The sequence below is a fragment of the Rousettus aegyptiacus genome, unplaced genomic scaffold (genome assembly GCF_014176215.1).
Source record: "Rousettus aegyptiacus isolate mRouAeg1 unplaced genomic scaffold, mRouAeg1.p scaffold_m13_p_1, whole genome shotgun sequence".
Classification (NCBI taxonomy): Eukaryota; Metazoa; Chordata; class Mammalia; order Chiroptera; family Pteropodidae; genus Rousettus; species Rousettus aegyptiacus.
The window spans coordinates 91,029,560-91,150,545 of record NW_023416284.1 but is presented as its reverse complement, the minus strand read 5'-3'; the positions used below and the strand labels follow the sequence as shown (position 1 = coordinate 91,150,545).

Below are 120,986 nucleotides of genomic sequence, written 5' to 3'. Positions count from 1 at the left end.
TTGCTGCTTTTAAGATTCTCTCTTTGTATTTAATCTTTGGCATTATAATTATGATGTATTTTGGTGTGAGCCTCTTTGTATCCCTGATTTTTGGAATTCTCTGAACTTCCTGGGGTTTTATGTCCATTTCCTTCACCAGGTGAGGGAAGTTTTCCATCATTATTTCTTCAAACAGCTGTTCAACATCTTGGTTTTCTTTAGTTATGCCGATCAGACAGATATTTGGACCCTTAATAGTGTCCCATATGCTCCTTAAATTATTTTTAGTCTTGGCATCTTATCTCTTGTCATTCTGATTATGTGTCCTTGGCTTTCCCATCCTCTAGATAAGACATTTAATCATTTTCTTTATCCACTTTCTTTATTCTGTTTAATATACTTCTCATCTCAGATAATGTATTTTTCATTTCAGACTGGTTCGCTTTTATAATTTCCATTTCCATTTTTATGTTTTTTATCTCTTTGTTGAAGTTCTCACTGAATTTATCTCTAATTCCCAAAAGTTCGTTGAGCATCTTTATAACTAATGTTTTGAACTCTGCTTCTGTTAGATTACTTGACTCCATTATATCTGGATCTCTGTTGTGTTCTGTTATATGGCTTCTGCTTCTTTGTCTTCCCATTTGGCTGCCTTTCTGTGTCTGTTTCTAAGCAAATCTCCTAAGTCTCCTGGTCTGATTAGTGTGGATTTGTGTAGTAGGTGTCCAGTGGCACAATACTGAGAGGGATTCAGCTGCAGGCCAAATTTAGCCCCGGTCTGTGCCCCTCCAGGGCCACCTCTTAAGATTCAGCAAGTAATCCACAGATGCTGCGCTTATAGTTACCTCAAAAGGCCACATCAGAAACTGAGGCCAGCTGCCTCCAGTGTGAGTCTAGGTGACGCTCAGCAAGGAGCACTTGACTCGCTGAGGATATACCTGGATGTGGCTTGGGTGGGACCATGAGTTGGGGTAGGTGAGGTTTCAGGGAATCCTCTGGGCAGAACGCCCTCTGTTATTCAGAGCTATAATGGTGCTGTGTCCTGCACGCTGGTAGTGGGGAGGACTCAACAGGGAACAATAGATACTGCTGGCACGAGTCTCTCCTTGGCCCTCATTCTGACAATGTCTCCTTGTAAGTTCCTTGTGCCTCCTGCACACAGCTGAATCAGCAGGCAGTGGTGCTCAGAGCGAGCAGGTCCATCACCACGAAAATCTGCTCGCAGTTGCAACCCCTTTAAGAGGCATCTCACTCTGTTGCTAGAGACCAAGCAGCACCGCATCCTTGCCCCGTCCTACCTCCTGCTGTTGCAGGGCGATTTCTTAGATTTCTCCCTAGTTGCATGGCTTGTTCATCTAGATCCCAGGTGATTTTTTCTTGCTGCTGCTCCTTGTTTCTGTCCCAACTTTGATTTGGTCACCAGAGGGATGAACAGAGACTCTATCATCTACGCCATTTTTTTCCCCTCCTTCAAATGAAATCTCTATCTGTCCTCTTTCTTAGCTCTCTTTCTCCTCTCTCTAACCTTTCTCTCCTCCATCTATCCTCACTCCTTCCTCTCATTGTACTTCTTCCTCTTTCTGTTCTATAGGCAGGAATGCTCGGGACCGCATAGAGGGCACACTGCATCCTAATTCCTCCCCTCTCCTCAAATGCCACAGGAAGCTCCCAGTTGCATCTGCCATCCATCTCCACTCCCTTTCCTCCTCCTTTGCTCATCAGATTCTCACACCTTTCAGATGTACAAATCTCTCAGAAGTATTAGGCTGGAGATTTTCTCTTGGATTGTAGCTGCTCAACTTGTTCTAATCTCAAGGGGAGAGATCAAGGGAACCCCTCATTCTGCCATGCTTCTGATGTCACTTATCCAGTTCTTTCTTGATGGGCACTTAGATTGCTTCCATATCTTGGCTATTGTAAATGATGTGAGAAAATATTTGCAAAGCATGTATCTGACAAGTGATTGGTATTCAGGATACATAAAAAACTCTTACATCTCCATAATAAGAAAATCAATCCAATAAAATGGGCAAAAAACTTAACAGACACTTTACGAAAGTATAGAAATAAATAATCAACACACAAAAGTATACTTAACATTATAATTTATCAGCGAAATGCAAATTAAATTTATTATATATCACTATGCAGCCACAAAATGGCTAAAAAACTTCTTGATAGTGTAAGAAGTTTTTTTAAAGTCTGGCTAATAAAGATAGACCTACCCTATGACATGACAATATTACTTGTATTTACCTAAAGAAATGTAAATATAAGTTCATAAAATGATGCATAAAAATGTTCATAGCAGCATTACTTATGTTAGCACCAAATAGCAAATCACCCAATTGTCTATCAACAGGGTAATAGATCAACAAATTTCACTCATATAGGCAACAACATGGATAAATCTCACAAACATTAAGTTGGATGAAAGAAGCCAAACCAAAAAGAGTACATACTGTATCATTTCATGTATATAAAGTTCTGGAAAAGGCAATCCTAAACTACAGTGAAAAAATTCAGAACAGTGATTCCCCCCCCGCCCCCCCGCCGTGTACTGGAGGAGAGGAAGAGAGCATGTGGAAGTTTATTGGAAAGGAGCATGAGGAAACGTTCTGAAATGATGGAAATGATTTATGATGTGATAAAGATATCAGCTACAGACGTTTATGAATTTGTTGAAACTCACTGAATTGTACAATAAAAAAGTATGCATTTCACAGTATGTAAATCTTATCTCAAAAAACTTATAAATCAAAAAACAGTCTATGTACATGTATAAGGTTGATAAGAATAATGATAAAATGTCAAAAATATTTTTAATGTTAATAACATTGTCGCAAAGGTTATATGAGATAAGGATAGAAGTGAAGTATTGATAAAACTATCAACATTTCTAGTTCTTCACACAGGCGCATCTGTTCATGAGATGTGAGAACCCATCAGATTGTAGAAGTGCATAATTGTGGGTTCACCACATTTTGTATTATTAGGCTACATTTGCTCTTGAATTCCTACCAAGTGCCTCATTAGGCATTTCTGAATAGCACCACAAACATATATCTTCATATTTTATTTCTTAAAGTGGCATCTAGTTTATTAAATACTTGGTCATGGCCTATTTTATGTATTAATAATCATGTCTGTGAGGGCTATTGTAAAACCTACCTCTGCGCCCCCCCCCCTTTTTTTAAACAGTGGGTCATGATATAGCAGACAGTGGTCCATCTTAAGCATGCCTTGCACATTTTTCTATTGCCCCAGCGGTTTCTCTGACTCTGTGGGAAAGTGACATTACTCCCTACCTCCTGTGTGACCTAGAAGTGTGGAGCTGTTGATATCCCCATTGACAACCCCAAATCAATGGAGTGAGGGAGCCAGGGAATAAATCCTCCAGCCTCTCATCTTGTCAAAGGCACTGAAAGTTGGTCATTATATGTAGCTGGCATCCTTTTTTGAATCTTGGAATGATAATGACCTATAGAAAATAGCACTGGGTTGGTGGTAGCAAACTTTTGTAGACACAGCCCTCAGAAAGAAACAACCCTACTGACACTCTGATCTTGAACTTCTAACCTCCGTAACTGTGAGACAATAAATTCATGTTGTTAAACCACCCAGTTTGTGAGTGTTCCCCTATAAACCCAGGTGTAATCTATAAATAGGTTGATTTGGTAAGATGGCACATGCTGAAAACAGACTTCAGCCACAATACAGCCTCCAAAAGAGTAGACTTTAAAGGCAGTGGTGATGGGAAACTGTTGATGAAGATGGCCCTAATGTTTCCAACATCTTAACTAAATGTTAGACAGGCTTCTTCCTGACTCTAGGCTCCTGGCCACCCTTTTCTTAAAGTATTTACTTTAGATAACTTGTAATTATAATTTTTTTCTCTGCAGCTAATAAATATTTTAAAAAGCCTCTCAGTAGTTTTATAACCCCAGAATGTCTTCTTAAGGACCTGGGGGCTATACCTTTGAAATATAAACATCAAGAAAGATTGGGTCCTGGTCAGGGTAAAAATGGCATAGATGATAGAGGCTTTGTTCATCCCTCTTGCAACCAAATCAAAGTTGTGACAGAAACATGGAGCAAATAGCAAGCAGAGTCACCTGGGATCTAGACGAACAGAAGCATTCCAACTAGGGAGACAAAAAAGAAGTCACTGAACAATGGTAGAAGTTAGGAGGGGGCGAAGGTATGAGGCTGCCAGGTCCCCAGTGGCTGAGTGGAAATGCGGCTATGACAGCTGCAGACACCTCTTAAATGGAATGTGTCTGCAAGCGGACTTTCACAGTGATGGACTCACTCGCTTGAGCACCCGTGCTGGGGAGGCTGCTCGGTGGGGCACTGGGGACTTGCAGTGGGACGTTGTGTTGTTGGAGCGAAGGTTGGAGGTGAGGCTTTCTCCCAGGCGGAAGGGCTGGCAATATTCATTGTTCTGTTGAGACCTCCTGCCTCCCAGTGTGTGAACTCAGCGCCGCCATGGCTGAATGTTATCAGACTAGGTAACAGAGGTTGCTCAGCCCAGAGGATTTCCTGAAACTCTGCCTCCCCCAACTCCTGGCCCCACACATGCTAATCCAGTCATATCCTCAACAATTCATGTGCTCCTTACTGAGCCAACTCCAAGTCTCACATTGGTGGCACTTTGCTTTGGTTTCTGGTATGGCCTCTTGAGGCAACTATAAGCACAGCAGCTGCGGATTGCTTACTGAATCTTAACAGGTGGCCCCAGAAGGACACAGGCTGGAGCTAAACTTGGCCTGCAGCTGAACCTCTCTCAGGACTGTGCCACTGGACACATACTACACAAAGCCATGCCAATAAGACCAGGAGACTTAGGAGCTTTGCTTAGTATATAGAAACAGACACAGAAAGGCAGCCCAAATGGGAAGACAAAGAAACAAAAATTGTATGAGAGAACAGAACAGAGATCTAGGAGTAATGAGGTCAAACAATCTAACAAATGTAGAGTTCAAAATGCTGGTTATAAGGATGCTCAATGAACTTAGGGGAAGTGTGGATGAACTCAATGAAAATTTTACAAAGAGATAAAAAACATAAAAGTGGAAATGGAAATTATAAAAGGGAACCAGTCAGAAATGAAGAACACATTATCTGAGATGGAGAGTATATTAGAGGCAATCAACAAAGTGGGTAAAAAAGAGGATCGGACCACCAATACAGAGGATGGGGAAGCCCAGGACACTCAATCAGAATGGCAAAAAACAAACAAATAAACAAACGAAACCAAGACTATAATAATAAGGAGACTATGGGACACAATTAAATGTAAAAATATTTGTGTCTTAGGGGTACCTGAAGGAAAACAAGATGTCAAAGAGCTATTCGAAGAAAGAATGATGGAAAACTTTCCTCGCCTAGTGAAATAAGCATACCCAGCAAGCTCAGAGCGTCCCTAAAAAGATGAACCCAAAGAAGCCCATACCAAGATACATCATAATTAAAATGCCAAAGGTTAAATACAAAGAGAGAATCTTAAAAGCAGCAAGAGTAAAACAGTTAGTTACCTACAAGGGAGCACCCACAGGACAGGCAGCTGATTTCTGAGAAGAAAATATGCAGGACAGAAGGGCCTGGCACAAAATATTTAATGCGATGAAAACCCAGGATCTACAACCAAGAATATTTTATCCAGAAAAGCTATCGTTGAGAGTTGAAGAACAGGTAAGGAGCTTCCCAGACAAAAACAAACTAGAGGAATTTATCACTGCCAAGCCAGTATTACAGGAAATGTTGGAGGGACTTCTTTAAGAAGAAAAAACATGTCTCAAAAACAGGAGTAAAGAATGGTAATAATGACATTCTTATCAACAAGTACCTCAAATGGAAAAGGATTAAGTGTTCCAATGGAAAGATAGGGTGGCTGAATGTATAAGAAAACAAGACCCTACATATGCTGCCTATAAGAGACTTTATTCAGATTAAAAGACACACACAGACTAAAAGGAAGAATATGGAAAAAGATATTGCCTTGCCGGACCTAGAGGGTATTGTGCTGAAAGAAGTAAGTCAGAGAAAGACAAATAGTATATGATTTCATGTACATGTGGAATCTAAAGAACAAAATAAACAACAACAACAACAAAAATGAAAACAAACTTATAGATACCGAGAATATTTTGAGGGTGGTTGGGAAGGATGTAGAAAAAGGGCAAAGGGATTAAGTGGATAGTTATAAAATAGACACAGAGATATAACATGTAGCATAAGGAAAATAGTTAATAATGTTATTAGGGAGAAAAGGTGTACTAAATTTAGTGGAGTGCTCACTTTGTGAGTTATATAGATCTCTAATCACTATGTGGTATAACTGAAACTAAAATATTATTATATACCAAATATAATTGAAAAACTCATTGAATTGTACAATATAAATATGAGCAACTAATTGTCTATTATATTTCAATAAAGTTGGGGGAAAAAAAGAAAAACAAGTCCTTGTTTCCCAGTCTCGGTGGGAAGGTAAGAGCCTAACTTTAGTGGGCACCTTGTTCCAAGTTGTAAAACTACTTCTTGCCTGACGATGAGAGAAAATTTACTTTCCTTTGGGTAAAACTGATTAGCCACACTGATGGCCTAAGATCCCCCCACCTTGGCTCTGAAAAACTTACCTGCTCTGTTTTTCAGGGGAGCTGAGTAACCATACTTGGTCTGTGTACTTCCCTATTGCCGGAAATAGTATTGGGATAAAGTCAACTTCTGTTTGCTCATCTTGACCAGTGACATTTTTCTTTTAACACTGCCAGTGGGCATACTTGCAAAAAGTCCAACTAGTAGTTCACCTTGTATTCAGAGAGAAGTAGCTTAAGGTACATATATACATAGACTTGTGGACAGTGGAAAATGGCTTGGCTATTTAGACCAGCAGTTGGAAAGAGCAAGATTAGATTTGAGATGAAAAGGTCTGAGGATTAGTTATGAGGATATTGGTATGAGAGTGAACACAAAGTATGTGAATCTGTTTTTCTGTGAAAGTTCACCAGAGAGCATCCTCTGCAGAGGATACAATGAACAACCAGGTGAGTAGGATGATTCACCCGGTCTATGTCAGCCAGTGTTTCTCCCCGGGCATCCCAGTGCTTGTTCAATAGGTCCATAAAAAGAATATGCATGTAGCAGGGACTGAGGCTATTCAGGGACCAAGGGCCATCTAGCTACTGTTGTTTCTGAATGTCCAAACTATCAAGAGTATAGAGTCCCTGAGCCATTGGTAGGGTACAGTTTCTCAAAAATACCAGACCACAGTTTGGTAGCACGTTGATTGATTTCATCAGACCATTTCTACAATGGTGAGCAAGGAAAATAAATTAATATATTGTCAGGAGTAATTGACCCAGGTGATCATAAGGATTTGGGTTCCTTCTACAGAATGGACGCAGAAAAGAGTAGGTCTGGAATATGGGGGATTCACTGGTATGTTTTAACTCATAACCTAATTTAATTGCAAACAGGCAATTATGAAAATAATGACCTGACAAGGTAAGGCAACTAAATTCTCAGTATAAGTGATGAAAGTATGTTTTACCTCATCAAGAAAACAAGTTAGAGAAATTAAGGTGCTGACCTAGTGTGAGGGAAAGCTAAAATGGGAGATGATATATATATGCTTTACTGTTGAATTGTCACCATAATAAAAAGAAACAAACAAACAAATAAGTAAAACAAAAAATAAAATGGGAGATGATACATATCAGTTATAGCCTGGTGGCTAGCAGGGATTGGAACTTGTTCCATTAAACCTCTTTATTCTGTCTTTAATAGAACTTGCAATCAAGCACAAGGTTAAAAAGCCAGTGACACAGTGGAATTAATGAGGGCTATAATCGGGTCTTAGTGCAAGCGGTGGAATTCGGTACCTGTGTCACATCACTTTGGCCCAACTATGATTTCAGCTGCAATTGAAGGAGAAAGTTATGAGAAAATTTCAGACTCACCTTGCGCTGACAGTGTCTTCCCTCAGCATGTTTTTTTCTTGCTACTCAGAGCCATTTCCAATGTTAAAGGAGCCCACTTGGTCTATGGTAAAGTATAGCCTGAAAACAGGGGCAATTAATGCCTCCAGGGGCAACTCTCAACCAGTGGGGAGTAGGAGAGAGTATATAAGTGCTTAGAACTCTAGTTTTTCGGGTGAACATTTATGAAAGGTACTGTGTTTGCTATGTAGGATGACTCAGTAAAATGGAGTCCCCATTGCTCACAGTAGTAATTTTTATTTTTTTCGATTACAGTTGACATTCAATATTATTTTAGGTGTACAGCATAGTGGTTAGACATTTATATAATTTACAAAGCGATCCTCCAAATTAGTCTAGTACCTACCTGGTACTATATACAATTACAATATTATCGACTATATTCCCTGTGTTGTACTTTACATCCCCATGATGATTTCACAATTACCGATTTGTACTTCTCAATCCTTTTCACTTTTTCCACCTAACTCCTAACACCCCTCCTTCTGGCAACCATCAGTTTGTTCTCCGTATCTATGAGTCTGTTTCTGTTTTATTTGTTTTTATTTTGTTCCTTAGATTTCACATGTAAGTTAGCTCATATGGTAATCTTAATAACATATCTTTATTTTGTTTTCCTTTCCCCTTTCCTCTTTCACTCTTCCTGTTTTGTCTCTCTTGTTCCTTAGGCCATCTCTCAATTAAATCATATGTACCCAAGCCCTCATTTTAGACTTTGCTTTTAGAGGAACTCAATTAAGACAAATTATGTGCACAATCTTTGTCAAGAACCAAGTTAAGTGCAAAAAAAAAATGCTATGCTTTATGTATTTCACCAAGAATGTCGACCTAGAATTGTTCATTGCAGACTATACTTGATTTTTTCTATTATAATTTCTTATCTCAAAAACAATAACAGATTTCTGGTAAGATTTATATCCTTGTAAATTTAGAGAGACAAAAATTAACCAAATAGTATTTGAATATTATGGCAATTTAACAATTATTGTTATACACTGTTTATCTAAAATCCACTAGCTCCCTTTGTATTGTTAATAGAATCCTGAAACTGAGTCTGAAAGTATGGTAACTATCAACTCTTTCGGTATTCTGCTATCAATATATGCTAATGCCTTTTTCACAATTTTACAACACAGGCAAAAACAATTTGTTTAGATCCAGATGTCCTTTTACTTTTCGTTGACAATGTAAAACTAAAAAACAAAAATAATTCTGATTAAGTGACACAAAACTACATTTTAACATTCATTCGTTTTCAGTGCATATCTGCATGAGTGAAATCTGAACCAAACAAAGATCTTCCACAGGGGACAAAAGTCTCATTCATTATTTTTAATTTTCTGATTTTCCATTTTCAGTAATTTGTTACAACAATGATTCACTTCCCCTCTTTCTCCTTCTTTATTTTTAGGGTTTTACTTTTTCATAAAATCCTTCTCTCTTCCCTTTTGTCTTGTACCTGAGGTTTACCACTTCTAGTTTCAAGTCTCTACCAAGCTTGTCATTTATAATTTCCTCTAAAACAGTGGTCCCCAACTTTTTTGGCACCAGGGACCAGTGCTCCTATAAGAATCTAATGCCTGATGATCTGAGGTGGTACTGAGGTGATGATCCCAACACTGAGGAGCAGTTGCAAATACAGATGAAGTTTCATTTGCTCACCCTCCACTCACTTCCTTCTGTGTGGCCTGGCTCCTAACAGGCTACGGACGAGTACCAGTCTACCGCCTGAGAGTTAGGGACCCCTGTCCTAAAACATCACTGGTGATATTCTTTGGCTTATGGCTTTGCCACCATAAAAGCTTTTCTAAGAAGGAGTCCCACCATTCAACAGAAGGTATTTACTATTTTGCTATATCCTGTTCATACAATATATGCCTTATGTAACCTTTTTTCTTGAACTTATATTGAGGATCCTTTAATGAGAATGGTATGGGTGAGAATCACCACAATTTTTAGCAACTATTATTTTCCTCATAGATTCCCATCTTTGGAGGTCATTGGATCTTAAGTTTATATTAGTATAAAATATTTTCATTTGCCTTAAGCTTAAACACATTATTTAACTTAAAGTATAAATTTCCCAGAGTAAATTGAATTTATACTTCTTGACCTGGATTTATATCTAGGATAGCTATATGCACTATTCTCTAGCTCATGACTTTAGAATAGGTTTTTCATAATTGGGGATTTAATAATAACATGTCTTGTAGAGTGACCTATAACTTATTCAGAGAGAGCTACGTAAACCTGTATATAGAGTTTAATAAATAATTAACCACATAGTTTAAAAAACAGAACACAGCCTCCTAGAAGCATTCTGGGTATACTTTTTAATTATCATTCTTTTCTTTCAGAGGAAAATGTTACTTTGAATTTGTGAAAATTATTTTTTTGTTTTTCTTATGTGTGCATAATTTTGAATTTTATATAAATAAAAATAATTTTTATTGGTTTTGTTTGTTTTTTGATAAATATTTTATTTATGAGATTTACCATTTTCTTATATGTAGTATACACATATATTAGGATGGTTATTATCAAAAACTCAGAAAATAACAAGTGTTGTCATGGATGTAGAAAAATTGGAACCCTTGTGCATTGTTGATGGGAATGTAAAATGGTACAACCACTGTAGAAAACAATATAGTGGTTACTCAAAAATTAAACAGAATTACTATATGATGTAGCAATTGGAAATATTATTCTGTATTAATCTATATATATGTACATATATACACACAATTGAAAAAAGGGGCTTGAATAGGTATTTGTACTCTAATGTTCATAAAAAGCATTATGGAAAATAGCCAGATGGAAATAACTCAAATGTACATTGATGGATGACTGGATAAACAAAATGTGATATATGCATACAGTGGAAATTATTCGACCTTATAAAGGAAGTAAATTATAATGCATGCTACAACAGAGGTGAACCATGAAGACATTATGCCAATTAAAATAAGCTAGTCACAAAAGAACAATTTATATCATTGTCCTTTTGTACGATTCTACTTACATAAAGTACCTGAAATGGTCAAGTTTATAGAGATAAAAAATATAATAGTGGTTATTAGGGGCTAGAGGGAGGATGGGAATGGGGAGTTATTGTTTAACGGGTACAGAGTTTCAGTTTGGAATGGCAAAAATGTTTTGGTGATGGATGGTGGTGATGGTCATGCAACAATGTGAACGTACTTAATATGACTGAACTATACATTTAAAAATGTTATGTACATTTTACTATATATTTTATGTTATGCATATTTTACTACACTAAAATAAGAAGTGAAGAAAGAAAGAAAGAAAGAAAGAAAGAAAGAAAGAAAGAAAGAAAGAAAGAAAGAAAGAAAGAAAAGAAAAGAATAAAGGAAAGGTAAGAATGATAAATACCTGAAATTGGTCTAAAGACGTATAAGACTAACTAGTTTAGCAAAAAGAATGCCCTGCATGGACTAAACTTGGTTTTCAGAGTCTAGGCATGGAAATTGAAGTTTCAAGTACAGATAATATACATAATACGCATAGTTAACATATATTCGGGGCTTACAGTGTGCCATATATTAGGCTAGGTGTTTTATATGTATCACTTCATGGGGCCTCTCAACAGCTGTTTTGCGGATTACATTGTATGTAAACCTGAAATATTATGAACTCTCAGTTAATCTACAGATTCTCATACAATAAAAACAACTCATATTAAATGTTTTCAATAAACAATTTATGATCTTGAGCATGGAGTGAATTTAAATTGTGTTCATACTATTGTCAAATGGTAGTGCCTACAGGGAAATGAGGCTCCAGCTGCCTCTGCTGTAGGCCCTTTTAGCTCGTCAATGACCTCCATCTCTCCTTTGTCATGATTATAACTCAAATAAAAGTAAAGTGTGGAGCACTTTCTGAGATACACAGGAGTATCTCATGTCACTCTTCTCATTTCTAACTTCTCTCCCTTCCCAACTTGGAGAGTTTCTATCACATCTGGGGAAGAAACAGGGAGGAAACCTTTCACATCATTCTGCATTTGTCACAAATCTAATATTTATGGCAAAATTTTTTTACTTTTTGTTCTCAAAATCCAATTTTTGTGTTTAAAATACTTTATTTCAATTTATTGTCTCTTCCATAGATTTTAGAATTTTATTTTAAAATTGAATACCTACACATTTTCCTTCCCTCATGTTTGTTTATTTGTTTGTTTGTTTGTTTTAGCATTTCAGATATAAAAACACTATGCTGAGGGGAGAAAGTATGCACTATCTTCACTGATACCTAAATGGGCAGGGAGAGAGAGGGAACAAAATAAAAATACAGAAAGGAAAAGAACGCATTTATTATGTTACAATATTATTTGGACACCTTGACTGTGTGGTATTAAAACAACCTGGGAAAGAGGTCAAATAGCACTGAGGCATCAGCTAATATTCCAACAGAAGGTCTTCTATTCTTACATATGACCTGAATTAGCTCTATCAAAAAGACAGAAAAAATGTATACTCTAAACAAAGATATCCCAGAAAGATATATACATACATTTTGGCATAGATATTGAATTAGGTGGCTGAATGAAATTGTCCAGGTCTTTCTGTGAAAAGTTGTCAATCAATAGAAGATTATGTTGGAAGAATTCATAAGGGTCAATGATTTCTGAAGAAAAAATTCACTACAAATTCCACTCAAGCAGGAAAGCGAGGAGGCTCTAGAAGGAGCAATATGATGAAGTGGAACAAGGAGCAGATCTAAGCCATATATCAAGGTCAAGACAAAGACCTAGAATTTGAATCATTTGTCTTCTTTCTTGTAAAGATTAATTACCTGAAACAGGAAACAGCATGAGATTGATGAATCTTCTGCTCCTGTTTCAAGGTCAACCCGTCCTCCAATTTGCCCATAATTTTTCAAACACATAGATCCTGGGTGCCAATCCTCCACCCTTGGCTTTACTACCTGAAGGAACATCATTTCATTTCCATTACATCTAATTCTTACCTTCCCATTTTCTAAGCCATGACTCATGTGGTCGTTCAGTGTCTGGAGGCACCATCTCTGCACAGGCTTCGGATGATTAGGACGGGGCCCGTCACAATGCCCATGAGGCCCATGGCCAACCCCAAGGCACAGACCACAGTCTCTGTCAGCTCTGACATAGGGGTTGGGATCTCAGGCTCTGAGAAAAAAGACACCTATAGAGTTAAAGGACACTGTATGTAGGGCATCTATATTTAGAGAATTGTGTGTGTGTTTGGAAATGGACAAGACACCTGGACATTGAGAGAAGAGTAAAGTGAATTAGAAATTTTTGCAATTGTGGGAAAAAGAGTTGTGATTCTGGGGATTAAGAGCTATAAAGCAAGATGATGTGGACTTGGGATTGAATCAGAGAGTTTGCAAACAATGATGGGATTTATACATACCCCAGTGTTTGAGGAGCGGTTCTTCCAGGCCCCAGTGCTCCACCCTACAGTCATAGAAATCATCAGTGGAGGGAAGAAAAGTGAGGTAACTGAGCTTGAAGAAAGAATGGTCACTCTTGGGGTAGAAGGTTGTCTCAGCAACTCCTTCTACAACTGAACGTCCATTATAAAACCAGGTAACGTTGATCACAGGAGGAAATATATTGTCCACTAGGCAGATGAGGGTGTTGGGAATATCGATGATCACAGAAGATTTGGGAAACACAACCACTTCAGGAATTTCTACAATGAAGACAAAACACCGATTTGAATTTCTGATGACTATGCATTGAGTTTCTTAATCACTTTGGGAAATCCCTCCCATTCACACAATTCCCTGGCTGTTAGTGATATATTCCCTGTTTCCTTCCAGACACATTTTACAGTAAGCAACAGCCTCCTTCCAATTTTTTCACCTATTTCTTATATCATTTATGTCACTTTTTTTTTTTCCAGGCAGCCTTGTCCAAAACTTCTACCTTGACTTTTCCATTTTCTGAATGAAGAAATTTAATGTTATCTATGGTGACTTTAGAAGGGGTACTGGTATTTTTATCTGGAGATTTTGAACTGTCCTCTCTTCTGAACTTTCCTCTGCTTTTAAATTACTATGAAGCCTAGAACAATTTCCTCTCTTTGGGAATCCACAGGGCATGATGTGAGTGAGTGTGTCTTAGGCTAAGAGTTTGGGAATATCTTCTTACAGGAGTATCTCATGGAATCTAGGGGAGGGATATTTAAAGATTAAGTAGATATGATGGAGACTGAATATCTACTGGGAAATGAAATAGGAAGGTGAAAGAATTTATATTATACTAGGAAGAGTAGCTATTCTGGGGAAGAAAGAAATGAGACCTAAAATGTGTGGTAGATGCAGCAAAGAGAGACAAACTTGTGGACACTCACCATTCATGGCAGGTGTAAAGTTGGAATTTTTTATCAAGATATCCAAATTTCTTTTTGCCACAACAATGTTTCTCAGGGCACTTTGAGTTTCAAACTTGGTAAAATTGCAAAATTCAGGTAGTCGCCACACAGTTTCCATTTTTTCCAGGTCTACGTAGAAGAGCTCATCTCCATCGAATTCATATGTGAACTGGCCAAAGGCGCCATATGTTTGGTAGACATTTGTGCCATAAGTACCCACGTGGTCGGCTGAGGAGTGACCATTCCAGAGCAGGAAGGTAATGGGATGTTAAGGATATAGATAGAGGGGAAAATCTTTATTAAACACGAAGTCATAAGAAACCGTGTTCCATATACTGTATGTATATATTTGGCATGTCAGTCTTCATTTTTGTGTTTTCTATATTAGGGCAATTGAAAGGAAAAATTCAAAAATTATTTCTTAAAAATTGTTTTTATGTACGTATATTATCTTTCCCATGATAATGTATACTCCAGGAGGCATTGGGATGTTATATCTTGTTCAAATATGTATCTCAGGTACCTAAGAGAGTCATGGTATATAGTAAGAATTCAATAATATTTGAAATTATAAAACAACCACCATAGAGAACCACCTGAAGTCTAACAGAATTTCTATAACTGAGGATATAAAGAAGAAGCTACATTGAGACTGGTAGGAGGAGTGAAGAGGTGAAACAGGCTGGTCCCACACCCACGTGTGGTGGTTAAGAATCAGGAGGGTTATCTTGGCCGCAGAGATTCCCCCTGTGGAGTGAACGATCCCAGCTGCATACTGGGTGCCCCAGCCCAGAGCATGACTGCCAGGAAAAAAAGTCCCCACAATATCTGTTGTGAATATCAGTGGAGACTCCATGATGTAGGTGAGATGAAAGGCTGCTGTAGACCCAGGCATTTTCTTAAAGGACCAAAGTACAGACTCACATATACTTGCTCACGTATAATTGTGTAAACTCCAATGAAGGGACAGCATGTCGAAAAGCACAGGGACATATGGAAGGAACTGAAATGACTGGTTTTAGGGTGAGGGCTGAAGAGGCAGCTCTCTCCTGGGCAAGAGTGAGCCCTCTCAAAGGCAGCTGGCAGGCACAAGCAGAAGTGCTGGCAGCCTTCATCGTTCTTTTGTTAAGCCCTTCCCCCACCAAGCCTCAAATGCAGCTGGCAGGCACAGGCAAGCACCAAGTCTGAGTTTTATCAACCTCGCTAACACTGTTCACCCCACCCTGGTGATTCCCTGAAACCTCACCCACGCGACTTGTGCACTGGCTTGAACCTATTTTGGCGGCTGTTCCTCACAAGCAGCTGGACTTTGCCAGCAATGTAGACTTTTCTAAAATCTCTCAAAGGTCCACAAACCCCAAACAAACAGTGGCTGGCCTGAGCATGTCCTACAGTTCTTTTAAGTGGCCATAAACCTGGCATTGGTGTAGCCAGTCTCAGGTGACAGCATAGCCTACAAACCACAGATTACTTTGTAGTTCCTACCAAGTGGCCTGAAGTTAGGCATAAGCCACAGCTGACTTTGACCTGCACCAGAGCAAAGAGGCCCCAGAGTTAACACACCTGGTGGCCAGCTTCAGATCACACCAGAGCACCAGTCCAAAACAGTGGACTTGTCAGGCACCAGAATCACATGCATCCCCTGTAGTCATAGCCAGTCCTCACAGCCAGTCCTCACAGCCAGTCAGCTTAAGGCTCAATTTCACTTACTGACATTCCAAAAGGAATCAACACTCAACTATAATAGGAAGGCACATGCAAACCACACTAGGGGACAAGGGAGAATGTTTTATTGGGCCCCACAGGAAACCTACTACATAAGGCTAACCTGCTAAGAATGGGAGACATAGCGGATTTACCTAATACATAGAAACAAATACAGAGATGCAGCCAAAATGGGGAGACAAATAAATAAGTCTCAAATGAAAGAACAGGACAAAATTCCAGAGAAAGAACAAAGCAAAATGGAGGCAAGCAACCTATAATACATAGAGTTTGAAACACTGGTTATGAGGATACTCAGTGGATTTGGGAAAATAAAAAATTACTCACTGAGAGCTTAGACAAAGAGATAGAAACCACAAAAAAATAGTCCAAAATGAAGAATACAAAAACTGAGATAAGGAATACCTTAGATGGAATTAACCGCAGATTAGATGAAGCAGAGGACTGAATCAGCAATTTGGAAGAGAAGGCAGTGGAAAACACTCATTTGGAACAGCAAAGAATAAAAAGAATTTAAGACATCGAGGATAGTTTAAGGACCTTTGTGACAATATCAAGCATAAGAACATTTGACTCATAGAAAAACCAGAAGGAGAAGAAAGAAAACAAAGAATTGAAAACCTATTTGAAAAAATAATGATGGAAAACTTTCCTAACCCAATGAAGGAAATAGATATACAAGTCCAGGAAGCTCAGAGACTTCCAAAGAGGGTTGCACCAAAACACTTAATAATTAAAAGCCAAAGTTTTAAGACAAAGAGAACATCTTAAAAGTAGAAGAGAAAAGTAGTTACCTATAAAGGAGCTTCCATAAGACTATTAGCTGCTTTCTTAACAGAAACTTTGCAGGCCTAAAGTAATTGGAAGAAAATCTTCAAAGTGATGAAAATAAGAACTTATAACCAAAATTATTCTATCCAGCCAAGCTATCATTTGGAATGGAAAGACAGATAAAGAGCTTCCCAGACAAGAAAAGCTAAAGGAGTTCATCACTACCAAACCGGTATCACAGGAAATGTTAGAGAGACTTCTTTAAGAAGAAGAAAAGATCCAAAATATGAAAATAAAATTGCAATAACTACATACCTATCAATAATCACTTTAAATGTAAATGTATTAAATTCTCCAATCAAAAGACATAGGGTAGTTGAATGGATAATAAAACAAGACCCTTACATTTGTGGTCTGCAAGAGACTTACTTCATATCAAAAGACACACACAGAAGGAAAGTAAGAAAATGAAAAAGAATTTTGTTCAAATGAAGGGAAATAAACAAAAAATGAAGGCAATATTTATATCAGACAAAATAGACTTTAAAACAAAGGCCATAATAAGAAAGATGTTTCATAATGATAAAGGAATCAATTCAACAAAAGGATATGTCATAAACATTTACTCACCCATGTAGGAGTATCTAAAAATATAAAGCAAATATTTATGGACATAAATATTTCAAGCACATGAAGAACAATTTCCATGATAAACTACATAATAGACTACAAAACAGGTCTCAATAAATTTAAAAAGACTGAAATCATATCAAGCATCTTCTCCGATCACAATAATATGAATCTAGAAATTAATTACAAGAAGAAAACCGAAAAGCACACAACCACATGGAGACTGAATAACATACTACTAAACAATAAATAGGTTAACAAAAAGATCAAGGGAGAAATAAAAATACCTTGAGACAAATAAAAATAAAAATACAATGACCTAAAAATCTATGAGACACAGCCAAAGTTGTTATAAGAGGGAAATTCAGAGCAATACAGGCCTACCTCAAGAAAAATCTCAAATAACCAGTCTAACCTTACATCTAAAAGAACTATGAAAACAAGAAAAACAAAGCCCAAAGTGAGTATAAAAAAGGAAACAGTAAAGATCAGAGTGGAAGTAAACAAAACAGAATCTGAAAAAACAGTGCAAAAGATCAATTAAACCAAGAGCTGGTACTTTGAAAAGATAAACAAAACAGATAAACCTTTAACAAGACTTATCCAAAAAAAAGAGAGAAGACTCAAATTAAAAAAAATCAGAAATGAAGGAGAAGGACAATCAGCACCACAGACATAAAAAGATTATAAGAAAATATTATAAACAATTATATGCCAACAAATTGGACAATATGAAAGAAATGGATAAATTCCTAAAAACACACTGTTTTCCAACACTGAACCAAGATGAAACAGAAAATTTGAACAGACCAATAACTAGTAATAAAATCAAATCAGTAATAAAAAAAATCCAGCAAACAAAAGTCCTGGACCAGATTGCTTCATGAATAAATTTCACCAAACATTCAAAGAAGAATTAACACCTATTCTTCTCAAACTATTCCGAAAAATTCAAGAGGAGGGAAGGATCCAAGCTTATTTTACAAGGCCGCCATTTTCCTAATTACCGAACCAGACAAAGACATTACGAAAAAAAGAAAATTACAGGCCAACATTCCTAATGAACATAGATGCAAAAATCTTCAACAAAATATTAGCAAATCAAATTCAGCAAGACATTAAATAGATCCTACACCATGATCAAGTATATTTGGAAATCAATTAACATGATAGACCACATCAACAAAATGAAACATATAAAATATGTGATCATATCAATAGATACAGAAAAAACATTTGACAAAATCCAACATCTATTTATGATTAAAAAAAACTTTAAGCAAAGTGAGAATAGAGGGTTCAATGCTTTTCCCCATTGAACATAAATGTTAGCTGCATGTTTGTCATATATGGCCTCAACATAATAAAGGCCATATATGACAAACATGCAGCTAACATTTATGTTCAATGGGGAAAAGCATTTTCCTTAAGGTCAAGAACAAGACAAAGATGTCCACCTTTACCATTTCTATTTAACATAGTATTGGAACTCCTAGCCACAGCAATCAGACTAGAAAAAGAAATAAGAGACATCCATATTGGAAAGGAAGAAGTGAAACTGTCATTATTCGCAGATGACATGATGCTATAGAGAGAGAACCCTAAGCATTCTACCAAAAACTATCAACACTTATAAATGATTTTAGTAAAGTAGTAAAGATACAAAGTTAATATTCAGAAATCGGTTACATTTCTATACAACAATAACGAACTATCAGAAAAAGAAATTAACAAAACGATCTAATTTAAAATTACATCAAAAAATACTCAGGAACGAATTTAACCAAGGAGATAAAAGATCTGTATTCAGAAAATTGTAAGACATTGAAGAAAAAAATTGAAGATGCAAATAATTGAAGTCTATACTACCCTAATAGATACAAAGAATTAAAATCATTAAAATGTCCATACTACTCAAAGTAATGTATAGATTCAATGCAATATACCAATGGCATCAAAATACCAATGGCATTTTTCACAGAACTAGAACAAATTAATCTCATATTTATATGGAACCACAAAAGATCCTAAAAAGTAAAAGCAATCTTGAGAAAGAGCAAAGATGGATGTGTCATGTTACCTGATATCAAAATTTACTACGAGGTTATAATAATCAAAACAGTATGGTCCTTTTATAGAAACAGAGACAGATTAATGGAACAAAATAGAGAGCCCAGAAACAAACCTATATGATCAATCAATCTGTGACAAAGGAGTGAAGAATATTCAATGGGGGTAAAGACACTCTCTTCAACAAATAGTGTTAGGAGAAATAGACAGATACATGCAAAAATGAAACTATATTACTTTCTTACACAATATACAAGAATAAACTCAAAACAGATTAAAAACTTAAATGTATGACCAAAAATCATAAAACTTAAAGAAAAAACAGACAGTAAACGCTTTGACATTGCTCTTAGTAATTTATTTCTTTTTTTGGATATGTCTCCTGAAGGCATGGGAAACAAAAGAAAAAAATAAAGAAATGAGATTATATCAAACTAAAGAGTCTTTGTATAGTAAAGAAAACTATCAGCAAAATGAAAAGACAAGCTACTGCATGGGAGAAGACATTTGCCAATGATATATCTGGTAAGCAGTTAATATCCAAAATTAATAAAGAACTCAAACAATTTAACAGCAAAAGAACAAACAATCCAATTAAAAAATGAGATGAAGAACTGGATGGACATTTTGTCAAAAAGGACATATGGAAGGCCAACAAACATATGAAAAGTTACTCAATGTTATTAATCATTGGAGAAATGCAAATTAAAACCACAATGGGATATCACCTCATACCTGTCAGAATGGCCATCATCAATAAATCAACAACAGGAGTTTGCAAAAATGTCAAGAGAAGGGAACCCTCATGTGCTGCTGATGAGATTTCAAATTTGTGCAAAAATGGTATGGAGGTTCCTCAAAAAGTTAAAAATATAACTACCTTATGACCCAGCAATTCTACTGCTGGGTATTTATCTGAAGAATTCCAAAACAGTAATTTAAAATGACATGTGTACCCCTATGTTCATTGCAGCATTATTTACAATAGCCAAGACATGGAAGCAATCTAAGTGCCCATCAATAGATGATTGGATAAGAAATTGTGGTATATATACACAATATACTTGACTATAAAAAAGAATGAAATTTTACCATTAGTGACGACATGGTTGGATCTGGAAGGTATTATGCTAAGTGAAATAAGTCAGACAGAGAAAGACAAATACCATGTAATTCACTGAGTTATGAAATCTAAAGAAAAAAATAAACAAACAAAACAGAAATAGACCCATAGATACAGGGAACAAGCTGATGATTACCAGATAGAAAGAGAGTTGGGGGGAGGGGGTAAAAAAGGTGATGGGATTAAGAAGTACAAATTTGTATTTATAAAATAGTCATGAGGATGTAAAATAAAGCATAGGGAATATAGTCAGCAATATGATAATAACTATGTATAGTGTCAGGTGAGTACTAGACTAGTTAGGGGGATCACTTTGTAAATTATATAAATGCCTAACCACTGTGCCGCACACCTGAAACTAATATAAAATAATATTAAATATCAACCCGAGGGTCCACCAATCAATGAATGGATAAAGAAGAGATGTTACATATATACAATGAAATATTACTCAGCCATAAAGAAAGAAAATCTTGCCACCTTCAACAACATGGATGGACCCAAAGATTATAGTGCTGAGCACAGTAAATCAGACAGAGAAGGAAAAATGCCAAAATAAACAAAACAGAAACAAACTCATAGAAACAGAATATTTTGATGGTTTTCAGGTGGGAGGGGGTTTGGGAGTTGGGTGAAAAAGAAAGGGATTAAGGAGTACAAATTGGTAGTTACAAAATAGTCATGGGGATGTAAAGTACAGCATAAGGAATATAGTTGACAATATTGTAATAATTATGTATGGTGTCAGATGGATACCAGATTTATCAGGGTAATCACTTCGTAAGTTATATAATGTCTAATCATTATGTTGTACACCTGAAACTAATATAATATTGTATGCCAACTGTAATTGAAAAATAAAAAATTATTTAAAAATGCAAAGATCTGAAATAAACATGGTAAAAAGGGAAAAAATTTGAATGTCAACTGTAATTGAAAAATAAAAAATAATTCAGTAATATTTATTAAATAAATAAATAAATTTAATTCTTAAGTTTATCTCTAATCACTTAATATCCCTATACTCTGTCTTACGTTTTCATAGCATTTCTATCATTCTAACACACTTCGGAATTTACTTACCTGTTAATACTTTTTATTAATTATCTGTCTCTTATTACAAGAACATGAGTTCTTCATGGATAAAACCTTGAATTATGCTAAACACCTAGAAGGTCTTCATACTTTCCCAAATATCTGTTGAAATAGTGAATTATGTTTGGAAAATGTTTTGAAGATTCCATTGTACTCTATTTCTCTTCTATTTTCCATTGCTTGTTTTTTTGCTTTGGGTTTCAATAACTGTTGTCACTGCCCACAACACAGTAGAACAAAGGTCTGAACAGTAGACTGAAATGTAGTAAAATGAGCCATTGTGGAGGGAATGCTTCAAAATGATGGAGGCTCTGTTCATCCCTCTGGCGACCAAATCAAAGACATGACGGAAACAAAGAGCAGCAGCAAAGAAAAATCTCCTGAGATATAGATGAATGAGCCATATGACTAGGGAGAAATCCAATGGCAGAAGGTAGGACAGATCAAGGATGTGGGGTGACCTGTTCCGAGCAGCTGAGTCAGATGGAGGCTGCAGCATTGGCAGCGGCAGAAGCCGCTTAAAGGGGCTGTGTCCGCAAGTGGATTTTCACAGTGAGGGACCTCCTCACTCTGAGTACAAATGCCCGATCGGCTCCACATAGCGAGCACGAGGGACTTACAGGGAGATATTGTTGGAGAGGCCAGCGGTATCCATTGTTCCCTGCTGAGTCCTTTCCCCCCTCAGTGTGTGGACACAGCGCTGGCATAGCTGTGATGTCATCAAATTGGATAACAGAAGTCACTCTTCCCAGAGGATTCTCTGAAACCCCACCTCCCCCAACCTGGGCCCCACCCAAGCCATATCCAAGTATATTCTCAGCGAGTCAGATGCACCTTGCTGAGCAGCGCCTAGACTCACACTGGACGCATCTGGTTTTGCTTTCTAGTGTGGCCTTTTGAGGCAACTATAAGCACAGCATCTGTGGATTGCTTGCTGAATCTTAACAGGTGGCCCCAGAGAGGTAGAGGCTTGGGCTAAGTTTGGCCTGCAGCTGAATCTCTCTCAGGACTGTGCCACTGGACACCTACTCCACAAATCCACACTAATAAGACTGGAGACTTAGGAGCTTTGCTTAGTGCATAGAAACAGACATGGAAAGACAGCCAAAATGGGAAGACAAAGAAGTAGAAACCATATGACAGAACAGAACAGAGATCCAGATATAATGGAGTCAAGTAATCTAACAGATGCAGAGTTCAAAACACTGGTTATAAAGATGCTCAATGAACTTTTGGGAATTAGAGATAAATTCAGTGAGAACTTTAACAAAGAGATAGAAAACATAAAAATGGAAGTGGAAATTAGAAAAGGGAACCAGTCTGAAATGGAGAATGCATTATCTGAGATGAGAAGACTATTAAATGGAATAAACAAAGGAATAAACAAAGCGAATAAAGAAGAGGATCTCATGCCCTATCTGGAGACAGGAATCAGGACACTCAAACAGAATGGTAAGAAAAAAAAAGGTCAAGAATACAAAGATGATTTAAGGAAGATATGAGACACTATTAAGTTTCCAAATATTCGTCTGATTGGTGTAAGTGAAGAAAATCAAGATGTTGCACATCTGTTTGAAGGAATAATGATGGAAAACTTCCCTCACCTGGTGAAGGAAATGGACATAAAACCCCAGGAAGCTCAGAGAATTCCAAAAATCAGGGATCCCAAGAGGCCCACACCAAGACACATCATAATTAAAATAACAAAGTTTAAATACAAAGAAAAAAATTTTAAAATAGCAAGAGAAAAACAAATAATTACATATAAGGGAACACCCATAGACTGGCAGCTGATTTCTCAAGAGTGACTATGCAGGACAGAAGGGTTTGGCAAAAAATAGTCAAAAGAATGAAGACCCAGGATATACAACAAGAATAATTTCCCAGACAAAAATAACCTAAAGGAATTTATTACCACCAAGCCAGAATTACAGGAAATGTTGGAGGGACTTCTTTAAAAAGAAAAAACATGTATCAAAACAGGAATAAAGAATGGTAACAACTACATTCCTATCAATAAGTACCTTAAAGGGAAAAGAATTAAGTGCTCCAAACAAGGGATAAAGTGGCTAAAAAGATAAGAAAACAAGAGAAGATTGGATTAAATGTGGTGGCATGAGACGTTCCCAGATCTCTTTCCTTGAAACAACAGTAAACTCAACAAAAACTCAACAAAAAAACTCAAAAACTCAACAAAAAAAACACCTAAACTGCACACCAGCATGTCTGAGTGTGGGATCTGTGCATAAGAGCTACCACAGGTCAGAACCCCAGGGTGTTGGGCAGTGGACTGGGAGTAATAAAGAAGCTGTCTCCTGCAGCCACCGGAGCGCCTTACAGGAGGAGGGGGAGAGGAGAAGGAACACAAGTTCCTATGGTTAGTTCCCTGAATAGCCATGCTGTGGAAAGCTGTGAGCTGTGGCTGGCCATTGCAGGGCCCAGTTACCAGAGCAGAAATTAGAGAAGCAGGATGGGACCGCAGAGGAACAACAATTGATTTTTGCTGGCAGCAGTTGCAAAACCAAGGCTGAGCTTCAGCCCACAACCTCCAACCCAGAGGGCCCCTTCCCCCATACCCTAAAAACCGATCACCGAGGAGCCCCAGGGGAATCTGAGCAAATGCTGCTGAGATTGTAGTTGACACTGACAGGGACTAAAACCGAGGGTAGTGAACATGATTAAATATCTAAAAAACATTTAAAAAGCATTATTAAGACTTTATATAAAGCCTGGATACAAGAGGCTTAGACCCCACCTACTGGAAACCAAAAGAAAAGTGCCTTCTTTGCAGCAGGCTAATAAGAGATCTTTATATAATAAATTTTCTTTCTGGAAAAACGGCAGAATATACTTTCATTAATGCCCAGGCAGAGAAATAGTCCATTAAACACCATGAACAACCAAGGTGACAAGCCATCTCAGAAATAAGAGAAAAATCTCCAGAAAGTGAGCTTACAGACATAGAAATATGTGACTTAAACAGCAGAGAATTCAGGATGGTATGTCTGAAAAAACTCAGTGAGTTCCGAAACGAGTCATTATCACCAATTTCAGAAATTGCAAAAACAACAAGATGAGCAGAGCAAGGAGATTGAAACCCTCAAAAAGAACCATATGGAACCTCTGGAGATCAAAAACACAATGCAAGAGATGAAAAATGAAATAGCAAGCTTGGGAAATAGAGTCGATTAAATGGAGAAACAGATCAGTGATATTGAAGACAAAAGTCTAGAAATAAATCAGAAGGAAGAGGAGAGAAACCAAAGAATAAAAAATAATGAAAGAGAAATACAAAAACTAGCTGATACCATCAGGAGAGGATACCTAAGAAAAATGGGCATTACTGAAGGCAAGGAAAAGGAGCAGGGACTAGAAAGCATTTTCAACAAATAGTGGATGAGAATTTCCCAAATCTAAGGAATGAGCTGGAGCTTGGAATTCAAGAAGTCAACAGAACACCCAATTATCTCAACCCGAAAAGGCCTTCACCAAGACACATTGTATTAAAGTTATCAAAAATCAATGAAAAGATAGAATTCTCAGGGCAGCCAGGGAGAAGAAAATGGTAATGTATAAAGGAAAACCCATTAGATTATCATTGGACTTCTCAGCACAGACCTTACAAGCCAGAAAGGAATGGAATCAAATATTTAAACTATTAAGTGAAAAGAACTACCAGCCTAGAATAATGTATCCATCTAAGCTCTCCTTTAGATATGAAGGAGAAATTAAGACCTTTTCAGACATACAAAAATTGAGGGAATTCTCCGCTACGATGCCTGCACTACAGAAAATTCGTAAAGAGTTCAGCTCCCTAAAACAAATTAACAACAACAAAAAATACATAATTAAGAGTAAAATGACTATCAGGCAAATTGAAGCAGAGAGGTGCAACCCTTACTAAGAACAGGGTATTATAGCTTAAATAATAAGAAGAGAATTGCTATAGCAAGATAGTAATGAACATTCAGCATACATAGAAACAAAATGAGATAACAATGACTGAAAAAGGGAGGATTCAAAGATTTTAATTCACAGAGGGGAAAGGAGATAAGGCACACACAGAAGAAAATGGACGACTGTTGTCTATCACCATACACGAAAATTAACTCAAAATGGATTAAGGACCTTAATATAAAACCTGAAACAATAAAATGCATAGAAGAAAACATAGGAACTAAACTCAAGGACCTTGGACTTAAACAGGATTTTATGAATTTGACCTCAAAGGCAAAGAAAGTAAAAGCAAATATAAATAAATGGGACCACACCAAACTAAAAAAAGCTTCTGCTCAGCAAAAGAAACCGTCAACAAGGTAAAGAGACAATCATCCAAATGGCAAAATATATGTGCAAACAACACCTCTGATAAGGGCCTAATATCCAAAATATATGAAAAACTCATACTACTGAATAACAATGAAAAAAAATAATCCAATCAAAAAATGGGCAAAGGACCTGAACAGACACTCTCCCTAGAAGATATACAAATGGTCAACAAATATATGAAAAGATACTCAATGTCACTAGCTATTAAAGAAATGCAAATTAAACCACAATGAGATACCACCTCACACCTCTTAGACTAGCTATAATCAACAGGACAAGTAATAACAAATGTTGGAGAGGATGCAGAGAAATAGGAACCCTCATACACTGCTGGTGGGACTGCAAATTGGTACAGCCACTATGGAAAACAGTATGGAGGTTCCTCAAAAAACTAAGAATTGATCTACCATATGATCCAGCAATCCTTCTACTGGGTATTTATCCCAAAGACTTGAAAACCCATATCTGAAAAGATATTTGTACATCAATGTTCACAGCAGCACTATTCCCAGTGGCCAGGACATGGAAGCAACCGAAGTGTCCTACGATAGATGATTGGCTAAAGAAGCTGTGGTCCATATACCATGGAATATTACTCAGCCATAAGAAGGGATGAAATACCGCCATTTGAAACAACATGGATGGACCTTGAAATAATCATACTAAGCGAAATAACCCAGACAGAAAAGATTGAAAATCACATGATATCACATGTGTGGGATATAAACCTAAAAGCAACAAGTGAACAGGACAAACAGAGACTCACAGACATGGACAATGGACTAGTGGTTACCAAAGGGGAGGAGAGTGGGGGTGGGGGGAGAGGGAATAATAAAAATATAAAATGTTAAAAAAATTATGTATATATAGTATAAAAAATAAACCGCCATTAAAAAAAGATAAGAAAACAAGACTGCTACATATGAAAAGGAATGAAATGATGAGTGTAGAGGTATTTAAGTCAGACAGAGAAAGATAACATTATACGATTTCACTTATATGTGGAATTTAAGGAATAAAGAGAACAAACTAATCAAAAACAGACTCACAAATATAGTGGACAATTTGGTGATGGACAGAGAAGAGGGCCTGAGAGAATGGGAGAAGGGTTAAAGAAGTACAAATTAGTAGCTGATGGATGGGCACAGGGATGAGAAGCATGGCATAAGGAATGCAATTAGCATTAATACATTGGCTAAGTGGAGGGTCAGGGGAGGAAGGGGGAAATTGGGGGATCACTTTACTAGCTATCTAGATTTCTAACCAATGTACTGTATACTTGAAACTAATTAAAATTAAAAAAAAAAGAAATTGTTGTGGAAAGGAAATGAAAAAGCAGAGAGAGCTAAAGAACCACATAATTAATCTGGTTTTATCCTCTTTAGAGCTTTACGGGTTGGAGATGGTAGGACTGGTAGTTTAGGTTGACGAGCTGAGGCTAACTTATTTTTAAGTTCCTAGGTTTTTCATCACACACAATCCCAACTTTCTGAAACAAAACAAACAAATAAACATGATGTTACACTTATAATAATCATGCTATATTTGGACATTTATATAGTTCTTTGTTGTTTTAAAATATTCCTCTGCATATTTATTTAATTTGATTATGTGTTTCTTAGAACAAATCTATCAATTATTTTTACGTACAAGGAATCTGAAGATCAAAGTAGTGAATTGACTCGCTCAATGTCATTTAACTAATTAATTTTATTTTTCTTATAGCAATGATCATCAATAAAAATTTCCTTTTTACCTCTCAAGCCCAAACCTGGAAAATATAAATTACAATGGAAACAAAAATATGACATTCTACTTTATATGTGGCACCAGAAATTTATAGCACTGATTATTCCGAGAAATCAATTAGATAAAATAAAATAAGTAATAGCTTTGAAAAAGAATTTAGAGTAGGTTAGGAGTAGTAGGCTCATAAATTGCTGTTAAAGAGAAGCAATATATATGGGGAAATATATCTAATATTAGGAGTTATCATCAATTAATGTTATAACAACCTTCAGAATGTATTAGCTGGTTTTGGTATTAGAAAGAGAATAAGGCCCTTTGTGAACACAGCCATGACACAAAGAGATCCTGAAATTAAGTTTAATCTATGAACTAATCATATTTTGGGTTGGAGTTTTGGTTTTTGGGAGGGAAAATAAGCATAAACATTCACATTGAGGGGAACTGGGGTTTCATAGATCATTGTCTCAGTTAACTCATTGACTGTTTTTTCAATTCTTTTTCACAATTCCAGATCCACGTCCCTCAACCCTGAACTCACCCACAATGTCTTCACCTCCACAGGGGCTCATCATGGTGGTCAGGGTGAGGGCCTGTAGAATCAGAGCTTTCTTTATGGTCATCCTCCTCCAAGGGTCTCCTCGGAAGTGGCTTTTCTTAGTGGAGCAGTGATGAGAACGGTACAAAGAAATGATCTAAAGGGAACTAGTGCAAGAAACTATTTAGAAGGAGCTTAAACCTAACCTTCAGCCCATCAGAGGAATTCCCTGAACTGACACATCAGTTGCCAGTTGAAGCATTTTTATAAAGAGATCTGGAAGGAGCCTGGAAAATTCCCTTGTTTTGAATTATCTGAGGGCTCAGATTCATAACGAAGCAGAGGGAACTTTTATCCATAGACAGAGGGAGAGGAGAGAAACAGAAATCTGTTTACTCTAACAGAACATGTATGTGAGGAGAGGTGTAGGGTTGGGGGTTGCTGGATAACCTCATGGGTAGTCACAGTACAGCATTCCTTGCATTAGTGTTAATTGTTATTGCCTCTGAGAAGTATATATTGTGCCTGCCTTACCATACCCCACTCCTCATCCCTCACATCTATGAGGTTTTAGGTGATCTGCATCCAGGAGAAACACAATAGACAAAAATTCTGATTTTAGAGAGCTTACTTTCTACATTCTGGATTAGTTTCTACATTCTGGATTAGTTCTCTTCTCAAAAAGATCTGCATTAGTAGGATTAACATATCAGTTTTTTTTCTTTCTACTTTTGTGCTTCTAATTAAGCAAGTTTTTCGCTCATTCTCAAAAGCATCATAATTTTAAACACCTGTATTTTTTTAAATGCTTAAAAATTTGTAACATCATGTAGAGGTGTAACATTATGTAGAGTTATCTATAACAGCGTGCTCTTTCCTTTATGCTGATATTCTCTGCTTTATGTGCTTTATGTGGTCTGTGTTCGGTGTTGTGTATCTTAAACTGAAGTTTGTGAACATAATACACATCCAAGAGCATTGTCTCAGTTAATTATAGACTATGAGGTCCTACATAGAGTTTCACATTTGTGTAGAGTTAGCCCTAGAATTATTGGTATAGAAATTTAAACTACTGATGATCTTATGCTTTACTATTCCCTCTGATATGTGCTTCTATGAACTTGGAGGTGTTTTCTGGTTCCATTCAGAATCTACTCTATTTACCATGGAGCCTCCAACTTTCTGTACAACAAAACAGATTTTTCCTCATATCATTTTAACCTACATTATATCTTGCAGAAATCTGTTCAGATTCTAGCAGCAGATGGAACACTCTGCTTTTAGTGACATTAAATTTCACCTATAATTACCTTTAAAAAATTCATTTTAATACAGTAAGTAGGCTGGAGTTTTAAATATATAGGATTAGAACACCATCAAACAGCAAGAGCCCAGTTTAAGAGATCAATGGGATGACATTAAAAGAATTAAAAAAAGATATTATGAAAAACCTTATGCTAATTAATTCAATAATTACATATATAATTTAGTTTTAGAATATTAGCAAATTATTAGATAAGACATCATTTTCATTTTACAGATAAGAATGTAGTATTAAAATTAAGTTCATAAAAGAAATTCTGATACACATTACAATATGTACGAACCTTGAGGACATTATTCTAAGTGAAATAAGGCAGTCACAAACAGCCAAATACTGTTATTCCACCTATATGAGGTTCTTAGAGTAGTCAAAATCACAGAGACAGGAAATACAATGGTGGCTACCAGATAAAAGAGAATGGATCTCTCGCTTTCCTCCTCCTCCTGCTCCTCCTCCTTCTCCTCTCTCTCTATCCCCCTCCTTCCCTCTCTCCTTCTCTCTCTCCTTCCCTCTTCCCTCTCTCCCTCTCTTCCTCTCTGTCTCTCTGTTGTGAATGTCCACATGTTGGGGGAAGTCAGAGGGAAGAATTGGTACTCTCTACCTGCCTCTCCGTTTTATCCATCCATTACACATTTAACTACTTCTTAGTTGCTGCTGTATTTTTTAGCAATACAAAATGAGTAAACTGACTCAAATAAAAGAAATGAGTATGACACCAACATAAAATTTCCTTTTGTCTGATAAGGCAGAAAAGTGTTTATTTTGGTAATTTAGTGGAAGAAGATGCATTGTTAAACAATGTAAAAATTTCCAACAATTTGCTAGTATTCCCAAATATTTAGAAGCATATTTAAAAAATTTTTTATTTAATTTAGAATGTTGTAATTAAGTTGAATATTATATTTAATGAGCATTATTATTTTCATCAATGAGGGTTTTCTGAGACATTCTGTAACAGTACTCAAGTTATTGTGTTGACATATATGATACAGTAAAAGTCTGTATTTTTATAAGTGCTTTAAAATTTAAGTTTTATTAGTTTCATGACCTCTTTATAGTCACAAAACTTACCAACCATTAAAGCTTTATTATTATAACAGCAGAGGCTAAAGGGGACTATAGATAGTGCATGGACTTTATAATAAGAAAGGCTACCATTAAAATACTCTCTTTTATATTAAGCAAATCATGACTTTGAATGATTTATAGACAACATTTTATTTTTTTATTCTTTCCTTCATAATTCATTTTAAGTGTATTTTTAAAGTATTTTAAGTATTTTAAGATACTTTAAGTATTTATTAAGAAAATTATAGATTTACATACATTTGTAAGAAATAATAAACATATTGTGTGTAAACTTTAACTACTTTCCCCCAATGATAACATTTCATAAAACTATAATATAATACCACAACCAGGATATTGATATTGATACAAATCACTGATCTTTTTCAGAGTTTCCTAGGTTTATTTGTACTCATATGTTGTATGTGTTACATTCCATACAACTTTATCACATGTGAAAGTTTAAGTCCCAATTGTCACAGTTAAGATACTAAACAATTCTACCACCCCTTTTTTCCAATAGCTGTCCCCTGACGACAAAAATACGTTCTCCATTTTTAAATTCTGTAGTTTAAAGAATGTTATGCAAGTGGAATCATACAGTATTAATCTTTGGGGATTGGTTTTTATCCCAGTTGGCATAATTCTATAGAGATTTAGTTAAATAGTTGTATATACCTATTTATTGAATATTTGTTTTATTACAGTAAATACACATAACATAAAATATCACCATCTTAACCATTTTTAAGTGTGCAGTTCAGTGGTTTTAAATATATTCACTTCATTGTGCATCGACCACCATCCATCTCTATACTTCATCTTGTAAACATTGTAAAACTGAAACTCTGTATTTATTAAACAAAGCTACCCTTTCTTTGCTCTCTCCAGCTTCTGGAAACCACCATTATTTTTTCTGTCTCTATGATTTTGACTACTCTAAGTACCTCATGTAGTTGGAATAACATGATATTTGCCTGTTTGTGATTGCCTTATTTCACTTAGAATAATGTCCTCAAGGTTCATATATGTTGTAATGTGCATCAGAATTTCCTTTATGAATTAAATTTTAACCCCACATTCTTATCTGTAAAATGAAAATGATAAGTGTTACCTAATAATTTGCTAATATTTTAAAACTAAATTATATATAAATATAGTTATTGAATTAGTTAGCATAAGGTCTTCATAAAATCTTCTTTTTATTCTTTTAATGTCTGTAGGATATGTAACGATAGTCTCTATTTGTCTTACTGCTAATTTTTTTTTCTTTTTTACTTGATTAGTGTTCTTAGGAGGTTAATTTTATCAATCTTATCAAAAAATCATCTTATTAATTGACATCTATTCATTTTTTAATTCCTTCCATCCTTCTACCTTCTACTTTCTTTAGATTTAGCTTGTTTTTCTTATTTTTTCCCCAAAAACATTCCATTTATTTATTTATTTATTTATTTATTTATTTATTTATTAACATTTTATTTATTTTTCCCCCTCCTGCCTCCCTCCTCCTCTCTGGTAGCCACTAGTCCATTGTCCATGTCTGTGAGTCTCTGTTTGTTTGTCTTGTTCATTTGTTGTTTTTAAGTTTATATCCCACATGTAAGTGAAATCATGTGATTTTCCACTTTTTCTGAGTTATTTCGCTTAGTATTATTATCTCAAGGTTCATCCATGTTGTTGCAAATGGCAGTATTTCATCTCTTCTTATGGCTGAGTAATATTCCATTGTATATATGTATCACAGTTCTTTAGCCAATTATCTATTGTAGGGCACTTCAGTTGCTTCCATGTCCTAGCCACTATGAATAATGCTACTGTGAACATTGGTGTACAAATATCTTTTCAGATATGGGTTTTCAAGTCTTTGGGGTAAATACCCAGTAGAGGGATTGCTGGATCATATGGTAGATCAATTCTTAGTTTTTTGAGGAACCTCCATACTGTTTTCCATAGTGGCTGTACCAATTTGCAGTCCCACCAGCAGTGTATGAGGGTTCCTATTTCTCTGCATCCTCTCCAACATTTGTTATTACTTGTCCTGTTGATTATAGCTATTCTAACAGGTGTGAGATAATATCTCATTGTGGTTTTGATCTGCATTTCTCTAATAGCTAGTGATGTTGAGCATCTTTTCAAATATTTGTTGGCCATTTGTATGTCCTCTAGGGAGAAGTGTCTGTTCAGGTCCTCTGTCCATTTTTTGATTGGATCGTTTGTTTATTTTCATTGTTATTGAGTTGTATGAGTTGTGTGTGTGTGTGTGTGTGTGTGTGTGTGTGTGTGTGTATGTGTGTATTTAGGTGAGGCAACACTTGGTTGCCCTCACAGGTTAACCAGTTTACAATTTCTTATTTTTTATTATTTTTTTTTACCCCTAGGTGGTCTCCCATCCAAGTACTAACCAGGCCTGACTCTGCTTAGCTTCTGAGATCAGACAGGATTGGGCTTGTTCAGGGTGGCATGGCCATAAACATCTTTGTATATTTTGTATATTAGGCCCTTATCGGAGGTGTTGGTTGCAAATATATTTTCCCATTCGGATGTTGTCTCTTTACATTATTGACGGTTTCTTTTGCTGAGCAGAAGCTTTTGAGTTCCATGTAGTCCCATTCTTTTATTTTTGCTTTTACATCCCTTGCCTTTGAGGTCAAATTCGTAAAATCCTCTTTAAGTTCAAAGTCCTTGAGTTTAGTTCTTATGTTTTTTTTCTATGCATTTTATTGATCCGATCTTATATTCAGGTCTTTAATCCATTCTGAGTTACTATTGGTGTGTAGTGATAGACAACAGTCTACTTTTGCAGGTGGCCTTCCAATTTTCCTAGCACCATTTATTGAAGAGGCTTTCCTTTCTCCACTGTGTGTTTTTGGCTTTTTTTGTCAAACATTTTTTTGCCCATATTAATATGAATTTACTTCTGGACTCTAGATTCTGTTCCACTGGTCCATGTGTCTGGTTTTCTGCCAATACCATGCTGTTTTGATTTCTGTTGCTTTGTAGTATAATTTGATTTGGGCAGAATGATGCTGCCAGCCTCGTTCTTTTTTCTCGAGATGGCTTTGGCAATTCAGGGACTTTTGTGTGTCCATACAAATCTGATGAGTTTTTGTTCCATTTGTTTAAAAAATACCAATGGGGTTTTGATGGGGATTGCGTTAAATCTGTATAATGTTTTAGGTAATATCATTATTTTAACTATGTTGATTCTTCCAATCCAAGAACATGAAATTTCTTTCCATTTCTTTGTATCTGCTTCTATTTCTTTTAATAGGGTCTTGTTGTTTTCATTATATAGGTCCTTTGTTTATTTTATTAAATTTACTTCTAGGTATTTTCTTTTTGTTGCAATTGTAGCATGTCTCATTTTTTAAATGTTTTTCAGTTATTACTTTTTATTGCTGAATAATATTTCATTATATGAATATAATACATTTTGTTTATCTTAACTGATAGATATTTGTATTATTTCAGGTCTTTGGCTATTATGACTAATGCTTCTATGAACATTTACATACATATATTTGTGAGGACATATGTTTTCATTTCTTTTTGGTAGATTCCAAGGAGAGGAATCCCTGAGTCATACGACAAATGTGTTTTTAACTTTTTAAGAAATTGCCCAAGTGCAAAAAGTGACTTCATACGGCATTGAACTCCACTAAATATCACAGCCCTGAAATAAGACTACTTCTTCAACATCTGATGGAGGAGGAGGCTGGGACTCAATAAGGTTGAGTAGCTTGTCTAGGGTAACAGAGCTAACAGAAGGCAGAGCAGAGACTAGAGTCGCTCATGTCAGGAAGGTCCCTACATTGTAGAGGATGTGCCTCTTCTCAGATGACAATGAACAACTCAGAGAAACAGTGCAGAAGTACCGGCTCAGCTTGAGATAGGGGACTGACTGATCCCAGGGCCAAGGGAGAACCATGACCTGTAATCTCACGGGAAGGCTCAAAATAGGGACAATCTCTTTTCTGCCTGCCATCCATAATTGTCTCCCAGGAGCTATAGGTATTTATAGAAATGATCACAGGGCTACCCCCAAGGACCTGTGCTGAATGAGAGGAGAACATATAGCAAACGAAAATATTGTGTGGGGAGCAGAGAACCTGACACTTGGGGGTAAGCTAAATCCCCTCATGGTGGGTGAGGCATTTATGAAGTCGGAAAGCTTCTTACTCCATTCCACTGAGATAGGGCTTGTCTGATTTAGATGCTGCACTTGACAGGTGTAGATCTCTCCACTCTGAGGAACTATTTCCAGCATCACCAGGGTCTGGAAGAATCAGGCCTGTGGAGATGACCCCAGCCTCCTCTTGGTGGCCATTCTGCAACCATACGACTTCAATTTGGCCTGGATAGAAACCGTTCACAGAGCAGACCAGGAGGTTGTGGTGCTGCAGGCGCTGGGTCTTTGCAGGATACACAGTCACTGCTGGCTCAACTAGGAGAGAAAAGGTGGAGGGGATATGAGAGAAACTCAGAGTAAGTCTCCCTGGTGGGCTGCCTTTCTGCCTCTGTTCTCTAGTCCCAGATCGAGTCTTGGACAAACCTCCCTCAGAGCTGGCCATGTGGCTATACAGAAGTTAGTGCCATGGAAGCAATCCTCACAGCATAAGCCTGTTAGATTTGAGAGATTTTGAGGAAGTTTATGGAGTTTTTGTTCTTTTTTTTTTTTTTCATAACATGAAACAGTCATTCATTGTTTTTATAAATGTTTTATAAATTTATAAATAGTTTATAAATCTTTGCAAGGCAGGTAGTGTTATTAAAAGCATGAATTCTGGAGCAGGGCTTCCTGCATTCAAATCCTCTTACTGATTGATCCTGAGAGAGTTTTTACATTTCTTTGTATCACAGCTTTCTCACCTATAACTTATCTCTTAGGTTTCTGTGAGAAACCTAAGAGATAACTCAGATTAAGACTTCAACATTTGTTAGCTATTTGTTATCCTTAATTAGAGAGAAAATATGATTTAAGTAGTGAGGGTAGATTGGTTAACGGCTTGGGGAAGATGAGATACAGAGTATGATATCCTGGGAATGCTACACTCACAGCTTAGAGCACCACGGAAATGGTTCTACCTTGGGCAACAAGAAAGGCACAGGTGACTCTCTGTCTCTGAGTTCCAGGAAAGCATGAGTCCTGGAGGAGAAGAAAAGGAGCAAAAAACAGTCATTCATTTTTTCATTTCTTGTATTTATACTCAGCTGATCCAATCCTTCTCCTTTGCAAATAAGCATATATATTATTGAAATTGTTATCATGTTACTATTGTCTCTCTTTTAAAGCTGACACTTGAGCTTGGGCAAGGTCTGGGACTCATTAACAATTGTACTTAGTGCCTGAGACAATTCTCAACATGAACAGCGTCAATAAATACAATTTTTTAAAAAAGGAGAAACATGGGAAAAAAGTTTTAGATACCGCAAAATGGTGGACTTAAGATTGGTGGTAAATCATAGCTAACAATTTTGCAGTATATTTCATTAAATTAAATATATTTAAATTCCTATGAAAAATAATGAACTGAATTCCCGAATAAACCACCAACTGGGGAACATGCTGAATCAAACATCAGCAAAGTGTTAACAACCTTACTGCATAAAGAACGCATAAAATCATTGAGAGAAACACCAGGACCCTAGAGATAGTAGACAATATGTATGAGGGTTCCTTTTTCTCCGCATCCTCTCCAGCATTTGTTATTACTTGTTCTGTTGACTATAGCTATTCTAACAGGTGTGAGATGGTATCACATTGTGGTTTTGATTGCATTTCTCTAATAGCTAGTGATGTTGACCATCTTTTCATATATTTGTTGCGCATTCGTATGTCCTCTAGGGAGAAGTTCAGGTCCTCTGCTCTTTTTTAATTGGATCATTTGTTTTTTTGTTGTTGTTACTGAGTCATATGAGTTCTTTGTATATTTTGGATACTAGGCTCTTATTGGAGGCATTGCTTGCAAATATATTTTCCCATTCGGATGGTCATCTCTTTACCTTGTTGATGATTTCTTTTGCTAAGCAGAAGCTTTTTAGTTCGATGTAGTCCCATTCATTTATTTTAGCTTTTACTTCCCCTGTTTTTGAGGTCAAATTCATAAAATCCTTTTTAAGTCTAAGGTCTTGTGTTTTGTTCCTATGTTTTCTTCTTTGCATTTTTTTTGTTTGTTTCAGTCTTATATTCAGGTCCTTAATCCATTTTGAGTTAATTTTGGTATGTTATGATAGACAACAGTCTAATTTCATTCTTTTGCAGGTGGCTTTCCAGTTTTCCCAGCACCATTTATTGAAGAGGCGTTCCTTTCTCCACTGTATGTTTTTGGCTTCTTTGTTGAAAATTATTTGCCCATATAAATATGGGTTTACTTCCGAACTCGCGATTCTTTTCCACTGGTCCGCGTGTCTATTTTTCTACCAATACCATGCTGTTTTGATTACTGTTATTTTGTAGTGTAATTTGAATCAGGCAGAGTGATAGTCTCGTTCTTTTTTAAGGATGGCTTTGGCAATTTGAGGCCTTTTGTGCTTCCATACACATCTGATGCATTTTTGTTCTATTTCTTTAAAAAATCCTAATCAGATTTTGATGGGGATTGCATTAAATATATATAATGGCTTTAGGTAATATGGTCATTTTAACTATGTTGATTCTTCCGATCCAAGAACACAGAATATCTTTTCATTTCTTTGTATCTTCTTCAATTTTTTTAAGTAGGGTCTTATAGTTTTCATTATATAGGTCCTTCACATGTCTTGTTACATTTATTCCTATATATTTTATTTTTTTTGTTGTATTGCAAAAGGAATTATTTTTCCACTTCTTTTTCTGACACTTCATTATTAGAGTTTAGGAAAGCTATTCATTTTTGAATGTTGATTTTGTATCCAGAGGCTTTACTGTATTTGCTTATTGTTCCTAGTAGTGTTCTTGTGGAGTCATTAGGGTTTTCTATATAGAGAATCATGTCATCCACAAATAGTGACAGTTTGACTTCTTTGTTTCCTATTTGGATACCTTTTCTATCTTTCTCTTGCCTGATTGCACTCACTAGGACCTCCAATGTTATATTGAATAACAATGGTGATGGTGGACAGCCTTGTCTTGTTCTTGATCTTAGAGGAAAGGTTTTTAGTTTTTCACCATTAAGTATAATGTTGACTGAGGGTTTGTCATGTATGGCCTTTATTATGTTAAGGTATTTTCCTTCTATACTGATTTTGTGAAGTGCTTTGATCATAAATGGATGCTGTATCTATCTTGTCGAAGGCTATTTCTGCATCTATTGATATGAACATATGATTCTTATTTTTTAATTTGTTTATATGGTGTTTCACATTAATCGATTTGTGTATGTTGAACCATCCCTGTGCCCCAGGGATGAAGCCCACTTGATTACGGTGTATAATCTTTTTAACATGTTGCTGTATTCAGTTTGCTAGTATCTCATTTAGAATTTTTGCATCTGTGTTCATGAGAGATATTGATTTGTAGTTTTCTTTTTTTGTATTATCTTTATCAGGTTTTGGTATCAGAATAATATTGGCCTCATATAATGAATTGGGAAGTATACCCTCCTCTTGGATCTTTTCGAAGAGTTTGAGGAGAATAGTTAATAAATCTTTGAGTGTTTGGTAGAATTCACTGGTGAAGCCATCTGGTCCTGGACTTTTACTTTTTGATAGGTTTTGATGATTGTTGCAGTTTCCATGCTGCTGATCGGTCTATTTAGATTTTCCAGTTCTTGAGTGAGTCCAAGAAGGTTGTATTTTTCTAAGTATTGGTCCATCTCTTCAAGGTTATTAAATTGTTGTTATATGCTTTTTCATAGTATTCTTGTATGATCTGTATTTTTGCGGTGTGTATAATCATTTCCATTCTTTCATCCCTGATTTTGTTAATTTGTGTTCTTTCTCTTTTTTCTTTAGTGATGTCTAGCCAGGGGGTTGTCAATTTTATCAAACTTCTCAAAGAAACAACTCTTTGTTCCATTGGTATTACTATTTTTTTGTTTGTTTTGTTTTCAATTCCACTTATTTCTACTCTAATTTTGATGATTTCTTTCCTTCTGCTTACTTTAGGCTGCATTTGTTCTTCCTTGTCTAGTTTTTAAAGATTAAGTGTTAGGTTGTTTATTTGGGCTTGTTCTTATTTTTGGAGGTGGGCCTGTAATGATATGAACTTTCCTCTTATAACTGCTTTTGTTGTGTCCCAACAGGTTTGATATTTTGTATTATCATTATCATTCATTTCTATGTATCTCTTGATCTCTCTTTTAATTTCATCCCTGACCCAATTATTCTTCAGTAGCATGTTGTTTAATTTTCATGTATTTGCGGTTCTTTCTGATTTCTTTTTGCAGTTGATCTCTAGTTTCAAAGCATTATTATCAGAGAATATGGTTGGGATGATTTTAACCCTCTTATATTTGTTGAGGCTATCTCTGTGTCCCAGTATGTGGTCGATTCTTGAGAATGTTCCACATGCACTGGAGGAAAGTGTATAAGCAGCAGTTTGGGGGTGAAAGGTTCTTTAAATGTCAATTATGTCCAGTTGGTTTAATGTGTCATTTAAGGATGTGATTTCCTTATTGATTTTCTGTTGGATGATCTGTCCATATCCAACAGTGGGGTATTTAGGTCCCCTACTACGATGATGTTTTGGTCTGTTTCTCCCTTTAGTTCTGTTAGTAATTGCTTTACATATTTTAGATCTCCTTGATTGGGAGCATAGATATTAATAAGTGTTATGTCTTCTTGATTCATGATTCCCGTTATCATTATGAAGTGTCCCTCAGTATCTTTCTTTACCTTTTTGATTTGAAGTCTATTTCATCTGATATTAGTACTGCTACTCCCACTTTTCTCTGAATGCCATTTGCTTGAAATATCATTTTCCACCCTTTCACTTGAGTCTATATTTGTCTATGGAGCTAAGATGTGTCTCCTGGAGGCAGAATGTGGTTGGGTTTTGTTTTTGATACATTCTGCAACTCTGTGACTTTTTATTGGTGAATTCAGTCCATTTACATTTAGGGTGATTATTGAAATATGATGTCTTCTTATAGCCACTTTAATTTTGCTTTCTGATAGCTTGGTGTTTCTATTGCTTCCTTGTCCTTTGTTTCTATTTTCTTTATTTTGGTTGGCTTTTTTGGGTTTTGCCTCTGATTCTTCTTTTTTTATGTTATATACTTCAGTTCTGACTCTATGGTGTGTAGTTACTATTACAAATATGAAAAAGATAGTTATATATATATGGTTGACTGTGTGTGTGTGTGTGTGTGTACACACACACACACACACACACACACACATACAGTCACCCATTTTCTTCTGTGTGTGCCTTACCTCTTTTCCCCTTTGCGAATCTGGATCTTTAAATCCTCTTCTTTTTAGTTATTGTTGTCTCAATTTGTCCCTATGTACACTGAACGTTCATTACTATCTCGTTATAAAAATTCACTTCTTATTATTTAAGCTATAATACCCTGTTCTTAGTAAGGGTTGCACCTCTCTGCTTCTATTTGCCTGATAGTCACTTTCCTCATAATTATGTATTTTTTTTGTTGTTATTTTGCTTTAGGTGAGCTGACCCCTTTCAGAATTTCTTGTAGTGCAGGCCTCATAGTGGAGAATTCCCTCAATTTTTGTATGTCTGAAAAGGTCTTAATTTCTCCTTCATCTCTAAAAGAGAGCTTAGATGGATACATTATTTTAGGCTGGTAGCTCCTTTCACTTAATAGTTTAAATATTTGATTCCATTCCTTTCTGGCTTGTAAGGTCTGTGCTGAGAGGTCCGGTGATAATCTAATGGGTTTTCCTTTTTAGGTTACCATTTTCTTCTCCCTGGCTGCCCTGAGAATTCTATCTTTTCATTGATTTTTGATAACTTTAATACAATGTGTCTTGGTGAAGGCCTTTTTGGGTTGAGATAATTGGGTGTTCTGTTGACTTCTTGAATTCCAAGCTCCAGCTTATTCCTTAGATTTGGGAAATTCTCATCCACTATTTGTCTGAAAATGCTTTCTAGTCCCTGCTCCTTTTCCTTGCCTTTCATAATAGCTGTTATTCTTATGTTTCCTTTCTTGATAGTATCAGCTAGTTCTTGTATTTCTCTTTCATTATTTTTCATTCTTCACGTTCTCTCTTCTTCCTTCTGATTTATTTCTAGATTTCTGTCTTCGATATCGCTGATTCTTTCCTCCATTTGGTTGACTCTATTTCCCAAGCTTGCTATTTCATTTTTTATCTCTTGGAGTGTGGTCTTCATCTCCAGAAGTTCTATTTGGTTCTTTTTGAGGGTTTCAATCTCCTTGCTCTGCTCATCTTGTTGTTTTTGCAATTTCTGAAATTGTTGATAATGACACATTTTGGAACTCACTGAGTTTTTTCAGAAATACTATCTTGAATTTTCTGTCACTTAAGTCACATATTTCTATGTCTGTAAGCTCATTTTCCAGAGATTTTTCTCTTTCTTTCTGAGACGGCTTGTTACCTTGGTTGTTCATGGTGTTTAATGGACTATTTTTCTGCCTGGGCATTAATGGAAGGGTATTCTGTTGTTTTTCCAGAAAGAAGATTTATTATATAAAGGTCTCTCTTTAGCCTGCTGCAAAGAAGGCACTTTTCTTTTGGTTTCCAGGATCCCTGCTTTATATAAAGCCTAATGTCTTTTATTTTCTTGTAGATTTTAATCACACTCGCTACTCTGTTTCAGTCCCTAGCAGTGTTAGCAACAGTTTTGGTAGTGTTGGCTCAGATTCCCCTGGGGCTCCAGAGTGATCGGTCTTAGAGGGTATAAGGGGAGAGGCCTTCTGGTTGGGAGTTGGGAACTGTGGCTCAGCCTCAGTTTTGCCAGCGGGGCCAATAGAAATCAAATGTTGTTTCTCCGTGGTCCTGTCTCACTTCTTTGCTTTTTGCCCTGATTACCAAGCCCTGTTTCTGGCTGCATAGAAAAGTCCTGGCACATCCAGGCAGGGCTGATCAGGGAAGTCGCTGCGCCTTCACCTCCTCCCCTCCTCCTGCAAGGAGCTCTGAGGCTGCAAGAGTCAACTTCTTTATTTGTCCCAGTCCACCTGGGGTTCTGATCTGTGACACCCAGGATTCTGATCTGTGGTAGCTCTTATGCGCATATCCCACGTTCACACGTGCTGGTGTGCAGTTTGGATGTTTTTTGTTCACTTTTAGATGTTCAGCTTATTGTTGTTTCAAGAGGAGAGATCTGAGGACGTCCTTCACTCCACCATGTTTTCCCAGAATCTGATCTTTGATTTTAAACTTTTCTTCAGTTACAGCGTAGCTATTTAAAGGGTTTAATTTCCCTTCAAGCACCACTTTAGCTGTATTTCATACATTTTATATATTGTACTTTATTATCATTCAGTTAAAAATATTTTCAAATTTCCTTTGTAATATTTTTTTGACCTATGACTTATTTAGAAGTGTGTCGATTAATTTTTCATGTATCAGGGGAATTATCTAATTATTTTGGTATCACTTTCTAATTTTGTTGAAATTATTTTTTTCCAAGAACATATTTCATATAATTTTAATACTCTTAAATTTCTTGAGAATGAATTTATGCTTCGCCATATCATTTATCTTGGTTAATGTTCCATGTACACTGGAAAAAAAAATGTGCCAGCATGTAGTATAGTGCCCTACAGTGTAAATTAGGTTGATTTGATTATTAGAGCTGTTCAATACTTTTCCTGTGTTAATTATCTGACAGACTATTGTAGTTTAAGTAGTTAGGCCATAGATTTTGTAATCTATTTTACCAATTATCAGGTGAAGCATTTTTAAATCTCTAATTATGGATGCAAATTTATATATTTATCCTTTTATTTCTGTCAACTTTTGCATCTTTTGCAACTTTTATTTCAAAGTCATATTATTAAGTGCATACATATGTAGAAATATTATGTTCTTATTAATTATCCCTTTAATATTAAAATTTTCTTTATTATTTCTGGATAACTTCTTATTAGGAAAACAATTTTGTTTGGTGTAAATATGACCATGCTATCTTTACTGTAATTAGTTTTTATGGTATGCATTCTTTCTTTCAGTTATTTTTCACCTGTCTGTGTAAAGAGCATGTACCCACTATTCTTGAACACATTCTTAGTTCTCTGATCACCTTGCATTTTCCCTTCCTCAGCTCTAGTGTTGGTCAGACATCCAAGGAGCTCTGGTTTCTTTGAGAGAGAATAAAATGTAGAAAGCAAGATCTGTGTGCTAGGTGTAGTAATTTCTACTGGGATGTCAAAAATCTCATGTAGGCATATGCTTATCTACAATTATTTCTATAGTACCTACTTATATTAAAAAGCATTTATCTACACTAGCCTTTCTCTAAAGTCTAACTAAACAAATGATTAAAAAATAATTTGAAAGCATTGGAGATTATTCAAAGCAGACAGAATGAATGGGTAGACAATTACTGAGAAAAGAGACATAAACCAGGTTAGTTCAACATGTTCCTGGATCTTTCTTAGGTGGGGTACTCTTTGGTTTAAAGTAGAAGATGAGAGAAGAGAGTTCAAGCAAAAGCATAGTCTTATCAGGATGAGGATCAAAGGTCAGAGTTTGGGGCTGAAAAAATTTGTTGAAATTGAGGAGAAAAATCACAAAGGCAATGAAGACTCAAAGAGGGAACCTTACTCTACATTTCTCTCAAATGCAGAATTTGTGGCTTTAATCCGTGGTATTCCTCTTTCCTGGGATTTTCCACTCAGGTGCCACAAATCTTAAAGATCCAAATTCTTACATCTCTCTACCTAACTGCCAATAAAAGAGATAATATAAATATACCAACAAAGGCAGGTATATTTATGTTAACCAAATGAAGACTAAAAGAAAAATAGATAAGGCAAACAAACAAACAAACAAACAAGGAGGTGGTACAAGCACATTAATAATTAAAGTAAATATTTATCCTCAAACACTCCAATTAAAAAACAGAAATTTCTAGACTGGATAAAAAAGCAAGACTTCCAATCATATGCTGCACATACAAAAAAGCATTTTAATTATACAGACATAGGTTAAAGTGAAGAGATGTAAAAAAGATATACTGGGCATATAGTAATAAGAAAACTGGAGTGGATACACTAATATCAGACAAAGAAACTTTATAAATATGGAGTATTGCCAGAGATGAAGAGAGACAATTCATGATGAAAAAGTCAATACATCAAAAAGACGTGTAGAGGAGTGATGTCAGCAGCATGGCAGTTTGAGAGGTTCTCCTGGTGTCTCCTCTTGAAGTTCCAACAAATTAGACAACTGTATTCAACAAAAGATTTCCTGTTCAACACACAAACATGTCTGAGATTCTATGCATTGAAACATCGGAAGGCGGGCAAATCAGAATGAGTAGGGAAGGAGGAAAGGGAAAAGAACAGAGAGGGGTGCTTTAGATACAGGCTGGAGTTCAGCAGAGGAGGAATCAGGTTACAGCATATATTCTGCAGCACGGAGGAACAAAGAGGTAGATAGAATAAGCATTTCTGCTTGAGTGTATGAGCACATACAGCAGCTGAGCCCAGTGACAGGGATAATAAGCATTTCTGCTTGAGTGTATGAGCACATACAGCAGCTGAGCCCAGTGACAGAGACGGAAATGGAGTGCAGAGGTGTGGTAGCTATGGTCTAATGGCCATCACTACTAGTCAGAAAACAAAGCCACAGAGCCGAGCCACGTTCCCTCGTCTTCCCAGAGCTTGCAGTGGGGTCCAGCGCGTGTTGGGTTACAGAACGCACTCTCTGCAGCCCCGAGGACTGGAGAAGTGGGATTATTTCTTTCTGAGCAGCAGGTACACACTGAGGCTAATCCCAGTGACAGGGGTGGAGATACAGAGGTGAGGGAGCTGACGTCTGGCAGCCGCCTTTACTGGGAGAAAAACAAAGCACAAGCACGTGGCTGGCCTGGCCGGCCTCTCCTACCCCTCGCAGCGGAGCACAGTGAAGGCACCGGGGACCCCTTAGACAGTACAGCATGGCTGGCAGCATCTAGTTGCAGGAGGCAATGCTGAGATCTCATGGGCTCAGAACTCCACCACATTGCCCCATGAGGGTGGTGCCCTGAGACAGAAGTGACGTAGTCACAGAAGGGACCCACCACCACCCTAGGGAATACAGGGCATTTTCCACCACAGAGATCCGCAAAGCCTGAGCAGTGCAAGAAAAATAAAAACTTGTGCTTCAGTGCCACCTACTGGAAAACAGAAGAAAAAACTTCTTATCGCTCTTCTAAATTGAGAATTGCTAAAAACTTTTTTTAAACCAGATTTCATTCCCTTAAATGTGTAGGCAGAGAAATAATCCATCTAATACCATAAATAACCAAAAAAACTCCAAGAAGTAAACCTAAAAACATGCAAATATGTAATGTAATGACAAAGAATTCAAGATTGCAGTTCTGAAAAAACTCAAATACAAGAATACTCAGGCGGTTTAATAAATTCAGAAATAAAATCAATGAGCAAAATGAGCACTTTACCAAAAAGATTGAAACGTAAAAAAAAAGGAAAAAATAGAAATTCTGAAGCTAAAGAATTCAATAAAAGAGATAAAGAATAAACTAGCAAGCTTAGGATATAGAGCTGACAAGATGGAGGATAGATTTTGTGACATCAAAAATAGAAATCTAGAAATAACACAGACAGAAGAAGAGAGAGATTTGAGAGTAAAAAAATAAAAGAACTCTTTGAGAACTATCTGACTCCATCAGAAAGAACAATATAAGAATACCAGAAGAAGAGAGGGAGAAGGAAACAAAGAGCCTATTCAGTCAACAAGAACTTTTCAAATGTAGAGAAAGAACTGTATCCTCAATCCAAGAAGCAAACTAGAACACCTAATTATCTCAATACAAAAAGGCCTTCTTCAAGGCACATTATATTAAAACTTTCATAGATTAATGACAAGAAATAGGGTATTGTACGCTTTGATATATTATAAAGGTTAATGGAGGTAAAGCATTTTTAAAAAGAGAAGACAATATCTAATGTAATTTGGAAATAAACTCACAGCATAAAAAGGAATAATTCGTGACAAAAAAAGTATAAAATGAGAAGAAGCAAGGGTCTGAATTTGCACAGGGGAATGGAGATAAGATGCAATTAGAAGAAAAAAGACTACTGTATATATGAAATTTTTGTTTACATTAATGGTAAGCACAAAAAAATTCTAGAACTGAAACACATAAAAAAAATAAACAGAGAAAAAAAATCATAGAATACCATCAAACTAAAATACCAGACAGAAACACAAGGGAAAAGGAACAATGGAGACACAAAGTTATCAGAAAACAAAAGATAAAATGGCTATAGGAAATTCTCACACATCATCACTCTAAATGTAAATGAACTGAGCTCACCAATAAAAAGGCACAGAGTAGCAGATTGGATCAAAAAACAAAACCCAGCCATATGCTGCCTTCAGGAGACACATCTCAGCTGCAAGAATAAATAAAGACTCAAAACAAAAGGGCGGAAAATGATATTCCAAGCAAATGCCATTTTTTCTCTTTTCCAATCTCTTCGTTAAAGTTCTCACTGAGTTAATTTATTCTTCCCCTAGGTTTATGGAACATCCTTATAACCATTGTTTTAAACTCTGAATCTGGTAGATTGCTTGTCTCCATTTTGTTTAGGTCTTTTTCTGGGGCTCCGTTCTGTTTTCTCATGTGGGATATTTCTTTGTCTCCCCATTTGGCTGGATACAGGGTCAACATATAATAATAAATCACAAATTTATATACCAGTAAAAGGTAAATAGAAGATATAATTTAAATTTGATTTGTTATAGTTTTGTAAGCATTAAATATCTAGACATAAATCTAAGTAAAAATATTTGACCTTTACACTGAAAAAAATAAAATATTTTTTAAAAAATTAGAGAATCTCAATTAAAGATGTCGCATATATAGACTGGAAGACTGAATATTTTAAAAATGCCTATTTTTCTCTGAATTATTGGAAAGTTTTGTATAATTGCAAAAAAAGTCCCAGAAGAGATTTTATTTCTGCTGGAAATTCACAAGATGATTCTATAATTTATGTAGAAATGCAGAGGGCCAAAAATAGCAAATATGATTTTATTGGCATATGTCAAAGTTGAAGGACTTATACTACTAATTATCAATACCAATTTTAAAAAGCTACAGTAGTTAAGACTGCATCTTATTGCAAGATAGACAAGTGGAACAAGGGAATAGAATAGAATTCAGAAACAAATTCTCACATGTGTCATTACCTGACTTACGGCATATGTGACATTTTTGTGCAGTGATAAAATAGTTGTCTTTACAATATAATATATATTGTATAATATATATTGTATAATATATATTGTAAAGACAACTATTTTATGATGTATTATTGAATTGATGAATATGTATTATTTTGTGATGTATTATTGAATTGATGTATTATTGAATATGATGTATTATTGAATTGTACACTTGACACATATAATTGTATTAACCAATGTTTCCCCAATAAATTTAATAAAAAAGGAAAAAGAACAGTAAAAATAAACAAATAAATATGCAAATAAATAAATAAATAAATATGGTTGTTCAAGATAATATCTATAATGATAGATTGTATATCTTAATATAAATAGTAAAATAATAAAGGTATTAATAGAAAACAGAGGAATATCTTTAAGACATTGGGATAAGTGAAGATTTCCCAAACCATACACAAAAATGCTAACGATAAAGGAAAAAATGGTAAATAGGCACACAAATATTAAGAACTTTTGTTTATCAAAGGAACCCATTAATATAGCAAAAATTTAAGACAAAGAGTGAGACAAAATATTTCCAATGCCAATATTCAATAAGAGGGAAATAATACATATCCAGAATATACAAGAAATTTTTATAAATCAATCTCAAAAATGTAGAAAACAATAAGAAAATGGATAAACAATTTTAATAACTACTTTATAAAATGGAATTTCCAAATGGCCAATAAACATATAGAGACTCAATCACATTAATCACTGGATCGATGATATTTAAATTTACAATGTGACATTTCTATATGCTCACCAGAACTGCTATAAGGAAAAGAATGACAATATTAAGTTTTGGAAAGTATGTGAAGTGATTAGAATTCTTATATACTACTGGTGGGAAAGTAAATTAGTACAAACAGTCTTAAAAATTCTCTTTGGCAGTATCTACTAAAGCTGAACATATGAATATTCTAAGACCTAGTGATTTTACTACTAGGTACATACCTAAAAAGTGTGTTTATGTGCTCACTATAAAAACATATAAAAGAGTGATTATAACGAAACTAGTCACAATAAATACAAACTAGAGACTATTAAAATATGCATCAAGAGTAAAATATATAAATATATTAAGGAATATGAATACAATAGATACTTCTGTTACTAAAATAAATAAACTATTTTATACCAACAACATAAATAAATCTCACAAATATATTTTTGAGTGTGAGAAGCCAGACACAAATGACTATATAGTGTATGGTTTCATTTACATAAAGTTCAAAATAGGCAAAGTTAATCCACACTGCTAAATATCAAAATTGTGCTACCTTTGGAGAGGAAGTCACTGGAAGGCAGCATGAAGGAACTTCTTAGTATGAAGTAAATATTGTATTTCTTTTTTTTCTCTAATAAAGAAAACTTTTTAAATTAGTTTCAAGAATACAGTACATTGGTTAGACATTTATATATTTTATAAAATGATTGCCCTGATTGTTCCTTCTCTCCTCTGGTGTTTCACCTAGCCAATATATTAATGCTGACTGCATTCCCTGTGCTGTGCTCCCCATCCCCGTGACCATCTATCAACTACTAATTTGTACTAACTTAACCCTTCACCTATTCTCCCAGCCTCCAAACCCTTCTCCCCTCCATCCGTCACCAAATTGTCCATCATATTTGTGAGTCTGTTTTTGATTAGTTTGTTCTTTTTGCTCCTTAGATTCCTCATATAAGTAAAATTATATGATACTTGTCTTTGTCTGACTTATTTCGCTCAGCATAATAACTTCTAGGTCCATCCATGTCGTTGCAAATAGTAGGATTTTTTTTTTTTGATAGATGAGTAAAATACCATTGTATATATGAACCGTAACTTCTTTATCTAATCATTTGTTGATGGGTATTTAGGTTGCTTCCATATCTTGGCTATTGTGAATTGTGCTGCCATGAATATTGGGGTGCATAGATCTTTATGAATTATTGTTTTGGTTTTCTTTGGATAAATACCCAGAAGGGCAATTGCTGGGTCAAAAAGTTTACCCAAAACGTTTAAGTTTTTGAGAACCCTGCATACTGTTTTCCATAGCAGTTGTACCAATTTGCAATCCCGTCAACAATGTACGGGGGTTCCCTTTTCTCCACATCCTCACCAACACCTGTTTTTTGATTTATTGGTGGTAACCATTCTGATAGGTGTCAGGTGATATCTCTTTGTGGTTTTAATTTGTATTTCTCTGATGATTAGTGATCTTGAGCATCTTTTAATATGTCTATTGGTCATCTGTATTTCCCCTTTGGAGGAGTATCTGTTCAGGTTTGTTTGTTTTTTGTTGTTGTTGAGTTGTATATGTTCTTTATATATTTTGGATATTAATCTCTTATCAGATGTATCATTAGCAAATATCTTCTCCTGATCAGTCGGCTGTCTTTTTGTTTTGTTGATGGCTTCCTTTGCTGTACAAAAACTTTTTAGTTTGGTGTAGTCTCATTTGTTTATTTTTTCTTTTATTTCCATTGCCTGGGGAGATATATCTGCAAAGAAATGACTGTTAGTAATATCGGAGAGTTTACTGCCTATGTTTTCTTCTAGAAGTTTTATGGTTTTGGGTCTTACATTTAAGTCTTTAACCCATTTTGAGTTTATTTTTGTATACAGTGCAAGAAGGTGGTTGTTTCTTTTTTTTGGTATGTGTTTGTCTAATTTTCCAAACACCATTTATTGAAGAGACTGTTTTTATCCAATTGTATATTCTTAGCTCCTTTGTCCTATATTAAATAAACATATAGGCGTAATATTTTATTTCTTGATGTGAATGTTGGTCCAATTAATGTGTTCACTTTGTTAGCAATCGTCCAACTGTACAATATCTGCTCTAAGGCAGACAAGAAAATCACATGTAACCCACAGTTACAGTGTAACTAGAAGACAGAAAATGCTATAAACTTGAATTCACGTATAAGCAGAGGAGTAAATACTCAAATCTAGCAAAACCAAATTCGGAGACTGCATCAATCTCTAGGAAGAATGAGTGGAGTGAAAATCATTTTTGCAACATAACATTTCATTCCGAGCGGGGAAATTATGACAAGTTTGGGACATAGTATACAAGTGCACTGATTGTTCCACAACGATCAGTCTGAAAAAGGAGCTTGACTATGGAAAGAATCAGAGGGGACAGTCTTGGCAAGGTGTTCATATGGGGAGTGAAGTGATGACAAGTTTTGGAGGATCCCTAAGAGATATGATAATAAAGGGGAAAAGGAAGCAAGTGGGGGATTAAATTACTTTGAGAAACAAAAGAGAGTCATAAAATCAAATCTGTTAACTTCTCTGCAATGATTCCTATTACCAATGAAACTGTACTTCACTGTACTATGGTAGATAGAGATCTTTAATTAAGAAACCTAGTAAGCCACAAAAATTCTTACCCCCAACTCACAGGTAACTCTTTTTCTTGGTCTAGGAAAATAGACACTACATAATGAACACAAAACTACAGTTGTGATCCTCTAAAGGAACTGCCAGATACCTTTAGAATGAGAATAAGAACAGTGAGAACATCATTAACACCAGTGAAACAGAAGAGAATCGTAACACTATACCCCAAAGGAAATCAGGCTTTCATGAATTGAAAAAAAAAAAAAAATCATAGAAGCTAAAGACTAAGGAACTAAATGAAAAGAAAACAGGAAGTTTTAAAATGAGAGTAAATTGAACTCAGGAGAGGAAAATGAAGCTTTTGGTAAAGATGGCAGAATAAGTAATGAGGTGTTCACCTTTCCCACAACCACATCAAAATTACAACTAAACCACAGAACAATTATTGAGAATCGCTTGAAGTCCAGCTGAACAGAAGTCCTATAGCTAAGGATATACAGAAGAAGCCATGTGGTGACTGGTATGAGGGATAAAAAGGAAAAGGTTGTTCTCACACCCATGTGTGGCAGTCAAAAATTAGAGGAGATATCTCGGCTGCAGAAGTTCCCTAAGGAGCAAGATGTCCTAACCCTACATCAGGCTCCAAGCCCAGGGTTCCAGTGTAGGAAGGAGAAGGCCTCATAATTTCTGGCTGTGAAAATCAGTGGTGATTGTGGCTGAATGAAATCAGGCTGCTTGAGTCCCAGGGGTTCCTTTTAAAAAGCCTACACATGGATTTACTAATGGACCCACTCGCTCTGAGCTCCAGTGCTGGGGCAGCAGCTTAAAAAGCACCAGGGACATATGGAGAGGAACCGAATTGTCTGGCTTCAGGGCTAGGGATGGAGGGGCAGCTTTTTCCCAGATAGAAGTGTTGGCCGAAGCCATAGTTTCTTTGTTGAGCCCTCCCCTGACCCAGGTGGGCACCGTATGTGTCTCCATCAACCTTGCTAACACAGATCGATCAGCCCTGGTGATTCTCTGAGACCATACGCCACCCATCTAGTGGGTTACCCAAGCCACTTCCAGTGGCTTTTCCATACAAACACCCTGTCTTAACTTATGCTGCATTTTCCTAAAATGTCTCAAAGTTTCACAAGCTCCAAAAAAAGCAGCATTTGGCCTTACTGTGTCCAGTACCTCTTGCTAAGCAGCCCCAAGTCTGGCACTAGCAGCAGCCAGTCTAGGTTTGCCGCTTACCCTCTCCCAGGCACCTCCAAGCCCAGCTCAAGTGGCAACCATCTATGGATCACTTTGTAGCTCATACCAAGTGGCCCCGGGCAGGGCACAGCAGAGGTTGACCTCCGCTTGAACCAGTACCTCTCCTTAGGAGCTCTAGAACCAACACATCTTGTGGCCGGTTTCAGACCACACCAGAGGACCACCCAGCTACCTCCACAAATGATACTCCCAAAGGGCAGACTTGACAGGCCCCAGAGCCCTGCTAAAGTGGTGGCCATCTGTGGATTGCTTGTTGGTTCATGCCTGGTGGCCCTGGGCAGGGCATAGGTTGTGGCTGGATGTGGCCAGGACCCTCCCAGGAGGCCTCTGCTTGCATGCCCGGTGGCTGAAGTACCACCCAGGGCACCACTGAAAATGACACATCCAAAAGGCAGACTGAGCAGGTACCAGAACCCTGATAAATCAAATCCTGCTCCATAGGGTCAACCCCTGCTCAACAGCTCCTCCACTGTAGTCTTAGCCAGGCCTCACAACCAATCGGCCCAAGGATCAATACCTCCCATTGATGTGCCAACAGCAATCAAGTCTCAATTACAACAGAAGGGCAGCACACAACCCACACAATGGCATACCTGGAGCACCAGGGTCAGGTGACCAGGGAAACTGTGCTTTTGGGCCCTGCAACACAAACTATATAAGTCCACTCTACTAAAACCAGGAAACATAGCAGCCCTACTTACTACATAAAAACAAACTCAGGGAGGCAGCCAAAATGAGGAGACAAATAAAAGAACAGACCAAAGCTCCAGAAGAAAAAAAAAGAACTAAATAAGATGAAGAAAAGCAATCTACCAGGTGCAAAGTTCAAAATACTGGTTACAAGAATGCTCGATGATCTTGGTGACAACTTTGACAAAGAGATAGGAAACAAAAATGGAGATAGAAAATAGGAAAAAGAACCAGTCAGAAAAGAAGAATATAATGACTGAAATAAAGAATACATTAGAGGGAATCAAGAGTAGATTAGGTGAAGAAGAGGGTTGAATCAGTGATTTAGAAGGTAAGGTAAGAGAAAACACCCAATGAGAACAGCAAAAAGAAAAAAAAAAGAATTAAAAAAAATGAGGATAGTTTAAGGAGCCTCTGGGGCAACATTAAGCATACCAACATTTGCATCATAGGGATACCAGAAGGAGAAGAGAGTGAGCAAGAAATTGAAAATGTATTTGAAAAAATAATTACAGAAAACTTCCTCTAATCTGGCAAAGAAAATAGACATACAAGCCCAGGAAGTGAGGAGAGTCCCAAACAAGATGAACTTAAAGCGGCCCATACCAAGACTCATTATAATTAAAATGCCAAAGGTTAAATACAAAATAAGAATCTTAAAAGCAGCATGAGAAAAGCAGTTAGTTGCCTACAAGAAAGCTCTCATTAGACTTCCACTGATTTGTCAATAGAAACTTTGCAGGCAAGAAGTGATTGGTGTGAAATATTCAAAATGATGCAAAGGACCGTTACAGGAGTTCATCACCACTAAACCAAAAAATGTTACAAAAAATGTTAAAGGGTTTTCTTTAAGAAGAAGAAAAAAGATTGAAAACATGAATAACGAATGGCAATAACTATGTATCTATCAACAATTACTTTAAATGTAAACAGATTAAATGCTTCAATCGAAAGACATGAGATGGATGAATGGATAAGAAAAAAAGACCCTTATATATGTTTGCCTACAAGAGACTCACTTCTGATTGAAATACGCACACAGACTGAACACAAAGTAGTGAAAAAAATATTTCATCAAAATGGGAAAAAAACAACATAAAAGGTGAGGTAGCAATACTTATACCAGACAAAATAGACTTTAAAACAAAGGCTACAACGAAAGAGGAAAAAACACCCAGTAATCCCATGTCTGGATATTTATATAAAGAAACCCAAAACACTAATTTGAAAAGACGTGCAGCATTATTTACAATAGCCAAGATATGGAGGCAACCTAGGTATCCACCAATGAATGAATAAATAGAAAAGATGTGGTACATATGTACAATAGACTATTTCTTGACCATAAAAAAGAATAAAATTTTGCCATTTGTAACGACATGGATGGACCTGGAAGGTATTATGCTAAGTGAAATAAGTCAGACAGAGAAAAGCAAATATCATATGGTCTCGCTTATATGTGAAATGTAAAGAACAAAATAAATAAACAAAACAGAAACAGATTCATAGATACAGAGAACAAACTGATGGTTGCCAGATGGGATGGGTGAAAAAGTAGAAAATATTAAGAAATTCAAATTGGTATTTATGAAATAGTCAAGGGAATACAAAGTAAAGCATAGGAAATATAGCCCATGTATTGTAATAAGTATGTATGCCAGGTGGGTACTAGACTAGTGGGTACTAGAGTAGTACTCACTAGTCTATGCCAGGTGGGTACTAGACTAGTGGGAGGGATCATATAATTCATAAACTACATCAAGGTTTAACCACCACGTGGTTCACCTGAAATAATATAAAATAATATTGAACTTCAACCGTGATTGAAAATTAAGAAAATAACAAAAAAGAAAAAAAAAATTCCATACCCTGAAAGAACTAAATTACATTAAAAATTTTCAGACTTATATTTTGTCTTTTTTTTTTTGACATAAAACTGAGCTACAGCATACTGTAAGCTCAAGATCCCTCTTACCATCCTAGGACAGTGACAGCTCTAAGGATGTTAACTGGGTTGCGTACACCAGCAGGTGGAGGCACTGAACTTTAGAAATTCAAGGGAAGCTGTGGCTTTTCTTTCTCTCTCTCACTTTTAAAATCTGGACTGAGAGAAGCCAGCATTCCTTCTTAGAGGGTGACAAACTGACCAGCTCTTTTTTCCCCTGACTATTCCTTCTTGTTTCCAAAATATGATGCAATCTGAAATGTGGTTTTGGGTGCTTGAAAAGCAAAGAAGCATGAAATGGAGCAGGACTTAAAGCCTGCTTTTGCCTGAAGACCAAAGAGTTCAGTCTTTTACATGTTCTAACAGGTTAGAGTTTGCTACTATAAAATTGTATGCTTGAAAAAAAACCCTTCATTGCCACCACCCTAGTGCAGGCCACTATCTTTTTTCACATCGAGCTTTCATTATCCTTTGCCATTATCTAATGTATTCTTGATACTTCAGCAAGAATGATATTTTATTTTACAATTTATACTTTAAACTTATCAGAAGAATAAATGTATATAGTTTAAAAATTGACCAATAAAGTAGTATTTTAATAGAACAGGCGCTCTTTATGCCTTCCAAAATAGGAGCCCTTTACTCCAATGACACATACTACATACATGTATAAACAAGAAGGTAATTTATACATTCCTATTTTATTGGCTAATTTTAACATGAGGGAACTCTGAAGTACATCATTTGGATTATTATTATTATTTTTTGCTGTGTGGAAATCTAAGGATCAATAAATTTTTTAAGAATTAAAATCATACAAATTAATTCACTGACCAAAAGGAAATTAAATTAGAAATTAATGCAAAAATATATTACTAAGTATGTATAAACTAAAAACACATGTCTTTTGGATAAAACATGGGTCAGAGGAGAAATCAAAAGAATTTAGAAAGTATTTTGTGATGAATGAAATAAAACATATCACAATTTATGCAATGCACCTAAAGCAGTGTTCCAATAGACAATTAAAGCATTAAATGCTTATATTATGCTTATTAGAAATGAGAAAAGATCTCAAATCAACGTATTTCAATGACTGTCTTTCCATTGTTGCTCTGATCCTGTGGTTAGAAAATAGTTCTATTATATTTCCAAACTGTACATTGACATACTTCAGAAGTATTTGTGTAACAGTTGCCTTCACATAAGAAAATATTCTATAATAAAAGGAATAATCAGAGAGAAAAAAGTAAAGTGTATTAGAAAGTTAACTATAAAATGAAAAGATAAGTTTAGTGACAAAATAAACCCATCTTTTAGGTCATTCTTGCTCATCTATCTTTGCTGATAGTCCTTTATATTCACACAGCCAACTCTTTAAATTTCAGTGGATTTCCATTGTTACTTTAAATTTTAGAATATGGGACCTCTTTATATTAACTTTTTTACTATACCACTTTGCAGATGTTTGTATTTTTTTTAATGATTATACACACAATTATTTTTTAAAAATTTATTAGAGTGACAGTGGTTAATAAAATTATATCTCAAGTATACAATTTACTAATACATCGCCTGTGTATTTCATTGTGTGTTCACCACCCAAAGCCAAATCTCCTTCTGTCACCATATATTTTACCCTTTATCCTTATCTACACAGTTCTTGCTAGGTTTATTTTATGCTATATTTTCCCCTGATTAAAGATCTATACTTTGTGTTGGCCACTTAGTAACTCATTCTGCTAGAGACAAGTGATGCTGCCTCACATTTACTCCTCATTGGCCGGAGACAAAGCCATTATATTCTTGAAAACAGCTTATGTAAAGTCTCTTTGTTATCACTCTCTTTATTTGAATATTAGAGTTGAAAGTTTGATTTAAATGACAGAGTTTTGGGGAAGGGAAGTAGTTGTAAGAAACTCCTTTGTACATGTGTATATCTTCCAGGGTACCCTGTCCTGGCCTCTACAAGATTGCCCTATTCTCAGAGGGAGGAAATGGGATCAACAGTAGGATGAGGTGACAGATACCACTTCAGACGTCCAAGTCACAATACAAAATGATATAAGATTAAATCAAGCACAAGAGGAAATAATGCAATCGAGAGATGCGATAAATAAAATGCATAAGGCTGTTGCTGGCTAACACAGTGTACTGTTTTACATCAACCTTTTTTTTTAATAAGTAGAAAGAATAAATTCTAAAATAACAATAAAAAGTATAGTATACTAAAAACATAGTCCTGGAACATATATATTATCATTATCAAGTATTATGGACCCAACATAATTGTACGCATCATACTTTTATATGACTGGCAGCGCGGGAGATTTGTTTACGCCAGCATCACCACAAACACATGAGCAATGCGTTGTGCTACAATGTTACAACAGCTGTGACATCACTAGGTAATAGAAATTTTTCAGTTCTGTTATAGTCTATGGAACCACCATTGTACATGTGGTCCATCATTGACTGAAACATTACGCAGTATAAAACTGTAAGCGTATATAAATGTCGACAGCTTAATGTGTTTCCTTGTTGGGAAATCCAGGATATAGGTCTCATGTGAAGGGTCAAATGAACATCAGGGTCAGATGAACATCATTTATAAGCCATCTGTGTCCCTGATCCTGGCTCTAATCAAGAAAGTGATTGATGACTCCAGACTCATTGGTGAGTAGTTGATTCTCACAACTTTTAGTCAACCAAAATATTCCATGAGTGGATAAAAAGGAAATAGGGCTGACGTTAGAGAAATGTGATCAAATGCTTCCCCAGTTGTCTGGAAGCGAATTCATTTTCTCAGGGAGTTCTAAAGGAACGGTAGAACTCTAGTATAAAATGACTGCTGCTCCAATCTTCCCTCCTTTCTTTATCTCACCTAATATATATATTTTAAAATACTTGGCTTCTTTCTGTCATTATGCTTTTGAAAATGAGACTCTATTTACAACCCTTGGTTTCCTTTCCAGTCAAGCTGGCAAAGAAGTGCAGGTAGATTATTAGGTTGCCCCCAGCCACAATAATGTGGTGTTGTCTATTATACTATCCTGTTTTTATTATTGAGAGTTCTATGTGCCAAGTACCTTTCTACGTACTTTATGAATATTGGCTTACTACATCCTTACAATTATCTTTTGAGGAGGTATTACAATAATCATCATTCACATTTACAGATGAGGAAATTGGTGCAGAGAAGTTAAATAACATTTGTAAATGATGAAACTGTAATTCAAACACAGGCGGTCTGGTTACAGAGGGGCACGCTTAACCATTATGTAACACTGCCTTGCATAAACACTAGGTCAGTCTTTACAATCCTCATATCTATTGGTCAAATGAGATAAATGGATATGGATCTGCTTAGATCTTCCTTCACTTCACCCCATATCCAGGATCAGTCCTGTTTCAGGAGATGGAAATTTGTACTGTTTCTGCTGACTTAATATTTTTTTGTCAGTTATCCAAAGGGCAGGGTCTGGGTAACATTGTCTATGTTCTCAGGATTTATTGTAATGCCTGGTATCTAGTAAGTAAATGCCTAATAAATAAAAATAAATAATTTATAAGTAAACACACACATAGGGAGGGGCACATGTATCCATCAGAGAATCTGCACTTGTTAGAAACCTGAAACTATATTTTGTGTGGACATTTTATGAACTGCTACCCTTTGTGGCTTATAAGATTTGTTTTCTCATACCGACATAGTTAACTGTGGCCAATTTAGGCTGAGAGAGGCAGGGCATGTACATGCACCAGCATGTGGTGAGTACTTCTGACAATTCCTTCCTTCCATGGAAGAGAGTGCCCTATCCTACTCAGCTTTCCCATCTCAACACCTGAATACACCTGTCTTTATGGCTTCAAGGATTAAATAAAGTGAAAATCTGAGAGCTTTGTCTCTTCTCATTTTTGTGTGTGTGTGAAGTATGATATGTCATTTTAAAAATTATTTGAGATGAATCTTTTTTAAATATTAAATTATATGCAAGGGAAATGAGAAAAGTTGATGACAAGATATGATGGGATAATCGCACCTCTGATTAGGTTATGTGTTGACCACAGTTGACCAAGGAAAAAAGTTTAGGACGTGGTTCCATAGTGTAGCGGTTGGCATGTCTGCTTTACATCCAGAAGGTTCTGGGTTCATGCCCCAGTATGGACTACGGCCATGCCACCCTAACCAAGCCCGATCTTGTCTGATCTCGGAAGCTAAGCAGGGTGGGCCCTGGTTAGTACTTGGATGGATGACCCTAGGAAGACCAGGTGCTGTAGGCATAAATAATAATAGTAAAAGTAGTAATAGTAGTAAAGAAAAGAAAGGAAGATTGTTCTGGATAAACATAACGTAATAAGGAGAGCCCTTAAAAAGGACTAAACTCTTCCTGAAGGGAGGGAGATTCAATATGAGAGATTCTCTATTGCTGACTTTGAATATGGGGAGGGGCACATGTCAAGGATCTGAGACGGGCCTCTAGTTGCTAAGAGTGCCTGCCTATTGACAGCTAGCCTGAACTCATACAAGGCACTTAATTCATACGAAAAAACAAATTCTGCTAACAGCCAGTAAACTTGGAAGAGGACCCCAATCCTTAGATGAGAACTCCAACTACAGCTCTTGTCAGACCTTAAGTAGAGAGCCCAGTTGAGTCCTGCCTAGACTTCTGACCCAGAAAACTGAGAGAATAAGTAGGGGTTTAAAAAAATATGTTAATTAAACTATAGCTAACATACAATATTGCATTAGTTTCAGATGTACGTCATAGTTATTTCACATTTATATACCAAAAGGAGTGATCACCGTGATAAGTCTAGTAACCATCTGACACAGTACAATGCTATCACAATATTATTGACTATATTCCCTATGCTGTATACCACATCCCCAGGACTTTAAATGGGTGTTGTTTTAATCTGCTAAATTTGTACTAATTTTTTATGGCAATGATAGAAAACTAATACAATATCTTTTGCTTATTTAAGTTTTACCTACTTCATCTTAAGCACCTTTATATAGCTGGATTGCTTAATGATTGATATACAGTTCACATTTCATGATTTTTTGTATAACTTGTGGTTGTATTTATAATGATTTTTATATACAAAGTTTAAGAAATATAGTATAACTTAATGTTTTTCTTTATATTTTCTTCTTTTTTGTTATTTAAAATTATTCTACCATCTTTTAATAAAATAAATATCACATTTTTTCTATATATGGATTTCTTTCTTATTTTACATTTAAATTTTAGTCCATCTCAATATCATCTATGTATATGTTTACATATGGGCTCTTTTTACTTTCCAAGTATTTAATCAATTGACCCAATGCCATTGTCAGTAAATTTCCCTCACTTTGCTGAATTAAAAATTTATTTTAATTATGTACTATAGTCTTAATTTATGCAACATGAAGGCAGGGTAATTTGTTCTGCCTTTGAAAATAGTCCCAGTGTGTCATCCTTTTAAAGAAGCAAGAGTAAATTGCCCGGTATATATTTAAAAACAATTCAAACTTTTATTGCAGTCTCTTGAGAAGTTTCAAATTTGAATTATATTTTTAACACCAAGAAAAATGATTTAAAATTTTTTTCCTAAAATCTCATGTAAGAATTTCTTCACTCACCACAGTTTCCTCACCACCATGCTGTTTTCCCTTGCATTTCACCTATAGGTGCCATGATGATCAAGCATATCTAAAAAGACTCTCAAACGCTTGTCTCTTGACCCTTCACACTCCCCTAAGTTTCAATCTCCATTAGCTCTTTCCCTTTACCCCACAAACCAGGATGGACTTTAGAAGAGTGGAGTGGGTCCTTCCGTCACGGGGAAGTGAAGAACATAACCTGTAACATGAAAGCTTCTTAGAAACATGTTTCTGTCTCTCATCTCAAATTTTCTTAAAGGATAAACTGTTTCCTAGAAATATAATAAATAATTTCTCAATCTCATTAATTTTAACATAAAATTGATTCTGTTTCTATGAAGTCAGTTTTATTTTACAGTTGTTCTTTTTTGTAGCAGTATAAACATGTTTTAATCATTTAGCTTTATAATTATTTATAAACATCTATTGGAGCAACGCCTCTATTTTATTAATAGTTTTCAATACATTTATTATTCTTGAAAAAAGTAGAAACATTTTTTATTTTTATTGGTTAATGATATGTATTTGTTTATTGTGGTAAAACATATAAAAATTAATAATTCTAAAAATTATTTTAGAATGTACAGTTAAGTGGCATTTTAGTACATTTACAGTGTTGTGCAGCCATCATCGCTATCTAATTCCAGAACATTTTCATCATCTCAAAAGAAAATCTAATACTTTTTTAATGTCATTCTACATCTGCCTTGACCCCAGTCCCGAACCACTTACCTACTTTCTGTCTCTATGGACTTGCCTTTTCTGGATATTTTATATAAATATAATCATACACTGTGCGTTTTGTGTGTGTGCATGTCTTCTTTCACTTAGTATAATGTTTTCAGAGTTTATATTGTAACATGTAACAATTCATTTCTTTTTTTTTTTTTCAGCTTTATTAGATGTAACTGACAAAATTTCATATACGTACTGTAGGGTTAATTCAGAACATAACCCCTCCAAGTACTCAAAAGGTAGATGGCTGCCTGGCCTGCAGCCATAAGGAAGGCAGTGCACTCATAGTTCTCAGCAGCGCCTGCTCCCCAGGATGTTTTCTGCTGTTCCCGTGGACATTATCTGCATGCTCTGCTGGGGAAGGTGGCTGGTCCGCTCATGGAGGCTATCTGCTTCTGTAACTAAGCAGCACGTCTTGCTCTAATCTGCCTGAGAAGGTGGCTGCTCCCTCAATGAGGTAATTCCTCCCCCTCTGCTTATGTATAAAAACATTGCTCACCTTTGACCGGGTGCTTTTTCCTGCAGTTCCCGCAGGCTGGTTTATCTGCCTTGTGAGCAATAAAGGGCATGTCACCCCCCTCCGGTCCTTCTGGTGTTTTTTCCAGAATATCCAAAGCCCAGGTGCAGATTCCTGGGGCTTCCGCATTACATGTATATACACTGTGAAAGGATTTCTCCCAACAAATTTATCCACAGAAAAGAACAGAAGTTGACTTAAGGACAGAAAGGAGTTTGGAAAATAAATAGACTAATTAATTAATTAATAATAGTTTTATTAATAAAACATTTTATTTAAAAATGTCGAGAAATATTTTATTATTAAAACTATCTTACTGCTATTTAGATTAAAGCAACACCAAATCTATGTATCTGGTTTGGGAAATTGACACAAGCTATTCAAGAACATGGTATTTCTATTTTTCAAACTTTTTTCTATCCTTAAGTGAACTTCTTTTCTGTAGAGTGTACACATAGCTGGTAGAGCTTATTTGCTTTGATATTTTGTATAGTTATTGCTTTTCTACATGAATTGTTTTCTGGAGCAGACTTAGTGGTTTAGTCTGCTGGAGACAAGTGATGCTGCCTCACATCTGCTCATTGGCTGGAGAGGCAAGTATTTAATGGTTCAACTTAAACATAAGTGTGATTTTTTTTTTAAAGCAACATTCCATATTTGGTTACTCCTTGGTCTAGTAACCACTTTCTTCAGTCAAGTCAACCCTCCCCTAATCCAAGAGCCAGGCTTGTGATAATGTCCTTTGTCACTTAGCTACTGCTTCTCTTGTCCTGACTATTCAAGCTGCTAGTTTTTTGTATTCACTTCAAACTGAAGCCTTTCTTACAGAAATAAAAGGAAGTTTACTCTTAATTATTCTCACAATGAGTTTTAACTCACGAAGTATTTTAGGTTGTTCTACAACATAATAATTTCCCACAAGTGTGAGGAATGTAAGTATATATAATTTTGAAGTAATATCAGTACAAGAGTATAGGACAGAGTGCCCGGATTCAAACATAACTTTCAACAAGGTAGTCTTTCTATAAGGTGCTTTCAAAGTAATCAAAATTATCTTGATTGATACAGGCTTCAGAGGCAATATGTTAATGAAAGGCCAGGCCCATGTTCTGATTTAGCGCACAAGGGAGAGACCAGTGAAAAAAGGCCCCACTCTGAAAAATAGGGTGCAGAGTGGGCAGGAAGGATTATTATGGTCTGAATTCTAGACATATATCCTAGCTGCTGATTTGACGTCATTATCAGCTTGAATGGTTTGATGAGGTTTTTATACCTCTTATAATCTGAATACAAAAGAAAATAAGGATTATTTCATGTGAGTCTGGTCCATGAGAAACCATTAAAATGGTGATATATCATTTATTCTTCCTCATACTTTCAAACATGTTTTAAAAAATATTTTTATTGAAATAGAGCTAGAATACAATATTGTATTAGTTTCATGTGTACATCATGCTATTCAACATTTATATATCTAAAGAAGTGATCACCATAATATGTCCAGCAACTGTCTTACACCATGCAACGGTATTATGTTATTGATTATATTCCCTATGCTATATACCGCGTATCCATGACTTATTTGTTTTATATCTGAGATTTAACAACTATTCCTCTTCACTTTTATCTCCACTTTTTGAAATTTTTAATTACAGTTGCCATTCAATATTATTTTATATTAGTTTTAGGTGTAAATCATAGTGGTTAGACATTCATATAACTTAGAAAGTAATGCCCAACTAGTCTAGTTCCCCACTTGGCACCATTATCATATTATTATTATTTTTAAATTAAATTTATTGGGGTAACATTGGTTAAAATAATTATATAGTTTTCAGGAATACATTATAATTTAACATCTGTATATTCTATTGTGTTTACCACCCAAAGTCCAGTTTCCTAGGCTACCATATATTTGATCTCCTTCACCCACTTCACCCTCCCTCTAACCCACTATATTTGACCCTCTTTACCCCATCTATCTCCTCCCTCCTTCCCCAACCCCTACCCTCTGGTAACCACTAGTCTATTGTCCTGTTCATGAGTCTCTGTTTGTTTGTCCTGTTCCTTTGTCACTTTTAGGTTTATATCCCACATATAAGTGATATCAAGTGATTTTCAACATTTTCTGTCTGGCTTTTTTCACTTAGTATGATTATCTCGAGGTCCATCCATGTTGTCACAAATGGCAGTATTTCATCTCTTATGAGTAACATTCCGTTGTATATATGGACCACAGCTTCTCTAGCCAATCATCTATCATAGGATACTTTGGTTGCTTCCATGTCTTTGCCACTGTAAATAATGCTGCTATGAACATCGGTGTGCAAATATCTTTTTGGATATGGGTTTTTAAATCTTTGGGGTAAAAAACCCAGTAGAGGGATTGCTGGAGCATATTGTAGATCAGTTCTTAGTTCTTTGAGAAACTTCCATACTGTTTTCCATAGTGGCTGTACCAATTTGAAGTTCCACAGTAGTGTATGAAGGTTCTTTTTTCTCTGCATCCTCTCCAACATTTGTTATTACTTGTCCTGTTGATTACAGCTATTCTAACAGGTGTGAGATGATATCTCATTGTGGTTTTCATTTGCATTACTCTAATAGCTAGCAATGTTGAGCATCTTTTCATATGTTTGTTGGCCATTTGTATGTGCTCTGGGGAGAAGTGTCTGGTCAGATCCTCTGTCCATTTTTTGATTGAATTGATTTTTTTTGTTGTTGAGTTGTATGAGTTCTTTGTATATTTTGGATATTAGGACCCTATTGGAGACGTTGCTTACAAATATATTTTCTCATTTAGATGGTTGTCTCTTTACCTCATTAACTGTTTTGTTTGTTTGTTTGTTTGTTTGTTTTTGTTTTTTGTTTTTTTTTTTTTTGCTGAGCTTTTTAGTTTGATGTAGTACTATTCATTTATTTTTGCTTTTACTTCCCTTATCTTTGAGATCAAATTCATAAAATCATCTTTAAGTCCAAGGCCCTTGAGTTTAGTTCCTATGCTTTCTTTTATGCATTTTATTGTTTCAGGTTTTATATTCAGGCCCTTAATCCATTTTGAGTTAATTTTGGTATGTGATGATACCAGTCTAATTTCATTCTTTTGCAGGTGGCTTTCCAGTTTTCCCAGCACCATTTATTGAAGAGGCTTTCCTTTCTCCACTGTATATTTTTGGCTTTTTGTCAAAAATTATTTGCCCATATAAATATGGTTTTACTTCTGGACTCTCAATTCTGTTCCACTGGCCCGTGTATTTGTTTTGCTGACAATACCATGCTGTTTTGATTACTGCCGCTTTGTAGTATAATTTAAAGTTTGGCAGAGTGATGCCTCCTGGTAAAGGAACACAAGGATGGCTTTGGCAATTCAGGGTCTTTTGTGTTTCTATACAAAGATGATGATTTTTTTGTTCTATTTCTTTAAAAAAGGCTGATGGGATTTTGATGGAGATTGCATTAAATCTGTATAATACTTTAGGTAATATGGTCATTTTAACTATGTTGATTCTTCTGAACCAAGAACATGGAATATTTTTCCATTTCTTTGTATCTGCTTCAGTTTCTTTTAATAGTCTTGTAATTTTCATTATATAGGTTCTTCACATGTTTTGTTAAATTTATTCCTATGTATTTTATTCTTTTTATTGCAATTGCAAAAGGAATTATTTTTTTCACTTCTTTTTCTGACACTTCGTTGTTAGAGTATATGAACACTATGGATTTTTGAACGTTGATTTTGTAACTGGAAACTTTACTGTATTTGCTTATTGTTGCTAGTAGTGTTCTTGTGGAGTCTTTAGAGTTTTCTATATAGAGAATCATGTCATCCACAGATAGTGACAGTTTGACTTCTTTGTTTCCTATTTGGATGCCTTTTATATCTTTTTCTCATCTGATTGCACTCGCTGGAACCTCCAGTGTTATATTGAATAAGAGTGGTGATAGTGGACAGCCTTGTCTTGTTCCTGATCTTAGAGGGAAGGTTTTTAGTTTTTCACCATTAAGTATAATGTTGGCTGAGGTTTTGTCATTTATGCTCTTTATTATGTTAAGGTATTTCCTTCTATACTGATTTTGTGAAGTGTTTTGATCATAAATGGATGCTGTATCTTGTCGAAGACTTTTTATGCATCTATTGATATGATCATATGATTCTTTTTAATTTTTTAATGTAGTGTATAACATTAATCGATTGCATATGTTGAACCATCCCTGTGCCCCTGGGATGAAGCCCACTTGATTGTGGTGTATAATCTTTTTAATATGTTGCTATATTCGGTTCACTAGTATCTTATTTAGGATTTGCATCTGTGTTCGTGAGAGATATTGGTCTGTAGTTTTCTTTTTTTGTGTTCCTTTACCAGGTTTCAGTATCAGTTTCAGGGTAATATTGGCCTCAAAATGAGTTGGGTGGTATTGCCTCCTCTTTGATTTTTTTGGAAGAGTTTGAGGAGATTAGATATTAAATCTTCTTTGAATGTTTGGTAGAATTCACTGGTGAAGCCATCTTGTCCTGGACTTTTACTTTTTGATAGGTTTTTGATGATTATTTCACTTTCCATACTGCTGATCTGTCTATTTAGACTTTCCAGTTCTTCTTGATTCAGTCTAGGAAGGTTATATTTTTCTAAGTACTGATCTATCTCTTCTAGGTTACTAAATTTGGTGTTATATATAATTTTTCATAGTATTCTTGTATGATCCTTTGTATTTTTGTGATGTCTGTCATCATTTCTATTCTTTCATTCCTGATTTTGTTGATTTGTGTCTTTTCTTTTTTTTTTAGTGAGTCTATTCAGGGGGTTGTCAATTTTATTAATCTTCTCAAAGAACCAGCGCTTTGTTGCACTGATTTTCTATTGTTTTTGTTGTTGTTTTCAATTTCATTTATTTCTACTCTAATTTTGATGATTTCTTTCCTTCTGCTGACTTTAGATTTCATTTGTTCTTCCTTTTCTTGTTTTTTAAGATTAAACATTAGGTTGTTTATTTGGGCTCGTTTTTGTTTTTGGAGTTAGGCCTGTAACGATGTGAACTTTCCTCTTATGACCGTTTTTCCCATGTCCCAAAAGTTTTGATATGTTGTACTATCATTATCGTTCGTTTCTATGTATCTCTTGATCTCTCTTTTTATTTCTTCACTGACTCAGTTTTTCTTCAGTAGCATGTTGTTTAATCTCCATGTATTTGTGGCTCTTTCCAATTTTTTTTGCAGTTGATCTCTAATTTCAAAGCATTATGACCAGAGAATATGGTTGGTATGATTTCAATCCTCTTATGTTTGTTGAGGTTATCTCTGGGTCCCAGAATGTGATCGATTCTTGAGAATGTTCCATGTGCACTAGAGAAGAACATATAAGCAGCTGTTTTGGGATGCAAGGCTTTGTAAATGTCAATTTATGTCCGATTGGTCTAATGTGTTATTTAAGGATGTGATTTCCTTATTGATTTTCTGCTTGGATCATCTGTCCAAATCTGACAGTGGGGTATTTAGATCCCCTACTACAATAGTGTTTTGGTCTGTTTCTCCCTTTAGTTCTGTTAGTAATTGCTTTACAAATTTAGGAGTTCCCTGATTGGGAGCATATATATTAATGATTGTTATGTCTTCCAGGTACATGATTCCTTTTACCATTATGAAGTGTCCCTCAGTATCTTTCTTTACCTTTTACATTTTTAAGTCTAGTTTGTCTGATATCAGAACTGCCACTCCTGCTTTTCTCTGAATGCCATTTGCTTGAAATATCATTTTCTACCCTTTCACTTGGAGTCTATATTTGTCTTTGGAACTGAGATGTGTCTCCTGGAGGCAACATATGGCTGGGTTTTGTTTTTTTGATCCATTCTGCAACTCTGTGCCTTTTTATTGGTGAGTTCAGTCCATTTACATTTAGGGTGATTATTGAAAATGAGGTCTTCTTATAGCCATTTTATCTTTTGCTTTCTGGTAGCTCAATATTTCCATTGCTTCTTTGTCCTTGTGTTTCTGTTTTCTTTATTTTGGTTGGCTTTTGTGGGTTTTGCCTCTGGTTCTTTTTGTTTTATGTTATATACTTCAGCTCTGAATATTTGGTGAGTGGTACCATTACAAATATGAAAAGGATATACACACACACATATACATATATATAACTATCATATATATATGTAACTATACATATATAACTATCCTTTTCATATATATGCATATATATGTATGTGTATGTATGTATATATATATAAAGTGCATGACTGTATATATATATGTGTATATGAATAAAATGCATGACTGTATATACAGTCATGCATTTTATTCTGTGTGTGCCTTATTTCCATTCCCTTTTGCGAATTTGGATCTTTGAATCCTCCCCTTTTTAGTCATCATTGTCTCAATTTGTCCCTATGTGTGCTGAACTATATACTATCTTGTTATACCAGTTCATTACTATCTTGTTATACCAATTTACATCTTATTTTTTAAGCTATAATGTCCTGTTCTTAGTAAGGGTTGCACTCCTCCGCTTCTATTTGCCTGATTGTCACTTTACTCCTAATTATGTATTTTCTTTTTTGTTGTAATTTTGTTTTAGGTGAGCTGACCCCTTTTAGTATTTCCTGTAGTGCAGGTCTTGTAATGGAGAATTCTCTCAATTTTTGCATATCTGTAAAGGTCTTAATTTCTCCTTCATATCTAAAAGAGACCTTCGCTGGATACATTATTCTAGGCTGGTAGTACCTTTCTCTTAATAGTTTAAATATTTGATTCTATTCCTTTCTGGCTTGTAAGGTTTGTGCTGAGAAGTCCAATGATAATCTAATGGGTTAACCTTTAGAGGTTACCATTTTCTTCTCTCTGGCTGCCTTGAGAATTCTATCTTTGTCATTGATTTTTGATAACTTTAATACAATGCATCTTGGTGAAGGCCTCTTTTGGTTGAGATAATTGGGTGTTCTATTGACTTCTTGAATTCCAAGCTCCAGCTCATTCTTTAGATTTGGGAAATTCTCATCCACTATTTGTCTGAAAATGCTTTCTAGTCCCTGTTCCTTTTCCTTGCCCTCGATAATGGCTATTATTCTTATGTTTCTCTCCTGATGTTACCAGCTAGTTCTTATATTTCTCTTTCATTATTTTACATTCTTCTGTTTCTTTCTTTTTCTTTCTGATGCATTTCTAGATTTCTGTCTTTGATATCACTGATCCTTTCCTCCATTTGGTCAACTCTATTTCCCAAGCTTGCTATTTCATTTTTCAACTCTTGCAATTTGTTCTTCATGTCAAAAAATTCTATTTGTTTTTTTTTTTGAGAGGTTCAATCTCCTTGCTCAGCTCATCTAGTTGTTTTTTCAATTCCTGAAATTGTTGATATGATTTGTTTTGGATCTCATTGAGTTTTTTCAGAAGTATCATCCTGAATTTTCTGTCATTTAAGTCACATATTTCTATGTCTGTAAGCTATTTTTGGAGATTTTTCTCTTTCTTTCTGAGGTGCATTGTCATTTTGGTTGTTCGTGGTGTTTAATGGATCAGTTCTCCACCTGGGCATTAATGGAAGCGTATTATGCTGTTTTCCAGAAAGAAGGTTTTTTATATAAAGGTCTGTCTCTAGTCTGTTGCAAAGAAGGCACTTTTCTTTTGGTTTCCAGTAGGTGGCGTCTAAGCCTCTTGGATCCCTGCTTTATATAATGCCTTGAAGTACCTGTGGTAGCTCTTATGTGCAGATCCCATGCTCAGACGTGCTGGTGTGCAGTTTGGGTGTTTTTTTTTGTTGTTGACTTTTAGCTTATTGTTGTTTCAAGGGGAGAGATCTGAGGATGTCTCTCTGCTATGATTTCCGTTGAAATGCAGTTCATAGCACTGATCGCCCACTGGGAATTGAAATGTAGCTTACAGGGCTGGCTGCTTTTGCTGCGATTAGAAAGGCCACTCACGATGGCCACCCAGCTGTGAACATTTGGTCCTGAATCACTTGGTGCTGAGCTTGGCAGTGCCCTGGGTGGTCTGGAGGTTGGGTGGGACAGAGTCTCAGAAAGACAGTGGCAGTCAGATTAATACAGCCTTGGTCTTGCTGCTAATTTGGTAACTGATGTGAGTACCTGCATAAGACCCAGGTCACAGCAAGACCAGCTGCTATCTGGGACTGGCCTACAGGCTCTTGATATCTGCCCAAATTCAAAATGGCAGCAGTGATCTGCCTAGCCCCACTGATGAAGTATGGCTCACAGCACTGGTCACCTGCTGGGAATGGAAATGTAGCTTACAGGGCAGTCTGCTTTTGCTGCAATTGGAAAGGCCACTCGCAACAATGGCTGCCCAGCTGTGAACACTTGGTTCTGAAACACTTGGAGCTGAGCTTGGCAGCAAGCCAATAACCGTGTAACCGTGCCCCCGGCAGTCTGCGAGTTGGGTGGGATGGATTCTCAGAGAGATGATGGCTGTCAGATCAAAATAGACAGCCTTGCTGGAAATTTGATAATTATTGTAAGTTCCTGCAGATGACCCAGTTACGGCAAGACCAACTGCTGTCTAGGACTGGCCCACAAGTCCTCGATATCTGCCTGAGTTCATGTTGGCAGCAGGGATCTGCCTGACCTAATCTCCAAAATGGAGCTCATAGTGCTGGCTGCTGTTGCTGGGATTAGATATGCTGCTCACAACAGTGGCCACCTCGCTGTGAATACTTCACTCTGAATCACTCAGCTAAGAGCTTGTCAGCCAACCATAAACAACTGTCCCCAACTGTCTGCAGTTAGGTGGGGCGGGCTGATCCCCTCAGACCAGCGTCTCCTAATGGCTCTGTGGAAGGTGTCTGCACAATTAAGCTTGTGTGATCTGTAGGGGGCTGGACTAAGGCACAATGGTAGCTGCCTTTCCAGCCCACTTTCTAATTCCAGGTAATGGAGACTTTTTCAGAATGAATCCCATGCGAGCCTCAGACCCACTGCAAGGGTGAGTGTCCGCAGGTCAGAAAACCTTTGCGTAGGTCCTTCAAAGGGACGCCTAGCGGCTCATTGATCTTCTGTCTCACACAGACAGCTGGAATCCCCTCTAGCTTCTACAGTCAGAGTTATTGGAATCTCCTCTTCCTTGGGTTGGCACCCTGGGCTGGGGAGCCCCTAGATGTGACCGGGAACCCCCTCCCCTTCAGGAGAATCTCTGCAGCCTCGCTCTCCCTCCCGGTGATCGTCTACCACCCATGGGTGCAGGTCTAGCCCTATTCAGGACTTTACCCCTCCTACTGCCTTCGATGTGGCTCCTTTATATTATTAGATGTAGGTGTTATGATCAGCTGGACTTCAGGTGATTCTCCACGTTGATTATTTTATAATTTGGTTGTAATTTCAATGCGATCCTGAGAGGACACAAACCCTGCTTTTACCTAGTGCGCCATCTTCCCCCTAGACATTTTTAATTTTTAAGGATGTTAGGCATAGGTTTTTTCTAGATGTTCTTTATCATGTTCTTGTTTTCTGAGAGTATTCATCATGATTGTGTGCTGAATATTGTGAACTTTTTTTGTTTTAACTGCTATCATGTGATTTTTTTATTCTTTAGCATGTTATATGGTAGATTACAATGATTGATAGGTGAATATTGAACCATCCTGGAATAAATCTCACTTAGTCATGGAGTATAATTCTTTTTATAGATTGATAAATTTTATTTGCTAATATTTTAAGGATTTTTACATTTATATTCCTGAGAATTACCATTCTGTAGTTTCTTTGTTTTGTCCTTTCCTTGTTAACATGAATTGGAGATGTTTCTTCCTTTTCTATTTGATGGAAGAGATTATGTAAAATGTTGTTAATTCTTTAAATTAGAATTCTTTAGTAAACCATCTGGGCCTGGAGATTTCTTTTTTAATTATAAATTTAATTTTGTTAATAGTTACAGATTTGTTCAAATTATCTATTTATATTGTGTGAGCTGTGGTAGTTAATGTGTTTTAAAGAACTGGTACATTTTGTTTAAGATATTAAATTTATGTATTTAGAATTATTCATCGTATTTCCTCATTATGCTTTTGATATCAGCATGGTCTGTAGTGATAGCACTTGTTTCATTCCTAATAGACGTAATTGCTCTTCTCTTTTTCTTTGTCAGTCTTACTAGGTTCCTTGATTATGTCAATCTTTTCAAAGAACCAGTTTTTGTTTTATTGATTTTCTGTGCTTTTTCTTTTTTTCCAGTTCATTTATTTCTGCTGTTACCTTTATTACTTTCTTCAATTTACTTGCTTTGGATTTATTTTGTTCTTTGGTCCTGATATAATTATTACTTCTTGAGGAGGAAACAGATTATAGGTTAGATACTTTCCTTTTTGACTAATGTAAGCATTTAGTGCTTCAAATTTCCCTGCTTTTGCTGCATTCCAAAAATTTTGGTATATTGTGTTTTCCTTTTCAGTCAATTCAATTCATTTTTAAATTTATCTTGAGATTTCCTTTTTGGTCATGGATTATGTAGAGATGTGTTTAATTTTTAAGTGTTTAGAGATTTTCCTGTTATTTTTCTGCTATTGATTTGTTTTATTTTATTGTGGTCAAAGTATACACTTTGTATGATTTCAATTCTTTAAAATGTTTTTAGGTTTGTTTTATAGTTCAGGATGTGGTTTATTTTGGTATATATTCCATGAACACTTGAAAAGAACATGTCTTCTTCTGTTTTTTTTTTGATTTGGTTTTTTTTATGGAGTTCTTTACGTATCAATTAAATCTCATACTTGGGACATTAAGTACTTTGATATTTTTTTGATTTTCCACTTAGCTGTTAAGAGGGATGTTGTGAAGTCTCCGGCTATAATTTCAGATTTATCTATGTCTTCTGTGAGTTCAATCAGTCTTTGTTTTACATATTTTGCAGCTCTGTTCTTTGGATGATACACATTTAGACTTTCTACACCTTCTTGGTGGATTTACCCTTGTATTACTATGTAATGTCTTTTTCGGTCCCTGGTAATTTACTTTGATGTCTAGTTTATATAGCCACTCCTGCTTTCTTTTGATTAAATTTTGTATGTTATATCTTTTTCATCTTTTTACTTTTGACTTTACCTATATCGTTATTTTTGAAGTGAGTTTCTTTAAACATCATACAAATGGGTCGTCCTTTCATATCCATTTTGCTAATTTTTGTGCCTTTTAATTGGTGTATTATAACATTTGTACTTAACTGTAATTATTGATATTATTAGGGCTTACAACTGCATTTTATATTTTCTTCCCTGTTGTTTCTCCCTTTTTATCCCTCTGTTCCCCACGCCACCCCCACCCCCCGCCCCTGCTCTGATACTTTGTGGATTGCGTGAATATTTTTTGAATCCCATCTTGATGTTTCTTTAAACATCATACAAATGGGTCATCCTTTCATATCCATTTTGCCAATTTTTGTGCCTTTTAATTGGTGTATTATACCATTTGTACTGAACGGTAATTATTGATATATTAGGGCTTACAACTATATTTTATATTTTCTTCTCTGTTGTTTTTCTTGTTTTATCCCTCTGTTGTTGTTGCTGTTGTTATTGTTTTTCCTGATCCTTTGTGGATTACTTGAACATGTTTTGAATCCCATCTTGATTCATTCATAATGTTTTGGCTGTATCTCTTTATATAGATTTTTTCAAGTGGTTACTCTAGGTATATTTATGTATCTAACTTACAATTTACTGATGTCCACATTTTGCCAATTTGAGTGATGGGAAAAACTTTGCTTTTCTTTATGTCTCTTTACCCTTATCTATTTATAATGTAATTGTTTTAAAATATTACCTCACATACATTGAGAACTACATCAGAAAGTATTATAATTTTGTTTGAACCATAAACATAGTTTAGAAAACTTGAGAGGAAAAGGAAAGCTTATTGTATTTACCTATGTTTTTTACTCTTTTCATTGTTTATTCTTCCTTTGACCTTTTCAAGAGTCCCTCTTTAATCATTTTATATATGTTCGAATAACTTCCTTTAGCCATTCTTTTGTGATATATCTGGCAATGACAAATTCTCTTAGTTTCCCTTCATCTGAGAATGTCTTGATTTCCTCTTCATTCCTGAAGGATATTTTCACTCAATATATATTTCTGGTTGACAGTTCTTTTCTTTCATCTCTTGACAAATGTTGTGTCTCTACATTCAGGCTTTCATGGTTTCTAATGAGAAATTTACTGTCATTTGAGTTGGTTTTCCCAGACAGGTAGGTTACTTTTTCCCTTGTTCTTTTCCGAAAATTTTCTTTGTCTTTAGTTTTCAAAAGTTTGACTATAGCATATTTTGGCATCAATTTCTTTGTGGCTAAACTGCTTGGGGTTTCCTTAGCTTAGTGAATCTGTAGGTTTATGTCTTTTGCTAACTTGGGGGCATTTTTAGTAATAATTTCTTTGCTTATGTTTTCAACCCCATCCTCTTTGCCCCTCTTTCCAGAACTCCAATAGCACAAGAGATAGATTTTCATTATAGTCCCATAACCTCAACAGGTCATTGAGGCTTATTTAATTTACTTTCATTATTTTTTTTCCTCTGTTATTCAGGTTGGATATTTTCTAACTGTTCTTTCTTCTAGTTCATTGATTCTTATTCAATGAGTCCACCAAAGGCATTCTTCATTTCTGCTAGAATATTTATGATCTTGAGCATTTCTTTGTGGTTCCTTCTTAGTATTTCCACCTCTCTGCTTACGTTGTCCATGTGATCTTGCACGCTGTCTACTTTATCCATTAGAGTCCTTAAGATCTTAACCATTGCTATTTGAATTCCTGGTCTGATAATTCTAACATCCTTGTAAAATCTGAGTCTGATTGTGATACTTTCTATGCCTCTTAAGCAGAGAAAGTTTTTTTGCCTTTCGCCATGTCTTATAATTTTTTCTTTATAACTGGGTGAAAGAAACTGCTGTAAACAGGCCTTAGTAATGTAGAGGTTAAGTGTAGGGGAAGGGAAAGCATTCTATAGGCCTATGAGTAGGTCTCAGTCTTTTAGTAAATTCATTTTCTGACTGTGAACTTTATATGTGCTTTGCAGTTTTTTTTCCCTGTTAGGTGGGACAGGAAGGCAAGAGGAGGCTGGAGTTGGGTATTTTCCTTCCCCTGGTCAGTTAGGCTCTGATAAAACTTAAGAAGGTTAAATTCTGGTTAATAGTTTCCCCAGTGGGCAGGCCTTGTTAAGAAGAAAAGAATGCTCTGGTATATTTCAGAATGATTTTTTCCCTTCCCTCTCACAGAAGCATGAAAATTAGGTCCATCTCCCGGAGGTAAAGCTCACAAATGTGTGGGAGCCTCAGTGACTGGGTCTTCCTGGAGTTTTTAACTCTCAGATATGTCCATGCTGAGCCTCAGGCTCTTGCCAATTACAGTTTAGGTCTCCCTTCTTTGCATTGGTTCATGTGGATGTTTATGCTCTGTGCTCATGAGCTTATGCTCTGGTAAGTTGTAATTCTTTATATTTGCTGGATGACCTCTCTAATTTGGGGGGCAGTGGTTTCCCCTGAGACCATCACTTCTCTTAAGAATCTAAGAAGAGTTGCTGACTTTTCAGTTTATTCAGCTTTTTACATATTTTTAGGATGGAGTGTCAACCCACAGCTTCTCGTAGGCTAGTCTGAAAACCAGAAGTTGTTCATTGACTCTTTACTTTGTCCTCTCCAATTTTCTGGTGAGTCTATCTTTTCTTTTTATTTTAACTTTTGATTGTTTTATGTTTGAGTTCTAAAATTTCAGTTTGATTCTCCTTTGCTGTTGAGATATTCCTTTTTGTTTGTTTGTTTGTTTCTTTCTTTCTTTCTTTTTCTTTTTTTACTTGTTTCAAGAGACATTCACTTCATCTTTTTAGAATCACTCTTGTCACCATAATTTTTGAAAGATATTTTTGCTGAACATAGAATTCTAGGTTTACAAATAGAGATATTGTTCCATTTTCTTCGGCTTGCATATATTCTGATTTCTGAAGTTATTCTTTGCTTTATTTCTCTGGAAAATGTGACTTTTTTTTTACTATGTCTACTTTTCGTATTTTCTCTTTAGTACTTTTTTTTGAACAATTTGCTTATAAGGTAATACAAAAAAAACCCTATAGATCAATATCTCTGATGAATACAGATGCAAAAATCATGAACAAAATGCTAGCAAATTGAATACAACAGCACATTAAAAAGATTATACATTGTGATCAAGCAGGCTTCATTCCAGGGCACAGGAATAGTATAACATATGCAAATGAATTAATGTGATACACCACATAAATAAAATAAAGGATAAAAATCATATGATCATGTCAATATAATCAGAAAAAGCATTTGACAAGACACAGCATCCATTTATGATTAAAATGCTTAATAAAATGGGTATAGAAGGAGTGCACCTCAACATAATAAAGGCCATATATGACAAACCCTCAGCTAACATCATTCTTAATGGTGAAAAACTAAAAACCTTTCCTCTAAGATGAGGAACAAGACAAAGCTGTCTGCTATCACCATGATTATTCAATATAATGTTGTATATATATGTATATAATGTATATAATATGGTTCTAAGTTGATCTATATATATAACATAGTTCTAGAAAGCGCTATCAGGCAAGAGAAAGAAATAAAAGCATTAGTTGGTTTTCTTTACGCTTATTCTGTTTGGAGTTCATTGAATTTCTTTTTCCACTTGGAGTATAATGTAAACAATGAAGGCAATGACTGACAGTATGATCTCAAAAGTATTTATTGAAAAAAGTAAATAAATATCTTAAAATGTACATAAACTTTTTCATAAATAAATAGACAAAATACATCTATGCATTTGATATCTAGCAATATTCTTCTTTCTAACTACCCATAAATCTTATTCAGATATCATCTGGAGACTCAAAGCTCCTTAAGTTCTAGAAAAATTTATTTGAGCACTATTCTTTCCACTATGTAAGTCCAAAAACTCTTACTCAAAAAATATTATAAAACTCCAATACATTTTTATTTACGTGGTCAATTTAAGATCCCAAATTTTAATTCTAACACAATTGTGTATGTTCTGTGTCTTGATAATTGTAAGAGAAAATGCTGTAAGTCTCTAATATTCTTTCCATGTCTTATCATTAGTCTAAGTTAGTCATGGAAATCTCATCTGCTAGTTCATGGACTTGCTCAGGGGTGAACAAGCCTTAAGCAATTCTGGACAATGATATTTGTTGAGAATCTTGTCCAAGACTTCTCATAATGTAAAATGAGTCTCTCTCTACACAGTTATATGAAGAAGGGAATATGATACCACATATACTGATGGGAACTTGCTCGTATCAAGCAGGATCACAGTAGAAAAGAGATTTTCACTTAGATAATTTAAAATAATTATACTTTAATTACAGGTATAGGTAGGGTTAAAGTGAGTGGGTCAAAGAATTTTTGAGGTTCCTAGAGATTAGAAAGAGTGAGAAGACTTGAAGAGGCAAAGGGAGCTGGCAGAAGCTATAGTAGTGGCCAGAACGATTGTGTACCAAAGTAAGCAAGGAGTGGAAAAGGAGCACCAAGGATTTTCCTTCTTCCAACCTCCTGATCTCCTACTGGTACCATCCACTAGCTAAACCAAGCAGAAGCCAACTGGGTAGTCTTGGCAAATGATGTAATCCTTAGCTCAGCTTTTAGGGCACAGAGCAGGGACAGTAAGGACAAAGAATGGACCTGGCGAGGCAGACTAAGAATAACCGGAACATTCCTTATGACTATGTGGGAAACCAATTATAGGATAAAGCCAGTGCAATAGGCAGAAGGGTAGGGAGTACGAGATAATCGTATCTGGTTAACATGGATAAAGATTGAATTAATTGACCCTAAAGACTACTCGATTTCTGAACTTCTATTGTGTAGTATACATGATTCTGGAACACGTTCTCTTTGTCTTGAACTTCCTCCCTCTTTCACTCTGATTAACCACAAATATAAGTGTTGCATGAAACATCTTTTACTGAAATTTTCAGGCTTATATAAATGGTTCACATGTCATAGTGAAATGCAAAAAATAAAAATAGAAATTGCACATTTGGTAATGTTGTCTTAAATCAGGTTTCTTACTGACTGTTTCACTCCTTAGAGTATCTTGCCTTCTTCCAATTCATTAGTTTCTCTGTCTCTCCCTCACCTCCCTCCTTTCTTCTCCCTCCTCCTTTCCATCCCTTCTATTTCATCTTCTATCACTATATTGAAAAATAAGGCCTATGTTATTATTCAGAGAATGCATATTATGGGACAAAGATGAACATAGGGCATTTATGATCAATATTCATTTTTTCTTGGAAGGTAATTGTGATAATAACTAATATCTTTACCTGCTTTCAACACGGACTATATGCAAGATAGTCTTACAAAGTGAGAATCATTTCTAATTCTTATAATAACACATAAGATTTTTTATTTTTTTGCTGCTTCATAATGAAGAAAATGAGGCTTGAGATGTTTATTTGCCCTAAAATACTAGTTGGTGGATCTTACATTTAAAAACACCAAAGCATATTATTTTTGTCTACACCACAAGGCGTATCTTTTCCTTTACATATTTTCTTTGCTTATTTCCTCTGACCAGAGCTTAGTTCATTGAAAGAACATGCAATGGAATAGGATCGTGTCAGTTTTGCTCATTGGTTCAATGTAGATGCTGAATATTGGATGAGGAGAGTTGTTTGAGAGAAGCCAGAGTCACTTGAGCTGACTGTCTCCAAGCCAGATGATATCACTCTCAAGGGGTCGGCTTGGCCACTTATCCAGAACTGTACAATCTTATCCTGATTTCATATCCCTCTTTAAGTAAAATAATCAGAGGATCTGAGTGTAATGGTGGATGTAGTATAACACTCATCTCAGTCCCTATTCCCTCAGAAGAGCTCAAGTTCTCATGCATGAGGATATAAAATCATTCTCCCTCAAATATTATTGCTGATGTTGCTATTGCACATAAACCATGACTTCGGGTAGGCATTTAAGTGGGCGGAAATACCTATTATATAGCCTTTTATATTATGATCTCTTTTTACAAGTAAGGATTTATAGAAGAAAGAGGCATGATAAAGATTTCACAGAGAAATATTTAAGGTTTTTCTGGAGATGAAGCGACTTGGTGAAAATAGATCTAGAAGCTGTGGGAAGAGTGATGTCTGGAAATATCCTAATAATAGGGAAACAGAAGCAGAGTTGAGAGAAAAAAGAGCCAGAGGTGAGGAGGAAAGAGTGACATTTGTAGATGCATTCTGAGTGCTTATGTCACCAGTGGCCCCACTGAGAAGCAGAGTGAATAAGAGACTGAAAGGAAGGAGGAACTTGAAGAAGTGGATCAGGAAACAAAGCTCAGTCACATACCAAGTCCCAGCAGGCAGCCTGGGGTTTCGTCTCATTCCTCTTCTGTCTTCACAGGACACTTCTTTATAGTCAGAGGAACCATGAAACTGGTGAGCTCTGGGCTCCTATGCCAGGATTATCCACTTTTCCCATTTACCTCAAGATTTTCCAAATATTTTGAGTCACCTTATTTCTTATCTTCCTGCCAAACCTTTTTTCATAGTCCTGGTCCTTTCGCCTTCCAGCATCCTCCAAGTCCTTTTCTGACATCTGCTGTGGAATTTTCCCATGATCCCTTTCTTGGAGGAGGTATTGTCTGAGCATAGCCCCTGGCTGATGAGAAAGGTGTTCTCCACAATGCCCATTTCTACCTCCACAGACCTGTATTTTTCTCTTCTCTGAAAAAGGGTTGGCACTAGGGATTCTGAGAAAGGAGAAGCTGTTGGGATTAGAAATGCACAGGGTCCAGTGGGGAGCTGCAAGGTACAGGGTCCAATGATTAGAGGGGCAGAGAGTGAGGGTGAGGGCAGAGTTGGGATATTCAGTTATGATATTTAAGCTGGTTTTCAAGTGAGCAGTGTTCCTCAGTTCTCCAAAGCGATCAAGTTCTATAAACCTGTCAATCTCAATTTGTTCCCACCTGATCTTCAATTCCAGGTTCTATGTAGAACTGCTCATCTAAATCAAAATTGTAGGGAAACTGGCATAAAGGGTGTGCCATAGTGCCTATGTGGTCAGTTACTGATCAAAGCAGGCAGAACATAGAAAGAGGAGAGAATGGGTAAGAATAAAGGTGGATCTGATACTGTGCCTGCACATTAATCAGAATGTAACTGATACTTGAAAGAGCCTGGGTACAAAATCCTAACTTCCTTTCTTTTTATCTTAGGCTCCCGAGGTGTCTGGAGTTTTCTTTGGAGGGTCTTGGGTTGAGAAGTGTGGCCCAGAAACAAGAACTAGATAAAAACAACTCGTGGATGGAGGTTCCTGCTTATTCGCAAAGATATGTCTTATGGGTAAGTTGGCTAATTTGTTAAAAGATCCTTTCAAAAGTAATATTTCATTTTATATATTTTAGCATTTTAAAGGCTGTTTTGCTAATTTCTCTGAAGGATCAAATCATAAAATTTACTAAATTCAAACATATTTTTAACTATTTAAAATATTTATTCCAATTTATATCAAAAGTATTTTAAACAACTTCTGAAATTGTCTGTGAAGTATAATTAACCAGTTTTCACTTTGTCTTTATAATGTATTTATTATAAAGCTTCATGGAAACCAAGGACTGTTTGTTGTCAGAAAGATGGAGTAGAGTCGCAGAGAGCAAGAGAATGGGGCCAGGGAGGAGCAAGAGGGCCCTAAACACTCAGAGGTCTATGACCCGCAGCCCTCTAACTCACTTCCAAGCCATCTAATATGGATTAACATATTTCTAACTAGCTTCAAAAATAGAAAAAATGAGTTTGGGATACATTAATAATTTTAGTAAATTTAGCAAGCTGGTCATTAGCAAACTGGCTTTTGATGGATTGGGTTCATCAAAGTAACCTGAATCCTTTTTGGATCACATAAAGTAATCTATAGACCCTCTGAAAAGTCCCCTCAACACTGCTTTCAAGGTGATTTTATAAATGGAAAAGCATGTCATAGCACCCCTCTGCTTAAATTCCCTGTTTTTTTTTTTTTTTTTTTTCTGGTACTGTGGGATGGGGGGGGGGGGCAGAAACCCAGGTGACTTTCAATAGTTCTGTAGTCAAATCTTGCAAAGACTAGGATACCCGGACTCCCACCCTCTAATCATACCAAACTATACTCTGTGAGTGATCCCCCTCTCCGTCTTACAAAGAACGACAAAACTATAGGAAAAAAAAACCACACAGATGTGTCAGAGCTCAGACACATGGAGCCTGAATATGAAGATGAAGAATGCAGGGCACTCAGGCTATGGCCAGGACAAGGCTTTTAAACATTTGGCAGAAGCTCCAATGATAAATAGCCAGTCCCTCTTTCACTAAATAAAATCAAGATGGATAATATATGATCATGGACTCTCTCTGTCATAATAGCCCATATAGCTCACAAAGCTGCATTCATTTACTTTTTATTCTATTAATTTGTGTTAAGACTCTGTATTTTGCACCCAAGTTTCCACATTTGTAAGCCCACTGTTAGAAGGACCAGGTTCTAAAATCTCAAACTATAGTTAAAATGGCAGTTCTGTGCAGGGTTAGTCATGGCATTTCAGAGAAGAAAAAGGCAGTGGATTCATGATCGTATATAAATCTAATGTGCTCTCCTTGGACATTAGAATGGTAAGGGAAGAGGTAGAGTTTCTAAACCATAATGATTCCCTCACCTGCATTGAGATGATAAGTAACAAGAAGACTTTTCAGTCTTTGTTAGTGATGTTAAAAAAGATAAACCCAGTACTGTTATATTCAAAACTAATCTGTATGAAGCTTACTATAGATTAAAGAGGATTTTTACAAATTATATCTGCATGCATGACAGTGGTCCTGTGAGGTGTGTATTCTTTCTATAGATGAGGCAAAACTAAGTCTTTCAGAACTGAAATGGTTTATGTGTGGTCACTCTGCTCCTGATTTGACTCTTCAGATTCTCTAAAATGTGGTTTTAAAGAAATAACTATGTGCAAAAGAAAGAACATATTTTATCTGAGTCATGAAAAATTCATATAACTGGCTACTTAAGGTTCATATGGGGACATATGTGAGCAGCTTTATAAAGAGTTAGAAAAATTTAGGGATAATAGTTTGATGAATTTTAATCTCTAGGGCAGTATTTCTTTTTCTTTTTTTAAATAATATTTTATTTTTTAAGTATAGTTGGTATACAATATTGTATTAATTTCAGGTGTTCAATGCCGTGATTAGACCTTACAGTGTGATTACCACACTAAGTGTAGTAATCAGTCGTCACTGTGCAAATTTATTATAATATTATTGACTATATTCCTGTTCACTTTTTCACCCATTTTCCCCATGCTCACCTCCCAGCACCCATCAGTTTGATCTATATTTGGCACTGTATTTCTAATTATATTACTACTGGCATTAAGGAGGCCATAGAACCCTTCAGAATATATGTTTCTTAATTTCTGAAATGAATACAGAATGGGGTCCTGAGTAGCCCTTCTGGTGACAAGATGATTATTATCTTCACAATTAAAACCACTGATCAAGCACAGAGTCTAAGGAATGCTGACCAGGGAAAACGATTTCTCCCTAAATTTCCACAAAGAAAGAATCCACAGTTTTAATCTTCCACCCTGAGGGAACAGAGAATGTCCCCAGGGGAGAGTCTCCCCACTATAATCCTGACCCATATCAATGACTGTTTCTTTATCCCATTGTCTACCCACAGAGGCACGCACTCCCCTCATCCTAAGTGCCTTGCTTCCACAGGGGCCCCACAGGGTGATTCAGGTTAGCACCCGGATCAGGATGTTAGTTTGAGTATCTTCCTCTCAGGCCAGGCCTGTGGCGGCTGCTCTGAGTAATGCAGCAGAGATATGTAAAGTGCAGAGGACTCTAGAAAGGTAGAGAATGCCGACTGGGTCAGGTGTAGGCCCAAACCATAGCCTTTCAGATGAAGTTTTAGCCAATCAGAAAAAGGAGTCTAAGCTGACACTTGTGTTGCTAGTAGAAAAGTCTGTGTGAGGAGGCCTGTGACAGGGAAATCCCCAAGTCTGATGCAGCCTCCACTGTACAGGCCCAGAACAGAATCAAGGGAATTTTCCCCCTTAGAACAGGAGGTAGGGGATTAGCCAGAGGTCTCTGCTTATTCTGAGAGACCCTGAGGTAGGAGCCGAGTGAACCGAGGCACCTTTAAGATCTTTCTTTGACCATTCTTTCTTGGCCCTCAATCCAACTTCAGGCCTGAGTTTGATGTCCCTTCTTTATGTTTCCATCCCACCATGGAAAGCTTTACTTTGTAGTTATCTTGATCCTGAGTATACCACTGCTAGTGGAAGCCCAGTGATGAATTTCCCAGTCTCAGGTGCTCGGGAACTATGCACCCAATAGAGAATATTGGAATAACACTGCCTCCATGTGCCATTAAAGAAAACTTCTCGTTAACTCTTCCCTATTTCTTTTTATCCGGTGAACTCCTTATATTCTGCTTTTAGATTCTGTAGTTTATTTTAGAAAGATAACTAAAATGCAGAGAAGAGAGAAAAGGAGAGAGAAAAAGACAGGGGAGAGATATTTATTATCTTGTTTATTAATATCTGCCAAGTACTGTTCTAATTGCTCTGTAACCATTTAGTATTGTCCCTAGTCATGGGCAAGAGGAGCCTGAAAAATAACAAATTTATTTTAAAAAGTACATCGATACTTCTTTGATGTTTAGGACTGACACGGTGCAATCTGTGGCTCTAAACATCTGTTTCCTCATTAACACTATTCAGGCCCCAGGAAATGCTTCTCCACAGCTTTTGCTCTCTATCCTTGAAACTAAGATGACTATGACTGAATGTTGTGAATGTTTCTGGATTGTGGCTTTGCTGACATCAGATGAAACTGTTTCATGGTTCAGGGAAGATTTAAGCAGCTGAAAGGCTTATAAGGGAAAAGTCCATTTAACTTTTCAAATACTTTCATTCAAAGAGCACAGATACAGTAGATTCTTGCATAATGAATAATCACTTGCCATCAAGGCTAGGTGTCAAGTTTTTAATTTGTGATATTCCCAAAGAATTACACAGGGTAGCAAAGAAACACTTTGTAATATTAAAGAGGTTATGTTACTGTTAAATTTGTATATATGAAGTTCTAGAAGTAAAATGTATGAAGCATTATCTGTGATCCGCATTTTACAGAGAAGCCGGAGGCAAAAAGAGATTTAGTAATTTCAACAAATAAAGCAGCTCAAAATCACTTCATCCTCAGAGTTCTGCTCTTTCTACCACAACTTAAGGCTCTCAGAGAATTTAAGATAATAGAAGTGAACATCTCTGTGACAAAAATTTTCTCTCCCCTGATATGTGATTCCTACTTATTTTTCTCTATTAAAAAATCCCAAATATAAGAACAATAGATTTTATTTTTTATTTTATTTTTAAAATTTTATTATTAGTTCAAGTATACAGTTCATTGGTTAGACATTTATATAGTTTATAAAATGATACCCATAATTGTTCTTTCTCTCCTCTGGCTCTCCATCTAGCTAATATATTAATGCTAACTGCATTCCCTATGCCGTGTTCCTCATTTTCGTGACCATCTATCAACTACTAATTTATACTTCTTTAACCCCTCACTCCAGTCTTCCAGCCTCCCAACTCCCTCCCTGCTGACCATCACCAGATTGTCCACTATATTTGTGAGTCTGTTTTTGATTAGTTTGCTCTTTTTGTTCCTCAAATTCCATATATAAGTGAAATCATATGGTATTTATCTTTCTCTCTCTGACTTATTTCACTCAGCATAATAACCTCTAGGTCCATCCATGTCATTTTAATGGTCAAGTAATATTCCATTGTATTTATGAATCATAACTTCTTTATTTAATCATCTGTTAACAAGCATTTATGTTGCTTCCATATCTTGGCTATTGTAAATTGTGCTGCTATGAATATAGGGGTGCATAGATCTTTATGAATTATGAACAATAGATTTTAAATAAATGGCACAAAGGCACCAACTCTTGAATCATTTTTTTTTTTTTTTGGTTCTTTAAGTCCCTAAGGTATTCAATCTTCAGAACTTCTGTAAGAGAGAAAATTTTTACCCAAAAGTTCATCCATTGTGATTTGATGAAGACACAGTGCCAAGAAATGGATTGAGAACCTTTGTAAAAAAACATCTGCCCAGAGACAGATGAGATACTTCAGCTCCGGTGCTGATTGGTTCTTTTCCTAGGGACTCTCCAATCCTACCCTGCATGGATACTTTCACAGGTTCTTATTCTCTGAAGTGGATACATCAGAGCCAACAAGTGTGAGCTGTGTTGACTACCATTACTTATTCTTTTGCTCTCAGTTATGTCTGGGATGATGGCTCTATGGATCCCCAGAGGCCCATGGACAGCAGCTGTGATGGTGATGCTCGTGATGCTGAGCACCCCAGTGGCTGAGGGCAGAGACTCTCCACGTAAGTGCAGGGCAGCTGCTTCCCAGAACCACCACTCTGGGGAACAGGCTCTGAGGGACCCTTGGGCTGGGGTGTGGGAAATTCTTTGATTTCAAAATATAGTCTTTTATCACTCCTTTCGTCTTTTAGGGAGCTAGTCACCTTCTCATTTCCACCTTATTTATTAGGTGAGGACAATCTCCATCCCACAGGCTCAAGCCTGGAGATGTTATAATGGGGAGGAGAAGACAAAGTGTGCATCTACTACCAGTGACAGGACAAAGTGACATTGAGGTTATTTTTGAAGATAAGAATTTCTTCAAAGAAGAGACAGCAGGATTTGTCATTTCAGGGTACCCCAAGACCTTGTCTGGACTGAAGACTATGGGATTCTGAGGTGGCGAAATGTAGGGCAGCAGTGGTCCTTGTCTCAGTATTTGAGGAAAAGGACTCCACATTCCTGACTTTGAGTAGGGGGCTTGTAAAGACCAAGTCTTGATATTGGAGTGAAGCTGACTGCATGACCACAGACAGGGAGTCTTAACTTCGTTTCAGATTTATGGTCAAATAGTAATGAGTGAGATTCAGAGATTTGTGTTGACAATGGAATATATTTAAGAGAAAGAAGATGTAAAGAAGGGAAATGATACATACTGAGAAATCATATACTTTAGACACAGGGTTAGTATCTTTATTCAGATTCTTCTCAATTTTCCTAACACCCTTATATATCTTTTACACAATTACACTTATGATAGTGATATTTTGTTAAGTAACCTGCCAAGCTGGTAGCTGGCACAGTTTAATTGGAATCTAATTTATCTAAACCAAAAAAGCCTGTGCTCTTGCCATGAACCAAATAGTCCTTTCTAGGACTCCAGAGGTGCCAACCCTTCTAACCACCGGGAGTGAGACCACCTCACAGTGCAGTTGGTTTACTCAGAAACTCAGAGTAAGCCCAGGCATGGGAGAGAAGGCACTTTGCCCCGAGACCAAGAGAATATGCTCGTCAGGGCGAGCACAAGCTTAATTCTAGACCATTCTCATCCTTCCCCTGAACTCTCGTGCTTATGTGGATACTTGGTTATTATCTCTGAGGTTCCCCAGAGTTCTACGGAAAATGGGATTTCATGCTAGAACATTCTGATCCCTCTAAATCCTAGGACAGTTGTAAAATCGCCCCGACCGCCCTCTTGCCCAGTTCTGACCCTCAGGCAGGGAGCACAGGTCTCAGGGCTGCGCCCCAAAGACAGGCTTTCCTCCCTCCCCTCCCTACACGCAGGCGGTTCCCGACGGGGGCGGCAGGTCGGGGCCCCGGGGTGCGGGCGGGAGGCGCCGGGCCGGGCGGGAAGCGGAAGCCGCGGCCGCGTTTCAGGCGAGTCTGACGCGACGGCCCGCGACCCAGAGCGCGGCCCGGGCCGGCGGCGGCCGCGCGGGGCTGTGGCCGCGGCCTGACCGGCGGCGGTGATGCCCCGCAGAGGACTTCGTGTTCCAGTTTAAGAGCTACTGCTACTTCACCAACGGGACGGAGCGGGTGCAGCATCTGAACAAATACATCTATAACCTGGAGGAGTACGCGGGCTACGACAGCGACGTGGGGGAGTACCGCGCGGTGACCGAGCTCGGGCGGCCGAGCGCCGCGACTGGAACTCGCAGGCGGACATCTTGGAGCAGACGCGGGCCGAGGTGGACACGGTGTGCAGACACAACTACCAGTTGGAGACCCACACGTCCTTGAAGCGGCGAGGTGAGCGCGGCCCGCAGCTGTCCGCGGCCCCTGCTCCGCGGGGCAGAGTCTCCGCGGGGCGGGGCGGGGCGGCCTCTCGGGCCTGAGCCCCGGGCCGGGAGGGGACGGGGAGGCGGGGCGCGTCCCGCGGCGCAGGGCGGGCGGAGGGCGGAGCAGCCGCAGCGACGCCCGCAACGCCCCCGAGCTCCGCCGGAGGCCGGCCCGGCCTGCCCAGGGTGGCCCCGCGCCCTCTGCTATTCTTTCCATCCGTTCCGCACCTCCCCACCTCTTGCCATTGGCGTGTTTGCTTCCTTGTCCCTCACCTTGCCTAAGCAGGACCCCGTGCCCGGTGTGCCCTCCCTGCCCGCGGGTCCTGCTGTGAGCTTCCCAGCGAGGCCCATTTTCAGCTCGCGCCGCCGCGAGGCTTAATGAACAAGCTCGACCGGTGGGTTAGAGCTGCTCCCCAACTGCGTGCAAGGCGCTTGCACACGTGGTAATATATTAGAATCGTGACATATATTTTGACTTTTTGGTTTCAAATTATTATTTTCTTAAATGGCTCTCACTAGTCCTAGACCTCTTTGGGGCGAGGGACTGTCAATCATCGTTGTATTCCTAATACCTCATACCTTGAACCTCGTAGTATGGGCTCAATAAATTTTTGTGAAATTAATAAATAAATGTACTCAGCGGCCCATCCACTTAGGCTCAATAGAAAAAAGAAAAGCAAGTAGAGCCTTAAAAACTGACTTTATTATTTTGTACTATTTTGCTTAATGCATTAAGGTCAACTCTTGAGTTGGATATTAATAATTTAGAATTTGTGAATGCAAAGTCTGAGGGGAAAAAAATGTTTGCTAAAAATAAAAACAGCACTTGAATGATGTTGTATGACCCTAGTGTTATCTATGCGTGTTCACATAACTTTCATCTTACTTTGTACTCTTCTGCCTTTTGACCCACATCTGGATGCCACTATGTACTTGTATTTTTGCTATTTCAGATATTTTTTCATAAATGATTTTAACATTTTCCTCTTGAACTTATGCCCGCTATTTTTACTCCCAACCTAAGATGACAAATTTTATAAGCCCATGTAGCTGACCATGATTTTAGTCAGACTCCAGGAAGGAGAATCAAACGAGTTAAAGTCTGAAGCTGAAAACATGATTCCTTCCAGATTGTGGCTCATGAGTGCCATATAATTGCGGTGCTGAGACTACCAGTTGATCTCATCAAGTCCCATTTATTCTTACGTGTTCACATTATATTCTTGTTAACTAAGGCCAACTGCTGCAAGGATCTTGATATTTTCAACAGAGAACATATATGATGATAATGTCTGATTTCAGAACAAGAAAGTATTTCTTAAAAGTAAGGGGATGGAGGAGGGTAGGTAGCTAGTACTTAAACTCTCTTGAATGTTAAAAGAAAATTAGGAGAAAAAAGAAAGTAAGAAGATTAAATAGATAAAACACACATGACATATTTACTATAGTTTCGCACTAAGGGAATAAAGGGAATGCAATAAAATGGCTGGAGAGGTAAAGGATAAGATGTGTAAAATAGGTAGGTAGGGAGAGGTGTGTCGTATTTGACCATGAGAAGCAATCTGAGAAGATAAAGGAATTGAGACATGGACAAACATGATGTTTTGCCAGTGTTATTTATTTTCAGGGTTCCCTTTATTTTCCTTTAAAACATACAAACTTTTGAAATAACTTTTTAATTCTTTCTTTTTTTTCTGTTACTAGATTTCAATTTTATAAGGGCAGGGGTCATGGTCTGTAGTTTATCTTTCTATTCCTAGTGCTTGTTAAATTTTTATTTGTTGAAGGAATAAATGAATCAACAAGTGAATAAAATATAGGTGGCATATATGATGTAGAGATGGAAGTTTATGTACTTAGTAATATATATTTTTATGGCGAGTTTACCACAGAATGGTATCTGGGCTAAAGTTAAGCTAAAAGCTGAAAGAGTTGCTTTGGTGACTGGCAACTTGTAAGAAGTGCTCTTGCCTCTAATTTTGTTAGTATTACATGCTGAGAATTATAGAATATAACCTGTTTGAGAAGCATTGCTTTGTAGGAAGGATGTGATGGTCACTGTATATTCATTCTTAATTCTGAGTTCATGTTACTATTCATGGGGCCATGACTAGTGTTGATGGTCTCATGGCCAGCAGGAGACTCAAAACTGATGTATTTTCTCTACTGTGAGGAGTACTGGGACTAACAGAAAATAGTGTCACTGCCCTAGTGTGAATCACTAGAGCTGATCTGTATTGGTACTTTCAATAGGTGTGGGGGAAAGAAGTCCAGGTTTATTATATTTATTTTTCCATATTTTATGAGCAGTGGCCTGTATAATATAGCAATTTATAATTTTAAAGTGTTTCATTTTTATCAATTGGTATCAACAGAATAACCCCCATAGAATGATTACTATTATCTCTTGAGACTAAAAAGTAAACTGACTGATGTGTTTATTCAAGCTGATAAAGTAGCCCAGCTCAGATCCTAATCCAAGAGTTGGAATCCAGGGATCTTTCTACTGTGGAACCAAGAAGGACTCTTTCCATGGGGAAACTTGCTGTGTGGTCTCACATCTCTCTGTGTCTTTTCCTGTCTGTTACTTCCCTCAGTGGAACCCACAGTGACCATCTCCCCATCCAGGACAGAGGCTCTAAACCACCACAACCTGCTGGCTTGCTCGGTGACAGATTTCTATCCAGGCCAGATCAAAGTTCGGTGGTTCCGGAACGACCAGGAAGAAACAACTGGCATTGTGTCTACCCCCCTAATTAGGAATGGGGACTGGACCTTCCAGATCATTGTGATGCTAGAAATGACTCCCCAGCAAGGAGATGTGTACACCTGCCACGTGGAGCACCCCAGCCTCCAGAGCCCTATCGAAGTGGAGTGGCGTAAGGGGCAGTTTGTTTTCTTTCACTGTGGGCCCCAAAAGACAGAGCTTCCTTCGGCCTATTCCATAGTGTCCCTCATCTCTGATGTTACTACTGAGCTGGACATCACAGGAGACTAGAGTGCCTCTTGTGCCATGGCAGGGGCATCAGAAACATGATCTCATTGCCTTTCCAGGTACTAGGGTGGTTCACTCTGTACACCGTGGCACTGGAACCCAGTGCTGATAGCTCTGAAGGATTAACTGTTGCAGCTGGCGGCTGGGGTCTTAGCGGCTAAGGTTAAGGGTGTGTCTCAAGGAACCGGGATCTACTTTTCCACTTTCTCTCACCCACCCACAGTGTCTAAGGATTTGTTGGCTGGCCCTCCTTTATAGGTGGCCAGAATGAGAACTAGGTTCACCTGGCACCTCTACCTCCTATACCTCAGACCAGACTTCCAGCTTCCCAAAGGGACACTGTGGGTGTGGGGACAAATGCTGACACTCAGGCTCTGCTCCTCAGGAGCACAGTCTGAATCTGCCCGGAGCAAGATGCTGAGTGGCGTCGGAGGCTTCGTGCTGGGGCTGATCTTCCTTGGTCTGGGCCTTTTCATCCGTCACAGGAAACAGAAGGGTAAGGAACTCTGGGGAAATGGGGAAGAAGAGCTGTGGCTGACGCTCTGTTGAGGGAGTTCTCTGCTTCTAGGTATAACTCTTACCTCCTGACCCTGAAAGGAAGGAGTCTGGGCTGGTGGTGGGAGGAGAGGGGAAAGCCTAGGGGAAGACTTTGGACTGGTTTTACTGGTTGAAGGGTAGCCCTACCATAGAGGTAACTAGCAGAGTGTAATGATGAACAGGACTTCCTTCCAGTTCATCATTATCTCACTGGCCCCTTTCTGAAAGCTTCTTGTTTTAAGGGGTCGGGACATTGGTTTCCCTAGTGACAGTTTCATTCATTTGGGGGGATTTTAGCTTAGGGCTGTTAAGGCATTGTGGTTGCTGAGCCATGAGGAAATAAATTACCAATTAAGTTGCATATCTCATTTCTTCTTGGGGTGAGTGATGGACTGGCTGTTTGTGTGATGAGAACTTTCTCTGTATAACTTTTGGTGGCATCTTTCAATGAAACTTGGAGCCAGAGCCATGTCATGGGTGTTAGGTACAAGGATGATGCCCACTTCGTGCTATGTATTGGTGGCTACTGCCTGTGGATATTTATAAGTGACTGAAAAAACACTAGTGGTAGAAAGGTGAGTTGTCAGCCAGTTTACTAAAAAGAGTGAAACCATATTTCACTGAAGAGTAACAGCTGCTCTCTCGCCTCCCACACACTTGTGCTGACCTGAATTGCATGTCTTCTTTAGCTGATTTCACCTTTACACAAATATTGGGGGAGGCGATGGCTGTATGCCTTGGACCTTAGTTTTCTCTGTCTCATGCTGCAGGGGCCCAAAGAGGAGGGGAGAGGATACACTGCTCAGGGCACCCGGTGCTGATCACTCTCTCTTTTCCAGGGCTCCTGCACTGACTCCTGAGGATACTTCTGATATGCCTGCCTGTCCTTGCCCAGAATTCCCAGCTGCCTGTCATCTTGTCTCTCTGAGATTAGAGTCCTACAGTGACTCCGATGCAGTTGCCAGGTCGCCTCCTGCGAATCCCACCCCAGGGGTCTGACTGCAGTGCTGCTTCCTGCATTGATCCGGAAGCCTCTGCCTGTGTGATGCCAGCAGCAATGGCTCAGGACCCAAGGCATTTTTTCTGTTTCTATTCTCCCCCTACCAGCTATTCAAAAGGAGCTCATTGAAACCATTTATTTGCCTATACAGCTTTAATCATAATTAAACATATTATGAGTTATCTGTATGCTGAACCTCCTTAAATGAGTGGAGGTAGCAAAGCACTGAAGAATGAAAGAATATATTTTGAGATGACACAACCAACCTGGGACCAGAAGAAGGGGTTGTTCTTGAAAGGAGACTAGAAGCATCTTAGGGTGCCATGTAAGAGTAGGAAGAGGAGATAGATCATTTCAATCATAACATTCTTCATAGTTCTTTAGTATTTATGTTTATTGCAGTGGCCTTAGGATATACTGACCTCTTCCAGTTTTGTGAGAATTCTGTAAGTGAGCATATTGGAATTGTTTATGGACCAGTACACTGGCCTTGGGTCACTGATGTGTCAAATATATACTGTCAAGTCACATTGATCAAGGTCAATTTTTATTTTCGAGAAAGTATAACCAGCATTAAAAGTACTATTTTTTTGTTTCAAATGATAGAAATCCAACACAAATTTATTTTGTTCATGTTATAAATAAGTTGATTTCAGAAATGACTAAATCCATATATTTAATGAGATCTTCCTCTCTTTCTATTTTATCTCTATCTGCACACCTTTGTCTCTTTGTGTCTCTTTTTTCCCTAAATGTTTCAGTGTGTCTCTGCATCTTTGTTTCCATTGCCAGGTCTCTCACTGTATCACTGCTTCTCTTTCATTTTTTTTCTCTCTGCACTTTTGTCACCATTTACTGGCGTCTTTTTATCCTCTGTGTTTCTTTTTGCATCTCTCTATTTTCTGCATTTCTCTTTCTCATCACCTCACATTTAATCTCTCTCTCTCTCTCTCTCTTTCTCTCTCTCTCTCTCTCGTATGTTTCTAGAGTATCTACCAGAATTTTAACTATTCTAACAAAGATTCTGATGGGCTCAGCCAGGGTAACATTCACACGTCTCAAAAACACCATCCTGTACGTGGGATGCAGACAGTTGGTGTTGTGCTTATCACACTTATTAGAAGGAAGAACTGATTTTTCCAGATCCTACATTGCTGGAAATGACTTTCCAGAGTGGAGATGTCTACACCCCTGCCATGTGGAGCACTGCAGCCTCCAGAGCCCCATACGATGGAGTGGTCCAGAGACGGTTTGTTTCTTGTGGACCCCAGAAGACAAATGGCAGAGCCACCTCTGGTTCTAGGTTTCTTTCTTGGGCAGGGAGGGGTGGTGCCAGCTCACATTCATCCCATTCATCCTTTTCTCTGACACAATCTCCTGATGGTACTGCTGAGCTGTAATTCTCAGAGGACAGAGCTCCCCTTGCCTGCGAACATAATGACCTGTTGGTTCCTGATGACATTCTCTTCCCAGGCATTAGGAAGGTCACTATGCACTGTGGCTCTTTACACATGGATTCAATCCTGAAAGCTGGTCTCCATTTCAGTCTCTGGGTCGTGAAGACGGGTAGCTAGGAGCTTAACCCTAAGGTTATGGAGAGCCAGGCCATTGAGGAGCTGGCATCCCCTCCCCCCTGCTCCCTTTACCTGCACATTGGGCCTGAGGAGCCAATGATAGGTCTTCCCTCTCCTGGATGAGCTCAGATTAGAGAACTAGGCTTCTTTGGGACCTTCATCTTCTGTAACACAGGCTGCACTGTAGGTCATAGGCAGGGACACTGGGGTGTGGGGACAGACTGATACATGGGATTCTGTTCCCAAGATCATAGTCTAAATTTGCCAAGGACAAGATACTGAGTGGCCAGAGTGTTTGTGCTGGTTTGTCATCTCCCTCAGGATCAGCATTGTCGTTCATTATAAGAGTAAAGACAGAGTGACACTCCTCTGGAAGTGGAAGGACTTATGCTGTGTGTCCAGGGAGCTCTTGAGCTCTATACTTAGCTGTTTTCTTCTGACTCTACAAAGACAGAAAGATACTGAACCATACTGAAGAGTTTAGGGAGATATTGAAATCTGATTTTTTTTTTTTTTTAGTTGAAACATAAGCCCTATTATAAAGATGAATGGTAGAGTATATTTTGGGACATCCTTACACTTCAACATTGTCACACTAGCCCCATGCTGGAAGATTCCTTCTTAATAAGAAAGTCAGAATCTTCTTCCCAGTTTCATAGACACAGCTTTTTTTTTTTTTTGCATCCAGATTTCATTAGGTAATGTAATCTTTAATTGCTAATTTAATTAAAATGACAGGTATATCTTTTATAAACAAATTTGCTATCAAAAGAACCCCTGAATCTTAGTAGGCATGTAACTTGGAGAAAAATGTGTGGGTGTTCTAGACAACCTACTAGTCATGAGCATTTGATCTTACCTTCAATGATATCAGTCAATATGTCTTCCAGGGACAGTGGCACCAATATTCCATAAGCTTCTGCACATTTCCCAGCCTCCTCTGGTTAGGTTAGGACTAGTACCAACTAATGGAACTTAAATGTGGGTGTAAATTTCGGCTCTGTCTGCTTTGTCTTCCTCTGGAATCCATTGTTGAGGTGATAGTGTATGAAATGCTGGAGATTCCATAACCTGAGTCCCTTGAATGATTGTGGAATTGAGTTCCCTTTACTGAGCTAAGCCACTAAGATATAATTTTTACTACAATTAAGATCTTACTGCAACATAACTTTGCCCTTCCTAACTATAATGAAATTTTTAACTGAAGGAGAAAATTTCATAAGTCAAAAGGTGAGTCTGCTGACTTAATGACTATAAAATATAAATTTTTAAAAATGTTTGTTTATTTTTTCCACCCAAATATATATATATATATTTTCCTAGTAACTAGAATAGTGCTTCTGTAAGGGATGCTGTCCTGATCCACCTAGATTCTTCCCTCTGAGACCGAAGGATTTATTCCTTAGTTGCTGGGAATGTTGCTGCCGATAGCCCTCAGCTGTTAACCCACCTCCAGAATTACCTTAGGTGAGGAGAGCTGTCGCTCATAGATTAATTCTAAAAGTGAAAAAAAGTTGTTTATCACTTCCTAAACATCACTTGTGTAGTCAAGCATTTTAGGCTTGCCGTGGGACTGCTGTAGTAGGATGTCTTTTCAGTGATGTCCTGGGTTGAATCCACCAGTTCTTGCAGTCCTTGCCTTCTATCTTCTGAATAACAACCTCATTTTACCTATTTAATCAACTTCCAATGAAAATATTCTTAATCAACTTCTAGTAAAAATATGTGTGGTAGGTAAATTTTATATCCTTTAATGTCTTCAAGTTTTTATTCTTCATATCTGTGAATTTGAAAAGGTGCATGTGTATTAATAGACAGAAAATAATTTTTCTTTAGAACTTCTAGACCTTTCCCATTACCTTGATGACAGAAATATTTGACAGTCTGATTATCCTCTGTTCAGTTTGTTTTACTTTCCCTCACTGGAATATTTTATGATCTTCCTTTAACTTGAGGTTCTGAAATTTAAAAAATGATGTATTTGAGTCTGTTTTCATTAATTTTGTTAAACATCTGAAAGCCCTATTTTATGTAAAGAATTAGGTCCTTTGTATCAGAAAATTTTTTCTTATTATTTGTTATGATAATTTTCTCCCTTCATTTCCGTTTTCTCTCTAGGTCTGTTAATTTGATGTTAGACTGCTTGAGTCTATTCTCTGTGTCTTATGTTTTCTACCATATATTACATTTCTTTGTCTTTTTTTTTAATTTCAGGGAGATTTTCTTGATTTAATTTTCTAATCTTTCTATTAAATTTTTATATTTTTTAGTTCTATATTAGAACTTTTATAGATAAAATACTTTTTCACTTCTAAGAATTTTAATTAGACAATAAATTGTTTGCTCTTACATGTACTTTCTCTACTAAACCTGATGGTTTTCATTTTATTTTCTCATCTTTTCTTTCGTATTGAAAGATTTTCTCAAATATTTGCTCTGCCTTCTTTAACCTTGTCTTTCACATGCTATGTACCATTTTATTTCATCAGAAGATACATTTATTCAACTCTTCTCTAAACTTTAGCAAATTAGACCTGATTCTTGATTCTCCTCTCATGTTACCTTGTTCTTTTCCTTTATAAATTTTTCCAAGTTTGTTATTATATGTTTGTGGAATTATTTCATATATATGAAATATACATATGTACATATATGTGTGTGTGTGTGTGTGTGTGTGTGTATCTCCTCCCACTGGCGTATACATTTTTCGAAGACAATGAATGTATCTGTTTTTACATTATTTTAATACACTTAGAACATAATACATAACATGTATCACAACACTGGTACTCAATGACCATTTTGCTTTGTTGTTTGAATTAGCAATATATCAACAAAGTTTGGGGCTTAGTTCAGTCAATAATAGAGGGAACATTACTTTTTTTCTTTTGAGTTTATTCCTTGTTGTGTATTTAATCTTTAGGTTTACATTTTTGAGACTGTCCTATAGCCTGGAGTAGCATGTAGATACTCAAGGTTGTCTAAGTGTGATAAAAAAGAAAACTTTAAAAACTGTAACTTTAAATTGAATGCTTCTGTGCCTATTTTTTTGTTTTTCCTAGAACACTTTTAAAAAACTTTGTATTTTAAGAATACAGTCGTAGCAAGAATAGTACCATATATCAACAGTTCAGTTTAACAGTAATCAATTGATGGAAAATTTGGTAAACCCATTCACACTTAATCTTACATACACATTGGATTATTTTAAAGATAATCTCAGACATCATATAATTTCATTCTTAGTATTTTATTATGAAATCTAAAATATAAGAAAATTTTAGGAACATGACAACAATGCTATATACCACACTTAAAATTAGATAATTCTTTAGTACAGTCAGTATTCAGTTTTTCTGATTTTCTCACAAGAATTATTTTTACTCACATTACAGTAATCCCTCTTTATTCATGAGGAATACAGCATGAGCTTTCATCACACTACTTACAACAGCAGGCAATTTAAAACACATGAATTGTTTATTTCTGGAATTTTTCATTTAATATTTTGAACTGTGGTTGACCATGAGTAACTGAAATCATGGAAAACAAAACTGCAGATAAGAGGGAGACTACTGTATTTTATTAACCATATCGACAATATTCCTTCCAGATAAGCAGTATTAGCACTGTTTTACAGATGATAAAACCAAAGCTTAGAGAATTTCAGATATAGACTCACAGACACAGAACTAATAAGTGACAGAGTTGCATGGGACTGAATTCTAAAGTTCATGCCTTTTGTTGAATATTCGCTACCATTTTATATTACATATTATTCATTTCCCTTTCTCAACTCTCTCTTATTTCTAGTTCCTTTTCTTTTATCTGTTCCATACATTACCCTCTCCCTATTTTCTTTTCCTCCCACTTGTGCCTTAAGTCAGCTACAGGGCTATGACGGCTGTCACCCCAGTCACCTTTAGCAAGCAAAGCAGGCCACATAAGGCACTTGCTTAATTTAAAGCCCTTCAGGTTCTACGCACCACTTTTTTTTTTTTCTATTTCTTCTTTTTCCCTGTGAGAGGGTCCTAGGCTAACTAAAAGAGATTAGATTTAGAAGCCTCTATTTACTGTGTACCACAGGTAAAAAGTTCTTAGATTTTCTGTTTTGAGAATTTTCTGTTTTGAGAGAGTATAAACATTTTCAGTGTTAGACTGTATACTAAAAAGTAAATTATCTTTTCTATTTTTGTTGAACCTGAGTGATAAGTACATGCAAGTTTATTATACTATTCTCTTTATTTTTGTGTATGTTGGAAAATACTTTTGTGAAAAAATAAAACCTAAACCTCTCTTCTCTGTATTTGAATTTTCAGTAGCTGCCTCTTTTTCTTATCACACTTTCTCTATTTAGTGCTATGATGAAGAAATAAGTTTAAAAATAAAGTCACATGTAGCTTAAATTTATATAATTTTTGTTTTTCAATTACACCTCAATAAAGCTGAAAAAAAGTGTCAAACACAAAGATAGGTTAGTTTCCGAAGTAAATTTCTTATGACTCCAAGATTAGGCCAAATTTCTTAAACTTAAATAAAGACAAACATCCTTGTGCATTTTCTTCCTTTTACATTCTTTTTCTCCTCTTTATGTTACCAATTTCATGTCAATGGACTGTATAGATGCAGAGAAATGAAAACATGTCTTAACAACTCTCAGAAGTAAAGCATAGTGCTTCTGATTACAGTGGAATTCATGTGACACTATGTATCAGGCTATGTGTGAAGTGTTTTATTTGTAACAAAATATATATCCTTCAATATCCCTAAATTGTAATGTGGTGAGTACAAACCTAATATATCGCATGTGATTTTCCAATTAAGTAGATTCTAAGTAGTATATTAAATATTAGTAAAGTCATACTTTCTACACACAGTCAGAAATAATTCAAATAATTCAAGTAATTGTTCAAGAGTCACATAATTTAAAATCATGAGAACTATTTTCCAACTTTGTTTATAGTAATGTCGTGGTGATCCCACTTTTAATTTTTAGCTGATAAAAAGGAATGTTTGTTCTTATTTTTTTCCAGCTTTACTGAAACATAATAGACAATTAGTTGCTCATATTTATATTGTACAATTCGATGAGTTTTTTCAATTATAGTTGTCATACAACAATATATTAGTTTCAGTTGTATAGCATAATGATTAGAGATCTGTATAATTCATGAAGTGATCGCCCCACTAAATCTAGTACCTCTCTTCCCCTTACATATTTATTACAATGTTATTAACTATTTTCTTTATGTTATACTTTATTTTTCCATGTATATTTTGTAACTCTTTTGTAATCCATTTGTACCTCTTAATCTCTCGGCTCTTTTTCTCTATCCCTCCAACCCCCATCCTATTTAGTAGCCCTCAAAATATTCTCTATCTTTGAGTTTGTTTCCATTTTTGTCATTGTTGTTGTTTTGTTCTTTAGATTCCCCATGTACATGAAATCATGTGATATTTGTCTTTTTCTGACTGACTTCATTCAGTGCAATACTCTCTAGGTCCATCAAGGCAATATCTTTTTTCATCCTCTTCCTTTTAGTCTGTATGTGCCTTTTAATCTGAAGTGTCTCTTACAGGCAGCATATGTAGGGGTCTTATTTTCTTATTCATTCAGCCACCCTATCTTTTTGTTGGAGCATTTAATTCTTTTTCAATTGAGGTACTTATTGATTGAAATGTAGTTATTACCATTCTTTATTCATGTTTTTGAGACATGTTTTTTCTTAAAGAAGTTCCTCCAACATTTCCTGTAATACTGGCTTGGTGTTGATGAATTCTTTTAGACTATTTTTGTCTGGGAAGCTCTTTATCTGTCCTTCAAGTCTAAGTGATAGCTTTCCGGGATAAAGTATTCTTGGTTGTAGATCCTGGGTTTTCATCACTTTGAATATTTTGTGCCAAACCCATCTGTACTGCTAAGTTTCTTTTGATAAATCAGCTTCTCCTTTGTAGGTAACTAATAGAAGAAAATTCTTGCTGCTTTTAAGATTCTCTGTTTGTATTTAACCTTTGGCATTTTAATTATGATGTGTTTTGGTGTGGGCCTCTTTGGGTTTCTGATTTTTGGGACTCTGAGCTTCCTGGGGTTGTATGTCTATTTCCTTCACCAGGTGAGGTGAGTTTTCCATCATTATTTCTTCAAATAGCTTTTCCATTTGTTCTCTCTCTCCTCCTTCAGGGGTCTATGACACGGATGTTTTTGCATTTAATCTTGTCCCATAGGCTCCTTAAATTATTATTATATTCTTGGCTTTTTTCCCTTGCCATTCTGATTGGGGGGGTCCTTGGCTTTCCCATCTTCTATACAGACCCCCTTCTTCATTCTATTGATTCCCTCTAAAATACTCTTTATTTCAGATAATGTATTCTTCATTCCTGATTGGTTTTCTTGTATAAATTCTATTTCCATTTTTATGTTTTTTAAATATCTTTGTTAAATTTCTCACTGAATTCATCTACACTTCTCTTAATTTCACTGAGCATCTTTATAACCAGTGTTTTGAACTCTGCATGTTAGATTACTTGACTCCCTTTTAACTTGATCTCTGTTCTGTTCTCTTGTATGGTTTCTGCTTCTTTGTCTTCTTTGGCTGCCTTTCTGTGTCTGTTTCTATGTATTAAGCAAAGCTTCTAAGTCTCCTGGTCTTTTTGGTGTGATTTTGTGTAGTAGGTGTCCAGCAGCACAGTCCTGAGAGGGATTCAGCTGAAGCCCAAGCCTGCGTCCCTCTGGGTCCACCTGTTAAGATTTATAGCAAGCAAGCCTCAAGAAGTCACGCCAGAAAACAAGGTCAGCTGCCACCAGTGTGAGTCTTGTAGCTGCGCAGCAAGTAGGACAGGACTCGTTGAGGACACAACTGGATGCGGCTTGAGTAGGGCTGTGAGTTGGAGGAGGTGGAGTTTCGGGGACTCCTCTGGATATAGCAACCTCTGTAATCCAGTTCAGTGATGTCCCAGCTATGGTGGCACTGCATTCACACACTGGGGCAAGGGGGAAGAACTCAACAGAGGAACAATGGATGTTGCCAGCACACCTTTCCAGGAGAAAGCCTCGCCTCTGGCCCTCACTCTGACAATTCAGTGTCCCCCTGTGAGTCCCTGGTACCTTCCTGTGCAGCCGACCTGGTTCTGGTGATCAGAGCGAGCAAGTCCATCACCATAAGTCTTGTCATGAACACAGCTCCTTTAAGAGGAATGTCTACACCTGCCAGCTGCAGCTGCCGTAGCTGCTCAGGATTAGGCAGCCTCACATCTTTGCCCCCTTTGCCTCCCAACATTGCAGTGTGATTCCTTATTTCTCACCCTAGTTGTAAGGCTTCTGTTCATCTAGACACAAGGCTATTCTGCTTGCTGTTTGCTCCATGTTTCTGTCACAACTTTGATGTGGTCACAAGAGGGGATGAAAGAAGCTTCTCTCATCTATGCCATTTTGCCCAGTCTCTGCTCTTAATTTTCAGAAGTAATTTTATTTATGTTATATTAGAGTTACATGAAAACTTTATGAATAAATCCCTTTAATAAAGTACAACTACCATTAAATTCACTTTTCTCAGTACTTCATGGAGATGAAGTCCGAGTAGGGCAGCATTTGTACGTTTCTCGGACACAGATCATAATGCCATTCAATATAATCCTTATATTTCAATAATACACACACATACACACACATCACCTCCAAAATGCTGGGTTTTTACCTTCTGATTCATTGAAATTTACATTAAATTTATTTTGTGCTGGCCAGAAAATTATTGCTTGGCTATGTCCATGGGAACATAGGCTGTCACCCGTAGGAACATAATGTTCTAATAATAAGCTTTCTGCTTCTGTACCCCCTGCTTATGCACCTGACCTGTGAGTTGACAGGTAGTGAATAGAAAAAAAATAGACCTTTGTGTTTAGACAGAATAAAGAATGGTTTTTAGGGCTTAAAAACCCTGTACCTCTACATTTTGGGGCTGCTTAATTTGGAGTCTGCGTACCCCTGGCAGACCCAGCTGGCTGAATAAAGAGTGTGTTTCCTATAACTCACTGAGTTCTGGTGGTCCGTGTGTCTTTCGGGGGCTGGCGGCTACAACATTTGGAGGCCCCAGCGAGATCTCAGGGAGGGGCCCTGAGATCTAAGACCAAATCTGCCTCAGAAGCGGTTGCTGTCCCCATTACAGATTCAAAGGGGTGGCCAACCTGAGACGTTCCAGGGCCCTTGAATGCCGTGATGGGGTTAATGCAATTGTCAAGGACGCAACTTTCAGGACACACTCTTTGTTCCTGGTTCCGGTGGGAATCTGGAATCTCCAAGGCCTCGGTGTCTAGATAAAAGGTACCTTCCTGATTCTGTTAACCGGTCATTGGGAGTCTGTGGAAAGACTGGACGCAGTCATATCTCCTGGACTGTGGCCAGGCCGTGCGACGCCACCTCCTGTGCCCTGTTGTCGGGTTGTTTATTGTCGCTGGTCCTGTCTAAGTTATAGTTGGCAAACGTCTCTGGGTCCACCTGCACCTCAGTAATTGTTCTTGTCTGAGTGTCTGTTTTGTGTTTTCTGTTTTGTTTTTTTTCTGCGCAAGTGATGGGGGAGGCCTGAGTTCGCAGAAGACACCCTTGGAGTGTCTCATGCTACATTTCAAAGAAGGGTTCGTAGAGGGAGCTGACTATGGCATAAAGTTTTCTCCAGGCAGACTAAGAACATTGCGTGAAGTTGACTGGCTGTCTTTTGATGTAAACTGGCCTCCAGAGGGCTCTTTTGACAAGGGTTTGGTAAGGAATGTTTGGAAGGTTGTCACGGGAGACCCGGGACATCCTGATAGGTTTCCCTACATTGATCAATGTTAAACCTTGTTCAGAACCCCCCTCCTTGGCTCTGCCGGTGTGCCCTTTCTCTAGGGATGCGAGTTTTAGTTCTGGGTACCCCAAAACATGCAGCAACTGAATCTCCAAGACAGCCCAGTCCCTCAGTCCTCCAATCTCCACCAGAGGTAGTGACCTTCCCCCACCCTATAATTCAGGACAACAGAGGCCAAATAGCACTGCCTTACCTCCTCAGATGGCCAGCAGGTAACCCCTATGGGTCTCCTGCTCCCACTCTGGGCGGGGCACCAGCCGATACCACCACCTCGGCCATTCTCCCCTTGCAAAAAGCACCACCCCAGGGGCAGTACACTGACAGGCCCTTTATGGTTTATGTGCCTTTCTCGACTAGTGACCTGTACAACTGGAAGGCACAGAATCCGCCTTTCTCTGAGAAACCCCAGGCATTAATGAGACTCTTAGAGAGTGTTTTTCAGGCTCACCGCCCCACTTGGGACGATTGTCAACAGCTTTTAGTTACCCTCTTCACCATGGAAGAACGTGGCCGCATTCGGGCAGAAGCACAGAAAATAGCTGTGGGAGGGAGGAAAGGTAAGGAAGCAGGGGATCAGATTGAGGAGGAATTTCCCTCCACTCGCCCAGACTGGAGACACAATTCTCAGGCAGGGAGAACGGCATTAGATCGGTACCACCAGATTCTAATTGGGGGAATTAGGATGGCTGCTCGCCAGCCAACTAACCTTTCTAAGGTAACTGAAGTTATACAGGCACCTCAGGAGTCCCCTGGAACATTTCTTGAACAAGGCGTACCGGGTATACACCCCCATTGATCCTGAGGCCCCTGAGAACCAGCAGGCGATTAATACAGCCTTTGCTACTCAGGCAGCCCCTGATATCTAGTGTAAATTGCAAAAATTAGAAGGTTTTGCAGGGATAAAACTGTCCCAACTTATTGAGATAGCCCAGAAGGTGTTCAACAACAGGGAAGCACCAGACGACCCCATTTATGACTGCACAGATTTCACTGACACTGTGTTTTCCTCACGGCCAGACCTCAAAGACTCCCCTGTGCCTGAGGCCCATGAATTTGTGTTCACAGATGGACGGGAGCAACTTCATGCAGGAAGGAAGGAGGTATGCTGGGGCACCACCGGTCAAAACTCTAACTGGCACCATCTGGTCACAAGCTCTTCCCCATAAGACTTCTACTCAAAAGGCAGAACTCATCGCCCTCACTGAGGCACTAAGATGGGAAAAAGATAAGACAGTCACAATATACACTGACAGCCAATACGCCTTTGTCACTACATGTACACAGAGCCATCTACAAGGAAAGTGGGCTTCTGACTTCAGCTGGGAAGGACATTAAGAAGAAGGAGGAGATGTTAGCCTTACTTGAAGCCATATGAATGCCTAAGGCTCTGGCTATTGTTCATGTAAAGGGCATCAAAAAGGAAATAGTCCTGAGGCTGAGGGAAACTAAGGAGCCGATACAGAGGCAAGAGCAGCGGCCACAATGCCAGTGGGGCCCCCACCACATCTACTGACTGTTGTCCTTTACCCAGAACTGCCTTGGTCTCTGACATATATGGTGGAAGAGAACATATATTTTCAAGACAAGGGAGCCACTAGGAACCAACAGGGGTGGTGGATGACCCCAGATGGAAAAATCGGGCTCTCACGGGCCCTTGGAAGGACTCTCCTCTATCAACTACACCAGACCATGCACCTAGGGTGGACTAAGATGCTTCAAGCTTTAGACCCCTACTTTCACTTGTTAGAAGGGACAAGAACTGCAGAGGAGATTGCCTCACGATGCTCAGTCTGTGTCCAAGTTAATCCAAAGAAGGGGAAGATAGAAGAACCTAGGCATAGGGAAAGTGGAACTTATCTGGGAGACCACTAGGAAGTTGATTTCACTGAGGTAACCCCAACTGTGGGGGGCTACAAATATTTACTTGTTTTTATAGTCATCTTTTCAGGATAAATAGAAAGAGGCGTTCCCTACCAGGAAAGAGACTGCCTTAGTAGCTACTAAGAAACTACTACAAGAAATCTTCCCTTGATTTGGTCTCCCCAGAACTTTAGGGTCAGATGACAGGCCAGCCTTCATAGCAAAGGTATCACAGCAATTGCCCAGCTACCTGAATTTGCGATGAAAACTTCACTGCGCCTACCGGCCCCAAAGTTCATGCCAAGTAAAGCAAATGAATCAGTCCCTAAAAGAGACATTAGTCAAGTTAGAATTAGAAACTGGTTGGACCTGGGTGAAACTTCTCCCCTTTGCTCTTCTCCAAGCCATATATTAATGAATTCACCCCATTCGAAATTTTCTTTGGAAAACTCCCACCTTTAGTACCTAGAATAAAAGATGAAAAACAGGCAGAAATGTGTAACCTTGTCTTACTTGAGTCTTTAAAGGCCCTTCAAAGTGTACAGAAGGAGATTTGGTCCGGAGTTCGTGCTGTCCACTCAGCCCCATCAGTTTCAGCTTGGAGACTCTGTGTGGATCTGGAAGTTCACTTCCAAAGGAATAGAACCCAAATGGAAAGGACCCTTCACTGTCTACCTGATGATGCCCACTGCAGTTAAAGTAGATGGCATCCCATCATGGATTTATCACTCCCATGTAAAGGCAGCACGAGAGTGGACAGCTCAGGAAGACGGGCCCTTAAGATTAAGACTCAAGCATACATAAGTATAACCCTCTGTTTCTTCCTTTTTTCCTCTTTAGCCCAGGCATTCGACCAGCCACAACCAGAACCAGAAGGAGTATGAATAACTTTGCTAACAACAATACACAAGGTCTTAAATAAGACCACCCCAGACATAGGACAAGATTGCTGGTTGTGCCTAAACCCAAAACCCTCTTACTATGTCAGGGTAGGGACTCTCCTAAAATTAACTGACCATCAGCAGGCTAGAATTTCAAGTTGATTCACTAGCAGAAGTAGTCCTTCAGAATAGAAGAGGTTTAAATCTATTATTCTTAGAACAAAATGGATTATGTATGGCTCTAGGTGAAACCTGTTGCTTCTATGCCAATAACTCTGGAGTAATTAGAGAAAGCTTAAGACTAGTACAGAGAAATTTAGATGCCAGAGAAAGACAGAGACAGGAATCAAATAACTGTTTTCATAGAATGTTCCATTGGTCACCATGGTTAACAACCCTTCTATCTGGTATAGCTAACCTTTAATCCTCTTTCTCTCTTGTTAAATTTTGTCCTATCTTTTCCCAATTTCTTATTTGCATACATAAGTAAGAGAATTAATTCTATTCAACTTTTAGTATTACAAAATAGAGGCTATGAGCAAATTCTGCATGAAGAATCAAAGATTTTATTTCCTGCTAAGGCCAGTGGGAAAAGTGCTGGCTGGAAAATTACTGCTTAGCTATGTCCATGGGAGCATAGGCTGTTATGCATAGGAACATAACGTTCTAAACAAGCTTTCTCCTTCTGTAACCTCGCTTATGCACCTGACCTGTGAGTTGACAGGTAGTGAATAGAAGAAAGGTAGCCCTTTGTGTTCAGACAGAATGAAGAATGGAGTTTTGGGCTTAAAAACCCTGTACCTCTACATTTCAGGGCTGCTTAATTTGGGGTCTGCGTACCCCTGGCAGACCCAGCTGGCTGAATAAAGAATATGTTTCCTATAACTCACTGAGTTCCGATGGTCCGTTGTCTTTTGGGGGCTGGCGGCTACAACAATTTAAAATCATCCTATTGCCAAAAACTTCTCAGTACATTTGTGCATTTTCAGGTGACTTACATTTTTTTATATGAAAATTTTATTTTAAACATTCAGGATCATAATTACTGATTTTTTTTCTTTTTAATACACATTTGTTTAGAGCAGTTTTAGGTTCACAGCAATTGAGTGGAGGGCACAGAGATTTCCCATACACCCTCTGTCTCCACCATGCATAGCCTCCCCAGTTATCAACATCCCCTGCCAGAGTGGTACACTTATACAACTGATGAACCTATATTGGCAGATTACCATCCAAAGTCCATAGTTAACATTAGGGTTCACTCTTTGTGTTGTACATTCTGTGGGTTTGGACAAGTGTATAAATAACATGTATCTACCAATATGGTACTGAAGAAGGACCCTGTATTATTGGCTTCACAGTGTTCCTAGCCTCACTTCTTCTTACTCTATTGCTTGTAACCACATAAAAACTTCACTTTAATACAGTTTTTCTTTCCTCTGATTCAAGCCGGTTTTGCCCAGATAATGGCATTGTGACTCATTCCGCTTCCCCCCTCCCCTGCCCGCCTTCATTCTCTGTATGTCTGCTCCCTTAATCCTTGAGCCTTAGGACATAAGATTAACGAAGCAGTAGGCTTTGGTTGGACTTTAGATTAAAGATGACATCTTGGTTAAAAACGTATTTAGCCCCAGGCCCATCCAGGCAAAACTACAACCCACCAGCCAAAGAACCAGGTCAAGGGACCAGACAGGATGGCGCCATGGCTGATTCCAGAACCGGACACACTAATCAATTACCTCATCCCCTTTTAATGGTCCAAATAGTAGCGTCCATGACACCGACTCCCTTAATTTCCATGATGGTTGATTTTCTCCTATGTAATCTGTGCTTCTAAACTACTTGGGGCCAGGCCTTTGAGTGCTATCTTGCTTCTGTCTCTAGGAAGCAAAATCAACTCCTGTGTTGGTTTTTGGCTGGGGCAGGCAGCACGAGCCAAAACTAGAGCTCATTTGTCCTCTAGTTTCAGTATCATAAAGAATAGATTCTTTATGATACTAAAAATGTTATGTGCTCTGCCCTAAAAATGTTATGTGCTCTGTTACCCATGTTTTCATGATCAGATTTCCTGCATTTACTAATTCTTAGTCTGTATTTTTAATTCTTCTCTTACTTTTACCTCACAGGTAGCTTTTTCTCCTTTGATCTTCCCCATCTCCTCTCTAAAGCAAACATATATAAAGATCTATCGCATATAATGTACTTGACTAAAGATTTATGGGTGATAAGGAGGAAACATATTTCTTATTAGAGCAAAAACCCAAAGTCAAATATTACAACTACTTGCCGTAAGAGTTCTCTTAGCAACCTCTTCACCAATGATCACTCTACCTTATCTATTTGTCAGCCTAACCCAATCTCAGCCTCTTATTCTAGAGAGGAAAAAATCCTCCATTAATGTATGAAAAGAAATTCATTCATAGCTCTATGTTTGAATTTCCTGAATTATTAAAGGGCTCAGAATAGCAAAAGTGCTTTTCATGCAATATGACCCTATTTAAAACAATTAATGGTGGATATAACTAGCAATATTTTCTTATGTATTTGTATACTCTGTGTGAGGCACTGCCTATGTATCAAGATTATTCGAGTTCTGTCAATAACTCTGCAAGAAAAGTATTATCACTCTCATGTTATGAAGGAGAAGAATAAAGCTCAGAAATGTTAGATATTTTACCCAGTGTTATAAAGTTTAAAATACTAGCTATAAAGTACTGAGTCCTAGATTTGGATTTATGTTCCTTTATATTGAACTCCGCTGTATCAACTATTGTGTTAATATTGCATCTTTTTCCCCAATTACATTTTAAGCTCTCTGATGCAGATGGTACAGACAGAGAAAGCCACATACATTTTATAGCACTTCCATGATGTCATCCTAGATGTTATGTACAAACTCAGTAGTTGCAGAATGGGAAGACTGAGGCAACATTACTAAAACAATTTCAAAAGGTAAAATGACTTTAAGTCAGATCACGTACACTCAGGAACGAGGTAGACACACTCAAGAGAACTAAAGAATCCCCTCTGTTGATTAATTTTCTCTGAAAAGGTTTTCACTAGGAGACAGTAAATCTAGAGGAATGTGGGCACCGGGCCTGACTGGCCCAAGGTCTGGCTGGTCCAAGGTCTGTCTGTAATCCAGGCCTATGGCTAGGAATAGGACCCCAGACTTAGAAAATAGGTAAACATACTTCAGCTTATTGTATCATGATGTGTGGCTGAATGCCACTTTTTTACTCTGCTATGTGAGGAGCCATGCGGTCTCTTTGAGAGAGAAGGAGAGAAGAGAAGAACAGAAAGGGGAGCAGAAGAAGTGCACGAAAGAGTGCATGCCCCATGCCATACACTGCACTCCCCCATAGAACTACGCTTGCAAACAGAAGTGCTCTCTGCACAGTAAAGTTGGTGCCTGCCATTTCATCTTCATGTCTGCATCTTGTGCATTCTTCCAACTGGGACTCACACCACTTAAGCCTTCCTTTCTCGGTCAGCAATACCCCTGACCCTGACATAGAAAGAGCCAACATGAACTGCTCGGCTCTGCCAATTGGCATAGTCGACAGGACCCAGCTGCTCAGCCTGGGCTCTAACAAGGAGGATGCAGCACCCATAGCCAACACTATGTTATCTCAACTGTGTTGTCTTTTGTGGGATTTCATTCTCATAGGCTCATGCTTTCCTTAGTCAGGAGTGGTGAGGGACAGGGGACTGGGAACATTGGGCCGTTTTGCTGCTCCCCAGAACACACAAGGACACACAGGAATTTATAGAGATTCAGTGAGTCTGAATTGGGCTTATCTGCTTAGAAACATTCTGCAGCCATATTTACTCTACTCTCCCTGACATACCATAGTGGCGCAGGAAAATCTGTGTGGTTATCTAGCAAGGATTCACATAAGAGGTTAGGAAAACTATACCTGTGTCCTATAAACCCTAAATATGCCCATAGTTTCTAATACTATACCTTTTCCCATTGTTACTAACCCTAAGTAAGGACAAAATATTGGGTCCTTCTCAGATACTCACTTTACTGTCCTATTCTAATGCTCTCCTAAATGACTTTCATTTCTTTTCCTGGATAGCGAATTCTTATCTCGTCAAGGGTAAGAAAGGGAGAATAAAATTTTTGCTGTCATTTATTCTTTAAATATTCAAAGTTTTTGGAAGAAATTTTGACTTCTGGTACATCTGAGATTCAAAATTTCTCTCTACTAACTTATTTCTCTGTCACAATTTTTAAGAGCCATATTAAAATAAATACAGATTTATTTCTTGGTTTTTGTACTTCTCCTATAACAAATATACATCAAGCACAGGGGGTGTATATTACTTTCATTGATATCTGAATTGAGGGCGAGTGGCAGTGGCCAAAGTTGGGAATACAAGGAAGATAGAAATATTAACCTCAACTAAGATATCAAAATATTGTCAGATTATGCTTATTTTCTCTTGTGTTTCTAGGCATGAAACATGATCTTAGAAATGAGATTAAATGGGCCTGAAGCATAAAGAGCCATGGCTCTAGTCAATTCTGAAATAAAAGACAGGAAAAACTTCAGTAAAGACCTCACAAAGGGGGTTTATTGCTTCCATGGAGATATTAGCTCAGGGTCACCAAGGAATTAGATGTGATAGAATCCCGTAATAGGTAACAATTGAGAAAAGAACAAAAAATTCAGGAAGTTCGGGGAGAATTCTGAGGGGTATGTGAGATCTGAGGGGGATGTAGCACCAGAGATCATTCTGGGCACAGAGGAGGAGTATAGGAGGAAAGAAGGAATATGACGAACTGGGCCATAAAATAGTGCTGGTCATCCAGCATGTCCACTTTTCTACTCTCGTAGATGGGCGGTGTACCTGCAATAGGACAGACAGGGAATCAGTGGGTCCCAGGGGCCTTCCATGCCATCATTATGACATTTCCTAATTCTACAATTTTTCAATCACATTTGTTTTCACAACCTCCTCCCACTTTCCTTCCTCCTGCTTTTTAAATCTGAATCCTTACCTTCCCTTCATAATGGCCCTTGGGGTCTGGAGGCACCACCTGAGCGCAGGCCTTGGACAATAAAGACAGTGCCCATCACGATGCCCACGAGGCCCACGGCCAATCCCAGGGCACAAACCACAGTCTCTGTCAGCTCTGACACAGGGGTTGGGATCTCAGGCTCTGTGAAAGTGAAGTTGTGGAGGTCAGAATACAGACTGTCCTTGAGCATGTACATAGGATACAACAGGGAGGGGTAGATTCTACAAAGACTTGGGGTATGAAGCTTAAAGAGGACTGTGAAGTCTATCATTAGAAACTTTTGAAACATTAAGTTTAGGGCCATGAGATTTAGGGGATAATAGGCAGGATTTTCTGACTCAACAAAGAAAAGCAGACACCAAAAGGGGGAGGAGCTCATACATACCCCAGTGTTTCAGAAGTGGCTTGTCCAGGCCCCAGTGCTCCACCTTGCAGTCATAAAAATTATCAGCAGAAGGGAGAAAAGTGAGGTAACTGATCTTGAAGAAGGAATAATCATGCTTGGAGAAGAAGCTGGTCTCAGAAACACCTTCTGTGACCGAGTGCCCATTATTCAACCATGTAATGTTGATCACAGGAGGGAAGATGTTATCCACAAGACAGATGAGTGTGTTGGGCTGACTCAGCATCACGGGAGATTTGGGAAACACAGACACCTCAGGAATTTCTATGGTGAAGAAATAACATATGAATAGCAAACAGCTCTGTCCTGAAGTTCTGCATTGCATCCTGGAGGAGCCCTCCCATCAACATTCCCCCACCTGAGAGTGGAAGAGCTCTTGTTTCCCTTCTGTTTGTTAGCTACCTGTGCCTTATCTCTGTCCCCTTCTCTCAGCGGACCTGCTTCTTAATGTCCTCTGCAGGACATTTATGGAGCTGTCCTTGAAGGACACAAGGGTTGCAATATGGGAGTAAGAATCCTTGTATTACATTGAAATACATGATTTATAAGAAGGGAGAGGATAGGAGTTTAGCGGTTATCATGAGAAAATCCGGAGACCCCTTGGAAAGGAGAGAATTTTATAGAGTAGTGAAGGGTATCTGTCCCTGGGGAAGAAGGGAGCGAGACCTGATATGTAGGGCTACACTCATTAAAGGGAGTCAGAAAGGTGAACACATACTTTTGGTAGCAGCGGTAGAGTTGGAGCATTTAATCATGATGTCCAAGCTGTGTTTCAGTATAGCTATATTTCTCAGTGCACCCTGCGGGTCAAAACTTATAAATTCACCAAACTCAGGCAGCCGCCAGACAGTCTCCTGCTTCTCCAGGTCTACGTAGAACTCCTCGTCGCCATCAAATTCATGAGTATACTGGCCAGAGGAACCATAAGACTGGTAGACATTTATGCCATAGGAACCAACGTGGTCAGCTGATGAGTTAGGGTGAGGAGCAGGATGGTAGAAAATGGAGAGAAAAAGAGCCTTATTAGACAAAATAAAAGAAGAAACTGACTTTCAACCATTGTGGGCTTCATCTCTGGCATAGTCTTTAGACAAAATTCTCAGCACCTGTTCCTCCTCTTAATGCTGGTAGTTATCCTGTTAGAATCAAGCCTATCTTTCCACTATACCACATGCTCCATGAGAGCAGATTTTCGCAGATCTTATTTACTGCTATTCCCTGGGTGCCTAGCTCAGCATCTGGCACATTGTAGGCTTATGATAAATATTGTAATGGAATGAAACAAGGAAAATGAATGATCATGGTATTGGCTTTCTTTCCTAAGGATTCAGTTTACTTCCATCTACTTCATAAGTTCTATTTCTCACTTAATTCCTTCACCAGTTAATAACACATTTATTATGGTTCCTTTCCCCTCAGGACTGGCTCAGAGCAGAACATAGGATTCCTTCTTCTGTTTTTTTTTTTAAACAAAAAAAGCACATAGATCTTATTATTTTAAAAGAATTTCCTCTATTTAGAGCATAAGAAAGAGTAAAAGGACAGCAACAATATTACAAAATACATAAAAAATAAACAATGTTTCTAAGATCTGTTTTTGTGACAGTAGTGATCCTAAGAGGAGAGGATCTGATTCTCTTTGAAATAAAAAATAAAAACTTTACTAGATTTTGAATTTTTGTTATCCCTCGCCTTTATCCTTTAATTTTTTTCCTTGAAGGACATTACTAAACCTATCCTTCTTTTTTTTGAATCAACACTTACATTTTTTGAGGACTCAAGGTAAACTGTCGCCTTTTTCTTGAATGGACAAGGTACTTATCTGAGGATGCCCAAGCAGATTGGCAGCCATTGCAGTATGACTCTGCTCAAGTGAGCCTAACTGGATAACTTTGTGAAGATACATAAAAGCCTTTTCCTCTTTCCTGCCTTCCTCATTTACTGAGTATCGACAAGATTTCAGACACTGCAGAAGATGAGAAGTAAAACACCAATTATGCATGGTCTCTACCATCAAGGAGCTTATTGAATAATGGGAGAGTCAGGTGAGTAAAGGAGCCATTGTGGCATACTGTGATAAGTTCTGTGAAAGGGAGCATCTGACATCCTCCACATATACCTCATCTGCCAATCAAACTGAACGATGTTATCCTTTTATGTTTCTTAGTCTGTTTTTCTTCCTGAAATTATCTTTTAGAATTTCCTGAACACTTCAAGCTCATTCTTGAAGTTTCTGCTTCTTAGCTAAGTTCTTTCATTAAAAATATGTTGACCACATTATGACCTCCAACATGTTCATGCAAATGACCTGTTCTACAAGTTTATCTAGTCCTCATCCCTATCCAGCATGACTCTCTTGGTTGATTACGTAAAAGGTCCTCCAACAAAGCTTCCCTATCCTTGCAATGAATCTTCTTGACTCTTTTTCAAACATGAACATGTGCAATTATTCTTTTTATCTGGTACTTGTCCTGGGCTGCCAGCTGTTGCTGAAGAACATCATGCTGCTGGGCTAACTGAACCAATTCACTTTAAGAGTTTCAGCCTCACTGGGTTCACTGTCCTACTCTGCTTTCCTGCTTCACATTCTTTTTATCACGAATCTGTGCACCCTCTAGGGGACAGATAACATGTTTTTTCATCTTTGAATCCCCAACACTTACTTGCTATGTGCTCAAAAATTTTGTATTAAAAGTCAATTGTTATTCTTGAGGACCACAGAGATTTTTTTGGGAAGACTGATAGACACAGAGGTAGCAGAATCTAAGGAAAGTTAAACTCAGCAGTGACCAGGGCTATATTATGACTTGTGAGCCCTAAACACTGTTGCTTAGATGAGCCTTTTTTCATAAAAATATTAAAAGTCATGTTTTATGACCACATCAGTATAAAAAATATAATCCAAGCTAAGTTAAAAGTTTCTTCCACTCTAAAAGTTCACTTTTTCTTCTAATTTTAAAAGAAATTAAAACATGCGACCCTACAGACATTGCGGGCCCTTGAACCTGTGCCCACTGTGGTTAATAGATAAGTCAAGCCTGACCAGGGCACTATGGTGTGACATTGAAAAAAGGAAATTTGGATGGCTCTGGAGAAGCAGGTAAAACTTCCACCAAACAAAGTTATAACAGGAGCAACCATGGTTAATAAAGTCTCTGAAGAGCAGAGTAACATCCATTCCACTTCTCTTTTGAGCTATAAGGCTTTTCTACTTTGGTTTTTACTAACCCATTCTCCATGTCAACAAAACAACAGGAAAAGAACCAGGGAATGATCCTGGCAGGAAAGGAGGGAAAATTAATGTAGGAAGAGAGAGTGGAAAGGGGTGGAGAGCAAAGGTAGAGGAGCCCAGGGGACCTATTTATAACTCTGTGCTTGCTCATTCTTCTTCTTACAGAACTTCCTTAGATGGAGTGAAAAACAGGTAATTTGGGCTGACAATTTGAGACTAATATAATTTAATTCACCAAGTTTTTCATCATAAAGTTCTCAAATTTAAAATAAAAATAAAGATATTCCCTACTTTGTTAAAGAAAAAATTATGAAGCAATACCTGTAATAGTAATAATTTAAAAATAAGAATGACCATTGACATTTATATTTCTTCATTACTTGGGAGCCATATCTATCTACCTATTTTACTTGATTTTTTGTGATGTGACACATATGAGGTAACTGAAATTAAGTGAGGGCCATGTGGCAAAATGACTTGTCTAAAGGCATTTAGCCAGCTGGGTTCACTTACCCATTCCCCACTTGTGCCAGTACCCGGCATGAAAATATATGTAAATCTGAGACAAAGAAAAGGACACCCTTCTTCATATCTACATAGTATACATAATTCATGGAACTATTTACCCCAAGGTAAACTACAGGAGAAATATATGAAAAGCTCCAGGAGTTGTTCAGAAAAATTCGGAAGTAACAGTTCATGAAGTTTTAATAACAAAACGTCCGCTCGTGAAGACGTTCCTAATCTTGAGGCAATCATGAATAAATGTCATGGAGCCCTCCAGGTTATATTTACTGGATCTGATATTAGAAACAGAATAATGTCCTTAGTGAACTGTGTAACAACACAGGTAGCAGGGAAAGTGGGTTGGGACTCTGGTTTCCCGAAGGAGGAACAACTGTAATTTTTGGATCTGCTAATACTGAGAACACCTTCGAGGACATTCTACTATTTCTATGCCAATCTTTATCTTTTTTTCCCCTTCATTTTCCTGTATTCCAATTCTAGTCCCCCCACCCCTGAACTGTGCACTTACCCACAATGTTTTCACATCCACAGAGGCTCATTAGGGTGATGAGGGCGAGGGCCCCTAGAATAAGAGCTCTGTTTAGGGTCATCCTCTTTTCAAGGTGGTCTCAGCAGCTGCTGTTATGAGTTGTAAAGCAATGGTAGGACCAAGCTGAGAAGGAAATCTAAAGATACAGAAACCAAACCCAGTCTGATCAGATTCTGGCCAATCAGAAAAATCTCCTATGACGACACCTTAGTTGCCAGTTGAAGATTTCCTACTAAGAGGCCAAGCAGGCATTAGGGAATCCCCTAGTTCTGGTGCAGCCTCCACTCAGAGTGACCTGAGTCAGTTTTCTGTGAAATGAGGAGGGGTATTAAATTAGAATCTTCTCACATGTGTGTAAGCCTGCTGGTGGTAAGAGGGCTGGGAATTTCTGAGAAGCCACATGGATAGATGAGGTCATCCCTAATATGGTGTCCTTAGGAATTTCTTCCCTGAACTGAACAACTTCCTCGTGGTTTCTACTCCCGCTCCACTTTTCCTTGGGTTAACTGTCTTCCTTTTTGCTTTCATAGTGCACATAGAATCATAGAATTCTCTAACCCTTTTTTTTCTTTAGTCTTAAAGCCAGTAGCTTATTTAATAAAGGAACACCTGTCATTGCTACAAAGACCTGGAATAAAGCAAGAACACTCTTTTAACTGTTTTTTGTTTGATTATATAAAGACTATTGTTTTTTATTTTTTGTCTTTAACTCTTTTTCCCCAGCTTTAATGAAATATAATAGACAATTAGTTGCTCATATTTCCATTGTGTAATTCAATGAGGTTTTTTCTTTCAATTATAGTTGGCATACAATAATATATTAGTTTCAATTGTGCAACATAGTGATTAGAGCTCAAGTGATCACCCAACTGAATCTAATACCCCTCTTCCCCCTTACATATTTATTACAACATTGTTAACTATTTTCCTTATACTACACTTTCTATCTCCATGATTCCTTTGTAACTGTCCATTTGCATTTATTAATCCCTTACCACTTTTTCATCATCCTCCCAAACTTCTTTTGCCTAGTAGCCCTCAAAATATTATCTATATCTATGAGATTGTTTTCATTTTTGTTGTTGTTATTTTGTTCTTTAGATTCCACATGTATGTGAAATTGTGTGATATTTGCCTTTCTCTAACTTACTTCATTCAGAATAATACTCTCTAGGTCCATCAAGGCAATATCTTTTTCCATACCCTTCTTTTTGTCTGTGTGTGTCTTTTAATCTAAAGTGAGTCTCTTGTTTTCTTATCCATTCAGCCACTCTTATCTTTCCATTAGAGCATTTAATTCTTTTCCATTCGAGATACTTGTAGTTATTACCATTCTTTATTCATGTTTTTGAGACATGTTTTTTCTTCTTAAAGAAGTCTTTCCAACAATTCCTGTAATGCTGGCTTGGTGTTGATGAATTCCTTTAGCTTATTTTTGCCTGGAAAGCTCTTTATCTGTCCTTCAACTCTAATCGATAGCTTTGATGGATAAAGTATTATTGGTATTAGATCCCGGGTTTTCATTACTTTGAATATTTTGTGCCACGTCCTTCTGTCTTGCAAAGTTTCTTTAGAGAAATCAGCTGCCAGTCTTATGGGTGCTCTCTTGTAGGTAACTAACTGGTTTTCCCTTGCTGCTTTTAAGATTCTCTCTTTTTAGTTAACTTATGGCACTTTAGTTATGATGTGTCTTAATGTGGGCCTCTTCGGGTTTCTCTTTCTTGGGATTCTCTGAGCTTCTTGGGGTTGTATGTCTATTTCCTTCACCAGGTTAGGGAAGTTTTCCATTATTTCTTCAAATAGTTATCCCTCTCTTCTTTCATGTACTCTTATGACACAGATGATTCTACACTTAATTTTGCCCAAAGACTCCTTAAATTATTATTGTATTCTAGGCTTGTTTTTTTCTTGCTGATTTGATTGGGCAACCTTGGCTTCCCCATCCTCTATATTGGCAGTTTGATCCTCTTCTTTATTCACTCTGTTAATTCTCTCTAATATACTCTTCATCCTAGATAATGTGTTCTTCATTTCTGACTAGTTCCCTTTTACAATTTCCATTTCCATTTTATGTTTTTTACCTCTTTGTTAAAGTTCTCACCAAGTTCTACTCTTCCCCTAAGTTCATTGAGCATCTTTATAACCAGTGTTTTGAACTCTGCATCTGTTAGATTGCTTGACTCCAGTATTTCTGGATCTCTGTTCTGTTCCCTCATTTGGCTTCTTCTTCTTTGTCTTCCCGTTTTGGCTGCCCTTCTGTGTCTGTTTCTATGTACTAAGCAAAGCTCCTAAGCCCCCAGGTCTTATTAGCATGGCTTTGTGTAGTAGGGGTCCAGTGGCAGGGCAAGTTTAGCCCCAGACTGTGCCCCTCTGGGGCCACCTTTTAAGATTCAGCAAGCAATCCACAGATGTTGTGCTTATAGTTGCTTCAAGAAGCCACATCAGAAACTGAGGTTCAGCTGCCACCAGTGTAGGTCTTAGAAACACTCAGCAAGTGGCACAGGACTCATCAAGGACATGACTGGATGTGGCTTGGGTGGGGCCGTGAGTTGGGAGAGGTGGAGTTTCAGGAAATCCTTGGATGCAGGGACCTCTGTTATCCAGTTTGATGACGTCTCAGTTTTGGCGGCGCTGAGTCCACACACTGGGAGGAGGGTAGACTCAAAAGAGGAATAATAAATATTGCCAGCACTTCTGCCCAGGAGAAAGCCTTGCCTCTGGCCCCTGCTCCGACAACTCAGTGTCCCTCTATAAGTCCCTTGTGCCCTTCCCCCACTCCCTAGCAGCCAACCTGGCACTGGCTCAGAGTGAGCAAGTCGATCACTGTTAAAGGCCCATTGCAGACATGACCCCTTTAAGAGGTGTCTGCAGCTGCCAGCTGCCACAGCCTCTGTCCCACTCAGCCGTTAGGGACTGGCTGTGTCCTCACCTCATCCTACCTCATCCTGTTGCAGGGTGATTTCTTATTTCTCTCCTTAGTTGTAGGGCATGTTTATCTAGACCCCAGGTGACTCTACTTGCTGTTTTCATCACAATTCTGATGTGGTCATAAGAGAAGATGAACGAAACCTCTGTCATCTGCATAATTTTGACTTCTTTCCCCAGGAATTCTCTAGCTTTTGAGTTGACCCATTTACCAAGGGGATCTCTGATGATGGTAGCCGAGGAATACTGTCAGGGATAAGCTGATTGAGAAGGGAAGGTTTCAGTGGTGAAATACCCAGTTGAAAGAATGCACAAGGGGCTGACATGAGAATGAAATGGCAGTCACCAACTTTATTGTGGAGAGCGTGCTTCTATTGCAGGGAGCACAGTTCTATTGCGGGGAGAGCGCTTCTGTTTCTGCTTTTCTTCAGCTCCCTTTCTTGTGCTCCTCTTCTGCTTCCCAGGGGAACACATGGACTCCATATATATCAGAGTAAAATAGTGGCATTAAGCCACACATGCGTGATACGATAAACTGAATTATGTTTACATATGTTAGGCATAGGCATCTTACTACAATAATGTAACATTCAAAATCCAAGTTCCTATTCCTAGCCAGACCTGGGGCAATGCAGGCCCCACAAATACCTTTACCTTCTACTTATATAAATCTGGTTGGGTAAGTTCTTTTTTACATACTCTCAAAAGCTCCAATACTTGCACCTAGGGCAGTATAAGAACTTATGTCATCCAGTGCTACCTACAGTAACTGCATAATCTTTCATCTGATTTTTTTCCTGCCTTGAGTATTCTTTATGCTTCGTGCTGCCTACCTACATTTAAAAGACATTTGGAGACATTGATTACATTAAAGAAAGCTCTGGCTGGTAAATTATACCTTTTCTGGTTAATTTAAAAATGTCAAGACAAATATTGAGAGGGAATGAGGGGAATTGCTATGACCTCAAAAATTCATTTTCTTCCTTTAACCTACCAGATCTTTTTATATCCTTTATCCTAAATTAAAATTCTAGATATTTGTGAGGGACTAGAAATTGAGCTAAAGTTGAAGGCAGTCATTTGTGAGACACTTTTTTTTTTAGAAGAATCAATTTTCTGTATATTTTGGCAGCCACCAAATTAATGGGGCTTCCATTTAGAATCTACCACCCTGTCCCTGTTAGACAGCCTTCTCTTTCCTAGCACTCTGTCTTACCACACGGACACAGACTGTAAAGAAGGGTGAGAGAGAAACAGCCCTGGCACTGGGCTGCTGCCTAGCACGATTAACCAGTTGTTGGCCTGGTACTCACTCACAGCTAGGTTTTGGTGATTTCCGCTGAATATAAACAATTTCATAGAACAATAGTATCTGACAGCATTGTGTGACCATGATGAGTCAAGACAAAAAACAAGGCCACTCAGTAATCATGTCTAAACAGACAAAACATGAACAGTGTCCAAACCACAAAAATTAGCATTCTTCTCTCCTAGGTAAATGGCTGTTGCTTCTTTACCAGTTATAGCCTTACCCTCAGTGTAGTCTTCCTTCCTTTCAGGTGAGCTTTATTAAGTTACTCAATTATAAAACTACCCCACATCACCACCCACTTCCCAGCAGAAGCCAATTAAGAGCAAAGTCCCGGTGATTCTGGGAAACATGGCTGAGTGAGAGACATCCTTAGGTCTTTCCCCTTGAAACAACAATGAGCTAAACATCTGAAACTCAACAAAAAACACCCAAACTGCACACCAGCACGTCTGAGCATGGGATCTGCACATAAGAACTACCACCGGTCAGAACCCTAAGTGTCGGGCAGTGAACGTGGAGAAATAAAGAAGCTGCCTCTCGCAGCCTCCAGAACTTCTTGCAGGAAGGGGGAGAAGGGATGAAGGTGTGGTGACTTCCCTGATCAGCCCTGCCTAGAAGTTCTGGGACTTCTACGCAGCCAGCAACAGGGCCCTGCCATCAGGGCAGAAAGCAGAGAAGTGAGATGGGACAGCAGAGACACAACAGTTGATTTTTACTGGCCTTGGTTGTAAAACCGAGGCTGAGCTACAACCCCAAACCCAGATGGCCCCTACCCCCATACCTTCTGAGACCAATTAATTCAGAGCCCCAGGGAAATCTGAGCAAAAGCTGCAGAGACTAAAGCTACCTCTCGAAGCCTCTGGAGCTCCCTGCAGGAGGAGGGGGAGGAAAGAAGATGCAGCGACTCCCTGAACAACCCTGCCTGGAAGTGCCAGGACTTCCATGCCGCCAACAGCAGGGCCCAGTCATCAGGGCGGAAAGCAGAGAAGTGGGACAGGACTGCAGAGAAACAACAGTTGATGTTCATTGACCCTGGTTCAAAACCAAGGCTGAGCCACAGCCTCCAACTCTCAACCCAGAGAGCCTGATCACTGCGGAGCCCCGGAGGAATCTGAGCAAATGCTACTAAAACTGTTGCTAACACTGACAGGGACTGAAGCTGAGAGCAGCGAGTGTAATTAAATATCTACAAGAAAATAAAAAATACATTTAGTCTTTATATAAAGCAGGGATCCAAGAGGCGTGGATGCCACCTACTGGAAGCCAAAGAATAGCGCTTTTTTTGCAGCAGGCTAAAGAGAGACCTTTATATAATAAATCTTCTTTCTGGAAAAACAACAGAATACACTTCCATTAAGTCCTAGGCAGAGAAATAGCCCATTAAACACCATGAACAACAAAAGCAACAAGGCATCTCAGAAAGAAAGAGAAAAATCTCCAGAAAATAAGCTCACAGACATAGAAATATGCAACTTAAATGACAAAGACTTCAGAATGGTACTTCTGAAAAAACTCAATGAGATCCAAAACAACTCAAATTAACAATTTCAGAAATTGTAAAACCAACTGGATGAGCAGAACAAAAAGATTGGAACCCTCAAAAGGAACCAAACAGAATGTCTGGAGATAAAGAACACACTGCAAGAGTTGAAAAATGAAATAGCAAGCTTTGGAAATAGAAGAAAATGGAGGAAAAAATCAGTGATATTGAAGACAGAAATCTAGAAATAAATCAGAAGCAGGAAGAGAGAAATCGAAGAATAAAAAATCATGAAAGAAAAATATGAGAACTAGCTGATACCATCAGGAGAGGAAATATAAGAATAATGGCCATTATGGAAGGCAAGGAAAAGGAGCAGGGACTAAAAAGCATTTTCAGACAAATAGTAGACAAGAATTTTTTTAATCTAAGGAATGAGCTGGAGCTTAGAATTCAAGAAGTCAACAGAACACCCAATTATCTCTACCCAAAAAGGCCTTCACCAAGACACATTGTATTAAAGTTATCGAAAATCAACGACAAAGATAAAATTCTCAAGGCAGCCAGGGAAGGAAACAGTAACATATAAAGGAAAACCCATTAGACAGATTATCATTGGACTTCTCAGTGCACACCTTACAAACCAAAAAGGAATGGAATCAAAATTTAAACTATTAAGTGAAAGGAACTACCAGCCTAGAATAATGTATCCAGCTAAGCTCTCCTTTAGATATGAAGGAGAAATTAAGACCTTCCCAGACATACAAAAATTGAGGGAATTCTCCACTATGAGACTGCAGAAAATTCTGAAAGGGGTCAGCTCACCTAAAACATATAACAACAAAATATACATAAGTAGGAGTAAAGCGACTATTAGGCAGATAGAAGTAGAGGAGTGATACCCTTATAAGAACAGGGCATTATAAGCTTAAATAATAAGAGAATTGCTATAGCAAGATAGTAATGAACGTTCAGCATATATAGGGACAAATTGAGACAACAATGACTGAAAAGGGAAAGATTCAAAGATCCAAATTCACAAAGGGGAAAGGAGATAAGGCACACATAGAAGAAAATGGATGACTGTATATATATAACTATCCTTTTCATATTTGTCATGGTAACCACACATCAAAATTCAGAACTGAAGTACATAACATAAACAAGAAAAACTAGAGGCAAAACCCACAAAAGCCAACTAAAATAAAGAAAACAGAAATACCAGAACAAGGAAGCAATGGAAACACCAAGATACCAGAAAACAAAAAATAAAATGGCTATAAGAAGATCTCGTATTTCAATTATCACTATAAATGTAAATGGGCTGAACTCACCAATAAAAAAGCACAGAGTTGCAGAATGGATCGAAAACAAAACCCAACCATATGCTGCCTCCAGGAGACACATCTCAGCTCCAAAGACAAATATAGACTCAAAGCGAAAGGGTGGAAAATGATATTTCAAG

The 120,986-nt window shown here is 37.5% G+C and overlaps 4 protein-coding genes and 1 pseudogene across 4 annotated transcripts; 2 read left to right on the top strand and 3 right to left on the bottom strand.

The window, feature by feature from the left end:
• Window positions 1-11,990: 11,990 nt before the first annotated feature.
• Window positions 11,991-28,527, bottom strand: LOC107505772 (HLA class II histocompatibility antigen, DQ alpha 2 chain). Its single transcript, XM_016136090.2, has 5 exons — window positions 28,396-28,527; window positions 14,345-14,593; window positions 13,400-13,681; window positions 12,975-13,152; window positions 11,991-12,800 (listed from the first exon to the last, which is right to left on the bottom strand). Exons 1-4 carry the CDS (start codon window positions 28,475-28,477, stop codon window positions 13,010-13,012), a joined length of 756 nt encoding a protein of 251 aa, XP_015991576.1. The 5' UTR covers window positions 28,478-28,527; the 3' UTR covers window positions 11,991-12,800; window positions 12,975-13,009.
• A 5,894-nt stretch (window positions 28,528-34,421) lies between these two features.
• On the bottom strand, window positions 34,422-79,243 carry LOC118612938 (HLA class II histocompatibility antigen, DR beta 4 chain-like). Its single transcript, XM_036235197.1, is given in 4 exon segments — window positions 34,422-35,070; window positions 35,072-35,231; window positions 35,873-35,933; window positions 79,163-79,243. Coding segments are annotated over 4 exon segments (558 nt in total). The 3' UTR covers window positions 34,422-34,814.
• LOC118605102 lies at window positions 58,492-58,608 on the top strand (annotated as a pseudogene).
• Window positions 79,244-84,437: 5,194 nt separating the features above from the next.
• LOC107507332 (HLA class II histocompatibility antigen, DQ beta 1 chain) lies at window positions 84,438-90,890 on the top strand. The gene is given in 6 exon segments (XM_036238543.1): window positions 84,438-84,641; window positions 86,099-86,260; window positions 86,263-86,367; window positions 88,994-89,275; window positions 89,777-89,887; window positions 90,768-90,890. Coding segments are annotated over 6 exon segments (783 nt in total). The 5' UTR covers window positions 84,438-84,532; the 3' UTR covers window positions 90,782-90,890.
• Window positions 90,891-108,956: 18,066 nt separating this feature from the next.
• On the bottom strand, window positions 108,957-113,290 carry LOC107507331 (H-2 class II histocompatibility antigen, A-U alpha chain). Its single transcript, XM_036235160.1, has 4 exons — window positions 113,261-113,290; window positions 110,234-110,534; window positions 109,498-109,779; window positions 108,957-109,253 (listed from the first exon to the last, which is right to left on the bottom strand). Exons 1-4 carry the CDS (start codon window positions 113,288-113,290, stop codon window positions 109,099-109,101), a joined length of 768 nt encoding a protein of 255 aa, XP_036091053.1. The 3' UTR covers window positions 108,957-109,098.
• Between the last annotated feature and the right edge of the window lie 7,696 nt (window positions 113,291-120,986).

Coding starts and splice junctions, on each gene's coding strand:
- LOC107505772 (XM_016136090.2), bottom strand. CDS start 28,477: ATGACCATAAAGAAAGCTCTGATTCTACAGGCCCTCACCCTGACCACC. Junction 13,682..14,344: donor CTTTACACCTGCCATGAATG/GTGAGTGTCCAC, acceptor TCTTCATTGTAG/AAATTCCTGAAGTGGTTGTG. Junction 13,153..13,399: donor ACCGCTCCTCAAACACTGGG/GTATGTATAAAT, acceptor CTTTTTTCTCAG/AGCCTGAGATCCCAACCCCT.
- LOC107507331 (XM_036235160.1), bottom strand. CDS start 113,290: ATGCCGGGTACTGGCACAAGTGGGGAATGG. Junction 109,780..110,233: donor CTCTACCGCTGCTACCAAAA/GTATGTGTTCAC, acceptor TCTTCACCATAG/AAATTCCTGAGGTGTCTGTG. Junction 109,254..109,497: donor GCCACTTCTGAAACACTGGG/GTATGTATGAGC, acceptor TCACTTTCACAG/AGCCTGAGATCCCAACCCCT.